The 144,179-nt window shown below is 36.9% G+C and overlaps 1 protein-coding gene across 2 annotated transcripts; it reads right to left on the bottom strand.

The window, feature by feature from the left end:
* Nucleotides 1-33,106: 33,106 nt before the first annotated feature.
* On the bottom strand, nucleotides 33,107-117,035 carry NRIP1 (nuclear receptor interacting protein 1). 2 transcript variants are annotated; one of them, XM_081025142.1, is made up of 4 exons: nucleotides 116,919-117,035; nucleotides 97,078-97,159; nucleotides 76,752-76,875; nucleotides 33,107-39,111 (listed from the first exon to the last, which is right to left on the bottom strand). In XM_081025142.1, exon 4 carries the CDS (start codon nucleotides 38,757-38,759, stop codon nucleotides 35,286-35,288), a length of 3,474 nt encoding a protein of 1,157 aa, XP_080881268.1. In that variant the 5' UTR covers nucleotides 38,760-39,111; nucleotides 76,752-76,875; nucleotides 97,078-97,159; nucleotides 116,919-117,035; the 3' UTR covers nucleotides 33,107-35,285. The 2 variants fall into 2 exon arrangements, with proteins under 2 accessions (XP_080881268.1, XP_080881267.1); XM_081025141.1 differs by lacking the exon at nucleotides 116,919-117,035 and adding an exon at nucleotides 116,099-116,145.
* Nucleotides 117,036-144,179: the final 27,144 nt, after the last annotated feature.

The raw sequence follows: 144,179 nt of genomic DNA, 5'->3' as shown, positions 1-144,179 counted from the left end.
TTTTCCTTCCATCACCATATATTTGATCCCTTTCACCCTCATCTACCACACCCCTCCCCCTTACCGTCTAGTGACCACTAACAATATCTTGCTTTCTCTTCTTATTTTGGTATCCTATGAGGCAAATATTGTTATGTTTGATGTTGTCTCAGAGGTCCCTTAAACTATCTTCATTTTTTAAAATTCTGTTTTCTTCTTGCTGTTCTGATTGGATGTTCTCTGCTACCTTATCTTCTAAATCTCTGATTTGATCCTTGCTTTATCTAATCTACTATTTATCCCCCCTAATGTATTCTTCATTTCAGTATTATATTCTTTATTTCTGTCTGGTTCTTTTATATGTTTTCTCTCTCCAATTTTCTGTTTCCTATCTCTCTGTTGAAGTTTCATTTGACTTTTTAAAAATATCAATGTCTGTAATTAAATTTCCCATCTATTCACACATGTAATCTATCCTTTCTATATATTGATTATAGATACTTTAAAGTTTCTATCTTGTAATTACAATACCTGAAAGAGCCCATGTCATGCAAGGTGTTATGTGGGATCTCTGGTCCCACTCCCCACATAAGAATGCAGGACATGGTGAGGCCAAAAGAGAACACCCACGGAGCCATAGATAGGGGAGTCATACCACTATAGTCTCGCTGGTGGCTGGGTTGAAGATACTGGAAGAGGAGCCACACGATCCGCAACCTGCCGTCCACTTCTCTGCCAACCAACCAACTTGCTAACTTGCAATCCGCCGAACTAACTGCAGTCCGCGCTTGCGAGCCACCATCTTCTTGCTAGCTCCCATTTGCTGCTAGCATAGCCACAGCAGTTATATTAATGGCCAATGGCTCACTGGTTACAGCTGACGGCCAACTAGCCGCAGCTGATGACCATCTAATCACAGTGGATGGCCATTTACTACCTGAGTGACCACCTTCCCATGTGAGGCCGAGAGCCTGGAAACTGCACTCCTGGCTCTGTCCCCACAGCCCAGCATTTGCTTTTATACACTATGTCCTCTCTTTAACATGGATATTGTTTTCCTCTTTCAGCACTTGTCTCATATATGTATTTTTTGTTTGCTCTAGACACACTGTGTAAAACAGTAATGACTAAAGTAAACCATTATTTTTCCACAGAAAACAATCACCTTGTAAGTTTAGTGAGCTGGTCATCCTAATCTATAATTAAGCTAAGTTTGGTCATTTTTGCAGGTTTAGTTAGATTCAGTTTACCACTGGCTACAAATTATTTGAGAATGGGATCAATTTCCCTTCAGTTGCGCTTGGAAATCTTAGCACTGGTGATATACTGGAGATTTATTTGTAATTTTCATCTAACCTCCAACTTTCTGAATATGGGTCATGTCTCTTTCGTTGTTGTTGTTGTTGTTGTTGTTGTTGTTTATAGCCTTGTTATTAGATTTTTGGGTCATTGGGGAGTTCTCTTTGCTTTTCTGCCATAATTCCTTAATTTTAACCTTGGATCTACCAATGACTTAATGTATGACTTGGATGAACTTACTAAACTTTCATTTCATTGCTAAAACAGACAAGAATCACTAATCCCATGAATATTAAGGAGTGTGTTGTGCAGTGCGGCCTGTGGGGTTTCAGCTCCCACTCCCCACATAAGAACGCAGGACATGGTGAGGCCAAAAAGGAACACCCACGGAGCCATAGGTAGGGGAGTCACACCACTATAGTCTCACTGGAGGCTGGATTCACACGATGTGTGACCTGCTGTCCGTCTTTTCTGCCTGCCAACCGACTGACTCCACTCTCCAGCGCAGCCGTGGCAGTTATATCAGTGGCCAATTGGCTAACCGGCTACAGCTGATGGCCAACCAGCCACAGCCGACGGCCATCTACTACCTGAGGCAGCACCTTTCTACGTGAGGCCAAGAGCCTAGAAACTGCTCTCTGGGTCTCTGTCCTCACAGAGTAACAACATAAAAAAGCTAAGATGTATATAGGAGAAGCACAATGTGTTGGGTGCTTATGTCTGGTTCAACTGAACATGAAAATCAAGGTCAAATTTGCTATAGAACATCAAATATTCTTCTTTCAGATTGACCTCTATCATTAATATTTTGAATCCAATAGTGTTGAATCAATAGCTAAATCAGCAAGTATTTACATTTTTCTACTACACGCCCATCTCCTTACAAATAAATATTAAGTCAGCCTAAGTTAGTAGAAAAGACAGTGAAAGCATCTAGTCAAATTAAAAACTATATGGACTTCTGAAACAAATTTATATTTTCAATTTTCTGGTGACCTCCAGAACTTTACAAAATGTGATATATTAATGCAGAAAGATACACAATGTGGATATTCACAACCTGCTTTAAGAAAGAAGTGGATAGGGAGAAAAGGAAGGGAAATTACTATGAAGTTAACATTTAGTATTGCTTTATCAAACATCTGCAAAGGCCTCTCATTCATTACCCTAGGATTATAGCAACACAGAGTAGCACAGAGAGTTTCTGGGCTATTTGTTACTGTGGCTTAAAATAAGAAGTTTGCATATTGAAATTACCCCATATCCACTTCCAAATGTACATGATCCAGTGGCTAACATGTAATGATACTATTTCTGAAAAACTGTGCTGTAATTAAATGCCACGGTCTCACATATATTTTATACAATTTAGCATTGAAGTCAAGTCAGGTCACTGATAGAAAGTTATTGGTCAATGATCCCATTAAGCAAGTGAAGGGATGTTCTATGTTCAAAATGACTTCATCTTCTCTAACGATAAAACCACCACATGATCCCAAAGGATGTCTCCTTGTCCTCATGAGAACTCCATTAAAAATTAATATCTGGATCAATTACCATAAACTGTAAGGAGACTTCATATTTCTTGTGATGAAACTTTATTATAATGAGAACATTGCTAGGAAAAAAAATCGTGAAATAGCAGGGTATAAGGTCAAAAAAAGAAAGAATTGAAAGAACATCTTTACCTTACTGTCTCAACAAGACCTAAGAAAATATTTGTACTCCAAGATCGTTTGTGGTGTCCAACGTACCATGCCCATATTTGTAAAGCCCTGTACTGAAGGCTAAATAAACTGCTGAGTTGAAGTGTTTCCCTGAAATTGAGGGAAGTAATTTCACTCTTGTAAATTTGTCTCTTAAGGATGATTTCTGACATAGCATAGACTAAGCATATATTTATATCCTTTCTCTCACTACAGATCTCACAAAATAACAACAACAAGAAAATGTAAGAGCATTTTTTAGAAAATTAAAAGTATCTTTAAAGGTATAAAAAGTAGAATCAATAAACCACAAAGCTCTGGAATTTCTGAGACATAGAAAGCATATATAGTCACATCTTTAGCAAAACAAAACTCGAGGAAACTAAAGGCCCTAATGCATGTAGGAGAAATCTGCTGTGGAGGTAAGTGGTTTGAAAGTCTTTAAGTGCAGTGTCAATAATCCCAAGAATTAAGGGAAAACGCTGGGACATGTAGAAGGAGATTTAATTGGAGAGCTTAATTTGGAGCAGCCAGCTAGTCAATTTCTTCCCTTCTCATTCTTTTGTGCTATGTGGGCTTTAACAACTGGCTAAAGATGAATATTGGGGTTGAAAGAGTTTTGTAGTGGTCACATAGCTACTTGTTTCTGGAAGTAACAAGAACTCTAGTGTTTGGAAGACAAGTTTCCATTCCAAATGCTTCCTCCATACATTCAAGACAGGTTATAGAAATACAAAGGGCACATGAATGGTGATTTTCAAAATCAAAGTTAAAGAAGCACTAAACATTTTTTAAAAATCAATAATATAGAAGCTAGGCAATAACAAAAAGGAAAGTACCCCCTACCCCCAGGAAAGAGATAATAAAGCTAACAAAAATACTTAGAATAAATATAAATATAATTAGAAATATTTGAAACAACATTACATCTATGAAATTTCCTAGAACTCTTAGAATAAAACAAATCAGAAATGAAAAATGAAATAAGGCAATAAGCGGTAATACATATGACATAACGAATTAATGGGTTTAAACATTGAGCTGAATATTCTCAGCTGAAACAAAACATATGAACAAAAGAAAGAAAAATGTAAGTGTTGAGTTAAGTGATATGAAGAGGACATTCAGAAATTCTGAAATCCAAATTACAAAAATTATAGGATGAAAGAAAAGAGAAAATGCCGAGCAGTATACCATTGACCTTTGAACAACATGAGTTTGAATTGTGTATGTGGACTTATATGTGAAATTTTTTCAATGAATATATACAGTAGTATGTATGAATGTATTTTCTCTTCCTTACGATTTTCTTAAGAACGTTTTCTCTAGCTTACTTCATTATAAGAATACAGTATACAATACATATAGCGTACAAACTATGCCTTAATTGACTGTTTATGTTATTGGTAAGGCTTTTGATCAACAGTAGGCTATCAATAGTTTAGTTTTGGGAAATTCAAAAGTTGTACGCAGATTTTTGACTGTATGGGATGGAGGTCAGCGCTCCTAAAACCCCTGTCGTTCAAAGGTCAACTGTAGAATTAAATAAATACCAACGAAACAATTCTCAGGTCTAAAGAAAGCATGGATTTTAAAATTAAAATTGCTAAGCTAGATTTTAAAATAGCTAAAACCACATGCATCATTGTGAAACTTCAGAATTTCATGGGTGAATAAAATCCTAAGGATTTTAGAGGGAATAAAAGAAAAACAAGTCATCAAAAAAAAAAAAAAAAAAAAACCCTGAAAATCAGCCTGCCATCAGCTTACCTTCTTATGAGTATAATTCAGTACTAGAAGACAGAGATTGTTGCCTTCTAAATCAAAGAGGGAGGGAATTATTTTAAGACCTATAATCCCATTCTCAGCCAAAATGGCATTAATGTGAAAAATAATATTATTCAGAAAATCTAAGTCCAAGAGTGTTTTCCAAGCTAAGCATATCTGAAAGTATTAGTTGAGGATACATACCAACAAATAAGCAATGCATTCAAGAAAAACAACATGATGTAACCCCAAATATACAAAGAACAATTGCAAATTTATGGTAACACCTAAATAATTATCGATGTGCAATGCAAAACCAAAAGCACAACAAATACTTGGAATGAAAATTCCAGTTAAACTCAATATGAAAGGTAGCAGAGTTAGTGAAGAAGAAGTTGAAAGTGAGGTAAGATCCTTACCCCGCTGGGGAGAAAATGCATATATTTTTAATACTAAATGCAACATAAAAACATAAATTCTAAAAAGTGTGTTAAAATTTGAAGAGTAAGTACTAGAAGAATAGGATCTACAGCGTCTCAATCACAATGTAAAAATAAGTGGATCTTAGAAAAAATACTAACTGGAAAGTATCATGCTTTCAGTCTTCCAGGTATCTTTGAGTTTGATGCCAAATGCAGTCATTTTCTGCCAAGAATGCACTACCTTTGCTGAAATGTTTTCTAGCTATTTGTCTTTTAGTATATTATTTTACAATATGTACCAGATCATGTCACAATGCCAATAATTGCCTGATAACTTAAAATTCTCTGAAGCTAAAGAGATTATTAGATCTACCCAATACAGGCTGCCATATGTCTTCAACTTTCTTCAAGCTAAGTTAAATCAGTGGCTTCTATGCACTTGAAAAGTCTCTGAAAAACTCACATTCCAGCCATTACTGTAGTTTTTAGGCTAAAACCCAGTCTTCTAGATTTTGCAAATGTCCAGTTCATGCATTTTGGTATAAACTACAATCTGAAAAACATCCCCTGATTTTAATAGATGAGGAATTTATCTGACATATACACACTAGTCTTCACTTAAGTCCAGGAAAGAATACTCAGAAAAGGAAAATCACAGGTAGTTTTATTAGCATCACATCCTAAAATGCAACCATTTACAAAACTGTGTTATCTCTCTTCAGTTGGTCTAGTGAAGCGTCCTGAGAAAAGAGAAGCAAGGGTGAACTTAAAGGAAAAACTAGACCCACAGATGGTATTCTTTTAAGTACATCCTATGGGGCTTTTGTTGACATAACAACACACTTTAAGGTAATTTTTTATAAGTTTTCAGAGATGGTTGCTGTTGTGTGCTTTTGAAGTTATCAGACCACTATTGATATTTTAGTAAATTTAACTGATAATAAGTTGAATGTTCACAGATATCATTCACACATACGAGGTATGATCAAACAATATAGTGAATGTTTACATTTTTAAAAAAATCCATTACAAAACATATTGCCATTAATCCCCCTCAAAATACTCCCCCTCGCTTCAAACACATTTATCCTATGGTTCTCGCCACTTTCTGAAGCAGTTTTGGAAGTCTTCTTTCGTGAGTGCCTTTGTATATCTTTGTATATCTCATACTATATCTCATACTTTGTATATCTCATACTATACCAAACTTTGAGACCTCTTGCTGTGTAGAGAAGGAAAATAGAAACTATAGATTTAATAGCATCACATAAAATGCTTGAAAGACCTTGGTACTTTAGGGTCTTTGGGGGGGGGTTGTTTGTTCGTTTTTAATAAAGCAGAAAAGTTATGTAAGGCCTACTAACTTGTGGGAGTAGGCCAACAGTACACAGTGAATGTTTGCTTTTTAAGAGCTCTGTGACGGAAAGGTGAGATGTTTAAATTGAGAAAAAGATGAATACTTTTGGGAACCTCTATTTTGGAAGGCTTTTTTTGTCTCAAACACTGGGTCCGTCATGCATGGGCACGCGCATACACACACATGCACACACACACAACGCAATGTTGCCTGATTAGTACCCGTTTGCAGCCCCAATTCATATTGCACAAATCCTAGTGATTACTCTAATAATAGCAATTATTTACATTTTACTACATGCCAGATACTATTCTAAGTGATTTCGTTATAGTAACTCAATCTTCACAACGACTCTATTATGGTCTCACAACGACTCTATTATGGTCCCATTTTTAATGCCTTAAAACTAAGGCTCAGAGAGTTTAGGTGACTTATTTCCCAAGTTCAGATAACTGGTACGTAGAAAGCCAAGCCATAAACTCAGCGGGTGACCTCCAGGGTCTACAGTCTTGCCACTATACTATCTCTCACTTGCTAAACCGCTTTTCAGCAAGATTGTGAAAAACACATGCTCCATAATTTTGTCCTCTTAGTAGTAAATGGTATCTGGGTGGTGAACACACAATGGGATTTATAGATGATGTAATACAGAATTGTACACCTGAAATCTATGTAATTTCACTAACAATTGTCACACCAATAAATTAAAAAAAAATTAATCACCATAAAAAAAAAGAATTAAGACTGGGCTTTTCCCACTGGGAACCATTTCAACGCCCCAATAGCAGCCATAATGTGGATTTTCACCTTGCTTCTTAGAGAGTGAGAGGACAGAGTAGCAACTCTGCAATATGGGGGCATGTCTGGACAAGATTTACATTATTTATGCTACGTTGCACCACTAAACCAGATACTCAAAATAAGGCAGGTCAGTTCCAAGATCCATTTATGTCCTTATATATTCATTTGATTTAATCTTTAAAATAGTATCTGTCCTGCTGCAAAATTAGCTAATTCACTTAAGAGTTCTCCTACTTTGCTCCCTTATCTTCTCTTCCCAACAATAACTCTATGTAACTTAAAGGTTGAATGTGGAACATGGATGATTGGAAAACCTAGATTCTCTCCTTGGCTCTGCTAGACCATAACCTAGGGCAAATCATTTAACCATTTTGCTCCTCAGCTTCAGTGTTTGTAAGTTGTAAGGATTTCTTCCAGATGTAAAACTGATAGTCTAGCTCACCGCATCCCGTGTGGACATGTCCATAAATTCCATGAACATTCTCATAGAATAAGAGAACTTCTTGAGAAAAGAGGAAACAGCACAAGCAGAAAGGTCATTTTGACCTCGCCCCTTCACCCCTCTTCCCTGAAACAGGTCCTAAAACTCTTGTGTGAAAGACTCTCTCCCTGTACCAGGAAGAAGGAGAACATTCTGATCACCAGGGCATGGGAACTGAGGGCCAAGAAATCTATACAAACAAACTTTGTGAAACTAACCCTTTCCTTCCTCGTCCTTCTTCATCATTTACTACTCACTCCAAGCCCAGACCTCTCTGACTTGTCAAATCGTTCACAAATTTATTATTTCTGTATCTAAAAGATATAAAAGCTTCCTGCGAAGGTCACTTCTTTAGGTCTCATTCTCTTGTACAGACTCTCATATACATGTAAAATTACAATAAAATTTGTATGCTTTTCTCCTGTTAATCTGTCTTTGTCGTTTTAATTTTCAGACCCAGCCAGGGACCCTAAGAGGGTCAAGGAAAATTTTTCTCTCTCTACAGATCTAATAATGAGCTCTTCTTCTTCTCATACATTTATCTTTTAAAAGCTTGCAAATGCCTTTGCTTCTTCTGCAATTTTTATTTAATTCATTATAACCTGGGAGTTGCCAATATATCTCATATACATAAGAAAGTGCTATTACACTACTGTCCTTTCTTTTATAGCCCAAGCTCACAAAACACAATGAAAAACTAAAATGCTATCTAGATTTATGCATTGTCTTTTCTATAAGCACCCTTGTCTGACCAATACCTACATTTCATCCAAATCATCCAATTTGATTTACCAACATTAAACTTAGGTGTGCGTGCATACACACACACACACACACACACACATTATAATTATTTTGAGGACCCAAAATGGCTAATGATGGACTGCTATAAAATCTTCAAAGTTGTTCTGCAAAGTTTCTAGGTCAAATCTAAACAACTACCACCTACATTTTGGCAACTATTTGGAACCCAAAATTATTAACTTGAGTTCTCTTCTGTATACATTTTGTTCAAAAAAAAAACAACCTGTTACTACCACTTAAAATTTCATGCAGGTTTAGTCAAATCAGTTTTAAAAGAATAGCAAAAAAAGAACTGTGTATTAGTTTCATATTGTTGTATTTATGAATTATTCTTTAATAGATGAAGGCTCATGCATATCAAATTCTTCCATCTACTGTTTGGTAGAATTAAAAGAGAATAATGAAATAACTCTTAAAAATCAATAAACATTTGCTTGAATATAACATATTGCCTGCTATGTTACCATTCCTTGTTAACGAAATATTTTCCAGTGACTGAATGTTAAAATTTCATGCAGTTGACCTAGATTAAAAACTAGAATTTTATAGTTAGTGATACTTATTTTGCTGTTAATGTGTATTTATTGCCCTAATCTGATAAGGCTTGATAATTTTTATTCAAATCTCTTAGGAAATCTTGTCTCTGCCTTTAATATATATTCAGAAAAAAACCTCTCTGACTTGCACTTCCGTTGCTACCATTCTAATCAATCTCCACTGGATTACGATAATGACCTCCTAACCCTTCCCTCTATTTCTACCCTTGCTTTCCCCTATATCTACTTTCAACAGAGCAGGTTAGGTAATCTTGTTAAATATAAGTCAGGCCATGTTATAATTCTCCTCCAAACCTTCAAATGGCTATTCATTTCACCCAGAAATAAAGACAAAGTCTTTAAAATGACCACAAGGTTCTGCATGAGCCACCCCACTCACACACACACACACACACACACCCTCTCCTCTTGCCCATTTCACTCTACTCACACTTGGTCTCCTTGTGGTTCTTTGGACAGACTGGACTTACTCTTGCCTTAGAATCCTCGCACTGGCCACACCCAATGTTTGAATTGCTCTTCCGCCAGAAAACCACATGACTAAATCTCTCATCTCCTTTAACTTTCTCCTCAAATGGCACTTTGACAAACTCACAACATTCTTTTTGCAACCACATCTGACTCCCAATCCACATATCTTAGTCCACATATACTATCTTTCTTTTCTTCGTTACACTTAGCATTTTCTAATAATGTATATAATTTACTTATTTATCTTGGTTATTACTAATTTTCTGTCTCTTCTTCCCTACTAGAATGTAAACTCTGAGGACAGAAACTTTTAATGTTTTGTTTACTAATATATTTCATGACTATGCCTGGGATATTACAGGCACATCATAAATATATATTGAATGAATGAATGGAATTGAAATTCTAACCATTGATTAAATAAAATATTCTCTCTCTCTCTCTCTCTCTCTCTCTCTCTCTCTCTCTCTCTCTCTCTCTCTCTCTTTCTCTCTCTTTCACACACACACACACACACACACACACACACACACACATCCTCCAGAGAGGTAAGTTGATGTCATTGGTTTTGTCATTTCAAAAGATCAGGACCTTTTATATCTGAGATTTCCTTGGTCTTTCAATCAACTTGGTTGCCTTGTAGTTGCAATATGGCGACCGCTCTTCCAGGCATCTTATCTGAGGTCAAGGCAGGAAAAATGGGAACTATGAAAGGACAGTTCTCTGCAAGAGAATAAAAGCTTTCTTTCCCTTAATCTTCCCTACAGACTTCCCTGCCCAGAACTAGTCATAGGGTCAACCTCAGCTGTAGGGAGTTTGAGAACAGAGAACAGGATTTCCATGATTAGATCAATCAAAAATTATCAGCTTTAGATGAGAACATAGCCAGGGGACCCATTAAGTTGTCCCTAAGGGAAAGGATACTGAAGAGTCAATTAAGAGGCTGCCCCAGTCATGCTCTCACAAAACTTGGAACCTACTTGCAGAGCCTAGAGTAACAGAGAGAGAATAAAATTATATAAAAGAGGACATGAAGTGTTTATTTCATCGAAGTTCAGAGAAAAGAAGCAATTTCCATGAATTGGTTAGTTAATAAATGTATCATAGAAGAGGTAGTTCTTAAGTTTGTCCTTGGATAGAAGCCAGATCAGAAAGATGTGAGGCTGAGAGAGGGGTTGGGGTGTGAGGGTGTAGGGGGTGGAGGTGAAAGGCAGAACATTAACTCCATCATAAATTGTGATAAAATTCAAACTGATCAGTTATCTAGTAAAGTACAATTATGGCAAACTTTTATATTAGCCCTTAAGGACACGTATTCTACAGAGAAAACAAACCATGTGCCACGTACTATCTCCTGAAAAACTTCGTGACTTTTAGGACACAGTTGAATACAAGTCATCTAATGCAATGTTTTCATTACTTAAACCAAACTTCATTTTAGGCTGTAATAAAGACTAAAAAGCACTTATTTGAGCAAAAGGGAGGTATAGCCAGGGAGACACAGATTGAGGTTTCCAAATTGAGCAACCTAAATTGTGTTCCACTGAGACAAAGGGAAGGCTGCCTTTTATAGTCAAAGTTCCTGCCAAGGCCCTCAATTAAGTCCATTTATGTAAATGAGGTATCTAAATTGTGCAGCTTGATTGCACGGGGCAGGTCTCTGTTTGTTGGTACAAAGGTGATACCAGGGTTTCCCTGCAGCCGTTGACTCAGAGGCTGAAACAAGAAGGCGTAGTTTGGGAAGCTGAGAATTCAGTCTGAGGTTCTTCCCAGCATATAGTACATGAGCAGTCCCTGTCAGCAGATGGCCACTGGACTCTTACTGTTTATATATAAAATTGAGGCTTTTAGTTCACCATGGTGAGTCCGTCTCAGCAGATACATTCCTTCTTGGGGGTTCCTATCAAATGAATCTTTCTTCTTGGGGTCCACAATTATATAATCATGAGGAAACTGAGGCCCAGAGATGTTGATTGACTTTGTAAGGTCACGTGGTAGCTTTAATGGCCAACACAGGTCTAGCACAAAGATCTTCCTATTACATCACTACATTTCCCAAATTTCATTGTAATATGAATACCCTCCCTTGAAAATAAAATCACCAAAGAGCAATCTGTTAGTACCAAATAAGAAGATCCTGTTATTCTCACTTTCTCCTTACTACGTTCAACTCTAATTGAGTTGCTAGTAAGTAACAAAACTTTGTTCAAGATGTGGACAGGCCATAGTAAAGAAGAGTGCTTGAACACGTATCAACAAAATTGGGGGAAAATTAAATAAGAAAAGGTCAGTGTTTACACAACTGGAGTATAGCTGTTTCACTGTTGACTGGACAGCTGTTAAATCTGAAGCTTTCTACCCCAGAAAAATATTCAATTATCAAAAGGGCTTCACTTACCAGCTGCACATTGTTAAGATTCTCTAATATTTATAAGTCATGAAGGTTACTATACTTAAAGAGATATTACTGAATGTTACTGTTCCTTCACAGAAATTGATCCTCTTACTATTTATTCAACTATTCATTCAATTGAACTCACAGAACAGAACTGCACTGCAAATATTTAAATGGCTCTTGTAGAGGCAGAGTGAATCAGCATAAGTAGGCTGGGGAGCTCCACTGGCACAGTCTGAAAACAAATAATTCAGAATAAAGAGGCCAATTTTATATCCAGAACACCAGTCTCAAGCAGTTCCTTTATCAACAAGCCTCTGTAGGTTCACATTGCTTGTGCTCTAGACACATAAAAGTACCATTTTAAACTTAACAAATAAAAGTAGTACTAAGAAACTGGTGAAGGGAGGGTAGAGGAAAACCCTAAGTCTGAAGCATTAGGAAATAGTCACAGCCCAATTTTCCTTCCTGACCTCAGGCAAATGATTGACTTTGGACGTGATAATGACCTGCTTATAGCTATTCAGGGTGTCAAGTGTCACCTGGTTTCATGTCACTGAACATGAGACAAAGCACAGGAAAAGAGGGGCTGAAGTATTGGGAGAAAGGAACATATCAAATTATATCCTGAAATGTCAATCTTTTCCAAACAAATGTAAATACTTAGATGCACGTGAATCATTCATTTTGAAAATCCAACAGAGCCTTTCCTGAGCAAGCAGGACAGATGAAAGCAACAATAACTCCTGCTTTGCTCAACTGATTTTCTAGATTAAGCTGAAAAGAGTGCTTTTGCAGAAGTCTGGCCTCACTTCTTTTCACCTCCAGAACTAAAATGTTCTTGGTTATAGCACCAGGGAATCAAAGCTGAAGAACCGGAGAAATCCTAGCAGAGGTGAGGCACCCAGATCTGAAATGTCTGGATTAGAACCGCATATAGACTGGTTTTATTTATAGAATTATGGTACATTTTCAGATTGAGCTAATTCGCCAGTGACCAGATTCACCTAAGAGTGTGGCTCATCACATTGCCAATAAAGCAGGAAGGTCTTGGTATGTTTGGGGAAGAGTGAAAAAGTCCAGCATGCCTGGAAAGTAGGGTGTATAGACAGGGATGAAGGGGAAGCAATAAAGAGTGACCAGGGAGTTGGAGGAAATAGCCAAGTGAGGTATGTCACTGCCCAAACCGTTTCTCCACCTCCTGGTTTCACAGCCCAACGAGATATGACTTCATACTCACCACTCCTCTGAAACTACGTTTGCCAAAGTCACCAGTGACCGTCTTATGACTGAACACATGGGTCATTTTCAGCCCTCATTTAACTTATTATGTAGGCCAGAAGCGTACCAAAGACTAGGCAGTGAGAGAAGAGTCCATCACGGGTACAGACAATAAAGAGGAGCATATTCTGTAAAGAATTTAAAAACAATAATAAAAACTTACAAAACTCGGTCATTTTTTTTTATTATCGCAATACATCAGCAATTCTAAACAATGCAGTAAAAAACAGTCCTCCCTAACGCTTTTGTTTTTCTTGATCTAAGTTCTATGCGATTGCTATGGTTACTGTTACGTTTTAATAACATATTATTGTTATATATGTACTTTATAGTATGTGGTATTACATGTGAATGTTGAAGAATTCAAATAAGCACAATTGTATTATTTTTCCTTTAAACAAATACCGTATTCTACCCGAAAGTTAATTTCAGGAGTCTGCAGTTATGAGACACACATGGACACGTATTCATTTCAAGAGTAAATCTGGAATCATTCAGCATCAGTCAGGCTTGCTTTGGGCATGGTTTCTGTCTCCAACCCGACGGACAACTATTCCCATGTTTAGTCAGTAGATTCAGAATAAGCCATGACAACACACAGATGGTAATAACAAAGACACAGAAATTCGGTTATTTTAATTCTGTTACTTCATGTGGCCGCATGTTAAGAGTTTTTATATGAGGTGTTTTGGACTTGGTAAATACAAATTCTGATTCATACCTGAAATAGTTTCCTGAGTTTAAGTAATACCTTGAAGATCAAAATGTATTCTTTTAAAATTATGCTCATTTTAAAATTAAAGAACAAATCACTAAAACGAACATGACTACTGATTCTTATATGACGATGACTGAAAATAATTTCAGCATATGGAGGAGGGACTCCACCCTGGTATTAAATGCACTGGATACTGCCCAGGGCTGCATTCAGCATTTGTGACCATGCCATCCTTCCTTAAACACTCTTTTCCTCTGCCATCCTTGATACACCCTCCCCCAGTTTTTCTCCTACTTAATAGTTTCTTTAGCAGGATTCTTTTCTCTGTGATATTTTGTCTTCACCTACAAGGTTGCCTGAACAATGTCTTTGGCTTCAATGGCTTCAATCATCGACTGCATGCTGACAACTCCCACATCTATTCCTTTAGTCTAAATCTCTCTCCTGAGAGATTTGGATAAAATAATTGATGTATCCCACTATCTGCTAAACATCTTCTCTTCAATGTAACCCAGACATCTCCAATTCATTCGTACGACACTGAGAGCATTAACTGCTCCCGCTACTTGGAGAAGTCTGGAAAACTAGGAGTTACCCTTGATCGATCCTTCTCCTTTTTCATTCCATCCCTGCTCAATTACCAAGGCTGACAAATATCTCTCCTAAATATTTTTTGTGTCATTCATTCATGTGCTTCCTCACTATCACTACCATTACCTAGGCCACCATCACATCTTGCTGCAATTGCTCCAGTAGCCATCTTGTACCGTGTTTCCCCGAAAATAAGACGTAGCCGGACTATCAGCTCTAATGCGTCCTTTGGAGCAAAAATTAATGTAAGACCCGGTATTATATTATGTTGTGTTGTGTTGTGTTGTGTTATGTTATGTTGTTATGTTATATTATATTATATTACATTACATTACATTACATTACATTATATTATATTATATTATATTATATTATATTAAAGACCCGGTCTTATTTTACTATATTAATTTTTGCTCCCAAAGACGCATTAGAGCTGATGGTCCAGCTAGGTCTTATTTTCGGGGAAACAGGTACCTTGTAGACAGAGCTCTTTCTAAGGGGTAAATTGGATTGCATCACTAACCTGCTTAACATTGCTTAAAACTTTTCATGTCTTTATTTACAAGGTGCATATAAAGAAGTCTCTTTTTACCTTCAGAGTCTCATCTCTCAGCCATCGTGATCTTAATTTCAGTATTTTAATAGTTCAAGTTACCTCCTGCCTCCAAACCACTGCTTACGCTGTTTCCATCCTCTAAGTTCCAGGATAATGTTATTTCCTTTGCAAAGCCTGACTGCAGGTCAAGGTTGTGTTAGAGGCTTTCCTACTGCACCCTATCAGAGCACCAACTGGTTATTGCTATTTGCCTCTCCTATCAGTCTTTAAATTAATGAGACTTTAACTTCCCTGAGAGCAGACACAGATCTGTCTTATTCCTGATTGTATTTCTAGTACCTTACACAATGCTTTTACAGAGTGGGCACTAATAAATCTTTTGTTAAATGAATGAATGTATTTATGAATCTCTTTTGCCCGAATGAGAATTTCTCTGCACTATGGATCATGGCTGCTTTGTCTATGGCTTACAGCAACAATCGGTTTGTTTTGACTTATTTCATTCCTAGAAAACTTTTCCTATGTTTTATTATTTATAATCACATTAATGATTTATTTCACAATATATTGTAGTATAAACACTGATACATGCTAAATGAAATTTGACAGGTGATTTTTTCACCCTCAGGAAGAAAACGTGGATGCTTTTAAAATCTACCGTGGAGGGCTGGAATGCAGGGCTTGTGGCTAACCTGAAAGTCGTCCTTTCGATTTTAAACCCACATACCAACAGTGATGATCATTGTAAGTCTCTCTCGGCTCTGAGCTTCAGGGGAGAGTGTGTAGAGTGAATCTTTTCCGATGTCAAATACAGGGATATGCAAAAACTACTGAAGTTGAAGTACTTCATTAAGAAAATGATGATGCTTTCATTACTGAAGAGGCCCAACAGAAATCTAATGTCAAGAAAGAGAAAGGGAAGGTCTCGTCAGAGTCTCTTAGCCAGCACAAGTGTTTATCGTGGCTGTCTCCTGGTCTGGTATTTACGTAAAGATCAGAGGCAACTGGATACTCTGCTCCATGCTGGCCCAGGGCAGAGCTGACAGCAGCAGGTAACAGGCACCTGGACGGGCTCCCCATGGGCCATCAGGGGTTCTAATCAGCTTCTCTTAGCTGGCAGATTTTGAACAGTGGGTATGTTCCAAATGTGTCAGGACTTATTTTTCAAACATCACTGCAGATTCATTCGTTATGTCTTGCCTTTTTTTAGCCCTTGACAATAAAGAGACATTTTTAACCAAGGAAGGGAAAGAAAAGCTAGTGCACACTGATGTTTTATGACATGCTAGGATCCACAGCAAGATTAACCTATTTCTTTGAGATCTTTGGGTCCTATTATCTGTGACTCCTTGTTATTTTCCTTTCCATGACTGCAATTATCTCTCCAAAAGGGGAGGATTCAAACCACACTTTCATGTTTATGTACTCCGAATTCTGATATATTTCAAAGTGTGTAACTCAAGGTGGGCTTTGAGGAAATACAGGGCTCTATACTCTGCTCCGTGTTTGTGTGTGTGTGTGTGTGTGTGTGTGTATACAACTTGAAATATAAATACTTCAAGTATGAGAATGTTATCTTTGCTTTATTATTCTCCACAGGACAGTAAACACTTGATACTCAATAAATTTACACGCACACGTAAAAAAGACCAAGATCTCTAATATATTTTGTCCATGTTTACTGGACCCTACACCTACCCTTGAAAGATATTGGAGGAACAGAATTTGGAGCATTAAAATGGGCTTCTTTGTATTTCATCTATTTCCTATGAGGCAGCAAGTGGTGAATAAATTTCCTAGGGGTGTTATAACAAATCAAGCCACAAAGTTGGTGGCTTAAAGCAACAGTAATTTATTCTCTCACTATTCTGGAAATCAGAAATCCAAAATCACTTCCACTGGGCCAAAATTAAGGTGCTAGCAGGGCCACAGTCCCTTCAGAGGCTCTAGAGCAGAATCTGTTCCTTTCTTCTTCCAGCTCTGGGTGACTGCTGTCATGCCTTGCTTTGTAGCCTAACCACTTCAATTTCTGTTTCCATGGTCTCATTGGCTTCTCTTCTTCTATCTGTGTTAACTCTCCCCTCTATTGCTCACTTATGACAACTCTTGTGATTTATTTCATACCCATTTGGATAATCTTTGATCATCTTCCCATCTCTAAATCCTAAACTTAATCACATCTGCAAATTCTCTTTTACTGTAGAAAGTAACATTCATAGGTTCCAGGATTTAAGATATGAATATACTTTTGGGGGCCATATTCAGCCTACAATATGTGGTGAATGCATCACATTACTAAAACCAATTTCTTCTGGGATACGAGCCGTCCAAGGGAAATCAAAGGCAATAGGAGCAAGCCATGATACAAATAAATATTCTCAATAAAAATCTCATGCTGACTGTAATCCATAAATCAATGCAAAAAGGAGTTCCTGACTTTGGAAAAGGATTCTTTTCTAAACTTCTGTGAGGCAGCTGTGTAAAGTTCAGATCTTAGGACACTTTTCTATAGAAATAACAATACTTAAGATAGCTTTGTTTGTAATGAGCCACAAAAGGTTAATGCAATGTAACTGAGGTACAGAAACTGTTTACTTTTGTCTTCTTAAAATCTATTCTAGGAAAATATTAAAAAAGCAAAACTCAAAATGTGTGTAAAAAGATGTTTTTGGCAATATTATGTGTCATAGCATAAAAAGGAGTGGGAGAGAGAACTTAAATAAGCAACAATATAGAAACGTTTTGATTTCTGGCAAGATAGTGGAGCAGGTAAACGGTGTGCTCATCTCCTCTCAGGACCACATCAAATACAACTAAAGCACAGAACAACCATTATTGAGAATCACCTCAAGACTAACTGAACTGAAGCCCTCCACCTAAAGACATACAGAAGAAGCCATCTTGAGACTGGTAGGAGGGGCAGAGATGTGGAATGGGCTCGTCCCACATCCATGTGTAACCATTAAAAATAGGAAGGGTATCTTAGCTGCAGAGGTACCCCCAGGAGAAGGAAGGAGCCCCAGTGCCACACCAGGCTCCCCACTGCAGGGTTCCAGTGCTGGGAAGAGAAGTCCCCATAACTTCTGGTTGTGAAAAACCAGCAGAGATTGTGGCTGAGTGAGATGAGGGTGGCTGTACTCCCAGGTGCTCTTCTTAAAGGGCCTGTGCACAGATTTACTCACTGATGGACTCACTCACTCTGAGCCCCAGTGCTAGACTGGAAGCTCCAAACAAAGACACCAGGAACATATGGGGAGGAACTAAAGTGTCTTGCTTTAGGGTGCGGGCTGAAGGGGCAGCTTTTTTCCTGGACAGAGGAGCTGGTGGAAACCATCATGTCTTTGTTGAGCAGACACAGGCAGACACAATATCTGAGTCTCCTTCAAGTTGTCTATCACCTTTCATCAGTCATGGCCTAGTGATTCCCTGAGACCCCGCCTCCCCAACTTTTGAGCACACACAGTCACTTCCAGTGGCTTCTCCATATAAACAGCCTACCTTGGCTTATGCTGTGGACTTACCTAAAATCTCTCAAAGGTTCACAAAACCCAAACAAGCAGCTTTTGGCTTCAGCATGTCCTGTACATATGCTGAGCGGCACCAACCCGGCACTAGTGACAGCCAGCCTTGGTTCATCATTTGGCCTTTCAAGGCACCTCCAAGAACAGTGGGGGTGGTGGTCATCTCTGGATTGCTTTGTGGCTCATGCCAAATGGCCCCTGGCAGGACACACACTTCAACTGAACTTGGCCCGCAGCAGGTCCTCTCCCAGGAAGCCCTGGGGCTGGCAGCCCTACTGGCCAGTTTCAGACTGGACTGGAGCATCACCTTCAAGGATGAAACTTACAAAGGGAAGACTGGGCAGGCACCAGAGTCCCACTAAAGTGAACTCTGCTCTGTAGTGTCAGCCCTTGCACAAAAGTTCCTCCAGTGCAATTACAACTAGTCCTCACTGTAGTGATAGCCAGTGCTCACAACCAATCAGCCTAAGGGTCAATGCCCCCCATTGATGTGAAAAAAGCAATCAAGTCTCAATTACAACAGGAGACCCTACACAACCCATACAAGGGACATATCTGAAATACTGGCTCTGGTGACAAGGAAGACTGTACCAGTGGGTCCACCAGGACACATACTACATAAGGCCAATCTACTACGACCCAGAGGCATAGCAGTCCTACATAGAAACAACTACAGGGAGGCAGCCAAAATCGTGAGACAAAGAAACATGTCCCAAATAAATGAACAGAACAAAGCTCCAAAAAAAGAACTAAACAAAATGGAGACAGGCAATCTGCCAAACACTGGTTATAAGGATGCTCAATGATCTCAGGGAGAACTTCAACAAAACGTTGGGAAACTGAACATGGAGACAGAAAACAAAAATAGAACCAGTCAGAAATAAAGACGACAGTAACTAAAATGAAAAATGCATTAGAGGGAATCAACAGTAGATTAGATGAAGCAGAGAATTGAATCAGCAATTTAGAAGATAAAGTAGCAGAAAACACCCAATCAGAATAGCAAAAAGAAAAAAAGAATCCAAAAAAATGAGGGGAGTTTACGGGGCCTCTGGGACAATATCAAGCATAACAACATTCATCATAGGGGTACCAGAAGGAGAAGAGACAGAGAGCAAGGCATTGGAAACCTATTTAAAGAAATAATTACTGAAAACTTCCCTGATCTGGCAAAGGAAATAGATATACTAGCCCAGGAAGCACAGAGAGCCCCAAACAAGATGAACCCAAAGAGTCCCACACCAAGACATATCATAAGTAAAAGGCCAAAGGTTAAAGACAAAGGTAGAATCTTAAAAGCCACAAGAGAAAACAGTTATCTACAAGGGAGCTCTCATAAGACATAAGACTATCAGCTGATTTCTCAACAGAAACTTTGCAGGTCAGAAGGGATTGGCATGATGTAAAGCTAGGATCTACAACCAAGATTACTCTACCCAGCAAAATTATCATTTAGAATCCAAGGACAGATAAAGAGCTTCCCAAACAAGAAAAAGCTAAAGGAGTTCATCACCACCAAACCAGTATTACTAGAAATGTTAGAGGGTCTTCTTTAACACACATACACAAAAAAAAATAAAATAAAAAAATATATAAACAGTAAAATGGCAATAACTACATATATATCCACAGTTACTTTAAATATAAGTGATTAAATGCTCCAATCCAAAGATAGGGTGGCCAAATGAATAAGAAAACATGACCCTTACATCTGCTGACTACAAAAGACTCACTTCAGATCAAAAGTCACACACAGACTGAAAGTAAAGGGATGGGGAAAAAATATTTCATGAAAATTGAAACAAACAAACAAAATATCTGAGGTAGCAATACTTATACCAGACAAAATAGACTTTAAAATAAAGGCTATGACAAGTGCCAAAGAAGAACACAGTAATCCCACTTCTGAGTAATTATCTGAAGAAACTCAAAATGCTACTTGCAGGGAACGTGTGCAACCATATGTTCATTAGAGCATTGTTTACAATCACCAAGATATGGAGGTAGCCTGGGTGTCCATCGATGGACGGAAGGATAAAGAGTAGGTAGTATATATATACAATGGGATATTGCTCAGCCCTGGAAGGGAATGGGTTCTTGCCGTCTGTGGTGGCATGGATGGACTTGGAGGGTATTGGGCTGAGTGGAGTATGTCAGACAGAGAAAGACAGATGTAATGTGATTTCTCTCATAAGTGGCATCTACAGAACGAAAAAAGCAAACAAACAAAACAAGAACAAACTCATAGATACAGATAGCATTTTGATGGTTGCCAGATGGGAGGGGGGTTGGAAATGGGTGGAGAAAGGAAAGGGATTAATAAGTACAAATTGGTTGTTACAAACTAGTCATGGGGATACAAGGTATATAGCACAAGGAATATAGTCAATAATATAGTAGTAATTATGTATGGTGTCAGATGGTTACTAGATGTATTGGGGTGATAGATGGAAGAGTTTGGGGGCAGAGTGAAAAAGGTGAAGGGATTAAGTACAAATTGTTAGTTACAAAATAGTCACAGGGATATAAAATAAATCATTGGGAATATAGTCAGTAATATGATAATAACTATGTATAGTGTCAAGTGGGTAAAGAGCATAATCCTAACAATGTTAAACACAAATATTTAATTACTAGCAGATTAGAAGAAAATAGTAACAGCATTTTATGTGCTCTGACAGTTAGGTTCGCAAACTCATCCTAGAAAAAGAGCTACATACCTCATTGCTAAATATCACTGTGGTCACCTTCCAAGTACTTACCTTGGGAAGCTATGCACTGATGCCAGTGCCTAGTCCACCCTTCAAAGCAGTTTGGAACTCTTGCTGGAATGGCCATCAGAGCTGTCATCGGATTACTCTTGATGTCCTGAATGTCATCAAAATGTCTTCCTTTCAATATTTCCTTTATCTTCAGGTAAAAAAAATAAGTCATTGGGGGCCGGATCAGGTGAGTAGGGATGGTGTTCCAATACAGTCATTTGTTTACTGGCTAAAAACTCCCTCACAGACAGTGCCGTGTGAGCTGGTGCATTGTCGTGATGCAAGAGCTCCTTCGGGACCATTTTTGCACACTCTTTTCTTAAGCCATGATTTTCAGTTAAGATTTTCCTGTTTCCCTATCCATGCTTACCTGGTCAGCTATGCTTCTTACAGTCAGCCAACGATTTTGACGCACAATTTGACGAATTTTTGCAATGTTTTTGTCAGTCCTGCTCATTACTAGCCTTCCTGACCTCTCTTCATCAGTGACACTTTCTCTCCCCTCAGGAAAACATTAAATCCATTTGTACACTGCCGTTTTCTTCATGGCATTATCCCCATAAACTGGGACTAACATGTCCCTGATTTTACTTCCACTCTTGCCAAGTTTAACAAGAAATTTAATGTTTGTTCATTGCTCTAATTCAAGCTCAGATATTCTTGCAACAGCACACAAGAACACGCAACAACAATAATGAACGCCACTTAACAAGACACCGCCACACATTGACATAAACACAGTGAGACACTGATATAGGAAGGTTATGAAACCTTACCAAGCTGGTGAGCACACAGTGGCAAGTTCTCGAACTTAATTGTCAGAGTACACGTATTACTAGAGATAACTAATAGCATTATATCCTGGTGGTAGAATTATACGTAATTTTTATTTTCTTCTTCATGTAGTTTTCTGATTTCCCCATAAATTTTATGAGTAAATATAATTGCTATGAGTGAAAATGTAAACATTCCTTTTAGAAAAGAGAATGTATGTACATCACTTTACACAACATCCTCATATGTAACACACCATATGATCTTAGAAATAATCCAGAGGACACTAGGTACCAAAACCATTTTCAGGCCAAGAATCTGAGACTCAGAAAGGTTCACTGTAAGTCTTTGGTAGATCTGGGCTCCAAATTCCAGGCTTTTGATTCCCAAGTTTTTTGTTGTTGTTTTTGTTTTTTGTTTTGTTTTGTTTTCCATTGTACCATAGTTCCTGTTGTTTCTCCTTAAAAATGCATTGAAAATTGTAGCCAACATACATACAATCTCTAGGGAAGGATCTCTTCTGCCATCGTCTTGCTTTTTATTGTCACTGTGATAGAAATATGATTTCTTCTCCCTCTCTATGCCATCTCTTTTGCTCTATAGGTAAGTGTTGGGGAAAGGGAAAATTAAAAACCCTGGAGAACCTCCTGGAAAGGTTCAGGGTAAAAAGAATGGGGCGTGTGGAAGTTTGGGATGGGGACTTGGGAGAATTCTGTTCCAGTGGGAAAGGTAAGCAGGAGTACATGGATGATTTGGGCTCCTGCTGAGTATAGGCTCAGATAGCACAGGTAGGAATATGGGGCATGTCTTCCTCTGGACCATGGTGATGCTAGATGAGAAAAAGGGAAGCAGGGATGACTTTCCCAAAGACAGAAGTTTCTGTGAGGAAGAGGAGGAGAAGTTTCTGGGGAGTGACTAGTAAAGGAAAGAATACCTAGTTCTAGGAGCTGTTCATAAATCAAGGATTTTCAAAACATGGGTGATGGTAAGTCAGAAATTGCCAGCAAATCTTGAAAGAAAAAACAAGTGCCTATTTAGCTTAAGAATTCAAGAGCAAAAATAAATAAATAAAACTAATTGACATCTTAAAAAAAAAAAAGAATTCAAGAGCAATTAAATGAATTCGAAATGACTTAAACCAAAACTGTCCTGTAAGTTAAAATTTGCTTCGAGATGTGTTTCGGTTCAAATGGAATATCCTACTTAGGAAAGAGAAGACAAACTTTAATGATATAAACAAACTGAAATAATAAAATCGATAAACGTATGTTAACATAGTTACATGATACCACGAGTGAACCTCTCTCTGTTGTTATACTGAGCCTAGGAGAAGAGAACTCCTCTGCATTTTGAGTCCTACAGTATCAGCAGCACCACTCTACCAATCATGTATTAGAGCGCATGCTCAGACTCCTGCAGTCTTCCTCAGAGAGCTTGTGTTACAACCTAAGCCTTTGGGCTACTAATACTGTTTGAGCCCTTAAGATTAGTTAATTTTAGCTTGTAGGCTATTGTCTATAGTCTGAAGAGAGAAGGAAAACATTAAAATATAATCATTAAGTTTAGTGATCAAAAGAGCCTTGTTCTATGCTCAGGAGAATTGAACAGTAGATTATACTGAAGGTTCATCTATAATTTCTGATTCTTCTTCTAGGTACACTATATAACTGCATTTCCTACTCCCTTGAAGGTAAGTAGAAAGTGAGGAGGTGTTAGGTCTTTTAAAAGTTGATCAATGCTCAGTTCGCCCTGTTCTTTCCGCTCTGCTATAGCAACCACCGACAGTTCCAGATAGTAGTGGCTCCACCACCTTGGATCCCCGAGTGAGTATGACCACGAACAGAGCCACCTTCCAACTCAAATTGGACATATAGCAAGAATATGAAATAAACTTCAGTAGTTTTCAGTCACTGACTGTTTAGGTTATGTGATACTGCATGCAACATTACTAAGCCTATGCAGATTGATACATCTAATTGAATGGGCTTTGAATTGATGTAACCCTCAATTTCTTTTGATGTGTCCATCAAAGAAGCAATTTTTGAGCATAGGAGTGGTAGAAAATTTGAATTACTAGAAGGTAAGTTCTGCCCTCTGAAAACAAATATCAAAAACACATGAAAGAAAACGTATATCCACACAAAACCAGCACACTAATGTTTATAGCAGCTTTATTCATAATTGTCAAAAGTTTGGAAGCAACAAAGATGTCTGTCAATACGTGAATAAATACATACAATGGAATATTATTCAGAGATAAAAAGGAAAAACAAACTAGCTATCAAGCTATAAAAAGACAAGAAACAATTACATATTGAATATGTAAGTGATGGAAGGTTACTGCATTGAAGTTGGTCTGATGGGTTCAATTACGGAACTTTTAATGACCAGGAAGAGTTATGAATCTGAATATTATCCCAACAAGAGATGAAAAAATATTCTTGGAGAGCAGAGAGTATATTTAGGTAAATTATGGTTAATGGGAGGGAGGAAATCTGTCTTTCAAAATAGCATATGATTTCGATTTCAGGGCCAGAAATATGCCATCCTGTGGATTGAAATAATGCTACAACACAATATTGTCTAAGCAGATGACTTTGGAGGACTGTGGCTTTGAGTACATTTATTGGGTAGTCAGAAATAAGATAAGTAGGAGGAATCTACTTAGAGAATGGAAGCATGAGGAACACTGCAAACAACTCCCCAGAAAAATAATATAACTGCTGAAAATTATTTTTGAAAACTACCCTGAAATTTTTCCCAAGGGCATACAGCGGATAAGGAAACCTTTATGCAAGAAAATCTCTGTTAAATCTTGGTAAGAACAGTGAGACGCTATGGCATTTGAGTCGTGACCTGCTCCTTCTCCTCTGCCTCAGCTTAGTGTGATGGAAGCTCCACTCAAGTTGGGTGTGGATGAGGAGGATCCTCCCTTCCCCCATGACAGTTAAAGGTGTCAGTATCTCCTTAAAAGGGCCATGTCACCCGCATTTCCCATCACCTGGAAAGCTCTGTGTTACAGAGACTAAATTATAACTGAATGCCCCTGAAAGTCAAGGACCCTTCCTCTACCCAGCTTCCAGTATAAGGTAGGGAGTCTACCTTAAGTGTGGCAGGTCAAGAATATTTGGCTTTGATTCTCCTAACCCCAGCTCACTCACAGGGTAGAGGTTCCCCACAAGGAATGGTTAAGCTGAGAAGACCAGAGGCTATCATCTCCACCCAGCACTCTACTTATAAAGCAAGAGTGATACTTTGAGAGAAGCAGGTCACTATTTTTGCCTCAGCAATGGAGAGTGCCTCAGAAATTTTGCCCATCAGACTGAGGTAAGCTATAAGAATAGAGAGCTCTGAAGCTCCCCCTTCATTGAGACCAGAATGTGAGGAGGTTCAAGCTTAAAATGTTCTCAAAAACAATAAAGATCTTGGTAGTAAGCAATTGAGAGAGGCTGGTAGCTCCATGAGAACAACACTTTAAGCCATAGGGTAGTTTACCCAAGAGAACCAGGAAAAGAGATGGCAAAGAAGAGCTCTCCTGGGAACAGAACAAATCTCAAAGACTAGGCTCAAAAACTACTTTTGAAAAAGGGCCCAAATTTAATGGATCATACAATTATTTATGCCCCAGGACATTGTCAAAAACAATAGAGAAACAAGCAGGCAATTAGTGGAGCCTAACAGCTAGGTGTGATACCAAAAGTGGCAGACAGTTTAACAGAGATCAGGGAAAAGAGACTTGTCAAAGAGAGCCCTGCTAAAACCAGAGTGACTATGCTGAAAAAAATTAAAGACCTAAACATATGGAAATACACCTTATGTTCATAGATTAGAATATTTAATAGTTAAAATAGCAACACTCCACAAACTGATGAACAAATTCAACACAATCCCAACTATCACTTTTGAAGAAATTAACAGTCTTATTCTAAAATTCATATATAAATTTACAAAACAATAGCAAAACTAACCTTGAAAAGCAAAAAACAAACTTGGAGAGCTTACACTTCCTGATTTAAAAAAAAAATGACTACAAAGGTGCAGTAATCAAGATTCTATGGAACTGGCATGGAATAATCATATCAATCAATGGAATAGAATTGAGAATCCAGAAATAAATCCTCATATTTACAGTCAATTAACTTCATTCCCTAATTGTGCATGTGTGGCAATAACCAAACCATATTTTGGTTGGTTGTCCATCCTGTTTTTGAAGAGCAACTACAACAAAGTTCTTAACACAGTTATTCATAATAGCTAAAAGTGAAAACAACCCAAATGTCCATCAACTGATAAATGAATAAGTAGAACATGGCATATACATAAAATGGGAACTTGTTCAGCATTAAAAGGGAATGAACATGCTACCACATGGATGAATCTTGAAAACATTAAGCTAAGTGAAAGAAGCTATTCACAAAAGATCACATATTATGCTTCCATTTACATGAAACATCCAGATATGTAAATCTACAGAGACAGAAACTAGATTAGTGGTTATCTAAGGCAATGGGGGGAAAAATGGAGTTTCTTTTTGGGGTGAGGAAAACGTTCTTAATATTATTATAGTGACTTCATTAACATACTAGAAATCATTTAATTGTGTACTTTAAATGGGTGAATTATACAGTCTGTCAATTATATCACCATATATGAGAGAGAGAGAGAGAGAGAGAGAGAGAGAGAGAGAGAGAGAGAGAGAGAGAGAGAGAGAGAGGAGGAAGAAGAAGAAAAAGGAGAAGAGGAAAAAGGAGAAGAAGAATGAGAAGGAGGAGAAGGAAGAGGAGGAAGAGAAGGAGGAGGAGGCAGGAAGCAATCTGATAAGTAGGAGGCTCAGACCTGTTTCCTGCTTGAGTAAGATTTACTTGGTAATGATCAGAAGTGGCCTCTAAGTACCATATGGCCCATTTATCTAGTAGCATAAACATCACTATTATCTTAAAGTTGCACTCTGACTTCTCTAAGACCCTCGGCTTCCGGGAACCTTGCTCACATTACTATCAGTTACAATTTTGAGCAAAAGAGTACAACTTCATAGTGAACACCTCACTCTTAATACACCATGCCCCAGTTCCACAAGTCTACCTTACCCACGGATGAAGACATGATGGGAAAAATCTGAGTTTAAGTGTCCAGACTCACTAGAAAGTCCTTCCCTTTGATGCAAGTATGTGTATGATTGTCCTGTATTAAGATAGTTAAGATTAGAAGTCTTCTTGATTTGCGCAAGCTAGAAAGGAGCTCATAGGAAGAGAATAGCTTAGGGAGGGTCCCCTCTTCTATAGCAAAGCTAGAAACACTGTGCTTCAAACTTCCCCATCCTCCCTCTAAGTACATCTAACTGTCTCTAAATTTCCTCTGATTACATAAACACTCACATAAAACGTCCCCTTTATTTGAGAAAGATACTCTTGAAGCCAGACGTTTCCATCTGTTTCTTCCCCATGGCCTTATATTGGGCAGAAATCACAATGAGTCATGTTTATGAGTCCTACTTGGCTAGGGAAAGGGAAAAATTCCATCCCCAATGCACATCAATCTCCTCATCCTGATTATGCTTTGTATTTGGATTTTTCACTGCCACTTGGACATATAACAAGTGTGATTTCAACCAAGACCTTAATTCCTCTCTTGGGGATTGGGAACAGGAAATGTGATTTTTCTGGAAAAATAAAATGTAACAGTTAAAAAAAAATGTTTATTTCATTAATTTTGTTATCAGAATAAAAAGAAATTGCACCTATCAGCACAGTTCCACACATTTGAAAGAAATGAGTGTCTGCTTTCACATCAATTTAACACCCTTTATTCAGGACCTACTGATAGTGTTTATTTAGTGGAACAAATGTGTTACTTTTCTAATACTCTTACCTGCCACCATCAAAGCCCTCTAATGAATGTTCATGCTAGTGGACTAGTTTATATGTAGCTCTGGTTTCTTGTATTTCCACTCCACAGGGACCGAGATTTCCTTGAGGATCTGCAATAGCTTAATGCTATAATAATTTCAGCTCTTACCCTGGTGAGGAATCTAGGAATAAGTTGCATGTTCTGCCTGGGTAGTTCTGGGTAGTTCAGGAGAATGTAGTCCTCTGGAAAATGAACATATGAGGTGTGGTCAAACAATACAGTGAATGTTTAAATTAAAAAAAATATTACAGTAAAAGACACATTAATCCCCCTCAGAATACTCCCCTTTGCTTCGAACATACTTATCCCATCATTCTTGCCACTTTCTGAAGCAGTTCTAGAAGTCCTCTTTTAATGAGTATCTTTTAGCTGTGCTGTCCTGGCTGCCTCAATGTCCTGAATTGATTCAAAACTTTCATCTTTCATGGTCTTTTGACTTGGGGGAACAGACAGAAGTCACACAGTGCCAGGTCTGGTGCATAAGGTGAATGAGGACACACTGTAATGTTTTTGACAGAAATTGTCATACCTGAAGCAACGTGTGACAGGGAGCCTTTCTGTGTCTTCATCCACCTTATTCACAGGATGTGGCATCATGTGACTTCTGGCTCTTCCTCAAAGTCAAAATGATTCTGGCCATTGAGACAGCCATGACAGCGCAACTAAACACTCACAAAAGAGGACTTCCAGAACTGCTTCAGAAATTGGCAACAATGATGGGATAAGTGTGTTTGAAGTGAGGGGGAGTGTTATGAGGGGGATTAATGGCAGTGTGTCTTTTACAGTAATAAAGTTTTTATTTAAACATTCACCATATTGTTTGATCACACCTCGCATATTCATGACTGTCAGGAGAGGCCACACTTTCCTGTCTCATGCCTATCTGAGCACAGTAATGTGTGAAAGAGTTGATAGCATAGCTTCCCTGCTAAAGGCAAAGCTTCTAAGATACTCACTGCTATTTGTAGAAAGTGATGGTACAACAGGTAACTAGTCCTTTATTGATAAAACCCCTGAAGTTCCCCCTTTTCCTTTCAAGAACGTGCTCCTCTTATCCATCAGATAACATTTATGCAGATCAGAGAAGGCAGAGGAACAATGTCTGGGTTGGCTCACAGAGATCATGAACCCTAGGCCTAGAGGTGGCTGGGAGGCTAGGCATTGCTTCAGGGAAATAGACGTGTCCCCTACTTTGTTGGCTTGAGAGACCAGGGAGGGGGAGGCAGCCTTTCAATTTTGTGCATGTGAAGGGATCATTCTGATTGGGCATTTATTTATTACAGAGCTATGTATCAGGATTTGGACTTGGTACTGAATACAAGGAAATTAAGACACACTACTTGCCTTTAGAAGAAAAACAAGGTATGTTGTAACTACTCTAATGAGAGCAATAAGGGAGGTCTACGCAAAGCATTATGGGATTGCAGAGGGCTGAACACCATGCTTTCTTTGCCTAGAGGAATCACAGAGGGAGGGCTACTTTGAGGAGGTAATCTTTTAAAATAATTAAGGGTAAAGAGAAGTTTACAAGGAAGAGAGAGCAAAGGAAGGGGATATTTTAGGCAGAGAATGTTACATGACTGAAGATGCCAAGAAGGTTGGTATTTTCAGGAAACAGTGAACGGGAGCTTTGAACACTGGACTATCAGTAAGGTGTTAGGTGGTGGGAGAACAACTAAAAATGTGAAAATGCAGGCAAGGCCAGAAGTCAAAGGGAACACTACAAAATGTAGCAAGACTAACTGGCACACCCAACAGGGTGCTAAAAGTCTTACAAGGATTTGCAGCTTGTTTATGAAAAGAGTAGCTACAATGGCTGTCAGATTCAACCCTTCCCGTCTTTGGAGGAAACTATAGTTTTCTAATTATAAGAAAATCATCTCATTGTTCTATCCTTAAATTATCATTCCATATCCATTAGCTACGGGAAAACACAATCTCAGAAAAATGTACCTACAATGTGGTGCTGTTGGTGTGGCTTTCAAAAAATACAGGCTGACACCTATACAATGTGGGGTCATTTCCTCATACAGATCTGATCTCGGAGGCGAATGTTTATCAGCAAAAACTAGCAAAACAGATATTCCAAAAGGACTGTAAACTTTTCTCCAAGTTTAGAGCACCTACCCATGAGGTCTGGTAACAGCAAAGACTGGAAAATAGAAGGCTGTCTAGGTCAGTGTGTAAAACAAAAGGGCTGTAAAGAGACTGGAGTGGCTCAAAAATCCTCTTCCTCTCACTATAGACTACTACTACTTAAAACTTGGGTTATTGTTGGAAATGTTTACTTTTAGACACTTAAAAAAGGGTATAAGTGCTGTAGCATTTCCTTGGAAGTAGTATTTATGGGATTTAAATTATATTTCCAATTATTCTACCAACTGAAGAGTATGTTAATTCTGGTTTTTCAGAGCAAAGGTGTTTAACTTACCTAAGATGATGGCATCTTTAAAATGTTGTAAATAGTATTGTACCAACCAATCAGAGAAACAAAATAGTAAATTAATGCTAAATGATGCCGATAGAATCCTCCATCAACCCTTACAAGGTGCTAGTGTTAGGTTTTATGGAATAAATAAAAAATGGCATGTTTAATAACAAATATTTAAAACCTATTTTCTGTAACTAAACAGGTCATAGTTTAGTGATATCAGTGGTTGAACAAAATTTTCAAAATTATTTCTTTGTTGAGATTTCCACATTAACAAGCATGAAGTAGAATTTGGCATAGCACGGGTGATCATAATCTGATTTGATCATTAAAGACCATCCTTGTTACTAACTGGTGGTTCTCTTAAACTCCTTCTTACACAGTTTATTACTTGACACATTTGTTATGCTTTTCTGCTACATAAATCATTAACTATAACAGGGCTGTGCATCTGCTTCTGATGACAGAAAGTGTCACAGTGAGGTGTAACTTTTCAGTACTTTAATTGTGTAGGAATGCTGGACGTATTTCTATTACTTGCGTATTTTTGAGACATTGTTCATAAATCCGTTAGGAGAGAAGGCACAAGATTTTCACTGTTGAATTATGATAGGCCTATTTTAGTGCCATATAATAGAAACTCATCTTTGGGAAAACGCCTTTCTCCTAAATTATCAATAATATATTTGTAAAAATAAAAATTCCCAGGCCATCAGTGCATGAATAATTTTGCATTTTAAAAATAAATTGGCCTCTATTACTTATTACATGTGTTTCACTTATCTTTCTCAGCTTATTATCAGTGCACATGTAGCATATACACACATACTAATATGTATGTGTACATGTGCATTCATTTTTGAAAAATGACTGATGACCTTATTTCATTTAAAATAAAATAAACACCCACTGAAACTTGTATAAAAACTTTCTAATAAAACATTATCTTAGAACAAGTATGTATCAAATCACTTTATTTTTGAACACTGGACAGACTCTTTCCCACTTGGAAAATCTGCAGTGGTCATTCCAATTACACACCGAGTACAGACTCCAGGACAGGTAGCACCGGCCACAGCCGTCTTTGTGAGCTAGGCTTCAAGCGCCCCATCTCTAGATACAGTGACTCACTGGCACCTTCTTCTTTTGTTCTTTTATGTTTCTGAGTGGGGCAAAGCATCCCGGAAAACTTACTATTTTCATGACCAGAGACTTTTATGTTTATGAAAAACCTAAAAACCAGAGAAAAATCCACACAATAACAGTCATTTCAAACCAGAGATAATGCATTTTTTTCTCATTTATTCAAATTCACTGCAGGAAGTAAACACTAAAAGATTAAAAAACAAAAAAAATTCACACTGCGATATGTACAGTTTCATGACATCACATGAAGAAATTAAGTTTCTAATAAAAATGACAAATGATATTACTGAGTAGATCACATCAAAATTGGTTGTGTAAACCCCAGAATTCATACCATGAATGGTAATGTGCCTGTATTCCAGTACACTGGAATATTCCTGGTATAATAGTACGTTTCCAATGGGATTAAAAAATTCATGAAAGTAGTTGTGTGGACTCTTTATGTTGAAAAGTGGTTGACTTGATTTAAAAAATTTTAAGACCCTTGGATTCAAAGCACATTCTTTCACAAAGCTTAAACCACAGAAGTCATGTCCAGAAATGGAATACTGTCATGTTGGGATGAACATCTGATTTGACTTAAGACATTTTGCCAAATGCACAGACGCACAGGGTCCCCCATGCACTTTTCATGCAGCAGGTAATCACAACTTAAATAAAAGGTGTATTCTATACATTTGTCCAGACTTGCAACTGTATACATACATGCACAATTTTTAAACCTGTCTGATTATATTTACACTTATACATGGAATATACAGAAACCAAAGAGATTAAAAGGCTTTTCTATTGCATTGGAACAATACAAAATATGTATTTTTCATTAAGGAAATCATTATTTACATCACCTTTAAAAACCGATTTTAACATCCTCATGTAACAAGTCTATATATATATATATATATATACATATTATATATATATATATAAAATATATACTCTCACCAGTTTACTCTTCCGTAAGATGCAGCAGAGAATAAACAAGTAATGCTACCTTACCAATGTCAATGAGAGCTGTAGTACCCTTTCACAAATGACTTCATTAGGAAGAACTTATCTAGATATCTAAAATAGTCCTTGAAAGTGTGTATATGTGTGTCCTTTATCTACATATGCATAAACAAAGTGAATTTATGGATGTATGCCCTTTCTGTTCTTTAAAATCGTCCAGACTCAAATTGGGGACATTCTCTAGTAAATCAGAATAGCATTCTGTGCGGTTATGTTTATTTAAGTATTATATATCCTAATTCCTTTAACTCTTAACAACAACAAAAACCAACCACCCAACCAAACAAAAAAATAGCAATGCTGGCCCTTGATATTCTTTTCCCTGACCTAAATTTCACTTCCCTGTAAAAGCCCATTTTTTTTCTGGTATATCTCTAAGGCTCCAGATCTTTCACAACAGCAGAAAATAAATGACTTGTTTAAAAGTTTATTATATAGTGTAGACACTAAGATTGCCACACACTTAAATATGGGATGGAGTAGGTTATATTCACTGGCCAGTGGACTTTTCATTTCAGAATAAACATACGCCTTCATCTCTCCATGATGTAGCACTCTGGACTATTATTTTATAATATATCCAGTAGCTATTTACAAATCATTTTGAGAAAAAAATAATCATTTAGGGTTTTAGATCATATTAGGAAATAACACTCATTAATATAAAAATCTTAGAAATAACTTCAAGTAGAACAACTTCAAATAGATTTCCTTCTAATTAATAGTTGACTACATAACATTTTTTTTTTGATAGGTCAGTTGCTAACCTGGTTCAAAATTAAAAACAAAAGTATCTGGTGAATGAACTGTGGATTGTAAAAACTGAACTTAAAAACACAGACTTGTTTCACGATTGAAACCCCATGTGGCTCAATTAAGTTCTCCCAAGACAACATCAATGTTTACTTTTAACCACTATTTTAAAATAATAGATCAATGGAGTGACTTTGTACAATTCTCTTCTGTCAAGTATATGTGCCCTTTGTACTTTTCTGTTTAGTCGATCTGAGTTTAGTGCCTTTCTTGGGTTTGAAATAAATGTTTTCATCTTTGTCAGCATTGTTCTTCGGACAATGATTTTAATAGAAGTTAAGGATGTATTCAGGAGAAGTTTTCAAAGCATCCTGGAATCACCTGAGTTTGGTTAGTGGCCCTGTTTTCCATCCCTAAGGCTAATTAAGTAGATGTTACTCATTAGAACACATAAATAATCACAGATTTTCCTGAGATGTTGAGCCAGATACGAAAGTTGTCCCCTCCACCCAGTATTTTTGTCATAAAAAGTATTCTGAACCCGATATCCAAAGATATAACGGTAGTATATGAACTAGAATATTGCAAATATTTAGTTGATGTGTGACTGTACTGGGCAAAATACAGGCATCAAATAGTTTTTTTTTTTTTACAGTCCTGTGTTCTGAGAAAAGTTATAAGCAATGGTTCTCCAACTTCAGTGTGTAGAAGAAACACCTAGGGAGTTTCTTCTTAAATGCAGATGGAAGATTCCCAGATGCACGTAGCAGAGGCACGTAGCAGAGATTCTTGTTCTGCAGCTCTGAGATGCTGCCTGGGAATCTGCCATTTTAAAACACGTGCCCCCGATGATTCTAATGCAGGTGGTCTGAGTCCAGCTTTAAGAAACCCCAGCCCTAAGACTCACAGGTACCACAGTCATGGTGAGAAGTAACTCTTACAAGAGATGGTGAAAACTATCCAAAGAAAAGCCATTTTGCTTCTGTTAAAAACATCTTCTTAAATATTCAACTATTCAGGAAACCATCTGAAGGTAAATGTTAACTTTCCTAATTCTGTAAAAGGAGGAATATTAATTTAATAAAGTAGTTAAAATACAAAAATGGAAATCTGCCTTTTTTTTAAGGATCTATCAAACTTCCATCAATTGTAATCAATTTTTACTAAGTAGTACAAGGTTTAAAGAAATACATATTGAAAAGACTGGGGTGGGGGCAGACACATAGGGAGCCACAAAACCCTTTCCAAGAGTTAAAAATAAATATGTTTTTTAGCAAAAGTGAAAAATGTAAGCATATATTTTCTAATTTATTTTTGAATTGGATAATGAAAAAGTGAATCGGCACTAATTATTTATTCAATAATTAATCCTTTAAAGAATTATTAACAATTTGGAATTTAAAAATGTGTTATGTAAGCTGACTTCTGAAAAGCAAAATAAAGTACCCTACTAAAGGCAGCAAAATGCATTAATCCACTATGGATGGAAATTTATATTTTAATTTATGCCTATTATGTGTGATTATAAAGAATTTAATTCATAGGTTACTCACAGTTGGCTGATGCATACAGAAGTGTTAAACAACCAATTGCTAGTTCAGTAGTTTCCTCATGACATCTAACATAAAGCAAAAAGTAGTATGCATATTTAAACATCACCAGTAACCAATACTTTTCGAAATGAAAAAAGTTTCAATTATACCATGCTTTTCTCAAATCATGCTCTTATTTATACAGATCTCAAGTTCATACCAATTAGTTTTAAAAAGATCCAAAGCTGAATGGCAGGTACATTTTATTCTGATTCTTTTTTTATTGTTAGCACGTTTCCCAGAAGTCCATAAACTTCTCCATTTGTGCTGTGTGGGCAAGAGGCATTATTTCCCATATGGCTATTACAAGGGCTTCTTAAATTAAAGAAAGAAGCTTTCGTTTCTGCAGCAGGAAGTAACTCTTCTTTGACTGTAACCTGTGAGACACTTTCAGCAGATGAAGGCTCCCTCCAAATATTCTTGTCCTGTGTTTCTCGGCTGGTAACAGAATTGCCTCCTTTCTGGAGCATGTAATACAGTATCGGGTTAGTTTTGGTCAGTCTCGGAGAGTCTTTTTCATACTCATTCTTATCCACATCTGTTATGACCCACTTAATGGGTCCCTTCTCACTGGGCATGGAACACCCATTCAAAAGCCCACATTCTGCTCTAGACCCCGCAACGCCCAAGTGCTGCTCAGGAGGAAAAGGAGGACTCACAGGAGTTTTTACCACTCCTGGGTATGGAAATGTCCTGCTCTCCATGCAGCTATTGGGCTGAGTGGAACTGTACATCAGTCCACTCAAAGAAGAAATGCTGAATTCAGGTTTGCTATTGGTCACGTTATTTTTGTGTCCTTTCTTTTTACCCTCAACGACAGAGTTACTCCTGGGCTGGGATAAATCTCTCACACAGCTTTCTGAGAGAAGCAGCTGTTTCAGAACATTGAAGCTTTTGCTCTCTCTGGCCCAGCTTCTATGCTCACTTTCACTGGCTGAACCATGACTGGCTGGATATTTAAATTCAAGATCATTTCTGCTCAGTTTCAGCTCTTGCGGGTTAACCAAGGACCCATACAGCACCTCTGGAGTACTGGGACTGCTTGCAGCATCGACTATGTTATTTTTCATCTTTTTAAGTGGATTTTCTAGTGGCTCAGCATAAAGCTTCCTTTTCTTAGGGACCATACAAAGATTCTTTGATTCTAAGAGTGTCAGTTCACTATTCCTGTGACCGTTCTCCAGATCATCGGCCAGGTAACTCTCTTGATTTTGCCTTAGCAATCGACTTAACAGACCGTTCTTTGAGAAAGAAAAATCCTGAGGTGAAACGGGCTCCGACTTAAAGTCCTCGGGAGCTGGTAAGGCAGCTGCGCTTCTCTGCACGGGAGGAGCCACACCTAAGAAAGGGGCGCCCTTCGCGTCATGGCTCAAGTGCACGTCTGTGTTATGGACGTGTAAGTCATCACAAGGCTCAGATTTTATTTTTACCATCAATATCTGTTCACTTAAAGCTCTATCTGTATGTTCCTGAGTACTTTCATCTCTTAAAGGAATTTTCTCTTTCTTCTCACTCTTCCCTTTATTGGGATTTCCCAGAAGCAACTGGAGGACAGTGCGCCTTTCCAGCAGATTTTCTATTTCGGAACCAGAAAGTCTTGGTTCAGAAGCTGTCGTTTGACTACTGAATGCTTTATTTTCTTCAACTGCATTTGTTTTATTTGAGAGCAGGGGGCTACTTAATCTATCGATCATACCTATGGGTTTATCCGTATTTACACTCAGCAGCTGTTTACTGGGTCTCTGCTCTTCTCCTGAAGCGGAAGACTGCATTCCACACTGCGCTAAATTTTGTAACAGTTTACTGGCACTGAAGGTTGCAGAGTTTTGTGCACCTTCATTTTGGACCGGTTTCTCTCCTTGCAATTCTTTGCTTTTTGTAAGGTCCACCAAGTGGTTAGAGACGGGGTTCGTTGGCTTGTCAGGCTGAGTGCCACAGGTGTATGGAGAGGAATTCCATTTGATGACCAGAGAGTGCTGGGAGAGGTTGATGGGAGAGTCCGCTTGGGTGGAGGCAAGTAGCGGTGGAGTGCTCACTGGGGTAGCCCTGTGTGTGCCGGGGCTCTCTATGACAGAAGTCCTCGCGTAAGCCTGGGTGCTGAACTTTGTCACATCACTCTGTACTTCCTGAGGGCTGCTGTTTCTTTCTACAGTTTCATCGTTCTTATGGCCAAGTAGCAGTTGAAGAAGTGTTACTTTCTGGTGTGAATTGAGCTTAGAATTCTTTGAGGTATCTTGATCTTCTTTGATATCTACGTCAGGGACTTTGGGATCCCAAGTGTTGAGCAAGGATTGAGTTAAGTTATCCAGAGAAACAGGTTGGCTGGGTTCTGGTTTTTCAGTTCGGTGTTTGCAAGACAAGTCTATGGGAACACAGTTGGAGTAAGAACTTTCATCACCACTGCTATCATCAGTAAAGCTACGATTGTTATCTGAGTATTCATCAATAGTTGTAGGTGTACTGCTATCCTCAAAAATGCTTCCTCTTTCACTGTGACTGTGTCCATTCATTGGCTTAGGTATGGTCTGGCTTTTAAGAAGATGTAAGAGCAAACTATTATTAGCAGCTTGTTTTATATTGTTTCTTTCCTGTGAGTTCTTATAGCCTGCATTTTTGGGGGAAGGAGGAACGACACCCATTGGATTTTGAAATGTACTTTTGCTGGCCATTAATTTGCTTGATGGGGTTCTGGCTTGACCATTCAGATGGCTTGATATTCCTTTTGAGAGCTGGAAACTGCCGACATCCTTCTGGCCATTTTCTTGTAATCTGGCCATAGCAGCAAGTCTCTCACTTGCCGCTTGGTTTGCATTTTGTGTTTTTAAAGCATGTTCCCGAGAATACTGCTGTAAATGGGCTTCGCTGGAAAGGAGTAATGCTAGTTGACTACAAGCGACACTGGGTTTGGGTGAAGTGGCAGGGCTAGCCCTTTTTTCCACCATGCTTGCAACAGCCTGTAATCTTGCAGCACACGACAAGGGTTCACTCATGACCTTTGTCCCACTCTGTCCAACATGATGAGGTGACTCTACAAACCTATCTCTGATGAGGTTCTTAGTCATGTCAGGGAGATTGGTATCAGGCTTTTGATCTTTAGCTTTACTTTTCTTCAACAAAGTTTTTAAGTGACTTGATGCAACACCGTAGCACCTTAAATCTTTGTCCACTTTTAAAGAATCGTGGCTGAGGGCATATCCTTGCTCCTTGAGGCTCTGCCTAATTTGTTGTGACAGAGCAACAGTCTGCAGCCTCGAGCTGAACGACTGAAGCAGAGAGGCCAGCAATGTGCTGTCCTGCTTGCCTTTGGGCACACTGTCCACCATACCAGCAAGCAAAGCTTCCTTCTTGACGTTTAGATTTACGATGGAGTCAGACAGCCTCTTCCGCTTCGCCGCGTTCCAGTCCTCAGAAGACTGCAAGAGTCTGGCTTTTTTGAGATGCAGCATGCCCGATCCCTGATACGCATGAGGGTTGAGAACTGGACCATTACTTGGGCAGGTGGGAAAGGCATTACCAGAAATGTTACAGTTCTGATCTTCTTCATCACGCCCAGCAGACGTTGTGTCGACGGCAGTACCTGATCCCTCTGCTGCCTGATGCATTAGTAATCCTTCTAGGTAAGTTAAAACAATAGAATCCTGGTGCACGTCAGAGCCAAGCTCGTCTCCATGAGTCATGTTCAATAGAAGTGTTCACAAGGGCTTGGTTTCTATTCACTTTAAAGAATGGTTTTCTGTGGGTGAGTGAGCTGGAACTTTATTAACTGAGTGTCAGTTTACCGCCTTCCATAGTAATTAGACAGTGACGCACTGTTACATTCCGACCAGGATTTCTTCTGGCAACGACAAGATAAAAGGCAGGATCCCTCCTATGCAGTCTGACCACAGAGCTGATCGACTCCTAAGCAAGAAGCAGCAGCAGAATTCCTTAGCATGTAGGTCTGCAGCAGCAAGCAGACAGAATCCTTAGTGAATATCCTGCTTCTCCTTCTTCATTGTTTGTTCCTCATTAAATGCAAATACCAGTGTTCTAAAAAAATAGAATAAAAAATAGTTAAGGAAGTGCAGAACTAGAATTGTACTATGATACATAGGAATATAGTACTTGTTAAGTTTATATGTGCATATATACATATGTGACATATATATACACACACACATATATAACATACACATATATATGTATATATACATACACACACACATATATATATGTGTATATATATATATATATATATATATATGCATTATAGTTACTTCTTAAGTAATTATTGCCATTCCTATTAAATTGGAACTCTCCTGGAAATCCTATGAATGAATCCCTATTGTAAAAATGATCAAATCAATTAGAGAAAATACTTTAATGTTATATAACTATCTACCCAAGCTCACCAAGCTTTTGAATTTTCATGAGTACTTTTCTGCAAAATAATGTGAAAGCTAAGTGTCCTTTATAACAATACAGCTCTATAAAGGAGCTGGAATTAGCTTCCTGACATTACCAGGAACTTAGGAAAGCACAAAAGCGGAACTGCAGAAGAAGGAAAAGAGATGTACATGACATGGGCCCATCCGATGAGTCTGATGTGGAGCTCGGGCCTCCAGAACACACATCCTCCAAATATCAGACATCCATAAGTGATTTTCAGAATTTCTGTTTTGACAGAAATGAAAGCACTAACAAGTATAAGATTATTTTGTAGGCCTGTGGAAAGGATGACCGTCTTAGTCATATTCATAAACATTTAAATATATTCACAAACTTATTTACTCCTAATTCTTACCATGACGTTAAAAACAGCAGAGTGATCTATCAAAGGTTTAATGTGTCTGTTTTACATTTTTACTCATGTGCTCTATATAAAAATCTTAATGTTGAGGTCCATCCCTACCAGATGCAGTAGACAGGTTACATGTAAACCTGTAACCCAAAGTTTCTAGGATGTTCCTAATATAAAATACTCTTTTCCCCACCCATGCTATTTCTTTTTGTGTGACTTTGTAAATCAATAAGTAAAAATAAAATATTATCTGTGATTTGAAAAATGTTCTAAAAAGATTTTAAAACGAAAATCATAATTAAAACAAATGACAAGGTACTTGCACCAATTTTTAGTTTAGAAAACATAGTTACTATTAGGGTTTCCAGGCGGGAATTCCCTCCCACCCGTTCTCAGGAATTTTTTTCGTTTTCCTGTCCTCGAATCCTGAGAAAAGTTGGTGTGGGGACAGAGCCAGGAGTGCAGTTTCCAGGCTCTTGGCCTCATGTGGAAAGCTGTTGGTTCAGGTAGTAAACGGCCATCAACTGTGAACAGATGGCCATCAGCTGTGGCTAGTTGGCCGTCAGCTGTAACCAGTGAGCCACTGGCCACTAATATAACTGCCGTGGCTACGGTAGCAGCGAATGGTGGCTGAGCTAGCAAGCACAGACTGCAGTTAGCACAGCGGATTGCAGTTAGCAAGTGAGGTAGGTTGACAGAGAAGGGGATAGCTGGTTGTGGACTGTGTGGCTCCTGCTTCCTGTGTCTCCAACCCAGCCAACAGCCAGACTATAGTGGTATGACTCCCTATCTATGGCTCCGTGGGTGTTCCTTTTTGGCCTCACCATGTCCTGTGTTCTTATGTGGGGAGCGGGAGCTGAGACCCTGCAGGACATCCTGCATGACAGGTGGTTGGGAAATCGGGAAAATTGTCTCCTTGAATCCAGTAAAACCCACAATGGGAAATAAACGTACTACTCACAATGTATCTCTCAGACATTTTTCCTATTTATCACTAGGGTTTTCGGGAGAAAATCCCCCCGCCCCATTCTCGGGCATTTTTTTCATTTTTCTGTTCCGGAATCCCAAGAAAAGTTGGTCGGGAAATCGGGTAAATCGGCTCCTTGAACCCAGGTGATTGGTAGTATCGGCCATCACTTTGTGGAAACGATTCATTGTGGAGAACAGAAAACAGTTTATATCTCGGGATTCAGGAATGGGGAAAAAAAAAAAAAATTCTGAGAATGAGCGGGAATTCCCTCCTGGAAACCTTCATTACTATAATACATATAAATACAACTATGTGCATACACTAAGCTATTACATCGTCCTATAGAAAAGTGGGCAAGAAACATACTTAGAATAGATTTGAAGGGAGATGAATAACTGCTTCCAGAAAATTTTGTCTAAGTCAAGGTAGTTATTTCTCATTCAATTTTTTTGAAAAGAAATTCTATAAGTAGCACCAATTACACGTAACAGTGAGAGGAAAAAGGGCTTCACATAGAACCGTTTTTTAATAAGATGAATCAGTAAATAAAGCATTGTGTTTACTTAGAGACTGCTTCAGGTGCCACTCAGTGACAACAGCTACCACCATTGTGGCAGAAAATGAAATGCCTAAGAAAGTAGGAATTCTGAGACTACTCAAGGCCTCAATTCACTCCGACCATACAATTAAAAATTCTTCAGGGAACTGAGTGAGCCAAATTTCTTAAGATAACTTCATTTTATATCTCTTAAACAACTAATGTGGGAGAAATCAATAGCAATCCTTCCTACACCTGTTCTAAGTCTTGCCTTTTCATTTTTATAGTACTGATTTTAACTGAGAAATTTAGGAAAAAAAGAAAAGGAGGCATGAGACTTGGATATAATACAGTTCATTGGGACCTACAGATATTAGGGGTATTACAAATGTAAAATATTACCACTATCTAATAAATATACTTCTTAAGGTTAAAATTGGTTAATTTTACGTTAGTATTAGTGTGACTCATTTTCTTTTAGTAAAAAGACAACCATGTTATTTTTAATCACCAACATATATTTTGCTTGCTTCACTTTATATTTATATGTATATATACATATGTGTATATATTACTTATATATGTATATATTACTTAAGAATATTGCCAGTTGTCTAATACTATTGAGAGTATTCAGTTAAAAACATCAATGTCAACACACATTTAAGAATTTGGCTTCTATGTGCAATCTATATGCATACCCACGTTAATAGTAGCATTTCACTCTGAAGTAGTTAAACTACCTCTATTGCAATGTATTTGACACGTACTATTTAGAAATGATTTATTCAGCAAAGGAAAAGTTTGCTGAATTTTTAAACACTTTTTAAAATGGTGAAGTCCAAGTAGTAAGATTTTACTTGAATAAATGAAGGATGCATCTAATAGGATTCTTATATTTAAGACGACTTTGGGTTGAGAACAGATAAATAATAAGAAAAGAAAGGTCTTTCTCCAGCTGTTTTAAAGGAAAAGATTCAGTATCTTATTTGCAATTAAATTCTCTATTAAAAACACATTTCCGTGATTAAACATGAAGTCACCTCATATGCTACTTAAATTATATCTAATGAATACCTCACGTCTTCCAATTGTTTTCATAAACTCTCCTCCAATTTCTTCTGCATTATTAAGTAATACCTGTTTGAGTATTGAATTTAAAGGTATTTCTACAATGCTGATTTAATGAGCATTTAAATTCTTGGCTCTGGTTCCTAAAAATGCAGAAATAATTGAAAGGCGACTTAATTGTGGCATTAAATAACTCCTATTGGAAAATATTATCTAAATTCCACTGTAGATTTTTGGGGATGCTTTTTATACAAAAAGATAAGAAAACATTAAGATGTTTTATTAAAGAGTACAATAAACATATCATAATTATTGATTACTTTTAAACTTAATTATTGATACTTTTATTTAAGCAATACAAATACCAGGTAAATAATTGAGACAACTCTGGGTATTCTCTAAGGTGAGACTTTTGAAAGAAAGTTTTAAAAGTTAAACAGAGGTCCGGCCCGGTGGCTCAGGCGGTTGGAGCTCTGTGCTCCTAACTCCGAAGGCTGCCGGCTTGATTCCCACATGGGCCAGTGGGCTCTCAACCACAAGGTTGCCGGTTCGACTCCCGTGAGGGACGGTGGGCTGTGCCCCCTGCAACTAGCAACGGCAACTGGACTTGGAGCTGAGCTGCGCCCTCCACAACTAAGACTGAAAGGACAACAACTTGAAGCTGAACGGCACCCTCCACAACTAAGATTGAAAGGACAACAACTTGACTTGGAAAAAAAGTTCTGGAAGTACACTGTTCCCCAATAAAGTCCTGTTCCCTTTCCCCAATAAAATCTTTTAAAAAAAGCCTGGAGCTTCACTGAAAAGTGAAGACTACAGAGAATACGCTTTATAAATTAAAAGTTAGTTTTTTAAAAAAATTAAGCTAGAGAATAAAAGTAACATTCAATTATTACCGTTTCACAGCAGGGAATAATAAAGACATAGTACAGAAGTAGGCCTGAAATTTCATTTATCAGATAATATTTCTAAGTCTAGGGTAAAAAGAATCAAAATTAGTGTAGAATCAAAATTAGTGTATGTCCTTTGATATAATTTGAAGTCCAAGATAATAACTTTCTTTGTAGTATTATCTTTATCAAAAGATGGATGTGTAGTTGTACAATTTGATGGCTGAAACAATTTTTAGCAGTTAAGACTCTGTATTTGGAAAGAAGTGGCCCAAAATATTGAGGAACATACAGTAAACTTCTCATTCAGCTGGTACAAAGGTTTGGAGGTGTGGGGGTGGCAAGAAAACAAATTTATCTAAAAATATTAAATTCAACTGAGGGCCTCTACGTTTGAAATTAGACCACACGATCTTCTTGCCTTCTCCTAGAGATTCTCATTTTAGATGTAAATAGTCTTCAGAGATTGGTAACAGAAGCCACTGACACTGCAGTGAGTGACACAGCAACCTGAGGAATTACATATTTTTGCCCAAGGCCAAATTTGCTCCTAACTTCCAGGTCCATCAACTGTAACTTGTCGTCAGCTTCTTCCAAAGGAGTAAAATAGTGTCACTCACATTTCCTATTAAAAGAGATTCACGAGGACAGACTACTTCTTGACTGACTCAAGTGTTCAACACACAAGGACCTATGTATCTGAGGACCTTTTCAACTCTAAAATTTTACTGCTAATATTCCAATTAATTTCTCAAATTGCAGTGGATAAAAATGATACACATTTTAACCAGAAAGCTGATATGCTGTCTAAACTGGAACTAGCTGAGACCAATACGCTTTATAGACTTTTTAGTGAATTCTAGGGGAACGAAATGATTTTGAAATAGCCATACCCTTTACCCATTCAAATCATCAAAGATATTTCTCTTCACTGCTTTCTCCAATGGGGCTACCGAATTTCAAACTGATGTTTACTTATAAGCTAAGTATGAGCTTACGTTCACACTGGAGCTTTTGGTTATCTCACAATGGTACATACTGAATAAAGTAAAGATTTAGGATCCCTAATGACAACACAGATAAATTCATGAGAGAGGTAAAATAATTGTCCTGGCGACAGATACAAATATCCCCTATAATTGATATAGTGAATTGGTAAGATCGTCTTTGTTCTGAATTATCCTCAGAAGCCTTATGTATATGAATCAGATTCAATAAAATCCACCATTCATTTTACTCTGCCTCTGTAATTCATAAAATAAAAAAAATATCAAAATTAAGATGAAAAAGTTGGAGATTTTAAGTTAAAAAGGCTCACAGAATCAAATGAGCTAGAGGAAGAGCTTAAATGCCAAAAAATTTCTATTCTAAAAATGCAATACCTTGCTGGATACTGTGTTGCATTATTTAAAAACACAGAAATCTAGAAAATATTAAATAAAATTAATTCTAACTATAATTTTAGAAAATCCAGGAAAAGAATTGTATGACAAAGAATACATATAATATTTATTTAGAAATAATATTAATATGTTCACTGTCTTCAAGAAGTTTTTCTGAAAAAACATAAAATAATCATTAACAAATTTTGGCAGTGCATAAGTATGAAAAAAAGGTTTAAACATAAAATGAATAGAGGGTATAGCTTATCCTAACATTTTCCAATAGCTCTTCAAAGTAACTAGTGCTATCAGTTTTCAAAAGCATATTATTTTCCAATCTCTTAACAAAATATGAAGTATAATGGAAAATGGTACGCACACACCCTTTGAGATTGGGGCATAAATCCTATTAAACTCAACTATGGCCTCCCCATCCTTAAAACAGATTTGACATACAGACACAAGCCCAAGGTCAAGGTCGCAGATCAGTAAGAAAGATTACCAACGGAACTGATGTAACAGCTAGCATTTGATCAAAGCTCCTGGGGTTTCTGGTACACTTACTGGATACTCGGCATTTACTCACAAGGTACATACACTCTGTTTTAAAAATGTTCCCCATCTTTGATGACAAGATCTTCATGTACTTTTTGTTACAAAGCATATTCTACTCAAAATGTTGCATGGATTAGGAAATAAGAGAAGAAACTCGTGTGTGTGTGTGTGTGTGTGTGTGTGTGTGTGTGTGTGTGTGTTTCAGAATAACAAGTTTTACATGTGTATGTATGCCTGTATAATTATTTATGTTTGATTGTTGTAACTGATCACTGCCATGTGACAATTTTGAAATTAACTTGCTAGTCCCTGAATTGACCAAGCTCCCCCACACCTTCAAACTTCTGTACCAGCTGAAATGAAAATTGCGTATTTCTCGATATCTTAGGCCATTCTTCCCAAATACACCGATTCAACTGCTAAAAATTGGTTCAACGAGCAAGGTTTTATGATGTATTCATAGTCTTCCATAACTTTCCAAAGTATACATATAGGAAGAAACTTTGGTTATCAACAACAGCAATAAAAGTGATTCTTAATGTAATATATTATTAACAGTACAATTATCTATCAAAACCATGCCTTTTGTTTCAGCTGTTCAAACAAGATATTAAATTTGTCTTAAATTACATTTATGAAGCTAAATTATGTGATGAATGTTCTTAGTGAAGCAGTCCGATCAAGAAATCATTTTTAAGGATGCATAATACTGTTGAGGTAAATTTATAATATAAAAGCTTTCCTTTTTAAATCAAGTATCATTGACTGTAACTTTATATAATTTGCAAATTATGATACATGTATATGTAAATGTTCTAAATTATCAGTTTTTCATTTTGCAAAATTATTTTTTGTGTGAATTACATAGGTTTGAATAAAACTACCAAAATTGCACTGCCCTAGAAACACTGCTAGTTTTTCAGTAACAAAGTAAAAAGAAGTATACCGGGCGGGAGTAGGGGTGCCAAACAAATGTATATACATTTTAAGAGATGTTATCTATGCTCAAGCAGTAGTTCACTGTAATCAGAAGTGTCTGGACGCCAACCGTAACCACTTAGAGCAGCTCTTGTAATTGCTGAAGTCAAACGTGACTTGCATTCATCTTTTGTTATCGGTATATTGAGCATTATAATTTTAATACAGTTTTTCCCTTTCTTAAAATATGTATACATTTTTTGGCATCCTCTGTATATACAAATATATGTATATTTTATATATATAAAAATTATCAAATTAAATACCACTAAAAACGGAATTGCCTTTACCAGGCAGAAATAGTGTGTGTGTATCAAAATTATTAGTAATGGACACTACCTCGTTTGTCAAGCTTTGATAACAAAAATCTAGTGACATTTTCTTTTAAAACGAATAGAATTCTCTATAAAACACTATTAAGATCTATTGAGAGGAATTACTTATCAATTAATAGTTTTCTTTATGTACTGCCTGGGTGAAAGCGCTGCCTTATTGTGAGTGAACCATGAACTCCTTTATTTTCCAGAAATGGTAAACATTACGACATCACTCTTGCTCACAATGGTCCAGAACACAAAGCTTTCTAGATTGAAGGTCTGAGCCAGTCTGTGGCAGAGAAGTATCACTACAGACACAATCTGTCACTAAGAAATCAATAAATCTGACAGGAGATTAATGAACAATAAAAAAAAAAAAAGCAAAAAAAAAACAAACAAACAAAAACAAGAATATGCCCAACGTACTGAGGGAATTTCTGTCTTTAAATATTTACAGGTAACATTAAAATAAGTTCTTCAACTAGGAAGATGAAGCTACTGGCACACCATCAGTTGGCTATTTACTTTAAATGGTTTTGTTTTTATTGCAGAAATTGCCACCCATGCTTTTCCCTGACTCCTATTTTGCCCATGTCTCTACATCAGCAAATGCGTGCAGTGGTGATCACAGTGACTGTAGCTGGTAACTGCACATCTTAGAGCCAGCTTTCCTGCTGCCCAGGTCTCAGGCCTGTTCAGGCCACACTGCTGCCCGTGGCCCTGAACAGGGCGTCTGACACTCAGACACACACACAGACTGAAGGGGGGGAGGGGATCAGGAGGCTTAGGAGACGCTCCTGTGAGCTGGAGCAGAAACCAGAAGAAGTCCAGGTAACAAGGTCACGGCCTTTCTGACTTATTAGACAAAAGAATATTTCAGAAGAATTTTTACTTCAGCAAGATCATTAAAGACAACTACTACTATCTGCTATTAGCATTATTTAATAAAGTTCAAACATTTTAACACCAAAGAATTAAATACTTAGTTTTATGAGAATCTCAATCTATGATGTACATCATTTTTCTGGGTTTTTGTTTTTTTTTTTCCCAGAGAGAATGATGATAATGTGGTGGCACATATATACTATACTTATCCCTTCTCTGTTCAGTAGGTTATTCAACACTGGTATCAATTACTTAAGTGTTTACATCAATATTTCCTATTGTTTATATATTGCTTTCTTGTTTGGGTCCTCATTGTGCTTTCAATTGTAGCATTTCTGTAAAATAAATGATTTGTTCTATATTCCTGTCATTAGATGTCATTAGATAGTAGGACATAACAGTGGGAGAAATAATGTGACACAGAACAAAAAGAACCTTCTGCTTAGTGCACTTCCCCCATTCAGCCACACAATTCCCTACCATCATCATCATTTGATGAAACGTAGCAGACTTAAAAATACATCATATAATAAACCCCCTTTGCCTTCAATTAAGCTGAAAGAGTAAGTAAGACATCTTGCTTATTCTTTAAGTCTCAGCTGAGCACTCGGCCCTACTTGGGCAGCCTTCCCTCTCCTCCACAGGCTGACGATAGTTTTGTATCTCTGGGACCTCACAGCACTCAGTAATCTTTCTAGAGCCTCATTACAAAATTATATTTTGGTTTATTTATGCCTGGCCCTCACCCAGAGGGTAAACTCCTCATGGGCCAATATGACGTCTCCGTGGTCCTTACATCCCAGCCCGTGGCAGAGAGCCTTTCCCATGGAACCTGCAACTAGTCAACCTCTGAAGGCTCAGTCTGTAAAGTGAGAGGGGGATTATCATAATTCCAAGGTACCGTAACATTTAAAATATGATGCTATTTATAATGTCTGGTTTCAAATTCAAGATTTCGTTTCCACCCCCCCCCCCCCAATATAAACTAACAAAAAAATTACAAAATTAAAGAGTAACAAAGTATTTTATCATACACAGGAAGGTCTGTGGGTTTGGAGATCACATGTGATTGGTACTCTGTTCAAAAATACAAGATTTAAATATTTTGGAAATATTTATATTTCTAGAAGATTTCAAAGTTTTTATACTAGGGTCTTTATTTTAACTTTTTATTTAAAAAACACACAACCCCCCCCCCCCAAAAAACAAAAAAACAAAAAAAACAAAACCCTGATTATTCATTTAGTTTCCTTTAATCAGTGTCACCCTAGTCAAGGTCTGTAAGATCTACTGTACCAAGAATGAGCAAATGTTTCAAAATACATTTTTCCCTCTCAAAATACTCTATTGAAAAGTGAATAAAATCTGCTTAACATTAAAATATTACTTTGTTAAATTTTCTTATGATGGAGATGCATTAAGAAATGATATGTTATCACATCGAAAGATTTATTCCCTGAAACCAAACAAATCAAACTCAACCTAAAAGATAGTTATATTACAATGGGGAAAGAAAGCGTTTATGAATTAACTGTGTCCTGTATCAACCACAATGCAGAAACTGTTTCTCTATGCCCATTTTAAAAATCAATCACTGAAGTAAATAATAATCCCGTATTGAAGAACCCAAACCCTTTAAATTGTGTGATAGATTAAATCAAATTGGTCAAAGCTATTCTTAGGGTGATTCTTTTTCATTTGACCCTCTATTTGTGGAAGAATTTCAGGTATGAGCTTTCACTGTGTCTGGCCAAATAAAAACAATATCCTACCATGAAGTTATTCAATTAGAATATGTAAAAGCAGTAAAATGACTTTAAAAAGACTTTAAACCTGAAAAACTAAAAAAAGAAAAAAATCAACAAAAACAAACATTACTCAAGCAACTCTTGAATATTCATGCAAGAAGAGTCGACATGTCATTGCCATGCCTTTTCTACTTCTTACCATGTCTGCATATTGTTGTTAGTAGCAATATAAAATCAAGGAAATGCATTCCTTTGACCTATACTGAAGGGGTAAGCTTAAGGCCTCTTTTTGCTTCGTGGCATGGTATCAAATGTAAATAATGTTTCTCAGGTCTGAGGAGGCTAAGAAGTCATGCAGGTACAGAAAATATATAACTTTGATGTAGATGGGTAAGATTTTGAAAACCTAGTTTTCTAAAATGTACAGTAAGACACTCTAATATGTATTAAAAACAAAACAAATCTTACTATATATGAAAAGATTTATTTAGGCATTTGTTTAAAGATCTTGCACTATCAAATCAAATTTCCTTGTCTATCACAAAAAAAAAAACTTTATTTTTTGGCAGACACTTTATTCACTTGGACTACTGACTTCTTTTTAAAGCTGAACTGACAAACACTCTAGCCTCCATAATACTGATAATATGAAAATTGCAGAGCAGCTAATTTTTATGAAAAGAAACCTATTTTCCTATCATGATTCCACAGTACATCTTGCCAATTGATTGGCACACACAACAGGATCACAGAATTTAACCAACCTGCCTAACCAGCCATCCCATCCAGTACTCAAACACCTTTATAACCTATTTGCTAACTCTAGTGGTCTAGCTAACCTCTGGAAAGCTCCAGGGACCCTGGACTATTTTCCAAGGTTGCATCTTTTTCAATCAGACAGCTCTGGGTTCAATTTCTGGCTCTTCCACTTACGAATTGTTTAACCTTGGACAAGTTAACTACTCTCAAAAGTTTTATTCATAAACGTGCAAAAACCAATACCTATTTCACAGGCCACTGGGAGGAATAAATATGACAATGTTCAGTTCACACAGCACAGTGCCTGTGCTCCAAGAGCACTCAGTAAGGGTTTTCACTATTCAGAGAGCTCCTTCCATACTGCACACGGCTCCAACGGTCTACAGAATGGGTTATAATCTGTATCCCGTTGGTCTGTTCACTGGTCCTTCTGGGGACACAGAAAACAAAGCTAATCCTCAGTTATCCTTCAAACACTAGAAAAGAGCTGCTATATTCCACTGACATAGTCTATTACCTGGTTAAGGTCTAGATAAGATAGTTAAATTCTACTGTTGACAAGAGAAAGACAAATGCTGCTGGGCGCCAGTCTTCAGTGGGTACTGCGAAGACACCATTCTTTACAAATTCTTAACTGGCTAAAGTAGTGCAGAAAAGCTCCTGGGAACTGACACACACGTTGACTCCCGTGAAGTATACTGTATATTGAAACAGCCCTGCTTTTTCCCAAGTGTTTAAGCCATACTTCCTCCTCTAATGAAATACCAAGATGCGTGTTCTTTGTTTCTCTTCATGGGGTTGATTAATATTATATTATCCTCATTTACATTTTAACAGACAAGAATACGAAAGCTGAGAGCAACTGAGTGATTGGTTAAATTGGCCAGTAGTGGCTCATCCAAAACCACATCAGGGTCTTCTGAATGTTAGCCTTTCCTATGGTATTAAATGGCCACGTACTGTAACAAAAGTGAATTTGGTAAGACAAATGCTTTTGCAGCACTTTGAGAACTTTGGGGTAACTATTCTTACTCTGAGACCTTGTCTCTGTTGTTGTAAGTCTCTTATTTTTATTAGAAAGACCACGAAGCACAGGGGTTAAGACAACAGTCTTAAGTACTCAATAAATGTTAACTGTTCTACTACTCACAGACATAGCACCAGACCAGAGGGCTTTCCCAAGAAAAACTGTCTTCACTTGCCAGTCACCCCACATAAAGCTCCTTGGGAGTTGGGAATGTCTTTTGTGTTTGTATCCCCATGCCTAACAGTTTAGAGGCACGCAAAATTATCTGTTGATATGCTTTAACATGCTTTAATCCCTATAGTTCCTGAAAAAACTAAAACTATACTTTGGAACTGCAAAATAATTGAATAATTTAGCTAATTAATGTTTTTAATTTTAAAATTTTGTAACACCTGTTTACTTACACCAAAGAGTAGTTTCATGTACAAAAGAAGCCTATAGTTTCTTTCTTCCCTACACCTTTTTCTTAAAGAACCTGTTTCTGATCTACCAGTCACAGGGGAATGGACCAACTTTGGGAATCTGACTAAACTGGACCAATTCATTTCCTCTCGAGATCTGGAATTCAAAGACACTGAAAACATTCATTTTGGTGTTGTTTTAATGAGGCCCCATTTCATAGATTAGTATACAGAGGAGTTAATGCTGAAAGACTGAAGTAGGGGCAAACAAAGAAGCAGAGGTGAGGAAGGCAAAAGGAAGAGAGGGAGAGATAGCCAGGAGGTGCTGAAGGGCTTTCCAGTTCCAAGGAGGTGCAATGCATTGTATCACTGGTTCCTAAAGAGCCTACTGCATGCCTCTAATAAATCCCCGTGCTTGAGCTCTGTTGAGTGGTCTTCTGTCCTATGCGATCACAAACACCCCTAAGATTCTGTAGTAATACTATATAGACAAAGTGCATCTTTTAATCCATGGTCCTAGAGACCTCTACAAATATCAACACTGTTTTTCCTGACTTTCCATACAGTATCTCCAGCTCATGTTGGTCTAATAGCAACGCATCTCTTTAATTATCAAATGGGGAAAGCTAATGACACAAAGAGGTAAATAAGATGTCCAAGGTCATATTCTTAGTTTGTAGCGGCAGAGCTGGTAATAGAATGTCAGATTTTTTAATCCCAGGAGCTTGAACTACCCAATAAACCAGCTGCCTCCCTTGATGGAACTAAAGTATGCCAATTATCCAAACTGTGTAGAAAACACTGACCAAAACAGGGGTTAATTGGACATTGGTTGTTTTAATCCCATAATCAGCTCTTTCCCTGAGCTACCCTGGGAGTGAATAACATATCTTTTGCAGGAATGGGAAGGGGGCCAGCACAGGCCATCTGGCTGAGCATGTCCTTTCGTCAAGTTATCCCCGCAGCTGTGTGAAACTTACCGATGGTGAAGAATTTCACAGTTTAATTTGTCTTATCATTTCCCTCTATTAAATTTAAAAGTAGATAAATCTTTATTTTCATATTAGCCAAGCAGGTTAACTGATTTCTGAATTTACTGCACGAACATGTATATTCTCTATCAGTGTGCGGGCAGAAGAAACTGAAATTTTCTGATGTGAAAAATGATTTTTCATATTCAAAAAGAGAGCAATTCATTTAGACCATGGCCACTAGAAAAGAAATAAAGACTTTTTATTCTTTTCAAAGAAAAGTAAAACAAAATATTAGTCTTCTCAATGAAGAAGGAACCATGAAAGAACACTGTTTCCTTGTAGCCTATTTCCTTGTCCATTCCTGATACCCTTCACGTTGTAATTTTGCCAAGATGACAAGAAATCTGGACTTTTAAATTCAAGATCCCAGTCCCATCCATATCCAATGAATGAGTGGGTTAATATCCCGAAGTTAAAGCCACTAGCTTAAGGCAATGCACTATCAAGAGCTGCTCTAGTCTTTTAGCACAAGCACTCACTCTCTCCCCTTTCTTCTCTCTTCTTGCCTCTCTTCTGCCCTCCCCTCCTCTCATATAGTTTGCTCTTTTCTTCTTTTTTCCACCTTTTAATTCTCAAGTCTTAAATTCTACTTATCATACTCATGAATGCTGCTGGTACTCAGAATTACAGAGCCCCCTGACACTGACATGAAGACCACATTTCCTATGTTGGGAATTGTCTACAGGGGTGGGTTATTAAGACTTCATAATGCAAGTATTAACACCCCGGTGTGGGTCGAAGTAAGGCTGTTCAAGGCTCTGAGAATGAATGAGGAAAGTCAAGCTTGGAAGGAAGACCTTTACCCGATACACAATCTTGGAACTATGCCTATTAATTTGAAGAGGCTAGGGGTCCATGAAGGGAGCTATAGCCGGAATCAGACAAGACATGATGAAATCTTATAGGAGACACTGGTATTCAAGCTATCTGTGTGAGCAGATCTAGAAAATAAATTTCTAAAGTGGAACCTAGCACAAAGGGCGGGTGGCTGGGTGATGTTGAAGTTGGCAAGCAAATAAAGACCAGATGGTTCTTGCTCAGAGGGCTAGATAGCAATATATTAGATACGGGCATCCTGATTCAGCTGACTTCCACCATCTCTAGCAAAATCTGCCCCCATTTCTAATGGGAAATGGGCACAGCATCTAACATGAGCAGCATCACACTGTGCCTGCAGTCGAAGCTCATAGTGAAGTTGGGTGGGAAACAGGGTTACCCTGGGTCAGGTAAGGCCAGGCTCTACCGAAGGGCTCCAGGTGCTTCTCTTGTTTCGTTTGCTGCCGTAAACTATTGGGTTTCCACCTGTCTCCAATTCTGAAACAAACTTTGGTGGCTCCTGATCCTAGATTACAGCCTTGGCCCCAAATGTTTTGACAATAATTGCCCAAAGGAAAGAGTCAGAAATAACAATTATTCCATAGGGGAACAAACAAGAAAAAAAAGCAACAGGCTGTTTGCACTGCTACCCTTCTCCAGCTACTTCTCACTCAGTTCCTTCCTACGTATCACGTAAAGTGCACCTTCCAATTAACAGGACTGGGTGGGATCAACACAGGTGAGACAATGCATCTAGCCAGATGGACCAACCGGGGCACTCGGGCTAGCCATGAGGGATGCTGAAGAAGGAAAACAGTGACCATGTGTTGTGTCTCTTTGTGCCTCGCTTATGTAATAGCCAGAGGTTCAACAAGATCCTCCTTAATATTGCATTGCATCTCCCCAGGCTCTAGAGTTATTTTAGCTCCTTATTTTAAAGTCCTTCTTGAGAATGTTTTTAGTACAGCTAAGCCTAACCACTCTTTCTTTCTCTTCTCCGTCTTTTAGGACTGATGGTCCTTTCAAGGAGTATTCCCGCTCTAGATGGAATAAAATGTCTTCTTTCATCTTCCTTCTTACCTGCAAAATGGAGACTTTTATAAACGTCACTCCAATTTTTTGACTTAAACTTCAGAGATAATTATCATGGATATCAAAAGGAAATAAAAATACAGTTGACCCTTGAACATAGATTTGAAATGCATGCACTTTCTGGAGGACTTTTTCAATAAATATACAGTCAGCCCTCTGCATCAGTCTGTTCCGCATCTGCGGGTTCAACCAAAGGTGGATGCAAAACAGTGTTTTCAATCACTGGCTGGGAATCTACAGATGTGGGAACCCATTATGCATTGTTCTATTCCATATTATGGAAGAGATTTGAGTATCCAGGGATTTAGGTATCTGCGGGGGTCCTGAAAAGAATCACCCGCAGGCACCAAAGGACTATAGTTAACTTGCGGGAGAGTCCAAAGTTATACTCAGATTTTCAATTGCATGAGGGTTCAAGGGTCAACTGTATCTGCATGAATGATACCAAAATTTCAAAAAGTGAATAGAATCAAGAAATTCATATACTCTTCAATGAGAAAGAAGAAATCAGAGGAAACATGGTGCTCACTGTTCCGTTTAGTTTCCTCTCACCATTCTTACAGCCCAGGCATGTGACAAATTTTGCCAAGCTACTCCCAGTATTAAAGTGGAAGATGACTAAAAATACTGTCCATTTATATCCGAGATGGTAAAAAATCCTCATCTGGGATTAAAAAGAGGCTTTTCCTTTAAGAATTTTTTTTCTTTTCCCCCTTCTCTAACCAATGTTTTCTCATGTACTCGGAATATCTTACAATACTTAAAAGAACTCAGCCTGTTTTTGAAATAAATTACAGAGGCAAGAATATCACTTAAACAATTTAACCTGTTGCTTGAGTGAGTTTTGTGGTTTATGATATATTGGTAGAAATGGTTGATAAATTTCTGTATTCCATTTACATAAGAGAATGCCATTCAAACTTCCAAAAACAAAAATTTAGTATTTTCCCCAAAAATCTAACTGTAAACATAGGTTTGCTACAAAATAATTACCAAAGTTGATTTTACCAAGCAAGGTGTCTCCCTCATCCCCCAAAATGTTGTACACAACAGAATATTTTAAGAGTGACATAAAGGGGAAAGAAAAACAAAACAAAACAAAACAAAACAAAAAACTCCTTCAATACACTAAAAAAAAAAAATCTACTGTACTAAGAAAAGTCCCCAAATCAGGCAATATTTTTGTTCAAAATACATTACTCATTATGAATTAGATCTGGTTGGAACACACCACCAGAATTAAAGGGCTAGGTAGAGTTCTGTATTACAAGCAAAATAAAAGAACAAAATTATACATTAAAACCTGCATATTGGAACAAAACTAAATAAGGATATGCCTTGCATCTCAGTTTTAACTATATAATCAAGAAAAGTCGTCATCAGATAGTTGATACTAATCAAATCTTATTAGCAAAATTATGACTGAGAAGGGATACAAATGACTAAACTTTCTTAAAATCTGTCCAATAACCAGTTTTTGGTTATTTAAAAAAAAATGTCAATAAGAAAAAAACTTGTACAATTGCAGAGTAACCTTTGTGTCACACAGTGCTAAGTATTTATACCTTTGTGTTATCAGTGATGAGCCTGGGGACAAAAGATGATTGATGGAGGTAACCAACTAAAATTGCGACCAGTAACAACAACAAAAAATCAGAAGTGAGAAACCTGACTTCATACACAATTTTACTGTATTGGCTACTCACTGGACTAGATAGCACTCCAATCGACAAGCTATGAATCTCGACAATTTAAAAATGAAAATATAAGAGTCAGGTTTTCCATAGTTCACTTCTGAAAGAGCTTCTTTAACACATTCCAACAAACTGTATAATCAAAAATTCATTCCAGTTTTCATTTCTAAAAGATACCATGAGCTTTAAAAACAGTAACACTGAGGCTCATCTACTAGCTTTGTAACTGGGTAAATCTGCCTAAACCTCAGTTTAATATCTATACCAACTTACGATGGGACAGTTGTGAAGATTAAAGAACACATATAAAATAACCAACACAGCAAGTCCTCAAGAAATGTTAATTTACTTTTCCCCTCTTTGTGCTACTAATATATGTAGTAGGAACTGATGATAATTTACGTAAATGTTTTAATATAATTTTATATTAATTAGGCAAAATCTATCATTTCCCAAATCAAACAGTACAATGAAAACTAAAGTAAGTAGTACTATCATGTTTTGGATACTCAGGCATTTGAAAAAAAATATTTTATATAATAACACCACATACCAAGTATCTGGCATTTTTAATTCCTAACTAATAGAATCTGAAATCTAGAGTAGAACCACACATTACATATTTTACTGTGACTTGATATGTTAAGTTATATGACACTGTTTTAAGTTACATGACACCACTTGGTCAAAATATAGGCCTACTGATTCCACTATTCCACTATCCCACCGTTTCTGGGATCCATTAAAAGCAAATTACCAGATTTTTACGCTGCATCGCAAAAGCTTCCTTGAGTGCTATCTGATTTTTTTCTTTAATTTCATTTAACTAGAAGAAATCAAACTATTAGGTTATTGAAAATTATCAGCTTTGTCAGCGATAAGACAGGAATCAACTTTAATTTCACTAAAGAAATGTGACTTTTTTTTGAACTTGAAAATTCAAATTTTGAAAACACTGAATTTCAAAGCATCTTCGCTTTTTTACAGTGAAAAATATTGTGAGAGTGTGAATGCTCCATAACAAGGATACAGTGAAGATAATTTCAAAGATACCTAAAAAGTAGATAAGAAACTAAAGCTAAGAGTTTGAGCTTTGAATTTTAGTTCAGACATTAGCTTTCTGAGATTCTGAGGATAACGTTAACTATTTAATAGGACTGTAAAAGAGCTTTAATGAAATGAAACACAAAGTACACAGCGTTGTGGCTGGAATCCCCTGAAGTATTCATAAGCGGAAGCAGATTCTAAAGCAAATAAATTGTTATCTTTCCCTAAAGCAAAAAAATAAATAAATAAATAAAAATAACAGTTTTAAAAAAATGAAACTAGAGTAAGTCCCTACTTAACACTGTCAATGGGTTGTTGGAAACTGCAACTTTAAATGAAATGACATATAACAAAACTAATTTCACAACAGGCTAATTGACATAAAAGAGTTAAGTTCCTAGGGCATATTTCTGGTCACAAAAACACCACCAAATTCTAAATAAAGATCCAAAACATTTCTGATATTAAACACTAAAATAAACATTAGCTATGTATATATTTAACAAATATGAATAAAAACAAGCAAAGGAATTATTTTCTAACTTGCTTATTCCAGTTCAGGGTAGTGGGTGGTGGAAGTCTCTCCCATCAGCTCAGGTAGCTGGATGGGAACCACCCTGAATGCCTCAGACTCCTCCTACCGGCACTGTACTCACTCAGACTGGGCCACTCACACTCACACCTCACTCACTCAGACTGGGCCACTCACACCCACACCGCACTCACTCAGACTGGGCCACTCACACCCACACCGCACTCACTCAGACTGGGCCACTCACACCCACACCGCACTCACTCAGATGGGGCCACTCACACCCACACTGTACTCACTCAGACTGGGCCACTCACACTCACACCTCACTCACTCAGACTGGGCCACTCACACCCACACCGCACTCACTCAGACTGGGCCACTCACACCCACACCGCACTCACTCAGACTGGGCCACTCACACCCACACCTCACTCACTCAGACTGGGCCACTCACATCCACACCTCACTCACTCAGACTGGGCCACTCACACCCACACCACACTCACTCAGACTGGGCCACTCACACCCACACCGCACTCACTCAGACTGGGCCACTCACACCCACACCTCACTCACTCAGACTGGGCCACTCACACCCACACCTCACTCACTCAGACTGGGCCACTCACATCCACACCTCACTCACTCAGACTGGGCCACTCACACCCACACCGCACTCACTCAGATGGGGCCACTCACACCCACACTGCACTCACTCAGAGTGGGCCACTCACACCCACACCGCACTCACTCAGATGGGGCCACTCACACCCACACTGCACTCACTCAGACTGGGCCACTCACACCCACACCGCACTCACTCAGATGGGGCCACTCACACCCACACTGCACTCACTCAGAGTGGGCCACTCACACCCACACCGCACTCAGATGGGGCCACTCACACCCACACCGCACTCACTCAGATGGGGAAAATGACGATATGCCCATACATCCCGTGCACATCTTTGGGAGGTGGGGGAAAATCAGACCATCCTGAGCAAACCCATGCAGACATCGGGAGAATGTGCATGCTACACACAGACAGTGGCCCCAGCTGTTAATCAATTTCTTCCCCTTCATCAACGTTATAATGAAACAACGTTGAATAAAAGGACATTATTTGAGGACCTGCCACACACTGACACATATGTTTCAGTACTATGAAAAATAATCCAAAGCCTGTGCCGTCTCGGGCTAATATAAATAACAGTAAAAAGCCAAGGATTAAGAATTACTCCGATTTTATACAGATTAAACGGTGGTACTAGAAATATAGCTTCTGAGCCAAATAAAACAAATGTCAAGTCTAATTCACATTCATGAAAACAAATACACACACACACCCCATAACAAGAACAATTAGGTAAGAAGGAACCTCTCTCTCTCTCTCTCTCTCTCTCTCTCTCTCTCTCTCTCTCTCTCTCTCTCTCTCACACACACACACACACACACACACACACACCCCTAAATGATTTGAATTTTAACCAAGGGTCTGTCACTTACTACCTATAACCTTGGCAGCTTGCTTAACAACTCTAAGCCTCAAATTTCTTCACTTACAAGAGGGAAGAGAAGCTCTACCATAGAGAATAGTTGAGAGGTTTAAAAGCTGTACAGTATGAGGAGATTTCTTAAATTTGGGATCCAAGGCCCCCTGAATGGAGGTGGCATGATTCATAATGTCAGTAGTTTCCATCGAATCATTAAATAATTAGTTGAACCCTAAAATATTAAGAAATGTTGCAGGTTTGTCAAAACTCTTGGAAACATTCAAAGCTGTAAATGATTTTAAAGTATTATTAATTCCAAAAATTACAGTGTTCTGGGAGGCTGGTAGAGATTTAATTTTGCAAGAATTTTAATATTTCATGAACATGCGAAGAAGGAAAGGGAATTCCTATACATGTAAACAGTGCCTGCAAACATGTTAAGAAATTTCACAAAATAAGACTTAGAAACTCACTGATGATTAGAGACACAATTTTTTATATAACATTATCTGACAACTGTTGTGATAACTGGTTTAGCTGTGCGTGTTTGTTTGAGTGTGTATGTGGACACGTACTGCACTAGTTTTTCCTAACTGGCCCCCCTCCATCACATTCTCCGTACTGTAGCCAATGTTCTTTGCAAAAGGTAAATTCCCTTGGCTAAAAACCCTTAATAGTTTCCTATTTCACTTCAGATAAAGTCTGAATTTCTCTCTATGATCTGCAAGGCGGTGCTTAATCTGGCTCCAGTGAATCTAACCAATCTTATCACAAGTCATTCAGTCCCATGCTCATTATATTCTACTCAGATGCTGTCCAACAGAAATGTAATGAGAACCACAAATGTTCATTAAAATTCTTTTTGTAGCCATATTTTAAAAAGCAAACAAAAAAGTAAATTTAATTTAAATATATTTTGTTTAATTCAATACATCCAAAATATTATGGTATCAATATGAAATCAATATAAAATTCTTGATAGGTTACATTCTTTTTGCCATATTAAGTCTTATAAATTGGTGTGCATTTTATATTTCGAGCACATCTCAATCTCGATAAACCACATGTGGCTCATGGCTACTATATTAGACAGCTAAACTTTAGCTAAACACACTTTCTTGGATCCCAGAATAGTTCTTTCCAGCCCTCCGGCCTCCGCATGTATGGCTCCCTCTTCCCGGAAGGCCCTTCTTTTGGTTTCTCCTGTGCTTCTTTCCCCAACTCAGCTTAAATATTACCTCCTAAAACAAGCCTTTTCCAAGGGTGTTAGGTAAACGGGTCTCCCCATTTATTCCCTATTAGAGTGCCTAGGAGATTGCAGTTGTTTTAGACCTGTTCTCATCTGTTTCTTTTAGTTTTTTTTTTTTTTTTACTTGCTTTTCCTGGTTCCTTGCTTTGTAAATACTAGTTTATTGACTGTCTTCCACCACTACACTGTAATTATTGTACACTGCTACATGAGGACAAGAATTAGTTTTATTCTGTTTGCCACAGGTAAACACAGGTTTGCCACAGGTTTGAGACCCAAATTTTTGCTAAGTGGATGTCTACACATATTCTTAGGTTCTCCCTGATCACTTAATTCTATCCACAACACTGAAAAAGAACTGAGGGCATAGAAAATATATATATACACATAATTATTAAAACTTATCATGTAAGCCAAGTAAAGATGCTTACAAGGTATAACTAAGAAATCCTTCTGCTTTTCAAGTGATAAGTTTTTATAAAGATCGAAAGAAATAATGACTTCATCTGAAATTGTAAGTATTATCTAAATGAAAAAGTAAAACTTTGTTTAAACTCAGGTCAAATCATAGGGCATTTCTAATATTCCCTTTTTTCTGTGCCTTCCAGAGAAAAGTGTTAACTACTGTTTATTTGGCATTCACATTTGTAAACTCAGATCACCCTGGTTTCCTAAAGATCTACAAGAGTCTATAATTGCTAAGTAATTTCTACAGTTAAAGGGAGAAAAGAAAAGTCTGGAAACTATGAGTGGTACTTAACGAAAGCTACATTTTTTTAGTAAGATTTAAACAAATTAAACTTTAACTTATCTGCTTTAGTTTCTCATTTTCCAAATTACTTGCTATAATTCTAAAGAGAGATCCATGATTCACTTAGGCATTTTACAGTTAGGTGGAAAGGTCAATGAAAATTATGCAAGGTTCTTGATACATATTTTAATAAAGTCATTACAAATAAAAATCACATACCCAATCAAGACAAAGAGTATGTATTTTTGAGAGGGAATCATATTATTAAAGTTACAGACCTTTTTTTTTTTCAGGTTGAAATTGGAGACTAAATTGGCAGGTATAATTAAGTTATACACAGCTTCACCATGCTGTATATAAAAGAAGGAAAGACTATATCATTCATTTTGAAATACCCAAACAGCTGTATTATATAACATATTACGGTTACCTAGTCAAGTCCTCTGTTATCAACAGTGGTGTAAAGAATACACCCGCCACAGGGAATGGCTGTCATAATCAGACATACACACCCTTGAACAAATAGTTATCAGATATATTAATGATCCAGGCAATATACATATTGCTTTCTCATTTAATCTTCATAATGACCTAAAGAGCAAGATGTATAATAATCTCATTTTTGAAGCTGGGCAAACTGAGGATTAGACAAGTTAAATAGTTTGCCTGCAAACTTTGTTCTACCCAACTGTAGAACCAAAGAGGTAGGTGTGGAGATATTCCCCCCACTATTTGGAGGGAAAGGCTGAAAAACAGTTTATCCCCTATGACCCATAAACTTCATATAAACTTAATTTTGAACATGAGACATCAAGTTTCCAGACCCCACTTCTACTGCCCACCTGTTTCTCTACTGCCTCCATGTTTGGTCAATTTGGTTTTCTAATGATGTCTCTAGTTCCTTGTTCATTTCTCCACTGAAAATAAAACCCAGTCATGAATCTCAGGTCAGCTGGATGAAGGCAAGTCTATTCCTGTCAGGCAATGATTTTTGTATGGACTTTCTCAGTCTTCAACTTGGATACTCCCTGCCACATACTGCTGAGACATACCTGCAACCTCAACTCCAGCCCCTGGAGTCTAACCTTTCCATGAATAATCTGAATTAGAGTATTACTTGAATTTGGCAATTCGGCCATGCCTGGCTAGTATCACCCGTTGAAGGTCCCTACCAAGCAGGAGTCTTAGTTGGCTGTCCCCTTTCTCTGCTCAGCCATGACTATACTGTTAAAGAAAACATTGCCACAAAATAATAAATATCAATAGACTATAGGTTATTTGTGATTGTCCTATTCACAAGTTTATTCTAATATATACACTATAATTTTATATAGTTTTTTTCCTTAGTTTTTATTATCTTTCTTAGTGATATCCAATATTCAGTCACTCTTTCTGGTATAAAAATACACTAGATCCACATTCATAGGGAGGAATCCGAGAGAGAGAGAGAGAGAGAGAGAGAGAGAGAGAGAGAGAGAGAGAGAGAGAGAGAGAGAGAGAAGAGAGAGAGAGAAATGATGATGCAGCATCAGTTTGCTTTAATTTACATCCTATTTGGGTATGAATTAAATTTTACTATGGCTGTAGGTATAAGATTTGGCTAGTATCAACATAACAACTATTATTTTAGAAAATTAAAATGGGGTACAAGAGTTGATATCATGTGAAAAACTGATCACTTTTTATAAAGCTAGGCAGTTTGTGTTTTAGCCCCGGCTCAGCTACTGAAGAGTTTTACAATAGAGGCCAAGTAGCAATCTGTCTAACGCCCAATTTTCTCACTTGTTAAATGTACTCTGTATATTAACTGACTTCTAATGCTCCTACTGCTCAAAAACTCTGGTCCAAGCCTAGCTAATGTTGGACGCCAAATAATAAAAATATGTTCTTATTAATTGAGCTTACAGAAGTGTCACCCACATATTTAAAGTTGTCCTCATGGATAACTTTCATTTAATGGCTTAGTAATAATGACATGCCAAACATTTGTTTTCTCCATAGATTTAATGTACCTAGATTTCTTTGACTAAAGTTAACATGTAGTTTTCTTGGATGTTCAAAATAATTTGTTGATACTGGTTAATATATTGTACCTAGATTCACATAATGAATCTACTAGGAAATAAATTTCACAGCTTTAAAAAATTCAACATCACAGTAGGTCAGCATATGAGGAAAAAGATGGAAGCAATTTGAGGTGAAGAATTCTAAGCATGTTTGTCTACACTATATACTTGTCTATGTTTGGAGAAAAAACAATTTAAGGTCGAGTCACTTGAACTACTGTGAAGATAAAATAATTCTATAAACATGGTTCCTAGGCTGATTCTAAACCACTGAATTCCTATTCCTTCAACACATAGAAGACTTTCAGAAGAGAAGCTGATGCTAAAATCTCACCACCATGAGCACAGCACAAATTGAAATGGTAAAGAGACAAGAGGGACGGTGTGTGTATATGTTTGGGGGTTGGGGGGTTGGTTGAGTATTCTTTATTCATTTGACCAATAAAAATTTATTAAGCAGTTATTACATGCCAGGTACAGTGTTAAGCATTGTAGATTGGTTAAAAAAAAACACACAAAAAAAACAACTTACCACTCCACCAAAAAAGAAGGAAAAGAACAACAAGAAAACAGAAACATCAATTTCCTTTATTTGGTATTCCCTCCTTTATCTTCCCATTCTGAGTTGGCTAAATATTAAATATATGAATGCCATGCATTTCTTTTGAAAGGGTGAAAGATGACAAATTTCCAAAATTCATAAGGTAATTACAAAACTAAAAACTGAAAACTAGAAAAAGTTTAGAACATATTTTAATTTGGGAAATTAAATATTCTGATTCTTATTTCTATGGTTTTGCCTCCACAGTTTCTCAATTTACATTTTTTTCAATAAGAAAAAACCTACAAAACTCAATGTATAAGAATATAGTACTAATCATTTTGATGCCTTATATTCAACTGAAAACATATTTAATAGTCTTAATTTTGCCACTGAGTTCAAAAGTCCTTTGAAAATATTCCCTTTCCCTTATAGATATCATGACCTTAAGTATAATTTTAACGAATGTTTTAAGTCAAGATTTGATATATTTGTATTTGTTATTTAACAAACGCTTAAAAATGTTTCTCTATTCACCCATTTTCTATAACTGTATCTGGGAGCAAGTCTAGACCAATGTCCGTGGCCTTGATTATACTGATCTTCTGTATCAGGGTGTTTTTATGATCTATAATTAGTATGTACAGAACAACATTCCCACAGTTTCAATGGAAATGAAATGTAATCTAAAAAATCTGAAGCTACATACTAATTTCAAGCACATAAAAGTAAATACAGAACAACCTGAATTTCATCAGTAAGCTATTTTGCTTCCTTTTTCTCCTAAATCAAGTGCTCCGATTATAATCGAAGGATCAGGATGGGGACAGAGCAGGCAAAGGGTACTTGCAGTTCACATGTGGCAAGAGGCTTGGACAAGAGGCATTTCTCCCCTCCCCTCACAGCACAGATTTATATGTAACCGCAAAAGTGCAGCTACGACAGTATTTCAAGAGTGCCTGAAAATGGCAATGGGTCAAATCCCAATCACAGATATTTCAATCATTTTGTGAAATATGAAAACATTTATTCAATTCATACTAAGCAATCCTAAATTTTACACTACAAGTTTTTATCTGAAAAAACATCCACTGAATTAAAAAGACAAAAACTAGAAGAAATGTTTCAATTTCCTTTCCCACAACAGAATCAAACAGTATAATGTTTACACAAATGAAACTAGTAAAAAATACATTTTTTAATTTCATTAATACATTAAGGTGGTATAGTGGCACCTCTGTCTTTTTTAATGAAAATCTCTTTCTTAGTCTCTGCACCAAGTTATGTAGCACCTTTAAACAATATAATGTACTGAAAAATTATTATCAATCATTCCCTAAACTAATTAGGTCCATAACCAGCTCTATGACTTCTCCCATTCATCTTGTGCTTAAAATTTTACAATATAGCTTGAATTTCATCTCCGCCTGACACGTTTCAAGCAGTGAAGCAGATTAGTGCCTCAGAACACTTTATAGGGTTTCATTATCAATCAGGTTATGTTCCTAGTGATGCTTTCAGCAAAATTATCTCATTCGAATGAACTCGCATGGACTGAAGTAAACAAAGCTGTAGCCCACTGCTCTTGCATACTTTCCATTCATTTATATCCTTTTTCTTTACTTAGACGTACAGCACATGCCATAGAAAGAGCGCATGCTAAATATTCCTGGAGTGTCACAATATGTAATACAATAAAACAGATTACAACCCTACCTTTCTTTCACAGCAGTGGTGCCAAGCACAGGTACACCGGAGCAATCAATTTGTTCTGCAGACAGTAAGGCTTTCATAGAATACTAATGTAAAATCTCTTTCTTTCTGCCTTGCCTTGACTCCCCAATTCCCGGGTCCCGACCAATACGAGGAGGAGGGCAGTATGTCTTCTGCTGAGATAACCACAACTACTAATCAAGTCTACGTGGACAAGGGCACAGGATTAAACCTCCACCAAGCTTGAGTCAGGGTTTGAGAGCAGCTAACGTACACAGCAGCACGGTCAAAATTAAACACACACACGCGCGTGCACCATGCACGTGCCATGAAAATACAGATGTGCCTACTTCAGTAAACTAATTCATCACACTTTATCACTGATAGTTTTTTTTTTAATCTCAGGAGCATAAAATTACCTCCTGTTGAAATGAGGGCTCAGATCCAACAGTACCCAGCGACAATTAGGTTTTTCCAGAAATAAAAATCATGATCAGTATACTGTGCATTAAACTCTTCACTGGTTAAAAACATAGCATTTTCCTAAATTAGACTATCTAGTACAGTTTACAAGGAATTATACTTTCAAGTATTAATATAGGGTTAATAGACTCAGCAAGGATTCTTAAGATCGTGCACTTGAAAAGGTACTGTAATTGTAATAGCTCAAGTCCACTTCTTTGAAAAGCATGCACACTACCAATAAAGAAAACATGTCCTAAAGATATTCATTTATCTTAAAGATTTTACATTAAGTATAACCCCAAACTATATAAAAAACATTTTCAGGTTTTAAAAATTATTTTAAAAACATCTTTAACACTTTATAATTATGGTAGCATGGTGGTATATTTGATTTCATAAATCCAGTTTTGAGGTTCCTTCTTTCAATAAAGCATTTTCACTTGGCTTATTTTTCTTTTATTTGAAATATGAAAAGGTATGCCAATCATTGAGAAGGGTGATGACAGAAGTTGTTAAATATTTTATAACAGCATACATTACCTCACTTTAATTTGCCTGCCTTAATTTTCAAATAACTCTTGATAGTCAAGGGGCTGTAAACTAAGCAATAATTAGGAATGAAATACTCTAGATAACTGGAGAAACTTATGAGGAGGCTTCCTAACCCAGCTCGATTTTCATGTATGCAATTGCTTTAACACTGCTAAAATACATGGGTCTTATTTTGTACTTCCTTAAAAAAAAAAAAAAAAAAAAAAAAAAACTGAGCAGAAACAATTAAGAAATACTAGGGCCTTCAATGAAGTATTGCAATACTGTTTAATCGATACTGATCCTTTTGTCCTTGACACAGTGACCATGTCATCAGGCTACTGTCATGTGATATCATGTCATTTCCCCACCTGGCTCATGACCTTGTCCTCTAAATGACCTAAAGCTTCCCTGAAGTAGCAGGAGGCCCCTCCCCGCTGTCTCAGCAAGGTCGAATGGGTCAGCGTGTCCTCATCTATAATCCACCACCATTTGTCAGCAGGGAGGCTGGAGGAGGCAGGCTTGCTACAAGGGGAGAATGCCCAATTAGGCAGCTGTCACACAAAGCATAGGCTGCAAAATTATCCCCTGTCAAAAGAAAGAGCAGCTGCGGGTGCCAATTACAGCAACCTTTCAACCCTTTAGGTACTGGAAACTACACAGAAGTAAATGAAGAACAATTAGTGATAACAAATCGATGAATTAGGACAGTAAATTAGAAATTACTAGCAGGTGAGCTTGGGTCATACATGACATAAGGGCATACCAGACTCCAGGCAAGGGCAGAAATGCACAGAATCATACTAACCATTTCCTTGCATATGGATTTCCCCTTCAGCATTTTCTTTTGCAAACCTAAAATCCTTTAAAACACCCACAATCTAAAAGTGTATATACCTTTTCACTTTTCATGGAAGACCCAAATAAATTGTTTCTGGGCAAGAGGAAAATCCTTCAGACTAATAAGTCTATTTAATTCTAAATTGTTGTTATGCAATCCATCATGCTATCCCATCAAATTTAAGTGTGGCTCCCCAAACCCAAATCAGTTCAAATAATCATACTCAAAATATTATCCATCTTCATAAAGTACTTGCCCTGATTCTACTTGACTCACGCTTACGGAAACATCTCTTTAAGAAAGCAACTGGGTATGAATTCTGAAAAAACTCTTACACTAATTCTATAATGTTGAAGTTCATTTTTTTCTACACGATGTAATTTTATGTATAAAGAATAACTGCAATGTGTGTTTCTATATTGATAGATATATAAAGAGTATCAACTATAAAATTACTCTCTCAGATTATTCTGCTCTGAAGCTCGAGGTGATATGCATTAAGTCGCAAGCATAGGGAGCCAATTCACTTGGACTCTATCCAGCCAATGTCTTTGGCAGTTAGCACCACAGGCAACAAAGGAAGAGCAAAATGGGGAAACAAGCCCCACAAAGGAGAGAGAATCCAATATGGCCATTAAGTGTTTATGGACATAGTTTCCTTGTGCCTGAACAAAGTTACATGTGCTCAGAAACAACGTTCTTAAAGTCCATTTCAAACTAAATTTACAATTTTTCCCTTAGAAAAAAGCATGTGTCCGCCTATATGGCTTCTTTAAAAGTTAAGAATTTGAATGATATGTCGTATAATTTCTAAAGAAGCAGGGGTAAATTACTCCTCTAGAATTATACATCACAAATGGGTGAAAGTGAGGAAGAGAAGGTGAGACAATAAAGAAGCACTTTACTCATCCTCCTCTAACATATTATAAATAAACCAGTTACCAGAGGGAAAAGTTTATAATTCCTAGTTCCTAGTCCAGCCATTTGATAAAATTTCTGGGAGATAAAAATCACGGGGAGAAAACTCCATTAAAAGTTTATCTGAAAATAGATTTATGTTTCACTCTTTTATATAAAAAATGAGTGTTTATAAATTTTTTTAAGTTTAGAATGCAACCCTATAAAATCAGACATAAAGAATTCAAAGGAAGAAATGGCAAGTAGACAGAAGTGAAGGAGTTAATGCCTTGAGAACTCAGCTTCCATCATACGTGGGTGACTATCTCTTTAAATAATTTAAATCCTCTCCATCTACTACAAAGCTGTTTTGAAGCCATTTAGCTTTGTTCTTTACATGTGTTCTAATTAAGAAATGACCTTGTCATCACACACACCAGAAATCCGGGATTATTTCCTACAGCAAAAATTCACAGAGCCTCCCCCTGCACCGTCCCTAACCTCCCCCGTCCCCCCCCAAAAAAAAAGAAAGAGGGGGAAAAAAGACTTCTTCCTCAGTTCCTCACTGAAGGAAGTTGCTGGTTGGCTGAATGCTGAAGCAGTTTCACCGCATAATTTTTTGTTGTTGTTGAATGTCACAGGGCGGGTTAGTGTGACCTTGAGCTACATCAGCAGCACAGCAAGGGTCGAGATGCCTGCAGGCGCCCTTGTACTGGATTTGCAAGACAAAAACCTTCAAACTGGCTGAAGGACATCTTAAATCTCTTCAAAGGTTTTCCGAACTAATCTGGGCTGCTCTTAGCAGGATCTGTGCCAGTGTGAGAAGCAAAATTAAAAACAAGGTCTTTGACAGGATGTTGTCTCCTCTTAACCCTTCCCAAGCAGAAGAGAACAAATCACAAGCATTCTGGAGAGATGGTTTACCTAGAAGCACTCTTTCATAACAAATTATGTAAGCAAGCAATCAAAAAGGAGGGGGCCGCTATTAGTCCTCAAAACGGAGCTCTCCCATCGCACTTATTAAAGAATTCAGGTGCAATTTTTTTCTTGACCATATTTTAGTGTAGCGAATGTAAAACTTAAAGCTCTATTTGTTATCTTTCAGATTTGCAGTACAGTGATAGGTTAAGATTAGGAAATGTTTCCATCAACATTAAGCTCTAGAATTTTTTTTAAATAAATATTTAGCTGGTTAAGTCACAAACTTCACACATATTACACATAGCTCACTAAAATTACAACAGGTAAAGAAAATTACATCCTATGTTTACTAAATTCCTTATTCCTAATATGATGCACCATTAAGGGGAAAAGAATCAGAATAGTGAAAGTAACCATAAGTAATACAAGCTAAAGCAATTTCAGTCTTGTTATGAGAGAACAGCATAGCATTTGTTATTATATGTAGTATTTCCAATGCAGGGGCCAAAAGAGAACGTATTCATGCCAGCAGAGGGTGTGAGTCTTCCCTGGCAATGCTCTCAAAGTTTAATTTAGTAATTATAGCTCTCAAGAACAGTCTAAGGGAACAAACAGCTTTTACGCATAAAAGGCAGTATCATAAAATCAGTGAATCTCCATCTATGACATGTTAGTTTGTCATCATCAGATATAAGGTATGTCATGATTAGTGCCATAAAGAGTATTTAGTGTAACACATGGAATTTATTAAAGTCCAATGGGCTGCAAATGATGTCCCTTTTAAAAAACAGACTAAGTAAATTTAAGATTATGCTGAGTAACAACCACCCTTCCATTCCCTTGAACTTAGAGATACTTTCCCGAATGGGACAAGAAAAGGGTAAAGAAATACCTACTAAGTAGATGATAACACATGAGTGAACAGTACATGGGAATTTCTTCTTTAGTCACCATGGAAAAGGAGACAAGAGTATATCCTGTGCTAAATGCTACGGCTGAAGTCTGTAAAAAGTGCTCTAAGAACACAGAGAGGGCAGTAACTAGGTTTTCGGTTCATAAGTGTATGTGCCCTAGGTAGCGGTCAGTGATGGTTAAAAAAATGAGGACGAGCAGCAGAGAAAGGCAGCCATTGCAGGTGACAGAAATAGCACTCAGGCAGGGAAGGGCTGAGTGTGTGATACAGGAAGGGGGTGGCCAATGTGACTAGAGATTAGGCTGGAAACTCACTTGGGAGCAAGGACTTCAATTCAAGGCCATGCGGAAGAGCTGGCCTTTATGTGGTGGGCAGGGGAAGGTTTACAGGCAGTGATATGATTAAATGCATGTTACAGAAACAAAAAACAAAAACAGAAGCTGTAGAGTTGTTGATGGCTTGGAGGGGAGAAGAAACTGAGACCAATTAGTGAAGAGAAGAAAACAGTCAAAATAAGCAAGGGAAGGAGAGTTGAAAAAAAAGATAACTGAAAAACAGTAAAGGCTGATTGGACTATTTACATAGCAATTTGTGTAAAAAAAATAGTGTTATAAAATGGGGTACTTTTAATAGCAAACTCATTAAATCAAAAATGATGAAAATAAAAACTGTATCTTAAGCCTGTGTTTGTAAAGCAGTACGTTGGCATGATGTACAAAGTTTCAAGAAAACTAAGAACTCCTGTAGAGGTATTTAACAAAGAGTTAGAATCAGATTCTGATGGATATTTGAATAGTTGACATTTCAAATAATCTTCCTTAAGTATCAGGTAAGGAGTCTGCTTATTACAGCAGCAATGTGTACCTTTTCTGAATGATGTGGTGGCATATCTATCTTCCTTGGCTATAAGAAAGGTCTGGCTTAAACCACAATGTGATTGCTGGAGCTAAGAGTTTCATCAACAAACACTAATCAGAACAAAATAACTCAGCCATTTATTGAGTGACTACTATGTTAGGACACACAAAAAATAAAAAGTCCCTAACATTTTATCAGCTTTGGGGTTCTAGTTTATCACTCATAATGCTAAATTCCTAAATTACAGCTCACACAGTGACACCAGTACACAATATAAAGACCATGAGTAAAAATAATATTGAGCTGTCAGTAAAAGGGTCTGCACTAGGAGCCATCTTGGTATTCCCATGTAGCTGACAGGTACACAGTGCCTTCCCGGAACTCTCTGGAAAGACCCAGTACCCATGTAATTTGAAGAGAGTTGTCAAATACTCTAGGGACTGACTGTCCTGCTAAGACCTCAGAAAAAATTTAACAGAGTATCAGCCAAGGTAAGAGGGTGGGAGTGAAAAGAACAGGAGTCACTAGGGCCAAATAACTATCTGCCAGAGAGCAGACTGTATTCTAAGCAAAGGAGAGCCAGCATCAGGGATCAGGTTGAAGCAAGTGGAGGGGAAGGTCAAGCAAAGGAGAGAAGCAGCAAAGATTTCCAAGGGAAGACTTCTCACTGCCCCCAGAGAAGAAGTAAATTTTACTCTAAAATCATTAAGGAAATGACCAAACCTCCATACCCGCTGGAGTAAGAAGAATCATCACAGGAGAAGTGTTTGGAGGTTCACAAGTCATTAAAAGGGCTAGCACTTGAAAGCCAAGGTACTGACAGGGCACAACTAGGAATGACCTTACCAAGTATCCACAAATAAAATGACTTCTCCTTGAGTAAGCATCTCTGTCTTCTAGCAGCCAAGCCAACACTGGTAATAGGTTCCAGTACATTCTATGTCTAGACATTAATAGAAGGGTGGGTAATATGATAAGCCTCACAGATATTTTAAAAACCCAACAATTTACTAATATACAAACACAAAAGCTAGATTACAACATTATTGACATAAAAATACAGAATATTCTGTTGGCAAGTAACAGGTAAATTCCTGTACAGCAGCAATTCTCAAAGTGTGGTCCAGGAATTCCAAGGGTCCCCATGATCCATTCAGGAGGCACATGAGGTCAAGACTACTTTCATAACACTAAACCGATACCTGGTTTTTTGTCTCTCTCTCTCCCAACTGTACAGTAGAGTTGTCCAGAGATTACACGATATGTCATTGTGTTGATGGCTAACGGAATACATCCTTGTGTATTCTTGTATTGTACTTTTTCTCAGTTTAAATTTCTAATGTGGTAAATACTGGTTGGTATGATTATTATAAACAAAAGCTCTCTTGGGTCCTGCATAATTTAAGAGTAGAAAGGTGTCCTGAGACCCAAAGTTTGAGAACTGCTGCTAATCTACTGAAGTAAAGCATCAAGAAGTGCAATCTTGGTTTTAATCTTCAAACAAAATTTCTAGTTTCTAATTCACAAAAATTTCTGCTACAACTATGCCAGATAAACACTGTGCAGAAATCTCTCCAAGACCCAAGTGGGAAAAGGAAAAAATGATCTTTTTTAAAAGACTGGTAGACTACAGGGTATCTGAAATAGCTCCAATCCTTACACAGTCACTACTATTTTGAATTTACCATACAAAAGGTAACAAACCCACAAATATTTATAAAGAAGCTACCTTGTGTTAAAAGCTGAAGACAGAAGAATAACTAAGTGATAAACCAGCCCTTTGTGGGCTCACAATCCTGTCAGGAAAAATATAATCAGCACCACAATGAGAAACTACTAAGAGGAAAGGCATGAACAAAGTGCGAAAGGCCTGGGAGGGTACATTCTGGGGCAGAAAATGGTTAAAAAGGAAGGTAACACTTTTCTTAGTGAAAGTACTCTGCAGGGTAGCATGTAAATTGCCTCTAGCAATAATCAAGGTTTTGACAATTGGAAAAGAAGCTCAAAAGTATCCTTTCTGTAGGGAAGAGATCACATGGCAGGACGCAGTATATTTTAGAAAGTTTTAGTAATTCACTCAAAAAACAAATTTGAGAAACTTTTGCAGAAGTTGACAAAGTAATTAGATGCCTGTTGAATTTAATGAGGAAAAATTGGAAATTAAGCAAAAAAGATATACAAGTCCCAATATGTCCTAGGTAGAAGCTTTTAAAAAACATACCATAAAAGTAATTTATTTAAAAAATAAAATAAAAAACTAAAACTGCCCTTCACCACACATATTTTGAGAAGCTTAGAGAACAAGCAGCAAGATGGTGGGAGGAGTAGTTGCAACAGCGGGAGTTAAAGGCTTCAAGCTAGAAACTTGTACACCTTGTATTATCAATAATCTATCTATACATAGATGCAAAAAAGAAAATAAACGGGGTTTGAAAATTACTAGTACATCTCTAATCCAGAATGGGGAAATTCTAGTTATCTAAATAAAATGTGTAATAAGCTCCACTGTTGGAATCACACTAATCTCAGTTGTGCAAGCCGCAGGCCGCATGGTTGAAGGGCAAATATCAGGCTCACCACAGTTAATTTAAGAGAAAAAGACTAGGGTCTGTGCAAGAACAGAAAGTGAACTAACACTTTGGTCAACATGTTTTAAAATTATTTTAATTATTTCATTTGAAACCTTTTATGGGAGTTGACATGGACGTTTGGTACAGTGGGGAATTCCACACACCCCCTCGCCCTACACACACAAATGCTGTTAGTTATATCAGTTGAGGTAATAAGTAAAAGACTTAAGGAAAATCAATTATTTGAAGACACCAAATTCAGAAAAACGTTAATTATAATAATGTTCCCCATTGTAATAGTAAATGAGGATTGATTAAAGAAGGCCTGTTACTTTTCTAGGTCATTATGCTTTTGGGATTGCTGAATTATTGTGATTAGAGAAGTAACACAAGCAAACGAGTTTTAGGAAGATCTGCTGGCTCTGAGACTGGGGCAAGGACACAAGCGTTCCAGGTTAGAAATGAACCTGAACCAAGACGCTGGCCGTGGGAAAGACAAAGAGTGGCTGGAAGCCATGTTGGAAACTAACAATGAATTACTTGAGCCGGGCATGCAAATTTTCTTGTCCAGGTTGTTCATGAAACCAGGGAAACATCAGTGAAATAGAAAAGTTAATTTATGGCAATTAATTTCAACTAAAATGACTGACCAAGATTCTGGATAGATCTAGACTGATTGTTTCACTAGTACCATGTTCTCACTAAAAACTTTGTGTAGGAGTTTCAACACTTTTTTTAAAGTGTTATTTCTTACATTAAAAACATTACTTTGAGGAGTGTTTTATAAAGTTTGACAATTAGCCTCACTTTACCAACCTGTTAACTCAATCTGTTAGAACCAGCTGAATCACTGGCCATTTTTGTCTGCTTACACAGTTACTTCTATATCTGACATAAAAGTTTTGACACTTAAACCATCTGTTGAAATAGTCATCAACAATTTATTGAACTAGGGAAAAAATGTACAATAAAAAACTCTTCCCAGTGAGAAATCATGAGATAAAACAATAAAAACTCCACTTAGTAAGAAAATTAGTATATTCAAGTATTTAAACTAAATTGATTTAGTCAATTATCTAATTCAACCCAAATTATTCCATTTTTTGTATTATCAATAAATATTTATAAAAATTAGCTAATAAATGTTACACTCAGAGTATAGAAAGTATATGGATTCCTATAAAATACAATAAAGGGTGGTTTTATTTTTTAGTTATATGGGATGACTATTTCTTCAAAAAGGGGGGAGCTAACAAGCGAGCAAGGGAAATCTGGCCTAAGAAACTTCATAAACACTTCATGCGTTATATGGTTTGCAATATTCATTTCATCAAATTCTTGTCCTTTTTTCTTAGTCATCCTCTTTAGCCTCTCATTCAGATGTACATTACTATACTTAAATAAACGATGTGGCTGTTTTCGGAGTTTAGCTGTATGACAAACTAAAGTAAAACCTCATGAAAAATATTAGTTCAGAGTCTTCAACTGTATTTTACTGAATACTAGCATCCTGAGATAGACATAGATATATCTACACACACACTAATGGAAGGCCTACTAAAAGGATTATGATTTAACGTCTCCAAACTTATGTGACCATGGGCTCCTCATTCAAAGAGAAGAACTGTTTAACAAAACACATTTTAGAAAACACACACTTAACGTATTCACTTTTAAAATCTTGAAATATTTTAAAATATATGTAAGTGACATATCACTAATAATTCATTTCTATATGCTTTCAAAGTCGTTCACTGTACATTCTAAGTAATCTGTCCCCTTTTCTGTCTGGCAGAAATATCTAAATTTGATCACTTTTCAAGGACAACTTACTGGCTATGTATATTTACCAGCTGTCTACCTACAATTTATTTATTCAGCTGTCATAAGTTGTCATTGGTTACTTCGTAAAACAAGGGTATTGACAAATTAAGAACAACAACAAATTGTGTCTTCAGAGTAACAAGAATGAATATGGCTGTAATTTTCATTTTAGCAAAATCAGAAGTTGAGAATTGGGATTCAGTATCACATGTTTCATCAAATATAAAAGCACATTTTGGACTATCAGTCATAAACATATAATTATACCTGAAAGAATGCTTAATATTTACAAATAAAAATTTGATTGGTTTAAAATATCAATTTAGAGGAAGAAATGATATATGAATATATGAAGAATGACTAGCAACCAAATAATTACTAATAATTTTATAGCCTATTTAACAAATATAATATTTTAAAGATTTTCTTGCTGAAATTACAAGAAAGGATAAGCAGAGTGATGAAAATAAAAGTAGAATGATTAAAATAAAAACTTTATCACTGTTTTTTTTAATAATCAGAATAGTCAAGAAAAGGGAGTAGTATCACTCTGCCAACCACATGATGCCTACAATAAAGAAGAAATTTGGCTCAAAACTGCCATTCCCCTTTTGAAACATCATGGCCCACTGAAACACTGTGAAGTTTAGGATATTCTACCTGCTATCTCTCTTCTGACCAGTTTTCAGCTAGGTAACTGAAGTAAACTCTTCACAACTAATGATAAGCACAATAATCAATCACTGTCTTTTCTCGGTTACTTGGAGCGCTTCTGCCCAGGCGTATGCAGCATAAGGTCCAAGAGCTTAAGACATGACAGATTCATTATAAGCTGTACCTATACTAGAAAACAAGAGTGTTAATCCAAGTAGAATTAACCACTCAGTCATCTCTTTCTGTTGCATTACCCACCTACTGTGTTAATCAGATTATTTTATCATTTCTTAGAAATGCTAACATACTACTTGTAGTGTAAGAGGTAACTATTTTATATAATACAAAAAGTAATCACTGACTTAGACTATAATAAACCCACAATAACCAAACATGCTCCTATTTTTCCTCAAAACAATAATTAACTTTTTATCTGAAATCAGATTATTTCAGCTTTGGCGTTAACATTAATTATCCATTTTTTCTGTTTTTTGGTAAAAACGAAGCATCATCAGCACAAACACTATTTCTTTTTTTAAGATTCCCAACCACTCTCTAGAAGTAATCTACACCTTTGAATTCTCAAGACTATTTTTGTGTTTTTTTATGGCATTGAACCGCTTTCTATTATTCGATTAAATTTATTTATTTATATTTATCCCTGTATATTCCTTGACTATAGAATTGTTATTTTACTCACTTTTTAAAAAAAACCACATTGCCTAATGAAATAATTTGCACAGATAAAACACAATCTACAAATCTGGTGATTACAAGTTAATTTATAACTAAGAAAGGATTGTCTGAAATATATTAAAATCACAACTGATTAAGCCTTAAAAACTCAGGAAAAATATTCTCACCGTCTGTCTCCAAGGTTTGAGTCTCTGCTTTCTGAGAAAGGAAACTGAGAAGGCTGTTGAAAAGTAGCTCTGATGTCATCTGGAGTCTTCAGATTCCCCGCTCCTCCTTCAGTCTAGGGTGCATCTTAAGAAGAGAAAAAAGATAGTTTGGCATCTATTTCAAACCAGATTCTGGAATATGCTTTGTGAATTTCTGTCAGGTTTTTCCAATATCTTTTTCTTGTTCAAGTTCAATGTAGAAGTCTTTATTTGACAGAAATAGGAATTGTTTGTGAAATATAAATTGTTCACTAAAGCAAAGTAACAGATCTTTGCTTTCTAAACATACATTAACTTTATAAAAGTAGATGCTTTGAGAAAAAAACTAAAAAGGGTTTAGGGTTGCTATGATGATACACTTACTTATTAACCTTTGTTAATTTCAAATTTCCATCAAATTAATTTAATTAAATAGCATCTGGAAAAAGAAGCAAAAAGCTATCGTCTCTTTCATATTAATCTTTTTGTTTCAAAGTGTTATCTATGTAACCTTTTCAGCACAAAATTTATAATATCAAATGTCTTATGTCCATAGAAAGACTTGTACACCAATGTCCAAAGCAGCTTTATTTTCAATAGCCAAAAATTGGAAACAACTCAAATGCCTATCAATGGGTGAATGAATTATGGTATGTCCATACAATGGAAAGCTGACTACTCAGCGACAAAAGAGGAAACACTACTGATATAAACAACATGGATAAATTACAAAATGAATTATGCTGAGTGCAAAATGCCACACAAAAAAGAACACATAGTGTGTGATTCTATTTCCATAAAATTGTAGAAAATGCAAATTAATCAACAGGGAGAGAAAACAGATCAGTGGTTGCCTGGGGATGGAGGAATAAGAAGGTGCAGGAAGGAGAGATTACAAAAGAGCATTATCTTAATTGTGTGATGAGAAAGGGTATAAACATGTCACAACTTATCAAATGGTAACCTTAAATATGTGTTTATTATATGTCAATCACACCTCAATAAAGCTGTAAAAAATCAAATTTCTAAAATGCTATACGCTCCTTTATGTAGCAATTCCAAGTCTAGGATTTATCCTAATGAAAAAAACATGAGAGCACGTACAAATATTTGCCCACAAGAATGTTATTAGATGCATTATTTCTAATAGTGAAAAAATCTCAAATAGCCATTATGTGTCAAAATAAAAAAGTTTGGAACTAATTAAATAAATTATGGGAGTCATTAAAATATGTAAGAAAACTATAGTATATCATTCCACATAACATTACATATTAAATGATAAAAATAGGAAACAGAACATTATGTTCCGTATAATTGAATTTTTGTTTCAAAAATATACAAGAATAAATGTAGCAATTATTTCTGCATTAGGAGGTAATTTTTATTTTTCCTTTTTGCTAGTTTGTATTTTCTAGTTTCTTTACACTAAACATGTATTACTTTTGTAATAAAAAAGGACAAATTAGACAATGAAAATAGCAACAGTCTACAACTGTCCACTCCCCTAGTACACGCATAAAACAAGTACACCTAAAGAGGTAGCACACATTACAGAATTCTGGGCTATCATGTCAACCCCCACAAACAAGCTATCAAACAGTTGTGAGAAAAGGGCAGATCTGACAGGATGAACTGGAATAATAATTAGTAAGCTACATGCGTTACCAGTTACAAAGCACTTTCATGGATATGACCCAATTTCATCTCCATAACTCAGTGAAACGAGCAGAAAACACATTATCCCATTTCTACAGGGGAAACAGACAACGTGCAGGGCTGGTTAAGTGTCATGACCAAAAATTATATATTCTGTACTCAAATTGGGCCTTGACTATGTATTCTGACAGGAATTCAAAGAGAAGTAGAGAACAATCATTGATGATTTATAACTAGAAGGCAGTAATTTACACATGAATTTAAAAATAACCATATTTGCAAATCATATTAGTGTTCCTGTTAAAACACGCCAGGGGCCTTGGAAATTTTCTAAACCCCCAGCACCCAACCTCAGAAGCTATACCCAAGGCAAACCCTAACCCTCGTCTACCTTACCTCCTAAACCACTGAAATTCAACTAGAATTTAATTGTTTAGCTTTCAGTTAATTTTCCTTCTTTACAAATAAAAAAGTATTATCTTTTAAAGTTGAAAAAAGAAAATAATCATAACTACATTTATGAATGTTGCAAAGAGTGACCTACAAGTTGATATCAAGAGATCTAACTTACTGGTACTTTGAAATACTAATTTTTGGGTCCAATTTTTTTTTTCCTTTTTGTATGTGTGCAGATAAGAGTCTCCAAACAAGGCATATTCAATGAAGAAAATGACTGACTCTTGATGAGAGTAAAAGAAAACATCTTCAGAAGAACATTATTAACGATTTGTTGTATCTGCTAAGGCCTTGAAGCATTTGGAACCCTCACAGCTACCACTCTTCACACTCCCTGGACTATCTGTGAGACTTAAAGATAATGATAGCTCTCATTAACTGAGCAGTTACTATGTGTCAGACATTTTGCTAAGCCCTTTACATACATGATCTTTGAAACAACCCCAGGCGATGACTACTATTATTAATATCACACCCTCATTTTATAGATGAGTAAAATGAGTTTAAGTTACTCCAAATCACAAAACTATTAAGAATTTAAAGTAGAATTCAAACTCTGGCATATTTTCCTTGAAACAAAGATGGGCTTTGGCAGTTCTCTGGAATATAAATCCTGACTTTGCCCTACGACTATCCACCTACAATGGTCTCTCAATTCAGGTAGTGCAAAACACTTGGCAATGGTACACGAAGTTCAAGAGTCTACATTTTCCATGTAAAGAGTTAAAAATCTCCAGAGTCCACAATTTATGTCTGATATGTTACATTCTAGAATTGTTTTAATGGTTGGTCTCTAATATTAAAGCACTGTTTTAACCCTTTTGAACTAAACATATGATCACATGAAATATAAATAAAAACAACATTTAAATAAAATTAGCAAAATATAAAATATTCTCTCAGATTAGTGTTTGAAAACTGCCTTATATTAATAAGTGGGTAAATTAGCCTTAAATCCAAGTCAATGAAACTGAATGTGCTAGATGTGTTTTAAATCATGAAGAAGGAAGCATGTCTGTGAATAAGAAAACATTTAAATAACTTTGTTATAATTACATTGTAGAATATTATACAATCATTAAGATATATGTTTTCAAAAAGTATTTAATGACAGACATGGTAAAATGATTAGACTAGGATGTGAAGAAAGCAACATTTGTTAAACAAATTTTAGGGAGTAGGCATTGTACTAGGTGTTGGAATTACAAAGTGAACAAGACACAGGCAATCCCAAGTGCTGACGGACTAGGCTCTCAGGTTGTTTAAATATCAGCTTAAATGTCATTTCCTCAGAGAAGCTTTTTCTCATCACTTTATGTAAAGTAGCTCCCTCTCTACCTCTTACTTTGTTTAAACTCTTTATTTCATTTCTTTTCTGTTTCTTTGATTTTTTTTTATCTGCATCTATTGAGATACTCATGTTGTTCTTGTTTGTTAGTGTATGAATAAAGTATGTAACATGAATTGATTGTTTTAATGTGACAAGAACACTTCCTTTCTGGGAGGGATGCCAAAACCAACACCAAACCTAATGGAGAAAGACTGAATGCTTCATCCTCCAATAGTGGGAAATAAGCAAGGATGTCTGCTCTAGTCTACTTACCACTACTGAGCACTGTGCCAGAGTCTACTCACTGCAATCAGGCAAGAAATATAAACACACAGAGATTGAAAAAGAAGTGATAACTGTCTTTATTTGCAGGCAACATTATTTTGTATGTAGTTAATCCTAAGGAATCTACAAAAAAGCTACTAACATTAATGAGAACGTTTAGAATAAAGTTGCAGGATACAAGATCCATATACAAAAATTAACTGCATTTCTATATGCTAGAAATAATCCAAAATTAAAATTTTAAAAATTCTGCTCATGATAGTGGCAAAAAGAGTAAGAGACTTAAGAGTAAATTTAACAAAGGAAGTATAAAACCTCTACACTGAAAACTACAAAATACTGTTAAAAGAAATTAAAGAAGATCTAAATAAAAATACATTCCATGTTCATGAACTGGAAGACTCAATATTGTAAATATGGCAATTCTCCCCAAATTGATATATCAAAATCTCATTGTGCTTTTTTCTTTTTTTTTCTTTTTGTAGAAATTGGTCCTAAAATATACATAAAAGTATAAAGGCCTTAGAATATCCAAAACAGTTTTGAAAAAGATTAACATTACAGGACTTAAACCACCTAATTTTAAAATTTATTATAAAGCTGTAATAACCAACACAGCGTGATACTGGCATACAGATTGACATAAACAGGACAGACAACCCAAAATAAACTCACATTCATTTGATTTTTGACAAATGTGCCATGTCAATTCAATGGGGAAAGAACAGTGTTTTTAATAAATGGTTTTGAAATGGTTGGTTATTCACATAATTAATTCATTCATTCATTAAATAATACCTTTCTCTCACAACATATAAAAATAGTAACTCAAATGGATCATAGTTTGAAGAAAGAACCGAAACTCCAAAACTTCTAGAAGGCATAGGAATAAAATCTTGTGACCTTAGGTTAGGAAAAAATTTCTTAAATATGAAAAACAAAAGTGCAATCTCTTAAAAAAAAAAAAAGGACTTCAACTTCTTCAAAAGACATAATTTAGAGAAAAGAGAAGCCCCAGAATAGAAGAAAATATTTGCAAATCATAAACATGATAAAGAAATGATATGCAGCATATTAAGACCGTTGGACCTCCAGAATAAAAAGAACAATTTTAAATAATGGCCTAAATATTCAAAGACATTTCACCAACGATACATGAATGCTTACTAAGCACACAAAAATATGCTCATCACCACTATCTAGTACAGAAATACACATAAAACCGAAATGGTATTCTACTAGACACCCAGTAGGATAGCTGTAATTTTTTTTAAAGGCTAAAAATATTCAAAGGTTGGGGAGGAGAGGGAGAAACAGAAACACTCATCCACTGTTGATGAGAATGTAGCCACTTTGGAAAAAAGTATGGCAGTTTCTTAAAATGTTAAACATATACACTTAACCAAATGACTCAGCTATTTCATTCCTGGGTATCTAAACCAAGAGAAAGGAAAACAAATGATGACAACAGCATCAATCATAATAGCCCCAAATTGTAAACAACCCAAATATCCATCAATTGGTGGAAGGATAAGCATCAAACGGTAACAACAACAAAAAGAAATGAACTAATAATTCATGCAACAGAGATGAACCTCATAAACAATGCTTAGTGAAAGAAGCTAGATACAGGACAGTATTTGTATGATTCCATTTATATATGAAATGTCTAGAAAAGCCAAACTTACAGGGAAGGAAAGCAGATCATCTCCTGGGACAGGAGAAGGGAGCCGGAATTGACTGCAATGAGCATAAAGGAACTCTTTCTGGTGAAGAAAATGTTGTAACCCCGGACCCTGCTGAGGGTTGTACATCTGTATAAATTCACTACCATCATCATGCTGATCACTTAAAGTGGTAGAATTGTGTGGTGTGTAAATTAGACCTCCATAAAGCTATAAAAAAGTTAAAATGGTATGTTCAGTACAGAATCATAAATTGTTTTAAAAGGAATATGATGTAAAATAAGTTGTCATTTCTCTCATTATTTAAAATAATCATGACTTAAGATAAACCTAATGTATAACAATTACTCTTTGGAGAATGCAAAAAGTAGATTTAAGATCACTATTCACTTGATACACTGCTGGTGGAAATATAAAATGGTACAACTGCTCAGGAAAACAATTTGGCAGTTCCTTAAAATGTTAACCATAGAATTACCATATAACACCAAAATTCTTACTCCTAGGTATAAACAGAAGGGGAATCAAACCTTGTATCTACACAACAACCTGTATACACATACTCATAACAGCATTATTCATAACAGCCCAAACTGGAAACAACCTAAGTGATGAATAAACAAAATGTGATATATCCAACACAATGGAATATTATTCGACTATAAAAAGGAATGAAGTACTGATACATGCTACAACACAGATGAACCTTAATAATAATTAAGCGGAGAGAAGGAAGTCAAACACACATACACATACACACACACATACCATGCACTGTATGATTCCATTTATGTGAAATGTCCAGAATAGGCAAGTTCAGAGACGGAAAGTAGATTAGCAGTTACCTAGGGCAGGGATTGGAGGAGGAGGGGAATGAGGGGTGAGTAACAATGGGTATGAGGTTCCTTTTCAGGGTCATGTTCAAAAATTAGATGATGGTGTTCACTGCACACCTGTGTGACTATAAAGAACACTTTAAATGGGTGAATTTTATTGTATGTGAATTACATCTCAATAAAGTTGTAAAAACGATGACTTTTCACATAGCATTTATTAAAACATCAAAAGTAATTTCAGGGTAAAACCTTGGACTTCTAATCTTATTCATTTGCTTGTAAGCATGTCTCACGTTTGTTTGAACAGGCTTTTTAGTGTTTAATTCATTGTGGCTAAATATAAAGAAAGCACTATTTAAAAATCAACTGTGTTTTTACATACCAGTAACAATCAGAAAATAACACTTTAAAAATATCCAACAATAAAACACAGCCAAAGATTAAAAGTAACTTGCAAATATTGCCATACTATATGAAGAAAATATATTGGAAGACATTAAATACAACCTGAATAAGTGGGAAGACATACTTTGTTCATGATGCTCAGTATCATAAAGGGACAATTCTATCCAATTTGAACCAGTACATTTAATGTGACGTCAACTGAAATCCACAAGGTTTACAAGTTGATTCTAAACTTTATAATGGAGCAGCAAAAAAAGCCCATAACAGAAAAGCCATGCAACCAGAAAAAAGAATACAGCAGGAAATTTGTCCTACTATCCTGAGACTTATTATAAAGCTGTACCAATTAGTGAGCTCAGGGAAAAGAGACAAATTGACTGCTAGAGAAGAAACAGACCTTCAAACATATGAAAAATGATATTTGACAAAAGCTGATTGCAGGTCACTGAAGAAAGGAAGACTCATTCAATAGTGCTGAAACAACTGGTTATTCATCGGGGGGGGGGGGAAAGAAATTGGATCCTTATAGTATAACATATATAAAATAAGTTTTAGAGAGATTAAAGTTTGAAGTAGAGAAGGCAAGTCTTTAATATTTTCTAAATAAAATACACAAAAATATCTTTATGAACTCAGAATAAGGAAAATGTTCTTAAGACATAGAAAGGGCTAACTATAAAGCAAACAATTAATAAATTCAACTATATTATAATTATAATTACATTCATCAACAAATACAACAAAGAAAAACTGAAAAGATTAACTACAACACCACACAGCACATTGCCAAAAAAGATCTTGGTATACAGACTCTGTGTGTGTGTGTGTGTTTGCGCACGCGTGTGTGTGTTCGTTCTATAACATTTATATAAAAATGGGCAAAATGCAAAGAGGTTATCCCTAACAAGGGGTGTAAGAGCCCATGCAGAACAAGGCAGTGTCTGTGACGGCCTGGAAGGAACAGTGAGGTGGGGAGTCTGAGCCCAGTCTGTGGAAGGGTGGTTTGTTGAGCAGGACCTTGTATGGCAGTGGTCCCACCATTGGTGTCAATGACCGAGCAGGGGGAGGGAGTACCCTCAAAAAGATGCACCAAGCTATACCATGTAGGAATCCAAGTAGGATGAGGAGGGCTTCCACATGAAAGATCTTCAAAGCTCAGATAGAATTTGTTGGTGGGGAAGGGTGCAACAGATGTCGCAGAGTGATTACGTACAATGAAACTGATCAAGTAAGTAAATAAATTTAGGTTAATCGTAGGCAAGTCTCCCATGGTTAGGGAGAAAATGTGATTTAACTTCATAGTGTAAGAATAAAATTGGAGGTATTAGCATGATTGATGAATGACAGGTAAGAAGAACACAGAAGCCCGGGGTGATCACTTTGTAATATAAATGTCTAATCACTATGTTGTACACTTAAAACTACTAAAACATTGTATGTCAAATGGAAGTGAAATTAAAAAAACAAACAAACCAGAAGCCAACTTGAAAGAGATCTCACTGGCTAAATCAGGGCAAGATGAGCAACAAAACAATAAGGTAACAATAGTGATTGATTATAGCAAACAGAATAAAATACAGAATCATGAACTCATACTGATACAAATAATTAATGAAATGAAAGGGTGACCAGGTAGGGGATATTTACAGTTTCAATGTACCTCAGCACAACATAATGATCAAACAGGGAAAAGGAGTAATTTCACAGTAGAGAAACATGGCAGACACCATCTTAATCAAGTAATCCAAGTGAATATCACCAGTAATGGGTCAAAGTGAAAACTGTGTGCCACCTAATAGGCTACAAAGAGAAGACATAATGTAATGTCTGTGATATTCCTGCCAAATGAATATTCATAACTTGCATTGTATCATTAGGAAACAGCAGACAATCCTAACGAAAAAGACATTCTACAAAATAACTGGCTTATATAGTCTTAAAAAGTTCCAAGGTCTTGAAAGTCAAACAAAGGCTGAAGAACTGTTCCGTATTGAAGGCAAATGAAAAGATGTGATAAGAAAAAGGCAAGGTGTGATTCTACACTGGATTCTTTTGCTGTAAAGGACATTATTGGGACGACTTGTGAAAATTGAATGTGATCTGAAGATTAGATGGTAGCAATGCATCAATGTTAATTTCCTGATTTTGATGGTTTTATTGTGGTTTATGGGATAATGTCCTTGTTTGTAGGAAATATACACTCATTTATTCAGGGATGATGGGGCATCAAATCAAACTTTCAAGGGAAAGAATTGCCTCTATTGTACTTGCAACATTTCTGTGTTACTATTTAAAAATTTAAAAATATAAAAAATAAATTCATTTAATACACAGTTTTAGGTACATACTGGGTGAAAGACATAGACAAGCATTTTGTTTATGAAAGAAAAATACCAATTGTAAGTAATGACATGGAAAGATGTTCAACCTCATTAACAACCATAGGAAAGCAAATTAAGACCACAATAAAATGCCATTTTTGCAGCTACTACGTTGGGAAACTTTAAAAAGCCTGACATTTCCAAGTTTTGGCAATGATAATGGCTCAGTGGGAGTTTGGTATCTTACTAGTGGAATGTAAACTGGTACAATGACTGGAAAATAATTTGGCATCATCTCATCTAACTGAACAGTCTCTACACTTCTTAGGTATATATCCTTGAGTCTTGCACATGTGCACGGAACACAAACAGAAGAACACTGACAGTAGCAATGCTTGATATATCTACATGTAAAATAGCTGTGCGTACACACAGCTGTCTGTATCGACGTACAGATACATATATATATATATAGTAGCAGTCCTCTTGGCATGGACAGCTATCAAATGATATACTTGAGCATTAATTATAGGCTGCACAATAGTGAGGAAGTCGGGGTGGGGGAAGATAACGAAGTTGTTAAGTACAAAAGTCCTTTAGAAGGATCACTGCATCATGTCACGGATTTAGTTTAGACATAAACTAAATCCATAACACCAATCCTTGTGGAGTATTTTTTTTTATGTATATTTTTAACAAGGTTTGGGCTTCAAAAATGAGGCACTAACTAAATGCTCAATGTATAAATGTTTCTTTGAATACTCTATTTTAAAATTATTTCCAGTGTTTCTCTGTATTTGTTCAATGGAACATAAAATATCCCTCCCCATATACCACTTTATTTCTCCATTTCCTATTTTTTCTTTATTGTTGTTTCTTGGATTTATATTCTTTGAAAAGCCATTTCCTATTATTAATGGCAAATCTCATTTTTAAAAATATATGTTGATCCGTCCTCAAGAAATATATATATATATATTCAAGAATATATATATATATATTGAATATATATATATTCAAGAAATATATATTGTTTATTGGACATCTCAGATTGAACACGTCAGTAACTGACATGTTCAATTCTGTCCCTGTTCTTCCTAATCTCAGACAGTGTCAACTGCCTTCTTCTCATTGTTTCGACCAGAAACCTAGATGCTGTCCTAGCAGCCCTCCTCCGCTCACAGCCCACATCCAATGCATCAGCAAAGGCTGTGGGCTTCCCCTTGGACCCTCATCTCTCCTAGATTATTACAATAGTCTTGCTTCCGTTTTTAATGCCCTTTGGTCTAGTTAACACGATGGCGAACGTGATGCTTTGATAATGTTATTCTGGGTCACGCCCTGCTCAGAGCTGTCTCGTAGCCCCCTCTGACCTCTCGGCCCGCATCCTCCCTCATCCACCTCACTCCACCCACAGGGCCCTGACTACAACTGTTCTCCCCAGATACACGTATCACTGACTCCTGCACCAACTCAGCCTTTCCTCAAGTCATCTTCCTAGTAAGACCTTCCCTGGACATAACCGAAAACTGCATGCAGCCCCACCTCCCTTCTCTGCTTCCAATTTTATTTAGCACTTATCATAGTAAGATACCTAAGATACCAAAATAAGATAAAACTGAATTGCTTTATCTTGTTTGTGGATCTCACTAACAAAATGTAAGCTCCAAGGGGGCAGCATTTCTTTCCTTTTTGTTCACCGCTCTATCCTCAGTAAGAGCAGTGGTCCAGAAAACACTCAAAAAACACATATTGAATGAATCATGGCATCACTGCCTCTATTTTGGGATCTCGTAAGAAAGGTGGCAGAAATGAACAAAACTGTGACCTCCCTTAGCTGGGACCCTGGTAGCCCTCTCAAAGACACACCTGCCTCTTCCTTACTTGCTGGCAGTAAATGGTCACCCTCTTCCCCTTAGGAGGTGAATCCTGATTAGGTCAAGACACGACTGCTAGTAATTTTTACTCTGCCAATCAAGGCTTAGGCACAGGCATATGATGCAATTATGGCATACGGAGTTTACTAGGAAATGTTTACCACACTTTAAAAAAATTTTGCCTGGAAAAATGGACATGTTGCAACCATAAAGAATGACATTGCCAAAACACTCAAGATAGTAGAGCAGGAAAATGGAAAATACCCATGTGGGTTCTTGATAACATCACTATGACAATTAATTACCGCACTCCCAGCATCCTGTTGGGTAAGATGATATACCGCTCATTTTTAAGGTGTGTTAGCAAGGTCTTCTATAATTCATATTTTAATTAAAACAGAAAAAATTTCAAATATGTTCACAGTGTTCTAGAATGTGTTAAGTCAAACTGAAATGAAAACGGATGTCAGGTGTCTTTCCCCTGCTTTCCACCTACTGCACGCCTAGAAAACACGCCATATGACAATAAAACAAGATCTCTCAATGTGAGTTATATGTTCTCATAGGAATAATTTTAGAAATGCTGTGTTTGTTCTTATTAAGAATTGAAAGCAAACATATGACCAAAGCAAAGGACGTTCAAATACAGAGCTTTAAAATAACTTAAATAATAAAATGATGTGCTAAACCACTATATGCCTAACCAGGTTCTGCAGAAGAAAGGAAGGAAGAATGGGAAGGAGGGAGAGACACAATCAGGTGGTAAGGAGGGATGAGGAAGGTTCCAAGGCCAACCAAAATCAGGACATGATGAATTCAAGAGAAATAATTATGCCTCTTTTGTCTGTGTCCACACACCAGAAGGCTGTTGGGGAATACCGTCATTGGCCTGAGATGTTCCCCTTGCTCCCTGAGGTAACCCTAGATGGGAAGGGAAGGGGACTTCTGGGTCACTGACGGTTTGAGTCAAAAGGCTAATAATCATCAAGTTTTGATTTTTAACTCAAAGCCAAAGCATTAGTTAGTAACAAAGCCGAAACTAATAACTATCCAAAAGTATACCTATCCAAGTTCTCAGTATAACAAGCTACCAAACCACACTGCCTCCTCATAAATCTTGTAAACTTTGAAAATTCCTATAAGTGTAAAATTCTTATGCCATTAAATAATTTACTCTAGACATATGGGCCCAAAATAGAGAATAAAAAACAATTAACTTTATATAGGATAAACTTAACTCTATACTTAATATAATGCCTTTAATATATAACGTTTGTTACCAACGTTTGTCATTTTGAAAAGTTACTGGATAAACTATGGCTCTGAAAAAAAGTACTTAAAGCCACTAAGAAAAGTAGAGATTTCCTTTAAAATTTCCGCACCATATTCTACCATAGTGAACAAAAGCAATAACATTCATTCTGTTAGTAAAACTTCAAAAAGTAGTCATGAATAAACTTAACTGAGGATTTTAGTCCTGAGAGTGTGTCTATCTGATCATGGTAATGCTGCCTGACTGTCTTCTGACCTCAGGTATGACCTTTACCTCTTCCTGCTCTGCCCTGCTTTTTCTTTGGGTCACTCTACACACAGAAAAGGAAGCAAGAGGGAAAGCAGATGCATGAACAAAGAGATTGGATTGAAAGTATAGAGCCACGGAATGAGCTAAATAAATAAGTAAAGCTGTCTTAGTCCACGCAAGCAGTTATAACACAATACTGCGGACGGGGTGGCTTACAAACAACAGAAATGTATTTCTCACAGTTCTGGAGGCTGGGAAGTCCCAGATCAAGTGCAGGCAGATACTGTCTGGTGAGTATCGGGCTATCCCTCACATGGGAGAAGGGGAAGGGGCTCTCTCTCAGGCCTTTTAAATGGGGGCGCTAATCCCATTCCTGAAGGGGAAGCCCACCTGCTCATACTACTGTTGCCTCGGGAGTTAGAATTTCAACATGAAAATTTTGAGGGGATACCACCATTCAGACCACAACAGATTAAATGTAAAAATCTGTTTTTACAAAATATAAATTAAGTACTGTTTTGATAACGGATTCCGAATATTTTAGTGTTTTGTCTTAATGTAAGCAAACTAAGCATTATACAAATGAAAAAGTATTTAATCTCCAAATTCCAAATTAATCATTACATTGACAAAAACCTGAATATTTCCTTCACGTACTGAAGGCCATAAAAAGAATAAAACTTACTGTGCAGTACGTACCAAGAACTGCGTTAAGCGCTTTCTATGATTTCATTCCTTTAATCTCAAAGCAACCCTCTAAAGTTATCCCGACTTTACAGGTGAGGACCCTGAGCCTCAGAAGGTAAAATGATTAGTCCAAAGCGAACAGTTACTAAGGAAGTGACAGAGGTAGGTTCACAATTGTTCAAAACCAGTGTCTCACTCCTTGTCCAATTCCATCAAGTTACCTGTAAACACTGCCTTGACTTCTAATGTGGTTTCCTAAAGATTTTTAATAAACTTCAAATATATTTTTATACTTCAATCACGCTCAACATGGAATGCAAGTTTTTAAAACTATTTGGCGGGTTCGATTCCAGCTATTATAATTAACTTTTATTAACTGGATGGCAAGCAAATGCCAGTTATTGACAATAGTGCTAAGTCATGTATTATCTCACTTAATCATTATCTATAAAATAGATATTATACAACTTTACAGATGAAGAAACTAAAGCTCAGAGTGGTAGAGTTGTGTGACCCAAGTCATACAACAGGTAAAGGGGTGGACCCCAGGATTCAAATTCGGGTCAGTGTGCTTCTATAACGCCTTTCACAAACCACTATCTAATAAAGTCTCCACAGGGTCAGATCAATTGACTTGGGCAACTGTCTCCTGAGCATTTTACACAAAACTAACAGTCTGTTTTCAAATCACTGGTTAAATTTTCTGCACCTAGAGCTATGCTGAAGACAGGAATATAATTACTAGTCCTTGAGGCCTCCACTAACTTCTTTAAATAAAAATGCATCTCTAGGATAGTCTAGCTTTGGGTAATTTCTATTAACAAATTCACCAACTACATTGCTTTTGTTACTACCAGCATAAGGATCCTGAATTCTCCTTACTGGAATAAAGCCTGTTAAACCTTTCTGGAGGAAAATCTCTAAGACATTGGTATCAAAAAGCTGAGGAAATGTTGATACATTAAAAATGAATCTTGACCCAGTAAGAACTGGCACAGGCCTTTTATTTTCTTGCAATCAGCAAAACTACTAACCTATAAAAATTCAAACAGTAGTTAAGGGCATGCATTTTGAAGTAATTGTGTATGTGGTGAGTCACTTCAAAACGTTACTTTAGACTGAATACATTTTTAACCTGGACATGTAGGCAGAACTTACTTTTAACAACTTGTAACCACTATACAATGAACGAAACAGCAAGTCCATCTGGGGTTTTATTGTTTTCTCTGAAAACTGTTTCCCCTAGGGGAAAAAAAATATTATTATTATTACGGGTCCCTATGCACCTTACTTTATAGTTCAAACGCATGCATAAGCTGCTATTTCTAACAGCGTATTACTCTAGATCTTCAGAAAAATCAAACGAAGGCCAGTTTAATCACCCAACAAAAACAAGCAAGTGTGTAAGGAGAGAGGAGAGGTGGAGGAAGCGGAGAGAACTAGGTCAGTAGGTGGCAGATGTTAACTGATTCTAACTTGACTAGGGTTTGTGAAAATTCTTAAAGTGGAGTAGAATGCAGAAAAAGAAAACTGCAAAATGTGTGGAAGAAACGGTCTTAGTTTACATGGGTGTGCTACTGAGTAAAACAGTGGCCATCCAAAAATCTATTTTATTTCTTTTGAAAAATACCGAATTAACATTATTGTCAATAACACATTATCTTTCTAGAACATTACAATGATGACAACCAACTTTATTTCCTCATTTACTTTACATAATATTCCTGTGATGTACGCTGTATCCTCATTTTACAAATCAGGAAACTGAGGCTCCGGTTAAATAATTTGCTAATAGTCTGTGTGGCAAACTACAGCTCAAATATAAACCTCATAATTCTAAGACCAGCATTTTATACACCACTGTATTAAACTGTGGTCATGACGGGCGCTACTCTTAGTATCTACACAAGAGGTAAAAGAGAAATATATCCAATCGGTTTTATACACACACACACACACACACACACACACACACACATATATGTATGTATGTATGTGTGTATATATATGTATGTATGTGTGTGTGTATATATGTGTGTGTGTGTGTGTGTGTGTGTATAAAATAAACAAAACAACCGCTTCTGCCTTCTCTTAGGAGAAAACAGTAATACTACCCCCCATCAATGTTTTCTTTTAAAATACCAGCAAGCCTAAATGCTAGATCTTCAATGTTTTAAATAGTTCACATATATTCATTTTAAATAATTATGGTGTAAAAAAAAAAAGTCAGCCTGATAATTTCCATTTTACATTAAAGTAGCAAAATGAAGAGATTATTCTACTGTAAATGGCCTAAAAGCTAATGAAATAGCATTCTGTGGTCACCAGACTAAATTCTATGTGACTTTAGAACAAATACTATAATGATGTTTTTCACCCTTAAAAGAAACTCATGGGCGTACTTAAATAAAATGAAAATATTATTCATTTCTTATTTCCTGAAATTACTATGAAAATGGCACACTGGCATGAACTCAGTATTAATGCCAACTCCATACACATATTTTAATAAGTTTGTCAAAGTAACTTTAGCAACATTCACTTTCAGGTTATGTCCACTTCCGTTAGGATGAACACTTGGACTTTCTTTCAGAATTTTAGACTGTAATGTAAAATAAAAGCAAAGGATGGATTTTTAAACTACCATTACAAAAAGACTAAATCTTTTCTAAACTTTATGACCTAGGTAATAAAATAGGGGCTTTGGATACCGACTGCCTAAATAGATCTGGGTGGCCTATATAAGGGTAACCTCCCACACATATTTAGTTGTCTAAAGAATATTATCCAAATTGCACATCACATTTTGTTGTGAGTAGGAAAGACTTCGAAACCGCCATCATTGCTTCCTCCTTACAAATTCAGTCTCCGTTACCACCTTGTGTCACCAATATCTGAGCTCTGAAACAGACCTGACGCCTGGACTTCATACTGTGTGAGGACAGCAGGCAGGGCTTCAGATGCTGGTTCTGTGAAACCCGTTTCCTCTCTCAGCCTCAACCTATCTCTTTCTTTGAACTCATTTATAGCTACCACCCAGATACACACAATACCCAGATTTTGTTTTTGAGGGGGGAAACAAATTTGAATGTCAGAAACTTATTCCATTCTTAGATACTGGTCTTAGTACTAAAACTATATTCCAATCAAATAAAATATTTTCTTCATCCCATAATTCAGTCCCATTTAGAACTTCCACTAACTAGCCAGGTAAGCTATTTCAGTTTTAAATACTCCTAGGAAATAGAATTGATGGGGATGGGGTCAACTTTAAGAAATTTATGGAAATTATGCCATTTAAAAAATATGTTTTACACTAATGTAATTCAATATAAATAATTAAGGATCAATTTTGGAAAATGAACAGAGCTTCTAAATTCACTGTTTTAAAATGTTGCATTCAAGATAGGTAATTATTACTTTCACCAAAGGCATCTGTATTTTCTTTCGTTTCAGATGAATAATAAAGAAACTTATAGTAAAATTCAGCTAACATATTAAATCAATCTTGCCATTATTCAGGTAAGAAATATTAAAACATTCTGTATGTTTTACATTAAGTTAAGCCAAATAAATTTACATATTCAACAAATACAGTTTGGGTATTACAACAAATACTTGTATCATACTTTGGAACCTGCAAATTTCTAACACACAGGCTATCATTTCATTTTCACACAAAACACATGCAAAAACTGCTGCACTGTAAGTTTAAATAACTTGGTTGTATAATACAGGATGAATTTTTATCCTTTTTGTTTTATTGTTTTTAAAGCTCCAGGATACACTCTGGAGTTGTTTCATCAACATCTTATCACCCTGTATACATGAGGCATCAAGCTGGTGCTTTGTAAACCCCAAATTTATAAAAGGCATCGTCCTTTCCCTTTAGAGTTTACAATCTTGATGAAAGATGAATAAAATAAATGCAGTGTGAATGGTACTTATCAACTACTAATACTAAGGGAAAGCAGAAGGCAGCACACGTTCCTTTCTTTGGGGTGATTATACAAATCACAGGATGGTTAGTATGCTGGTAGAAGAAAACTAGTGGAGCTCACTAGACATCTCAGCTCACAAGACAGCTGAGATAAAGATGGCCCAAACAGAATGGCAGTGCACGCAATGTGCAATTAACATGTATAAGGATGAGGCACATGGAATACGATGCTGGGAAAAGCAGGAGCCAGACAGAAACGGGACCGAACCTTTATCTTGTGGGCAATGGTCTTTGTTTAGAGTAATGACAATTCCTTCAGAAGGTTTTATTGTGCCATATAGGGTGCAGAATGTGTCAGCTAATTAAAACTAAAGGCAAAAGATCAGCTAGAAAGCTACCACAGTAACTAACAATCATAAAGAGTTACATCACATGGTTTATCACTTTCAAATTAAAAAAAGGAAAAAAAGAAACAGTAAAATTCTATTCAGCATATAACCCAGAGTAAGATGGAAGATGTGAATCTGTTAATACAGATTAGGTTTTATAGTTTAAAGATGTGTTTTTTTCCATGTAACATGCCCCCTAAACACGAATTGCTTTATCCGGTATTCAACCAAAGAAAAAGTTATTTAATCCAACACAGAAGGAAAACAAGCTGACTGAGACCTACTAAAATATGTGATGTTAGCATCTGACATGGTTTATTTCCATTGGATTTTTAATTTTAACTTGATAATGAATTTGACTAAAGAATAAGATGTAACTCTATGGCTGTGCTGTCAGTACGGTAACCACTAGACGCATCCAGTATAGAGTATTAAAAGTGGTTAGTTTGAATTGAAATGTACTTGTAAGTGAAAATATTGAATTAAAAAAATTTAGTATGAAAAATGAATGTAAAATATCACATAATTTCTTATTAATTATGCAATGAAATGATATTTTGCAGATAATCGGTTAAATAAAATATTTGATTAATTTTACCAGTTTCTTTTTCCTTTTTTAATGGGCCTACTAGAAAATTTGAAGTATTTGCAGCTCCCTTTATACTTCTACTGAACAGCACTGCTCTATAGTAAAGACTGAGAAAAAGATTAATATAAAATTTCTCAACTACTCATGTTCTAGAATGAATAATTTCTCCTTAAATTACCAGCTTAACACAAACACAGAGAAAGGTAGGAAGAAACATTTATCAGAAATGCTGAAGTATGTTGTTGTTTGTTTAACTCAAGAATATCTATTAATTTAGATATTCAAAAAGGTAAGCAAAAATTCAACAATAAAAACATTATACTAAATGTCTAATTTGTTTCAAAATCCATTTACAGTATTTCCAGTTGTAAATATGTGTAGGAGGCTCTGTGTCCTATTTTCCTTCACTAGGGTTAGGATTGATCTAAGTTTCGTAAATCAAGTATGTCCTAATGAAATCAAAAACAGGCAACTTATAGTTAATAAATACGAAAAATTCAGTACTCCTAAAAAACTTTAGAGTTTACATAAAGTTTGAGAAAAATAAGTCCACATGATCTATCATAGTAAAAGATACATTGACTGACGTTTCCTGAATATCCTTAAAAGTATTCCAAGTCTCTATTACACTAACCTCAGACATAAACATAATCCACAATTCATCAGTTCCATTCCTGTGCATAGATACCTATCAGAAATGAATAAATATTTCTACTAAAAGATACAAATAAGTTCAGAGCAGCCTCATCTATAGTTCCAAATCTGAAAGATATTCAACGTCCATTCACAGTAGAAGGGATACATGTTAGTATAATCATATGATGGAATTAAGATGATTTTGGGGTTGGGAGGGACTGACACAAATAGTGTACACATGGATGGCTCTCACAGACGTAATGTTGATCAAAAAATTCAGACACAAAAGAGTTCACATGATTACAATTGTATAAAATATCAAAAACAGGCAAAACTCATCAACGTAAAACTGTCAAAGACTGGTTTCAGTTGGATGGAAGCAGTACTGACCAGGAAGTACAGCCTTTTGGGGTAAGGTGTTAATTATACAGGGTATGCTTATGTACAAAATCGTTGAACTAGCAAGAGTGTCCATTTGACTACATGAAGTTATACTTTAAAAAAAAGTACATACAGGGTATGCTTATGTACAAAATCATTGAACTAGCAAGTAAGAGGGTCCATTTGACTATATGAAGTTATACTTTAAAAAAAAGTATGTTATATACTTAAAAAAATATGTTATACTTTAAAAAATAAAAGGTCCTAACATATCATGTTATTTTCAAAAGAATTGCTTAAAACCAATTCCTACGTTACATGAGCCTTTGTCTACTTAAACTTGCATCTAAACCTAATTTCTTTGCAGTTTCCTTTCAATAAAAAATAGTAACCAGTTCAATGTTATTCGAACCTACTCTTAATTTTGAGATTATGTTAAGTTTCCTAATTGGATAATTACTAATGACTTTGAAAATATAACTAATAGATATAAACTAATAGATATAAACGATTTGAATGTTTATATCTTCAAATATTTAATTATAATAGTTAATCCTTATCTTCACTTTAAAAAGATAACTTTAAATTCAAGTTTAAGTTGAATTCACAAGTTTCTGATCATATCATTTCTTTCACTGATAAAGTACACATAGTAAAAATTAAATATAATATCTGGGGATCCATTTACAAGTTCTTTTACAATGTGCTTATTTAAATTTCTTATTTGCTTTTACTCCCTCTCCCCCTGTAACTGAAAGGAGGAGGGAGAAAATGCTCCTTAGTCAACAGTGAATAATCGTGAACGTAGAGAGCTTCTACTTTGCAAGTTCAATATAATATGCTATGGAAACATAAAAGACTATATTCATCCAATTCTAGAAAGTCATACTGCTTAGCAAGTGATTAAAAATTGTAAAACTGACTTTTGAGTTATTTCATGTGAATATAAATCATGAATATCTAGTTAATAAATACATATTGAAAGAAGTTGATCTATTCACTACAAATTTAACAAAAAGTCAAAGGTACATTTTACCTTTGTAAAATGTAAATACTTCTGATGGTTATAATAGGCAAAACTGGTTCCATCGAAACCAAATTTCTTTTACTCACACCAAATTCAGTATTTACCAACACTGAAATGTACCCCTCTCCTTTGTTACAAATGTCAAATAACTAGTTTATCAATGTCTGAAACTTAAAAGAAAAATAAATAACAAAATATGGCATAATGTTCTTTCTCTCCTATAACTACAAAGGCTTAACTACATTTTCTTTAAAAAATGGAGCAATGAGACAAAATACAATACCTTCTGGATGTATTTCTCCCAAATGTTAAAATAATGGGTCCTGAGAACAGAGCTCTTAAATAGCTCACAATCCAAACACTCCCTGAAAATGAAGAGAAATAAGTGTTACTTCAAGTGCATCTTAACCTAAAAAATTTCAATAGCATGTTTTACAACAAAATCTTAACAGTAGTTAAAACAAACTAAACTAAATAAAATAAACTATCTCAAAAAGTATCTCAAAAAAACACCAAAAAAGATATGCTGCAAAATAAAAAATAATCATACATGCTTTCCTTGGGCACGGCTGTTGACCACATCTGATGAAAAATATAAAATTATTTACCAAAATACACTACCTGTCTGTCATTATACTATGTAAACAGTATCATTTACTCTCAGGGATGTGAGAGGAATGTCAAAGATGGAGAGGAATTTTTATCCAGAATTCTGGGAGAAAAAATATTACAATTATTTGGTAGTCAACAGAGAGTTTGAAACATCTCTTTTTTTTTTTCTAAACCACTAGCAACAACAACAAAAAAAGTGTTCCAGTCAGAATGAGAACCAGCCTAAATAAGGAATAACAACTTGTGGGGAAAGTTTATACTTTCAGGAACAAAAGAGTGGACAACAAAGTTTGGGGTCAGAAGAGACACAGCCTACACCTGAGCACTGCGGTGGCTGAGGGATCTTCTCGCGATGGAGCGAAGCCGTGATACGGAACGCATGATACAAACACCCTGAGTCCCCTACAGCAGCATTCCGAGTGTATCAGCGACTGCACGTGTCTGGTGTACATTTCTTGAATCCTCAATTCCTATTGTATAGCCTATAATCTGTTCTCATGGATGATAGCTTAACCCCAAAACGAATTCATAAACCTGAACTTTAATTTCCCCAAATAAAGTAACTACTTTTCATTATTACTTCATTCGACCAGCGCCCTTCAGTCTCCGTAAAACCGTACACAGGTGGCAAGTGTCTTTGAGTGCTGCTCCTGGACATCCTAGCAAAGCAGGCCCTTCGGCCAGCGAACCTCCAGGCCCTTGTCTCTGCATGTTGCTTCGTGTTAGTCACTCTGTGACTGTAAACCCGTCATTCATCTTTGAATCCCCAATACCTCGCATGGTGCAAGGTATAGAGATGATGCTCACTAAATGTCTGCTCAATGAATCAATGCATCTTAGAGACTTTATCAATTAATATATCACGCTGAAATAAAAATACCATAAAAGAAAGTTATGTGGTCCAACTATACTGCAGAATACTTGCCTTTCTTTTAATTTAATTACTTCATTCTCATTTTCTCTCTCCCCCTGCCACACACGCAGTTCTTCATCAGCAAGACTCTGCCAGTAGACACATCAGTGCTCCCGCAACCCCAACAGATAATCAGCCACGCTAAGTGGCAGGGCTCCTTTCAGGAAAGCCTTGGGATTCTAGTCCTGCTGTCCGAGGTCCTGCACCAACTGGTATGACAACTGGACATTAACACAAATCCCCTACACATACACATCAGCAGCTCCTAAGCTACCCTCCAGCAGAAGCAGGGAATGTCTCCTATATTGTGTAAGTCAAAGATACCTAGAATCATAGCTAAGGGCAGAATGTTCCCAAAATTTTAGAAGTAGACAGAAGGCATCACCTTAAAATAAAATTATAATGTTTACACAGAAAAATACAAACAAAAACCCTGAAGAGCCCTCCTAACAATTAAAAAAAAAAGGCATTATCACTTCCTATTAAGACACTAATTTTTTAGCAGCGAATAAAAAACATTACCAAATCATTTTATGTAATAAAATTTAACCTTATCTGACCTTCTCATAAAGCAAACAAACCTCTCTATCCAATAAGGTTCCATCTGAACGATGTTAAGATGATAAGCAATACCTTAATTGCATTCATTTACATGACTTTGAAATTATTGAGGGCTGAAGTTACTGACTGCAAGGTCACAGAATACAAAAAAGTAAAAAGTATGCAATTTACCGGGGAGGAATGATCTACTTAAGACAGTATGGCAGCACCTTCTCCTTCCCTCATTAGGAGTTATCAAATGCTTAATGCAATCATCAGGTGCAGAAATCTCTATTTGAAATGTATCACGTATATATGCATTGATTTGATAAATATGAATACATATAAAATATACGAAGAATATGTACTTGAGTAAGCTTATCACATAGTAATGGCTTCCTTATTAAAATCAACCTGCCTGAGTAGGGCAAAGGACAATTCTGTGCCCTAACAGCATTTAAAATCAAAACATGAAATAGGGCTATTATATTTTCCAGTGCCTCATAAAAATTTCTAACAACTAAAATTCAGGTTACAAAGCCATAAAAAAATTTAGGGCAAGAACTGCAAACACAGGATCCTAAGTATAGATGACCCTCGACTTCCAACGGTTCAACTTATGACTTTATCATGGTGCAAAAGCATTCAATACGCATTCAGTAGAAACCGTACTTTGAATTTTGATTTTTCCAGAATATATGCTATATTCTCTCGTGACGCTGGGCAGTGGCTGCGGATTGCAGCTCCCACCCAGTCAGCCACGTGATCACAAGAATAAACAACCAATAAGCTTCAGTATCCCGTGTTCCCAGAGTTTTTAGCATATTGTGCTTTGTGTTTTCACATCCCATCATGCCTACAAAATACATATCTGTGTCTCCTTCTTCTGGTGAGAAGAAGGCGATGAGAGTACTTTTGAGATGAAACTCCAGGTAATTGCCCTAACGTAAGTGTTCTGAGCACATTTAAGGTAGGCTGGGATAAGCCATGATGTTCAGTAGGTTAGGTTTACTCAATGCACTTTCACTTACGACATTTTCAACTTACAACGGGTTTACCAGGATGTAACCCCATCATAAATTGAGGGATCGGTATGTTAACAGTTTCTGCTTTCATTTTTTTTTTTCCCTAAACAAGCATATGTTCAACTAATTTCCTTAGAGGAGAAGACTTTACATGTCTCAAAGCCAATACTACCACATTAGTAAAAGTAAGGAGACACAGCAGACTGACAAAAAATTGACTACCATAGATTACAAGGGACAAAGCACATTCTTCAAAAACCTCAGGATATATCAAAACACAGAAACAAGTTAACTCTACAACATATTTCCCTTTAGTTTAGTAAAATTCTATCACAAACTAGGTATTATTGGAAGTTGAGTTTACTGGAGAAATGAGAAGATAAAGGATGGAATCTAGGGTACATTAAAAATGTTTACAAAATTAATACAAATGTAGAACATCAAATATTTGTTTTATGTTTACTGTAACATCAACAAGAAATTCATTTAAGAAGTATCTGTCCATTAAATTAGATAAATCTGCCACATTTAATTTACTACCCAAGTACTTTTAATACTACTCAAGCCAATCGTTTGCTATTTAAAAATGATTTAATGAAAGAGAAGCAGTGATATTATAAAATTTATGCTTCTTCACCTTTTCTCCCTTCACAGAAGGGCAAGGCTTTTTTTCATGTAAACTTGTATTAGATCCAAATTATTTCAATTGATGCTACTTCACAAAGAACAGAAAGATGAATACATATTTAAGTACTAATTCCTAAATAAACTCCAATACCATGATGTCACTTTGTCCTTTCTAAATGAGAAATAAAATATCACAATTTCTCTCTACGAGTTAAGCCAATTCACTTTGGAATAGCTAATAGTACAATAAATGCATACACAGAGTTTTAAAAGTATTAGTTACTACTATGATCCATATGTAACATTCAGTGACTGTATCTTCTTTATATGTTTTAATTTCCTTTCTATAAGAAGCAATTCAGGGCCTAACACAACATACCAGCTGACCTACGAACAACATGGGTTTGAACCGAGCAAGTATGTGGATTTTTTTTTCCAATAAATACCTGTGCTGTTTTTGACCCATGGTTGGAAACCCGTGGATGCATGGGGCCAACTGGATGTACTGTTCTACCTCATTTTAAATAAAGGACTTCAGCGTCTATAGATTTTGTATCTATCGAAATCCTGGAACCAATACCTCAAGGAATTTGGGGGACAATGTAAGTTTTGGGGGAGTCAAAAGTTATACACGTATTTTCAACTATGCAGGAGTTGGTACCCCTAAGCCCCACGTTGTTCAAGGGTCAAAACTATGTAATAGGCAACTCATGGTTCACATACTTTGAAAAGGATAAAAGCATGGGGACAAATCAGGAACTTCTGATACTGTTTCCAGTCTTTTGAGTTGCATTTTTATTTGAATTCAAATCTCATGTTGATAGTAATGTTATGATCAAGATGGTAATTTTTTTTTGTTATTTCTCAAGCACTTCCCTCTGTCCACCCAAATGACTGAATGCATTATCTTCCTAAAGCTCATCGATTATGATCACAATATCTAAAGTTCTATTTCATCCACATAAAATCAGGATTTTCCTTTCCATGGATATATTAAAGCCAATTTTCATAACCACAATCTAGCCTGTATGTCTTTAAATGGGCTACAACGTGGAACTGAAAATTATATCATCAGCATCACTCTTACAGCTCTCAAAATTAAAGCAAGAAGTAAGTCCGAGTCTAGGTTCAGACACACTTCATTTTTACACAATGCATCAATCTCAGGTGAGCCAAGTTAATCCTAGCCACAAAGCAAGTGTGAGAGTGACAGTGAGAGAGAGAGAGAGAGAGAGAGAGAGAGAGAGAGAGAGAGAGAGTATTTTCTCTTTTGTTTTCCCTTTCCTCTCCCCAGGAGGTCAATGAACAATATATTACACTTTCAAAATATATATGATAATATGGAGTTAAACTACCCATCGGTCTGAAAAAGAGGTAACTAAACAAAGAAACCTACCAATTCTATATGTACAATTAAATCCTGGACTGGACAGGTTGCTTAGACAACACTCAGAAAAGAACAACGTGACTCCAACTGTAAGGAACAAGACAAAAGCATCCTATAAAATCAAGTGCATCTAGAGCAGGCCATATCTCCATTTGAAACAACTGCTATAGAATATGTTGATTCACAATTCCATCTATGAAATATTTTTATTCCTCTCTCACCTGTTCCCCCACCCATCTTGCATTCGACTCCATAAACAGCAATTATCCCCCACTATAAAATAGCTGGCAGTTAAAACAATGAGCCAACGAAGAAAGTACAATATTCTATAACTGACATTTACTGCGTTGGCCTTGGACTTCTAATCTTTACCAGACAGGCACACAAATCAATCCATCAGCTCATAAAGGTGTGCTTTTTTAACCTCTAAAACAGATGGGATTGGCCAAAAGTGTCTGGCATGTCAAACTGCTAATCACTGATGCCCTTTGCACAAAATAACCCACTTAAGTTGAGGCATGGTTGCACTGTAACCGACATTAGTCTGTGGGAAACCCATTTAACTGTCACACACTCCTGCCACTCCTGTTCTCCCTTAATTAAGCCTAATGCCTTATGCTATGACCTTTTGTTCTAGCCTATTAACCCTATCTAGTACAAGTTCAATTATGCTATACTAAAAACTTTACTATAAAATATTAAATGCCAACCTCAAAAAATCATAAGGGACATCCTCCTAGCCCTTAGCTCTATGCACCCTGTTACTCAATGCACTAGGCAGGAAAACCTCACTTTTGGAGTGAAACTGATTCTTACCAAGTCAGGAGTGGAGGACCAAGTTAGCATTCTCTTCCACCCCCTTATTTTACAAACTGAGCCAGAAAACATGAAATGACTTGCTCATTTCATAGCTTCAGAGGAGTGACACTGAAACCTATCTAATCCCTAGCTCATTTTTTTTTATTCCCAATGGTATCTTTGATTAATAGTTAAACTACCCAGCAGTACGTTAAAGATACTAATATCTTCACCACAAATTATTACCTTTCACCTCTAGACTACTCCACACATAGATCTAAAGCAAAATAAATGGGCACCTCAACAAAGTTTAGAAGTAATTGTTTCCTTTCCTCCCCACACCAAAACTTTCTAGCCCCTCACTACTTAGTTTTTTTTCTTTTTAAAAGTAACAGTGGTCATTGAGAACTGCTAGATTCTGCAACACTCGCAGGGCAATATAAACAACTACAATTTTTTTCTTTGCTTCATTTAAGTATTCAATAGAGCAAATGACTTAAGTTCCAGAAAGCAATTACAATTTGCTACTTAACCCCAATGGAAAAATTCACAGCTGGATATCTTCAAAAATATCTCTTTTTTATACCTATATGGATTGCTATTCACATTTACCAGAATTCTAAAAAATACAAACAAAAAAATTAAAATTCACTGTAAAATCAAATCAAATGTAGTCCAAACTAACATGCTGTCTCTATCATCACAGGGGTATTTTAGTTTTCGTATATAGTAATGAGTGCTACTCCTCCTCCTACCATTTACTTCATACAACTAGAAAGAATTTTACTACTCTCGCTTGATACATGAAAAACTTACAGATCAATAAGATAAAATTTGGATTTCCATGATTCATGTAAGGGAATGCATAATTTTAGATTTTCAAAAGATATCAAGTTTATCTTTTTTGTTGACTGCCCCAAAGGACCATTTTCACCTATTTTCAATATTAACCAATATTGTCATTTTTGCCTTTAACAACCTGGAACCTTACAAGTTAAGGTAATATGTCATTAAATGGAACATAGAATAATTATCAAAAGAAAGATCATTCAGAGTTGTGCTAAAATGATAAATACTTCCAATAATTCCAATGACAGAATTTACTACTTTTTAAGACATAACAAGAGAAGGTGTTACAAGAGTTTAAACTGCAAAGTAAATGTTTTCATGTTATTAGAATGATAACTTCAAAGGAAATTATCTCCTGGCATTATTAGGAAGAATATACATACACGAGGACGTATAAAATGTAAAATACATGGATGAGTAATCACAGCTAAAACAAATACTTATAGCAGGGACAACTACCAGGAAACTACTCATTTAGATTCTCATTCTCCCTTTTTATTGCACTGGCTAATAATGTTAATTTCAATGAACCACCATGCTTTAGTTACACAAGTGTCAGTTCACGAAAATGGAAACTGAGTTTGGGTCTCTGCTGAGGAATCCAACAGTGGGAATTCATATTCATGTGCAGAACGGACTGATGCATTCTATAACAGACTGACTGAAAAAGAACAATGAAAGGAAAAAGCAGTTGAGCTACTCAGGATAAGCAATGATGAAAGCACAAAGTAGAATATACCACATAAATTGTAAATGTGTTAATTTTTCCATCCTTTTACTTTGGACAACAGTCCATTAGCTGCATATCTTCTTTTGCTATGATTTATAAGCATGTGAATACAGAGAAAAATATGTGAACCATGAGAAGAGATGATTTTTCTGTTTACAAAAGACATCAATTTCCACACATGCATAAAGTTTAGTAAAAAACTTTATCTTCACAAAGCAAGAAACTGGGTTAGTTATTTTAAGAGTATTTGTTAAATCTCAATGCTGTAAATTTATATCCCAGGTAATCTATACCTTTTCTTCAGTATTTAAAAATTGCTAGTCTAGAAATTTCTGAGTTCCATTTTAAAATAATTTTCTTTTCTGTCTTAGCACTATTAATCTAGTTGAATATGATAATGTTCTAACAGCGAGAAAATTCACGTCTAGTAAAGAACAAATCCTTTGTTATAAAAAATAACAAAAGGGCTTCATATATTACTTAAGTCCTATAACTTACGAGTTTAAATCAAGTCATTCTTGATTCCTTCGAACTGTTAAAGTTACTGAATGCCAAAATAACTCTAGACATGAGATTCTGAGAGGCCTCCATCTTCCCAACCAGTCAAATCCAATGCAATTAAATGTGTCAAGCTGGTGGATCCTATGACTCCTGGAAGTGACAAAGGAACCTGTCAATAGGGCTCTTGAAATATTTTGTTTCATTTCCTTAACAATTTTTAAATGTTGGCCCCAAAGATTTTGCTGCACATGTTTTCTAATATGTTGTAATTTGTGCATTTTTTGAAAAAAACAACAACAAAAAAACAAAAAACGAAAAAAACAGCATCACAAAACAGTTTCAAGCACCAAGTAATTATAATGTCACCAACAGTTAATTTCACTTTTTCCTTCATAATTAATATGCCTGGGAAGAGGATGATAAATTTTAAGGAAGAAATATCATTCCTTTTAGAACTCCTAATTTAAATAGACTGAAGAAGAAAATACAGAACAGCAGCTATTATGGATATGTTATATACATAATAATTAGCAGCTCTTACATATAAACACATAAAGGCTCCATTCCTGACCCTACAAAAGCCCAATTTCCCCAATAGTTGGAATTGGTATAATTCAATTCAACCAAAGTTTGTAACAGCCTTCTATTCGCCAGGCACCTAGAGCACCGACAGATAATACACTGATGAATATACTCCTAGTCAGGGCGCTTGCCCTCTACTGAGGAAGACAGACAGTAAGCAAGTGTGACTTCCTTCCAGTCAAGGGCGTGGACAAATGTGACCTGGTTAGGGGTGTGGAGACTGCAGTGAGCACCTGCACTCTTTGGCCCACTGTCCCCTAAGTGAGACTACTCCTTGCCAATTTGCTTCCCCCAGGGCAGGAACACGAGCAGTCTGTGGCCCACATCAACTGCTGCCGTGAGGTTTCTTCTCTTTTGCTCTCTTTCTACGGGGGTGGACCCAGGTGCCCTTGGTTCAGGGGACATTATCACCACTGGCCCACACAACACCCTCTCATCCTGTTACTTGTTCACAGCAGAAGAAGTTGTTAGATGGGCGGGGGCGGGGGGGGGGGGGGTTGGGGATAAGGGAAAAGGTGAAGGGATTAGGAAGCAGCTGGTAACCACAAGATGGCCTCAGGGTTTTCTGAAAATTAATTTGGGGAACTTATTCAATAATGTTGTAAAGATTTTGTTGGGTATCCGATGGACATGCGTCCTATTTGGGAGACCACCTCAGGGATACTGTGGATGCCTGATCATGGCATTGTACACCAGAAGCTAAACAATAATGAATGCCAACTATAATTTTATATATATAATGTGATGGCTGGGTGTGAGGTCGGAGGGATAGTGGATGGGGGGAGGGGGGTTCACAGTGTGAGGGATATAAATGATGAACGTCTAAGTAGTACCTTGTCTTGTACACCTGAAACTAATAAAAAAAATAAATAAATAAGGAAATGGGGTCCATAACCTTGGCATTATATTCCAGTATAGGGTTTCCAGGCGGGAATTCCTGCCCATTCTCAGGCATTTTTTCCGCTTCCCCATTCCCGAATCCCAAGATATAAACTATTTTCTGTTCTCCACGATGAATCGTTTCCACAAAGTGATGGCCGATACAACCAACCACATGGGTTCAAGGAGTCAATTTTCCTAATTTCCCAACCAACTTTTCTTGGGATTCAGGAACGGGAAAGCGAAAAAATTCCTGAAAACAGGCAGGAATTCCCGCCTGGAAACCCTATTCCAATATAACCAACAGACCCAACCACCTCCACTAATGGTTTTAGGAAATTACTCTTCAGTAATAAGTAGAGCTGGCCTGTAAGCATTCTCATCACACTAGCTGACTAAAGGTGGCTGGTTTTAATCTACAAATAAAGTTCCCCTACTGATTTTTAAATATAACCAAATACATAACATATAGAAACAAAGCTGCTGCCTGAACAAATGCACACCTGTACTGTAAAATTTCTCTTGTTAAATTCTCAGCCGAAAAAATACATTCTAAGTACTAGAATATCAAATGAATCATAAGACTGTTCTGAAGACCATATTTAGTAGGACGAGAAGAAAACAGGCTACACAAACAAGGGTAATAACAGTTGGCCTTTTCCCACTCCACTTCTGGTTATCACAGATCCTTCCTTGGGGTTAGCTTGGATTTTCCTGCTGGATCCATTACCAAAGGTTATTAACTACTCCTTAACACCTGGTACACAATGACGGATACAGCAAACAAACAAACAAAAAGGTGTGAAATAAATCAAGACTTGGTTTCTCATCCTGGGTTTACCCAACTGCTGGTTATGTGAATTTTAAAATTTATTTAAATTCTTTGGGTCCCAATTTCTTCCTGTGTAGAATGCAGACAATGCTTTAGAAATTTCAAATTAACGACATCAAAAATGTTGAAAGATAAATAAGCATTTGCTCCACTGTATCGCATGGATACCCCTGATAAATTTTAAAAAAGAAAAAAAGAACAAGTGCGAAATTGAGTAAAGAAAAACAGGGAAACAAAACCAAAATAAAGTAGGACCGGAGGAGGAAAAAAAGGTGTATACTCGTAAGTGCTAAACGGTAGTAGCATTTATCACCAGGTGATTTACAGTCCACACCACCACCTATCCCTACGTGCTTTTCCGTTAAGCAAGATGCCTCTATATAAGCTGATTTGTTTGAAAATGGGGAAGCAGGGCAAGGTACCTCTAGGACAAGTATGCTTAAACCCAGAGTATCCATAGCTGTTATCCAATTCCCTTCTAACCTGAAAATCTAAGGAGTCTATGAAATTACTTCAATTTGTGAAAGGCCAACCAAAAAAAGAAATCAAAGTAAGAAAAAAATAACAAAACACACAGAAGAAAACGTGCTAGTGACTCAGGTTAGTCATGGATGACCAAGATCGGTAAGAGTAGCAGTTCGCTAACAAAGTGAACAATGCATTTATTGCTTTGAGTTTTGCCTCAATAAGACCAAACATCTGGATATAGGGAAAGAACCAGAAGGTGAATAAAAAACTTTCATCTTTAATCCTTGGCCTCACACAAATTCAGTTTATTTTAATTCATCTCTTATACAAGCTCCTCTGTTTATCTAACATTTACTTGGCAATTCTAAATCCAAAGCTCCCTAGAAAAATTATGTACCAAAGTCTAATTACTCACCCTTATGTCACCAATATAGTTTCAATTTGGACTATACCTTTAGAGGGAACCACTCAGCTTGATTCTTTGGGGTTCAAAATTCCCTAAATTTTAAATGAGGCAAGTAAAAAGAAGTGGAGAGAGAACTCCCATTTCTCATGGCCTCAACAATAGAAGAACATGCCTAACGTGTACTTAAAAACATACTATCACACTATCTCAAGAAATCTTTTTCTTGACCATGGTCTACTCCCAAAATGAAGCCAAATACTCATCTTTCTGTTTCTGCTTCCCTCTGATAAAATTCACAAATGCACCGTCAATTTCCTCTTTGTTTTACAGAACCTAGTTTATTAGCACAGCATAGTCTTTAAAATAAAATTACTGTTGGTGATGATAGGACAATTAAAAAAGCATGTTAAGAACTATAACAGTCAAAGAGGTTTAACATTTCAACCAGGAAGAGCTATGGCTGTGAACTGCTCCTTGAAGTGGACAAACATAATTAGCCTTGGGAATACCTGGATTAAGACCATGACAAGCTATTTTAATGAATTATATCAAGAAACATAGTTGCTTTCTCTGCCTTGAAGAACACTACAGTAATTCTGTGGTACGCTTCACAAGGGTGAGCATTTGGGAGAGAAAAGAGCCTGCACCGTTGCCCTTTGTGATTTCATTTCCATCGTCAGTGCTGGAAGCTGGACATCAGCTCTCTGAGAACTGACATCAACTGCTGCAGAATCGTCTATTGGAAGTAATGTGCCTTCCCAGTAAGAAAGGTCTTTGAGAATCCAGGTTGGGCAGACGACACGTGCTGCATGAGTTCTGTGGCTATCAGGTTGGGAACAGGGTTTCTGGACGACTTTCTAAAAATCGAATAGACTGTTTTGCCACTCTTCAAAATATGCCACTCTTCAAAAAGTGGCATATTCTCATGAAAAAGCAAATTATTATGAATGAGGTTATTAGCTGTGTTACCTCAGGCAAGTTACACAGGCATCGCTCAGACTAGGTTTCTTTATCTGTAAAATGGAGAAAATGATACCTATATGTCACCTGGGAACTGTCGAGTGGCCAGCACAACGCATAGCACAAAGCAGCTGCCCCCAACAGAAAGGGCAAAGGCAATAGCTAAATAACAACTTTTTATATTTCAAGTTTTCACCCAATCATCTTTGCTCCTTTTAAAACCATAAGCTTGAAAGCTTTACTGTCCACTGTCAAAAACAGCAGATACTGATGTACAGAGTCTGAGTTTCAGACTTTAAAGATCTAACTCCCTGTTCAACAGATTCTACAGATGTTGCCCAGATATAAAAGGGCCTTCCTTTTATTTGTATCATACAATGTTTTAGTAGCAGAAGCTAAGTTAGAAATGTGCTCAATAACAAAACAAAAATACTTTTCTAAAATGTTTTTCAAAAATCAAACCTGAGCCTACATGACCCATTATGCAAATATTCCCTTGAGGGGGAAAACATTCAACTGTGATTAATTCATTTTGAGGACATTTCTTATATCCCATTTGGGAGTGTTTCACATGTTTCCAATACTTTCTCTTGATGTTCTCCATCTTCTTCTATCCTTCTTTCCCTTAATTTGTTCTTTTCCACTGTATAAATCTACCACTGTCTCGCAGAATATCATAAATCCTTAAGTTCAGGAATCAAAAAAGAAAATCTAGAACACTGTGCTTTTCAAAAATCAGTTATAATCCCACAAACACTTATCGCTCTCCATTTCCAGATAGATTCTTTAAGAGATTAGTCCCTTTTTTTAATTTTAAACTTCTAATTCTCAAACTTTCATTGTGTCCTGTTACATGTCAGGCTCACTCATTATGTCATTAAATCTACATTATGTCATTAAATCACCAAAACGATTATCGTACTATTCTCATTTTAAGATTGCATATAAATGCAATTTCCTATTTTACTACTGCAATGCTAAATTATCATCTGACTTTTTAAATGCAGTAACATACTGAACATATTCACGTGGTATGTACAGTATAAGCAAATTCAACAATTAAAAGCACAAACTACAAGAAGCTAGCTTATTCACTACGTGGCTTCACCTTTTCTCTTAGCTATCTAAAGATAATGACCTGACTTTTACCTACTACCCTCACAGAACTAGTAAAGAAGGTAAAAGTAAAATAATCAAAGCACTGCTACTAACAACAGAAGCTCTTAATTCCTTAGTTCCTCAATCCATTAGCAAATTATGGATTTGAAAACAAGGAGTAGCCCTGACTATCATTTAACAGGTGACTGAAAAATGACTTTCTTAATTAGAAGTCCAAGGGTGAAAGACTCCTTTCCACCAAAGCTCTGAACAAATCCGGACATCAGGGCAATGAGTTGTCCTAGTCCCAGGGATATCTTAAGCGGCTGACTCAAATTCCCAGTAGACTTCTAGTTTAAGATTTCTTAAGACACTAGGCTTAGTCACACAGTGACTTGGAATTTAAGGCAAATAAGGGTCTCTTCCTTCCATCCTTAAAGATGTTTGCTAAATAACACAAAGCTAAAGAGGCAAGATAGATTTTAAGTTAGAGCTTTATTCCCTGAGGTGTACCAAGTTAAAAATTTTTCTGTGGAGAGTGAAGCATGCTAGTTTTGAATTTCAAACAAAAATATTAACGCTGCCAGAGAGGCAATTCTATTTCTAAGTTTCTTAACAATTTTTTTTTTAACCCTAGCCCTATTTATTCAAACAAAGAGGAAGGAAGGGAAGGAGAGAGGGAGGGAGGGAGTGAAATAGGGGAGGAAGGATGGATGGATGGATGGATAGATGGATGGATGGATGGATGTCATAAGAATCTTCCTTACCAAAGTTTCAACATATTCGGGAGTTCTTTTTGAATTTATTTTGCCCAAAATACAAATCAGATGAATTACAATTTCTTTAACCAAGTGATTATCTATTAACTTCAAAAATAATCTCTCTTAAAATCTGATACAGCCTTTAAAAACATCTTAATACTATGAAGTGAATATATTGGATTCCTTTTTTTTTTTTGTAACTCCAAAGAGTGACATTTTCCTATATTTTTGAGTTGCCAATCTAAGTTCTTCAAATCTGCTTCTCATTATATTACTTCTAGAGTTCTACGCTAAATGTTACCCATAGCGTGTTTCAAGGTATTAATTTCAACAAAATCCTAATACAATGGTAAAACATATCACATTTATTTTTTCTTCATTCTTCTTCTTCTCAATGTTTTATGAACTAAGAAAAATTATATTATGTTCCCAAAATACCACAAATTTTGTAATGCTTTATTTGTAGTATTTACAAAATAGTGTAGGCAATTTGAATTTCAAAGTTCATAATGCAGAGTATGTACTACAACAATGACAACAATTAGTATAACATCCCAGTTATTTCAATAACTATATTTATTATGAAAAATTAATACCACCGCTCATACCTTGGGCAAAATGAAAGTTTGGTTCTAAATGAACTCTGATTTTTAGAATCCTAAATATTCAATATCCATTAAATGTGAACAGTAAATTTCAAGGGGTAAAAAACCAAACAATAGATGGGCATCTATACCCTGATAAGACTTCAGAGGTCTCTTCAGTCCCAATTTTCCCTCCACTGTTTAATCATATAATAATGTGCTTAAAGAAAACATTCTTTCTGTAGTTATTTTCATCCAGGTATTTTTTTAGTTTCTGGTGCATAAAATAATGTAATAGCTAGACATTTACACCCCTCACAAAGTGATAACCCTCTCCTTCAACCTTCTACCCCTCTGACATCGTATATACTAGCTATTACAGTTCCACTGACTTTTCCCTATGCTGTACTCCACATCCCATGACTACGTATATGTTATAGTTGACATTCAATATTATTCAGCTTCAGCTTCAGGTGTACCATCCAGTTATTTTTATCAGATATCCTATGAAGGAGTTCTCCAGTTAACCACCCAAACCTCAGCACTCTGTTTTCCACGTTCAATACGATCCTTGGAAAACACCAGCTCTTAAAAGGTAATTTAGTATTAATTCATTTTCTTCCAAGCAAACTATAACTCCTGGTTCTATTCTGGCAACCAACTTTGATCTTCTTATGTTTATTTAAGAGACATTCAAACAGAAAGTGTGCACATGCACAAATGGGGAATTTGTCATTTCTCCCCCTCAAACAACCAATTATATTATTGCTGCCTCATAAAAGGGAATCCATTACCATCATCAATTTATGTCCCTGCTTCAGCATCAGATGCAAACAGGATACGGAAACAAGATATCGCTCCTCCATTTTTTTTTTTTTTTTATTCCAACCTCTGGACATAATCCTCAGTCCCATTCCACTGGCCTGCTTCATCATCTGACACTCCTGATTTTTACCTTCTCAAGTCTTAGTGACTGCCCTGGACTTCCATATCTCTGATTGTTGTTGTTGTCTGAATACTACAGAATGAGTTTGCTGATTCCCACCCACCCCTAGACGGACCCGTCAAAAAACTTCTACTTAAGGAAATATATAGTGAACAATTCATAAATTCAAACTCATTATCCTGAAAGCTCCCTCCCCATTCTGTTGAAAATGTTTGACTTTTCAATAGTAATCAAAAGTTGCTTTTCATAAAACTATCTTTCCAGTTGGAAGACATATACAAAGGGCTTTGTTAGAACAGCAAATGCTTTTTTCCCCAGTCTTCATCCACGTAATAGGAAGTCACTATTAAAACAAAACAAAAAACAAAACAAAACCCACCGATTGTGTATTAGCCACATGAAAAAGCACAAGAGTAAAGAACCTTCACCCACCACAGCCAAGAAGGGAAGTAACAAATGAAGGCAATTTTCATGACAGAAAACATCCAAAGATGTAGAAGCTATTTTAGAAAAGGGGAGAAGAGAGCAAGAGAGAAGTGAAAAGAGACAGAGAGAGGCTTAGGATAGACAGATTAACAAGAACTCCTTCTTCTCTATTAACATACACTTTAAAAAAACTAATTGTAAAGTTTGAAAAGCAAAACTGAACCTATCAAAATTAAAAGGGAACAATTTTTCTTGATAAAAATGAGATGTTTTGAACTTATTTGGGGCAGAATTATCTTTTAACCTGATACACAAAACGATTATTGCTTTTAAATTTCTTACAATCTTAGAGTTTTAAAATTAAAAACCTAATCCCTTTAACGTAATATACCCTAAGTCACTCTGAATTAAAATTACTTCTGTGCCAGCATCTTCTAGTATTGGTTTGCAAAGAAATCTGTATAATTAGTAATAACCTTCTTCCCTCTAATGTTTCTAGAGAGCCAAGGATGACATGTCTCCTTATCTCCCTATTTGTTCCATCAGATTGACATATTTTGCCTCATCTGTCACCTTCCATAAAGCTCTGCTTTCAGATATGAGTTAATTCATTTTTAGTTGTCCTCAATGTTCTAAAATAGTGATGTTTGACAGAATTAATACGGTGCTCTAGTTCTCTCTGTTCAACTGGTATTTAATTAAAGATTGTGGAGGCCATCTTTTTCTTGAATTATACCATTTAAAGAAGGAACATTACTTCCTCCATGGACAATATGAATAAGCCACCTGGCACAAAGCTGCCTTCCTATAGTCTCCCATTTAACAGATTGCTTTACTATGTATAAACTACCAGCAAGACAGATCAGCCCTTTATTTCACATTTTCATTTCTCATCTCTGAACCACAACTCTACCATAGCCTACATTTTCTCTTCCATTGACTTGCCAGAAGTTTTGGAGTTTTTACACTCCTTCATATTTTTATTTTATCATTACTTTTGTTTCACGTGGACCTCAAAAAGTCTTAATGTCATTTAATCTGTAAGATGTCTTGAATCTCTGGTAACAATGCAAAACGTCTTTAAGCAATCAGAGCTACCTTGGAGCACAAACTGAAAATTCCTGTTTTAAATTCTTCTGAATTTAATATCTTTTGGAGAACAGCCCACTCAAATTGATATGTCATAACTTTCGATTGTAAAGGTAGCACAAATAATTTTAATTGGCACTTGCCATTTATTACACAAATAATTTTTCTCTTGGATGGCCTTTGGTGAGCTAGTACTTCTTAATCATTTTTAGCTATATCGGAACCACAAGAGACATGTCAATTCAAGCAAACTTCAGGAGCAATACACTAACAAACAGACTCTAGGTGGTGGTATAGGTTATTTTTTATCATGATGTTTTGCTCTTAAAACTGCAGGAGCCTTCAGCTTCTTTTACAGACACTTATTTATTGGGAACTAACAACATTTTAGGGTGTTTAAATTAGTAAAATCCAAGTTCTGCAGAGTTTAAAAGAGACACATGCAAGAAGTGGGTCTAAGTCAAGACTTTCCAGAGGCGTTAAACTTGGTTTTCAAGTACCTCAATGGCACTACAGAGAATTCATTTGAATACAATCAACAATATAAATATATATATATACATATATGCACATAAAATTCTCATACACCTAGGGCATTTTTAGGGGTAAGTATGGAAAAAGGTCTTTCTCACCAGAGGGTATGGAACTGACTAGAGTACCAATCCTACAGCCTGCAGTGGCTGTTCCATTGATTGACTCTTCTTTGTCTCCAGGAACTAATTGCAGGCAGAGAAAAGTTACTACTGGTCATGAATCCACTAGTCTCTGAACCGGTTAAACCCAATCCACATTACCAACTGGCTGAGCAAAACCAATGCAACTTACTTCGAAGGAAAAATATTTCAACATACTCCAGGCAGCAACCCACACTTAGGTGCCGAGCAGTGGAAGCACCATTTGTTTAAAACGTCCACTTACTTCAGTGTCTCTTCAACAAAGGTAGCAAACTGGTGATTAAACGCGGAATAATTACATCAGGAAGATGCCACCCACTTGCTAAACCCATGATTCACTAATAAGCAGGTTCAACGCAACTCCTAACTTGAAAGAATGAGTTACCAAAGCCTTTTCCTTCAGAAATTCCTCCCCCAAAAACGCAAAGAGAATTTATCACATATAAACCGACAATCACTTTTGCTTTGGACATCTCTAGACGATCTTTCTTCCCTTAAAGACAGCTTTTCCTGTACAATCTCACATTTCATCATCTACATTACTGGAAACAAACTCCAACTCAGTTCCACCAAGTGAGGGAAAAGTCCTTGGAGCTGGGAATGTCTTTTTTTTTTCTTTTTTTCTTTTTTTTTTTTTTTTGCCTCCAAATAGAACGTCCTATTAAAACATATTTTAAAAACCCAAAAGCGTGTGTCATCCTGTTAACTTCACTGTCCTCAGAAGCCTATTAAGGCACTGATGGGACAGAAGGTAGAAACTCCCGTGGTGCTCCCGAGATCAACATGTGTCACTGACTCCCAGCTTGTCCGCCTCCCGGGCACAGTGGATTCCTTTGTTCCTTCAGACTGAACACCAACCAACTCGCGATGAAAATTTGTCAACTATTTTGGAAAGAATGGGAGGGTGTGTGGAACATTTCCAGGGAAGCCCTTCATCAAACCACCACCACCACTGGTAGTAAGGAGAACATAGATGAACGGGGGGAGAGAAGAAGCCTCCCAAGGGGTCTCCGGGCTCCCCCCAAATGTGAGTCCGTTCTCTGGCTCAGGGGGAAAGATGACGGTTGAGGCCTCGGGTCCCGGGAGCGCGCCCTCCCTCGGGAGGGGGCAGGACGGTGCCGACGGGCCGCGCGTGGGGCTGGGGGTCCGCGAGCGCCGTCGCGTTTCCCACTCACTTGTCCCGGCCGGGAGTCGGGCAGCTCAGCGCCGGGAGGCACCGGGCGGTAGGCGGGGAGCGGCGAGAGGCGCCCCCGACTCGGGGCCGCGACCCCGGCCCGGGCACCGCGCCTGGCCCGGCTCGCAGGGCACCGGCCGCCCTTCGACCCAGGACTGGCACAGCTCGGCCGGGGAGCCCCGGGCCAACTCCACAACTTGTGGCCCCGCTGCCCGGGCCCCCCGAGGTCCCGGGGAGGTCGGAGCCGGCAGAGGAGGCGGGCTTCCCCCGGAAACGATTCCCGCCCGCCGCCGAGCCCTCCCCGCCGTCCGCCTCCGCTCTCGCCGCCCCGACGCCCCCGCGGCCCTGCCCGCCAACGCTGCCGCCGCGGGCCGCGCTCCCGGGCCGTTTCCGGCGGCGCCGCGGGCCGCTCCTCCGAGCCCCCGGCTGCGGCCGCCACTCACCCGAGGCCGCCGCGGCTCCGAGCTTCGGGCTCCGTCAGGCTCAGTCCTCCACGGAGGCGCCCGCCGCGCCGTCCTCCCTCGGCGCCCGGGCGAGCTCTCCCCTCCGAGCCGCCTCGCTGCCCAGCGCAGCGGCGGACGCGAGGCCACGGGCGGGCGCGCGCGGGCGGGCGTGGGGCCGGGTCGTCCCTGCGCCTCGCCGCGGCCGCCGCCTCCTCCTTCCCCGCCGCCGCCGCCGCCTCCCGAGTTCGGGGCTCTGCTGCAATGTCTGCGAGGCTGACTTTGAGCGCCTCGCTCGCCGCCCGCCCGCCCGCAGCCGCGCTCCTCCCTCCGCCGCCGCGGCCGCCGCGGCCCGGTCCCTCCCCTCGCCGCTCCACGCCATTCAGCTCCTCAGCCAAGTTTCTTAACCCTTTTTTCCCCCTCCCTCCCATTGTCACGGGGCCGGAGGACGCCACGCGGGTCCCGGCAGCTCCCGGGAGCTGAGCAGCCCCCTCTGTCGTGCTGTTTTCCTCCCCGCCCGCCCTCCGAACGGCCGGGCGGGGGCCGCAGGGCCCCGAGGCAGCGGGACGACCGCGGCGGCCGGGGCGCTGGGCGCTCCTCGCACCCGAGCCGTCCCCCGGGCTCCCGGCTCCGGCCGGCCGCCCCCGACCGCCGAAGGCGCCTGGACAGCTCCTCCCTGGGGCCCGGGGCGTCGTTCTCGTTCTTCGGGCCACAGGCTCGCGTTTGGGGCACCGCCTGGGGGCCGGGACGCCCAGGGTCCTCCCATTTCACCCAACGGCACGCGCTCCCTTGGCTCCCTCTCACTCACCCCCAACTTCCCCACCTTGTGATCTGTGTGTCCTGCTTTAATCTTAGGGGGACAGGCTGGACGGGCACTGACTCCAGGTCACTTGGACCCCACGCCCGGCACGTAGTAGGCACCCAGGAATAAATGCAGGAGTGGTTCCAAGAGGAAAACCGGGCAGGAGACCTGAGGAGTGTCCCGTGCAGCTCCTCGGACGCACGAAGGACCCAGGGGCAGGGTTTTATCCTCAGCTGCTTTGTCACTGCGAAGTCACCAGCGGAGCCTGTCAGCGAATAGACTCATCCCCGGGAAGAGTGTGACCCTGCCAGGCAAGGCGACAGGAACGAGGCTGCCACTTCTTCGGCAGCTCTCCACGGTTCCGTCTCGGAGTAAGAAATAACAATTACATCACGAGGCCCGGGCGGCCGCGCTGGGGAGCCTCTGGGTTTCCTGCAGCCTAATCTCGCTGAGCCCGCCTCTAAATTGAGGGAATATGGATTGGTGAAGAGAGAGAGTGGAGGGAGGAGAGATCACAATGCCCCCCTTCTTGTATTTGCTGTTATAAAATCTTATCCTCAACGCTCCCCAAACATCTAACTATAACTATTAACACCCCCTCAACACCTCCCCAGATGTCAGGTTTCTTTTTGACTCTAGCATCTAGCATTTAGTAACTCGCCAGGGGAAAAAAAAAAAAAAAAGACGAGGGGAAATGACTGCTGTTGCTGAAATTGTTTTTTGCTTGATATAGAAACGCCAAAGTACGGCTTAAAGCCTCACCCTAAACTCCGAAATGGCATGCCTGTGTTACAACACTTATTACACAAAACAAATGAGGCACTCCATTTTTATATGTAGGTTTTCATATCCTTTAGAATCATATAGCTTTTGAAAATAGAGTTGCTAGTGTGCTTAAAAAGAACTATGCAAGTCATAAAACAGTATTCTATGCCTGTTATGTAATGGCTGTAGTGTGCATTTAAAATTTCATTTATCCTTTAAAAATATGAATGAGAGTTTTGGAATATCTTCACAATCTTAAAAGTGAAAGCAACTTTTCAAATTAATGCTTAACAAATCCAGCACCTAGTACAGTACTAGGCACATAGTAGGACTACTCCGCTTAATGGTGATGGTGAATTTTAGAACAATCTTTTACATCACCTAGTGATTCAACTACAATCTGTTGTGATCCTATATAGGTTAAACCTCATATGATAGCTTATTAGTTGCATATATCACAGTTTGAAAACTGCTCAAGGGAACTTAGTGCTAAGTCTGCTGTTGTCTAGTAGTACGTCCGTTCATCCAGGAGTGATGCAAACTGTTCCAGTTAAGTGATGATCAGCATAATTCGAGCTTGGCCCTCTAAAGTCGCACATTTTTTAAAATTATTTTTAACTTATACAAAGATTTTATAATGTGTATCATCAATGTTTCTCTTAAGCAATTTACTGGACTGCCTTAAATTCAGGGTTAATTTTATGAAAAGTATTTATTGTAGTAGGTTCTACTGCATTCAACAAATACATCAAGTTCCCATTCAATGTGCGCTAAGGCTACTTCTTAGGTGTTAAGGATGCTCCCAGGAGGTATGTAAGCTACCAATGGCTACAGGAAAGGACTCCAGGACACTGACCTAGTGATTATCTCTGCCTTTTGTAGTTCCTCTCTCTCCCCCTTCACTAACCAACAATCTGTTGTCCTTTCTGTGTTGCCAGCACACGTCTGTCGCTAATATTGTCTTCCTATTCCGATTTGCAGCTTCTAGTCTGCTGCAGACTGAGAAATCCAGATAGCCTCACTTGTCACAATTCAATCTAAAGTAAAACTGAAGAGGTTCTGTGCAGCTCACCAAGGAGGAAGGCACGTGAACCTTAGTGCATAGACTTTGGGACAGATATTTGGACTGCTCAAATGTTGCTTTGAAAAACATTTTTTTTCTTCCTAACTAGGTTTTGGATCATTGAGATTGGTAGATAAACAACCTCCTAATGAGTGAGGTTACACAATTAACCCAACACGCCAAGCATTAGTCCTGCCCTTCAACATTCGGGTAAAAAAGTCTACTGCCATTTATCACATGACTTAAGAGCGCTATTCACCTCTTATTATTAATCTATCCTCTCAACTCCACAGAAATCCAATCACTGAAATCCTGATCTCTTTTTGATAGTGCATTAATGTTAAGTAAATTGCACACCTCTTGTGGAATTCATTTTTACTTAATCATGCTAATTGGAGCCATTTTGTTATTGTTCTTTGTTTTTAAAAAAATTAATACCTGAATTTCCTGGCTAGGAGAGTCATTGCAAGGATACTGGGGCACATGTGTAATATAAGAATGCCTATTCAGTAATTTGTATTTTTTTTAATTTTTTTCAATTACAGTTGCCATTCAACATTCAATATTATGTTAGTTTCAGGTGTACAGTGTAGTGGTTAGACATTTATATAGTTTACAAAGTGATCCCCTCCGATAAGTCTAGTAACCCCATAACACCATACACAGTTATTATAATGTTATTGACCATATTCCCTACGCTGTACTTTACATCCCCATGACTATTTTGTAACTGCCTATTTATACTTCTTAGTCCCTTCACTTATTTGACCCAGGCTCCCAACCCTCTCCCAGTAATTTGTGTTTTAAAGACAATTCTCATTTTAACCAGTTGTGATGTGAAAAAGATGCCCTTCAGTTTATATACCTAAACACATGAGTATTTTGTGAACCAAGGCTTCCTAAGGGATCAAATACTTATAATGCAGGCTCACTATGTTCATCCACAAAGAAGTAGTCTGGGAGAGCTTTGTGTATATGTGCTCCCCGATCTCTCCTGTAAGAGCATTTTCCACATCATTTTGTGGCCTGGTGTTTAAATGTCTGTATCCCACTCTAAATGCAAACACTACAGGCGCATATCTCGTTCATATTTGGATACCTCGACCATCTACCACTGTGCTCAGCAAACAGTAGGCATTTCGTAGATATTGGGCAAGATACTGTCTTATCCCAGAGGACAGATGTTTATTTCTACTTGGTGTACAGGTGTGGAACAAGGGAGTTCAGAGAAAGTTTTACAGAAAAAATAATGCTTCAACTGACTATTAAAAGGTAAGAAGAATTTGCCAAGTAGGCAAAGTGGGAAAGGGGTTCTCAGCAGAGGGCAAACACCGTTTAACAGTAGAACAGTGTGAAGAAAACAAAAATATATATTCAGAAGTATTGAACCCACATTATAAACTTTGAACTAGTGACTAATGAACTATGACAACTGACAAAAATATATACAAGTACAGGTCGAATTCCAGTGTAGTTACGCTGATGTAGTCTCAGCCCCGAGAGAAGCACAGTTTAATAAAAATATAGACTGAGCCACAAATGTAAACTACATATGTACTTTTAAATTTTCTAGTAGCTACATTTCGAAATACAAATAAAAAGGTAAAATTAATTTTAATAACATACTTTATTTAATCCAATATGTCAAAAGTATTATTTCAATGTGTACACAACATAAAAATTATTCACTAGATATTTTGCATTCTTTTATTTACACTAAGTTTTCAAACTCCAATGTGGCTTTTACACCTACAGCACATCTCGATTTGGACTAGTCACATTCAAATGCTCAATGGCCACATGTAGCTAATTGCTGCTGTGTTGGACAGCACAGAAAATGAATGAAATCTTTAATAGTACCGTTAAAGGACATTTTTTAAAATGAAAATCTAACATGTAGCTAATTGCTGCTGTGTTGGACAGCTCTGGAGAATGAATGAAATCTTTAATAGTACCGTTAAAGGACATTTTTTAAAAATGAAAATCTAAATCTTGTTAAACCTCAGGTTTTATTTGTTGGTTACTGGTGTTTAGCAACACTATGTTATAAAGACTACTTTCTTGCATCTAGGCTTTTATGCCAGTTAGAGAAGTAGCAACATTTATATTTTTGTACTGTGTACTCATTAACCATATTTTAGCTACAACTACTGTCTCCAGTAACTCTGGTGGTGGACTGAAAATGTAAACTGGCTATATGGCAGAAATAAAGCACTATACATTTGGGGTTGAATAAGCTTTTAAAAAAATGGTCTTTCCTAGAACACAGAACTACCACTATGCTAATTCCTGTCAAGCATCTTCCTGGCTATAGAGGCCCAGGGTTTTGCTCTTCAAGTCTCCCTACCCAGTTACTTGAGGACTGTAAATTCCACCCCATCGTTTGTTTGAGGCAGTCACCTGCTGGAAGCTGCAGCAGTTAGGATGTGCTGCAGTGCCCTGAGTACTGAGGAAGGTCTAAGGAGCTAAAATAAAGATGTTTAGACACCCTGTCTGCAGGTTACTATGCAGTTTTCCCTAATGAGATTGGAGCCTTTTACTTTCAGTGGGGCTTGAGTGCCAAGAACTGGCAAAACCAGGGCACTCAATTTCTACACTAAAATAAATCCTGAAAACTGGATCTTAAAAAAAAAGTCTGAAAATAGAGTGGTCTTTATAACAGTATAACTAAACAACACTAACCAACAGAAAGCAGCCGAAAGTGTGCGAGAAAAAGGCAGACACTGCAATGAAATACAAATGTGGACAATGTCTTGTTTTTCCCGAAATAAGAAAATGTCTAGCATAGTTAGAGATCTAAAGGCAAGAAACCCTGGTGAAGGTAAGGAAAACCTGTCAGTTTTGATGTGTTAGTTTAACATGTCTAAATGATTGAAAGTAAACATTACGTGGAATCTTATCTTTTTATGTAGAAATGGGTTATGTAGATTTCATTAAGCAATACTGTCATAAATGAATACAAAATTTCTTTTGGGATTTTACAAACATATATCTGTATATAAATCAGTTGGGTAAATCATGAACCTATTAATTTTTAGAGATTTTATTCAGATAACTTTCAACTAAAGCAAAGTACATATCTGTTTTCCCAAATAATTCAGGGTTCTGTAGGGAATAAAGCTATGAAAAAAAATGATGTATATTCACAATTTACTTAAGCAATTGCTTAACCCTCAAAAGAAATTGATATAAGCTCTGACATATCTCTTTTAGATTTGTTTAGATGCAAAATTCTTATGTAGTTTACCTTTTCACAAAACCAAACTAAAATCACCTTTACCCTCAAATACATGCACACTCCTAATGGTTCACACAATTCAATGGGGAAAAAATAGACTTTCAATTAATGGTGCTCGGAAAACTGGATATCCACCTGGAAGAGACTGATATTTGACTCTTTCTTTACACTATACACAAAACTTAACTCAAAAAAAAAAAATCATAGACGCAAATTTAAGAACTAAATTATAAAACTCTTAGAAGGAAATATAGAAATAAATCTTCATGAACTTGGTTAGGCAAAGCCTTCTTATATATGACATCAAAAGCACAAGTGACAAAAAGAAAAATAGGTATATTGGGCTTAAATCTTTTGTACTTCAATGGACACTATCAAGAAAATGAAAAGAACTCACAAAATGGGGAAAAAATTGCCAATCACATATCTGTTAAGAGATTTGTATCTAGAATATATAAATAACTTAGAATTCAATAATAAAAAGACTAATACCCAATTTTTAAAATGAACAGAGGATCTGAATAAACATTTCTCCAAAGAAGATATACATTAAGCACGTGGGAAAATACCCCATATCACTAGCCACCAGGGAAATACACATCAAAACCATAATGGGATACCACTTCACACTCACTAGGAACAGTAATACTACTACTACTACTAATAATAATAATAATAATAACAATAATAAAAGAAAGAAAAGAAAAAGATAAGAACAAGTGTTGACAAGGATGCAGAATAATTGGACCCCTCATACACTGCTGGTGAAAATTTTTAAATGTTGCAGCCAGTTTGGGAGAAAGTGTCAGTTCCTCAAAAGGTTAAACATAGAGTTACCATATCACCCAGCAATTTCATTCTTAAGTATATATGCTGGAGAAACAAAAACTTCACCCCCACACAAAAACTTACACATTAATGTCTCATTAGTATTCTTCACAATATATAAAAAAAAAGGGGTAACAACCCAAACCCAAATATCTATCAACTGGTAAACGGATAAACAAAATGTGGTATAGCCTTACAACGAAATATTATGCAGCAATATAAAGGGAATGAACTACTAGTACATAATACAATAGGATTGAACTTGAAAAGATTATGCTGAGTAAAAGAATCCAGTCAGAAGACCACATATTGTGTATGATTCCATTTATATGAAATGTCTATAACATGCAAATCTATAGAGACAGAAAGTAGAGTAGTGATTATCTAGAGCTGAGGGGCAGTTTGGGAAGAGATGAGGAATGATTGGTCATGGGTAGAAGATTTCTTTTTGGAGTGATAAAACTGTTCTAAAATTGATAGCGGTGATGTTTGTACAACCCTGTGGATATACTAAAAACCACTGAATTGTACACATTAAATGGGTGAGTTGTATGGCATGTGAATTATATGTAAATAAAGCTGTTACATAGTTTTTTTAAAAAAATAGACACAAAAGAACATTTCTATCTTCTCATTTCAAAAAAAAAAAAAAATACCCAAAACTTTGACATATAGACCCAAAACTCGGAAAATACCCAAAACTTTGACATATAGACCCACATATAGACCCAAAACTCAGAAAATACCCAAAACTTTGACATATAGACCCAAAACTCAGAAAATAAAGTCAGTAAATATTTTTAAAATGCTACAATTCAAAATTCTTTTTGCTTGAGATGCTTTGCCAAAAATCCAAAAAATGATATGTATCTATAAAACCAGAAAACCATATTGGAAATTAACTTGGGCTGCTTTCCGATTTTTAAATGACATAGTGCAGTAGGGTAAAGGACAGTTTTGTCAAGACAGCCCAAGTGTCAGTCATTTAGTGTGCACCATACAGAGAGTGTGTATGTGTGGTATTTCAGCAATGCCAATTATAATAGAAATTCCAAAGGTGACCTGAGAAAAGAATCCTGGATAAACAGCATATACTACTCATGTCTCACAAAGTTGGCTTATGTGAGAAACATAACTCAGTAATTTATAGGAGTAACTAATCCAACACTCCTTTTCAGTGTTCCTGAAAGCCAGATATCCGAGAAATTGAATTCCAGATTACATCAGCTAATAACCACATTTGGCTGCTAGTAACAGAGATAAGAGTAAACAGTGACTTAAGCAAGATAGAAGGTTTTATTGTTTGTTTGTTTCTTTCAATGTAAAAAAAAAAGTCCACAAATGATTTTCTCGGGCTGGTTTGATGATGTCATCATCATTTCCAGATTGTTTCTATTCTGTCATCGTTAGCACTTGGCTTTCAGCCTCAAGGTTGCCTCATGATCTTATTTGGCTACTAAAGCTCCAGTCATCAGATCTGCATTCCAGGCAAGAAGAATGTAGGCGGCCTACCACCTTTTTAAGGAGATTTCCTGAAAGGACCATCCAACAACTCCTGCTAACATCTCATTGGCTATATCCAGAGGGAATGTGGATATATTTTAGCTAGGAACAATATGCAAATAAAATCAAGATTTTGTTTCTAAAGAAGAGACATGCTATTGAGTAGGGTTATTCGTTATTTCATGCTGCATTCCAAATCACCACAAAATTAGTATCTTAAAATTAGAAACACTATTATTTCATAGTTTCTGGTAGGTAAAAAATTCAGGAACAGCTTAGCTGGATTGTTTCGACACAAGGTCTCTCATGTGGTTGCAATCAGGATATTGGCAGGGTCTTCAGTCATCTGAAGGCTTGCCTGGGGCTGGAGGATCCAATTTCAAGACAGCTGTTGGCAGGCGGCCTCACTGCTTCCCACGGCCATTGGCAGGAGGCCTCGGGTCCTTGCCACAGGAGTCTCTCCATAGGCTGCTTGAGTGCCCTGACGAAGTGGCTGCTAACTGCCCCCAGAGTGCACTACCCTAGAAAAAGCAATGAGGAAGCAACAGAGTCCTGATGACCTAGTCTCCTAATTCACACACATTTCCACTTTTTCTCTTACTTAGAAGTGACTCACTAAGTTAACTTCACTCTTAAAGGGAAAATAATCTTGAAGGGAAGTATATCAATTTGTGGACTTATTTTAAAACCGCTACAGTCGGCTATTAACATTTTCTGTTCTGCTCTGCCTCTCGTTTTCCAATCCTACATGCACACCTTTGTTTTCATATATAGAACAATCTCACTCCTTCTCTAAGGGGTCAAGACTTAAGTCTCTTTCTGTTACTACATCAAATCCATTGCCTAAGATATCTGGGTCATAATGAAGCTCTCCCCAAAAAGCCCAAATTGGGCTCCTTGTAGGCTGGCAGCCAATAAACTCAAGACATGTTTTTAGCCATCAGCACATTTAAGTTTTCAGTGGTGGAGAAGGAACAGATCATTGCAATAAACCTGTCCATTCGGAAAAGGGAGAATGAGAAACACACATTAGTCACCATCCCATAATAATTATCAAAACTGACTAAGCAGGAATAGCCAGGACTTCCTGCCCTAGCACTGCAGGAAGTTCCCTGGTTGGCTAAACCGGCAGCTCCTGGTTCTTTCTCTCAGATGTTTTCCTCATGCCTTGACCTCTGTTGCTCCTGGATCTGACCCTGGGAAGTTCACTGTTGTCAGTTTTCCTCAACAAATATATCCGAGGTAGGCAGAGGGGAGGATGCCCTTCTTGGAGACTTCATCGATTTTGGAATATTGGGGCACAGGGTGGTTTAAAGTTTTAATGATCACAGGCTATTGCAGACCAAGTTTGTGTTTTCTTTGGGAAGATTTCTTCACACATTTAGCAGACTTTATTTGTTTCCATTCTATTCCATGTACAAACGACCATAGCCAAAAGTCTTGCCCAGATATGGTTGTTGGGCCTGCAGATTCTAATCTTCCATCACTGGGCTCTGTGCTCTGTCCATCCCTCTGGCCATTAAATTAATGATGGTTATATTATTGAGCATCTCCTAAGTTCCAGGTACAAAGACATCCAAAATTCCTGCCGTCATGGAGCTTGTTTTAGTAGGCACAGACTGGCAATAACACGTAAATATATACAAGGCTGAAAAGAAAAATAAGCAGTAAAGCAGAGTGACAAGATGGTATACTATATTAGATCAATCGGTCGCAAAAGGTCTTTCTGATAACCCATCCCTATATTAACTGTATTTTCAGAATTTAGATCTATTGGCTCCAAAGAGTACAATAATTGAAAAAAGATGTTTTACCAAGTAAAGAATGGCATGTAATATAAAAAATAAGAAATGGTAAGAAATAAAGGAGTTAAAAAGGGTATGCCTTAGAAAATGCTTTATATAAAATACACATGTCATTTGACTCCTCCACAGAATGTATTAAAAATCTGTCATCAGTCAGCATCCATTGAATAGATCTGGGTTTACCTTAAAACAAAAATAATATATTAAAAAAGGAAACCCAAAATATTTAGTGATGGAAACAAAATGAATATATGTCCTTTTAAAATTCTTCCCTGGAAAATCGAGATTTTCAATGTACACTCACCTCCTTAAAAAATGGCCTAAACAAACAAAAAGATAAAAACATTTTATAATGAAAAAGAAAATTAATGGTGGCTACCTTCAGAGCATGTGAAATAAAAGGCGTAAGTGGGTAAGCAAAGCAATTCACCACCTCTTGCTAGCAATCTCTATCACTGCTTCTTTATGACAAAGAAAGAGACTTATCTCCTGTCATGAGACTGTCATCTCATGGCCACAGCTTCAAGCGGGTTCAGGTACAGAAGTAGATGACTTTTTCAACACTACAAAGCCCCAATCCTTGGAGCCTCCATCAGTGTCACTAGCAGGCACAGGCAGACGATGCCTGCTTTAGTAAATCTTTGCTTCCTTCCACCTTTGCTTCCACTAAGAGGCGAGTTCATTTAATTTATAAGATTTTGCTAAAAATACAAAAATTAACCACCACCTACCAACACTATGAATGTGTTTTACTATTTCTCTTAACAGAAAGAGACCCTATAGCCTCAGCAAATAGCCTGCTTTTTAGGTAAGCAAGCGACAGTGTAACCAAATATTAGGCTACCACATTAAAACTAGACCTTCAACCACTCACTACCCAACTGCTTCTACTAAATCAGTGTTACTTGTGCTTTGGAGCATCTCATTTCTGGTACCAATTACTACTTAGCCATTGCTCTTTGTTTCAGAAAACAAAATTAACTCTCGCTAATTTAAGCAGAAAAGGGTTTATTAGACTGTGATAGATAATTTACAAAATTTTTGCCAGGACCCACAAACCAGCCTTGGATAATGCACAGGAGAAATATCCAGCTGCACAATTGGACAGACAAGTGGAAATTCCATCCACCACCTGCCACTTAGAACTAAGGAAGATACCGACTATGTACTAGAACCTCCATTATAACTGTATAGAAGAACTAAATACCTCAATGACCTTACTTGCCAAAACAGCCCTATCGATCCACCTTCCCTGTATTACGTAGATGCATCTGGTTGGCAGAAACCAGGACACGTGTGAAACTCTAGCTTCACTTGAGGCTGAGAAATGCATGTAAATTTTAGCTTTCCAATCTCTAGTAACTAGAAATACATGCTAGAGAAAGATTGGAGTGGTGTTGAGTATGTTATCCTGCAGTATGGCCACAGTGGTCAAGGGTTATTTCCTGTAGAGAGCAAGACCCAAAGTTTCTGAAGCTCATGAAGTATGTTAGATTGTTAAATGAACAATACCGTGTTTCCCCGAAAATAAGACCTAGCTAGACCATCAGCTTTAATGTGACTTTTGGAGCAAAAATTAATATAAGACCCTGTCTTATTTTAATATAAGACAAGGTATAACATAATATAGTATAATATAATACAATACCGGGTCTTATACTAACTTTGCTCCAAAAGACGCATCAGAGCTGATGGTCCGGCTAGGTCTTATTTTTGGAGAAACACAGTAATACATCCAAAGATCATTAAATTGGGGTAAATTTTGCATTAATCATATTTCATTGTAGTCTAACTCTTGAAAGATGGCCAACCACTGTTAACCAGTACATTATATCTTGATCTTGTTGGGATACAAAAAATACACTTACTCTTGGATAGGGCATCATTAATGTTAAGGAAGAGAAATCTATGCCAATCTATTTGAGAAAAAAGGAACTTCTAAGGTATAAAATTCATGAGATCTTAGTGCTGTCCCACTAGCCCTCAGGATACCACAACCCTTCATCCTGGTGCTCCTCAAATAACGTGCCTTCATTCTCTACTTGTTCAGCGTGTCTATTGTTCCAGTTCTCCAAAAGAAAATTTGATTAATTGTTGACCAGACAATGGACTATTTATTTTATGGGCAAGTATCTACCACTGGTCTAATCAGCAATAGTAGCCACGGGTTGAGGTAAGGGAAAGTTCAGTTAGTATAAAAATTGACTTTTCCAACCCTGTTAATAGGGCTGATAAAACTGGAAGGGTAAATGCATGTAGTAGATCAACAAACTAATGTTTTTAATACAGTCATTATCTTTTACACCACGTAAATTAAGACTTGTAATATTGTAATAGCATCACTAATATTATTTACAAGTTGTCTGTCTACAAATTAATGCTTGTGATTCTTGTATACAAAATAGACTAAATGTTCATTCTTTTACTAATTATTTATTGATGATCTACTTAGTACCCTGCAGTACATTATATGAAGTTCTCTTGATACCAACTAAACAAACCATAATTACTTGCTTTGTGGTGCCCATAGGAGAAGACAACTAATATTTAGTTTGATATGTTCTTTAATAAAAATATGGTTAAGATGGGTGTTATAGAGAAAGAAAGCATTGGTTCATATTTTGGAGGTTCAAGAAAAGGTGTCCTCCTGTGCAGAAGTAATCATTGAAGTAGATCATGAGTGTGAATTTACCAAAATGCTTTTTTCTACTGATTAACTTTTATAAAGCTACTTATTATAACATCCTATCATCAAATCATATTTTGCAAGAGTTATTACCCTTCCAGGATGCTTCACTGATTATCAATGTGTCAGTGTTTAAGGCTAGAATGGTCTTCAATTGGTAGAAGATTCAGATTCTTTCCGTAGGGTAAAATTTAATTTTCTAATAGCCAGATTGCTTGCATGCACATCAGTACTTTTCAAGTCGATTTGTAGTATTGATTGTTATCATTTCAATGATGTCTTCTGTGGTATCAAGGCCAATCTTACACAAAGTTGTGAAATGTACTAACCTTACTTTTGGTACCAGTACATGCCCATTTTCTAACTCACTGTTAGTGCAACTTCATAATAACTTTGTGTATTTATGTGCCAATTTTCTTTTCAGTATACCATTAATTGTCTCATAACTACTAAGAAAGACGAGTGCAATCAAATAATGACACGATGCTTTCTTATCATATATAATTTTAATATTGTATTTATTGGAAGAATCATTTTACATTTACTTATACATAGATTTTTAAAATTGTTTTCCATTTTATGTATAAATAAAAGGACAATATAATTGAAATACATGCTTTAACATTCTTAAAATATTTTCACATTGAGTCTGTCTCCCAAGAATCACTTTTTGACTCAGTTATTGATGTCAATGTTTTGTTTGTTTTTTAAACACAATTTAATCTTTTTTGGCCATCAAGTAGTATTAGAAATGCAGCAGTTCTTAAAATTTTGTTCCACTACTATCTGGGATTATTTTTTCCAAGCTGCTGACTTCCACTGGGCATGGTTTGACATAAATGCACTGGCAAATGACACCCTCAGACAGTGATTGTAAGACACATTCTCATTCCAAAGATGGTAAAACATCAAATGATGAATCAATGATATATGACATAGAATCAAAGACTTGAAAACTTCCAAAATGTTATTACACACCTGTGTCTCTTGAGTATCATCATAATAATATAAAATAAATGAGGTAAGCATTGATTCTCATTTTAGAAGTAAAGTACTTGATGTCCCCCATATTAAATAATTTGTCCCAATGACACAAAGCTAATAAGGAATAGAGATGGCCCTATGCTCGATAGAACTGTGGCATTTCATGCATAATCCAAGTCTCTTTCCAACAATTTGTGCTACTTCTCATTATGCTTCTTGAATATTCATAGATCTACACTGTAATTCCCAGTCTGCTACCTATCACTTATACTCAATTATCAAATTTAATCCAACAGTTCACAAATTATGCTTTAGAAAAATACTAATGTTACAAGATTTTCTGTTTTTCAAAATCAAATAAAGGTCTTCTCTCCCCAGTTTTCAGGGGAAAATATCAGCTATCAGGTAGCTTTTAAAACCAAAATTTTCTCATATTTTTACTTTAAACCTAGTTTCTGCGACCATTTGACCATACAAGAATCTTATTGCATATGGTCTTGAATTTATAGAAAATGTACAGTCATTTTTAGTTTACTAGAGTAACATTCCAGGACGTAATGAAAAGCTTTGCCTCAAGTGTTTCATTCTTTGAATGAATATGAAAAACTTTGATTTCACTCATTCTCCTAGAATCCTGATCTCTTGTGGACACAGATATATGAATTTAATAAGTTGGCTAGTTATTGGGTTGGACTCCTTAGAAGAGGTCTTAAAAAATTCACATGGAAGAATTGAAGAGTGGGAATTTGAGACACTCCACAGGCCAATAAAGGGGTTATTTATTTATTTTCAAATTTGTTTAATCACATAATGTGAACAACTCATTCTAATTTTAAGATAGCCCTACCTGTGATCAATATGTTTTTTTTTGTTTGTTTGTTTGTTTGTTTGTTTTTTTAAGCCCATTTTGGGGGAGTTAGCTCAATTCTGCATCAGAAAACCAAATTTACAGGTTTTTTTACCCAGGAAGGAGCTGATACGCTTAATTAATCTTTCCAGGAAGCCAGGCTGACTCTCACTCCTTCAACACATTTTACGTTTAAAGCATGTATAATTTAATCCTGTTTGAATGATGTATGGAAGAGAATTGACATAAAATAGCAAAAAGGCTCTAAAGTGCACTGAGCTATATAATTTGAGTATAAGCATTCTTAATATCACCTTTAAAGGAACTTGAAATATATTTGACGGTGAGAGAAATTTTAGTATAGGTTTGAAAACTATCAAGCAGCATCTGTTGCCATTTCCATTTTGATTAAAACAAGCACACAGGGAAAATAGTGGTTTGTCTGTTAAGTCAAAGACTAATGAAATATTTGCTAAAATAATCTCTTTAATTTGGACAACATTTGGCAATAAAGTGCACTCATTGGATCATTTGCCTGTTTTTTGATCTTTCAGAGTTAACTGAGCAAGCCAGCTAAGTCTAACATGGTAATGGGCTCTTTGTTAAAACCTGGGCATATGCATTTCTCATGCTCTGTTGTGTTCTACTCTGGTGAAGGGAGATAAGAAATGTTATTGTGATGGCATTAAAGGTTTCTCATTGCCGTATCTAAATACCAGGAGCCTGAACTGTCTCATTTAGTCGTGTCCTGTTTCTATATATTTTATGGATCGAAGGCGCCATGACTGTAAGGCTCAGGTAAGGAAATGAGGATTATTAATATTAATCAAGTCATCATGAAAAGAGTTGGTAATTAATGTTCAAAACCTGTGTATATGCTTTTTGAATTAGCCTGTGGTCATTAAAATGAAAACACAGTACTTCTGGCACTGAAACAAAATAAATCCAATAGCTAATACCGTACAAAATAGAAATAACTCATCACTATATATTGTTAGTTTAGAGAAATTAGACTAATTGTTTTAGAATTCAAATATTTCCTGTTTCTAAATTACTGTTTTAAATTTTATGTATGTATAATATGTATACACACATACACACACAGCATCCTTCCCCCCAACCCCCACACATATTATAATGAACTTTGTGTTAATAACTACCACCTGCAGTACATTAAGCAAGAAACTAGTGAACAAAAACGGGACAAAATAGCTATCCCTTCAGCTTCTTCTGGTACCCTGCAAAACCAGAAGTGCCATTCACACATACATACTTGGAAAACCTGACCTGAATATGCCCTTTCAGAAGATGTAAGTGGTTAGATCGTCATGTTGAAAGCCTTCATTGGTTTGGGGTTTTGCACTATTAAAAGAACAGTAAAATGATGAGCTTTTTAGAAATTTATGACATTACTGTATCTTGAGATGGTCTTCCTTTTATTTTATTTTATTTTTTTGTCTATCAAAAGACAGAGTCAGCTCAAATACCAATCTCTACATAAAACTTTTCTTTATAATCTTTTTTATACTTTGTTAGTACTTACTTCATCCAGGGTTGATTGTGGTTGAATTTCCAAATGCCCTATCCTCTGTTAGACTGCGTTCTTGGAAGGCAGGGACTCTGTCAGACCTGGGATCAGACAGAGGCAGTGTCAGTGGAAGCAGGTCTGAGGTGATATACTAGAGATGACAAGACATATGGCAGGGGTGGCAGGGGCCACAGCAAAGGAGACGTTGCCAGCAGGCATAACAGAGGCAGGGGTTGAAGAAGCAGCAAAGATATAATAGATGTGAAGCCCCAGGAGGAGTCAGTGAGATTGGCCTCAGGTCCATGGGTCTGGAGCATACATTCTCATGCCTCCTCCTACATCATTCCTGCCACCCAGAATGCAGTTTTTAATTATAGCATGTAATTTTAGAACACCGTTTTTTATTGTAAAAGTGTCACTTAACATTGTTCTCTGGATGAATCCTTTCTCATCTCTAACACTGGATGCCAGAAGGGGTTTCCCAAAGATCTCCTTAGTTAAGGGTCAGGAACTGGAGCATATGGGGATCAGACAACTAGAATGTAAGAGGTGATCCCTACAGACCAGTTAATTGTTATGAGAGTGTTACTTTCCTCTAAGCCAAGTATTACCCGGGATTTAGCACAGTGCCTGGCTCATATTTAGTCTTCAATAAATACTTAAGTGAGTGACTAATGATACATAAAATTTATTTGGGACTTATATATGTCAGACATGGTGCAAATCACTTTACAAACATTGTGTCATTTAATAGTAGTTACTGTTATTCCTATTTTATAGATGAGTAAACTAGAATCTGAGAGATTAAGTAATTTGTTAATTTACACAGATAATACGTGGTAAAATTGGGATTGAACCAAAGAAACCTACATCCAATATGTTACGCTACCTCCCTGTACTGAAAGCTTATGAGAATGAATGATTGAACGTTCCACACTTGCATAAGAGAAAATCCTTCTCTAGGTTAATGGTGCTCCAAGAGTACAAAATTGCTTAATGAAAGTGTAAAGACTCAGGGCACCGCCCATTCTTATAAAGAGCTAGTTTATAAAACAGTAACTAATTTTTGCTTATTTTTTACTTGAGATTGGATGGCATGCTCTATCACAATTTCCCAACTTTATTTTTAAACTTAACACATCTCAGTGATAAAGAGAAACTTAAGATGATAACTACTTCAGCAAAGAATGATAAGTGAAAGACCAGATGCTACATATTTCCAATTGCAAAAATATCACGGGAAGCCAGCTGTATCTTCTAAAATTTCATGATGTCATCATATGGCTTCAGGATCTATTTAGTTGGTTCATAATCTTATTAGCTTATCTCTGCTTCCAGTCATGCGCTAGGCTTTAATTGCATAGGTTTGTTTATAACACTGTTAGAATTAGAGTTCTGGTCTCATATTTCTTGCAGTAAGTGTCTTACTGGATAGTGCACAAAAGCTTGCCACCCTGACTAATACCTAGTGACCCACTGCAAACTGATGTCACTGTCCCATTTTTCTGAAGAGGTCATTGCTTCCTGGCATGGAGCTATCACAAAGTGACTCAGAGTTTTGGTCTTGTTCAACTTTTCCCAAAAGTTCAAATCTAGGATGATGATTTCAAACTGTGATGGAAGCAAAGTGTTTTCAGTTCAGCAAGTTTCAATGTCACAGTGAAATTTACCATGTTTTCCAGGCATCAGTTACACTACCAAGTTCAGAGAGATTTCAATTATAGGAGGGATGGAAATAATTTTGCATTTCCCACACTTTTACTCTGAATTTCACTGTCCCATCTCTTTGCCCCCCAATTTTATTCACCTTTTTATTCAGTCTCAAATCCACATTATTTCACAGGTCAATATTTCCTACTACAAAATTTTAGATAAACTAGTGTCAGATATTTTCTAAGAGGTCACACACTGGAGTCCGCCATTTTCTAAATTTTTGAAAGTGAAACCACTAGCATTTATTGCCCAATAGAATAGCCTGCTTCTCATGGCCTCACCAGAGCTGGGTTAGGTCTTCCTAGGGAATGAATGGCTGGTTACTTTCCTTAGACAGGACGTCTACCTGTATCTACTGGTCAGTCAGACAAAAATGAGACTATCTCTCTTTTCCTAAGAGATTTATATGAGTAAAACCTATTATTTAGTATTCTTTTCTGTACAATGAAAACTCAGTCTAAACTATTGCAAGGTGGTGGTGGTGGCGGGTGGTGTGGGGAGGGGGAGTTTATGTGACTGGGAAAAGTCCCAGAGAATGGATGGGTTCCGGTGGGGCTGGTTTAGGCTAGAATTCAAGCAATGTCTGGCAGGTCTTGATTTTTCTCAGTCCTATTGTCAGGATGAGGCACTCCAGCCTCTGTGTGTTAGCTTCATTCTTGGCTTCATACACAGAAACAAGATGGTAGAGACATCTCTTGACTTTTAACTCCCCAAATTCTTAATCCTGTGGAAAAGAACAAATCTGATTCCTTAAAAGAGCAATGTAGTTTCCCCAGATAAGTGTTAGTGGCTCTGACTGGCATGATTTGGGCCACGGCATCACTGGAAACCAATTTCTGTTGCCCGGAAAATGTGATGTTTTGATTGGCCTCTCCTGGATCCTGTGCCACATCTGGAGCCAAGGTAGCATTTTTCTCATCAGGGACCACAAGAACTGAGGCTGGAGGGAGAACAAATGCCCAAATAGCTCAACTGGAAACAGTCATCAGAATAGGATGAATGGATATTGGGCACCTACTAAACAATATGTGTCCACCATAGTGCGATTTCAGTTATCCATTTTTCCCTGCTCCCACTCCTTCCTATATCTTGATACTTTTCATTTTTTCTTTCTTTTCCCAATTCTTTTAGCATGTATATTGAGCAGTCAGTCTCTGTTTTTTCTGGGATTGTTTGCTTCTGAGCCATCATCTTACATCCGGTTATTCTATATTCATTCTTGGGTCATGCCTACACGACTTTACTTTGTCCTTTTTATGTACTACTAAATTTTATTGCTGTTGTTGTTGTTTTGGTTACATTTCATTTCAAAACCTGCTATTGTATTTGTTTCTTCGGTTTATATTTGTTTTGTCACTTTATATCCCCCAGATTTGGGAATAAATTTTGGAATGTCGAATGGGCCAATAAGCATCTAAGTAGTCTTTTATGCTGATAACATCTATCTATCTATCTATCTATCTATCTATCTATCTATCTATCTATCTATATACATATATATATATTTTGGTAACAGAACAGAGAAAATAGTGTTTAGTAGTAAGAAGATTGTATAAATGTGAATGAATTAAGAAAAGAAAAAATAAATTAAAATTATTGAAACATCTCATTTTAATCACTAAACTCAACCTTTTCTTCCTAAAGCCTTTTTATGTGTTCAATTAATAATAATGACAAGCAAATTTATTTGGGTTTTGCCTTCTCTTTATGGCCATGCCCCCCTAGAGCTGTTAATAAGCAGGAAAATCATCAAGAGGCAGGTGGCAGAGGAGCTAAGGATGTGAATCAGAGTCTAGAAAATATACAAGCACAATAGTGAGTGCTAAATAATTGATATCTAGGTGTAGACAACAAACAGAGGACATTGATATATGAGCAAAATACTATTGTTACTAACGATCTCAGTTTACCAGCTACCATACATGAAGAATGACTTTTTATATTCAATTCTTACGATGATACAATCCACGTTTTTGAGCCAGCATATTCTAAAATGAATTCTCCTGGAGATCTTTGGATGTATCTCTTTCATTTAGTAAAATAGCCATTAGATAACAATCGAATGGGTACTAAAATCTGTCATATATTTACTTCAACAAAACCATCATATATACTTATTGACTTATTAATAGAATGCAATTTTTAAAACTGATAATATCTGCATAACGAACTAAATTCAAAAGATAGACAAAGTATAAAGGAAAAGTAAATCTCTCCCTATCCCCAGTTATCTAGTTCTCCTCTCCAGAAAAATCCACTATTACCAGAGTCTTGTGTATTTGACTACAGACAACCAAAACTGTTGCAAACATATATACAGCTGCAAACATAAACTTATTATTATGTATACATTTATAAACACATTATTATGTACTTTACTCTTCCCTTATTAATATATGTTAAACATTTTTAATAGTTACATTACAAACAAAGATGTTAAAGACCAAATTTCCAATATAATTCTACCATTTGGAAAAATAGTATTGTAACTGCTATGAAAGCAGGCATAAAACAATTAAACCAAAACACCACCTTAACAATGAACACATGAAAAGAAATGCAAATTAAAAATCAAATGGGAAAATTATTTTTACCTATTGAACAAGCAAATAATAATAACAGCAATAAAACAGGAATAATAAAATCTATAATGCCTATAGTCAATTGCTAAAGCCAGAACCCTGGAAATATTTTCTGGTTTCTTTCCCTGTTTTATTCACATTTAATCTTTCAGTAAGGCCTACTTTGTCATCTTCTAAAATATACATGTTAAATCTCTCCAGAGGATGTAGCTAAGTTGAAATCAGATTCCTGACCCATAGAAACTATAAGATAATAAATGTTTATTGTTTGAAGCCACTGTGGTTTGGGGTGTTTTGTTATACATCAATATATAACCAGTACAAATCTAACAGCACCTTGGTTTTTATAGTCATGGTACTTTTTAAACTTTGTAATTGATCATTGTAATAATTGTATTGAGCATTCTGACATTTATTTAATGTTTATTCTTTCCCCTTTAAACTGAATACCCAGGAGACCAAGGTCCTTGTATGTTTGGCCCCCAAAGTATCTGTAACATTTATCATAATTCATGAAATTCATTTGTTGAATTGAAAAATGAACAAATGAATTGACATTCCAGATGTACTGCTGATGGGAGACTGTAAACTGGTATAAGCTTGTCTCCTGTAGGCAAGTGATCAACTTTTGTTATATCAAAGGTCTTAACTATGTGAACTCTTTGATCCAGCAATTCTATTATTAGAAATTTATCCCAGAATATAAAAAATTAACTAGAGTAATGTTTATTATAGCTGTGTTTATAATAACAAAATAGTGTAAACAATTTGTACCTAACAATAGAGGACTAAATTATGGTACATCCTTTGTATCTATTAAAAAGCCTGGTATAGAAACTATTTGTCAAATGGAGCCTATTCACTATGTGCTGCTGAGTGATATAAGCAGGTTACAAATCAGAAATAGAACAATAGCTCAGGTTTCCTGAGAGTTTAGTGTTTACGAGTCACTCTGATGCACCCCTTTCATGTGTTAGTCCATATGTGCATATATATGCAGAATTATCTCTCTCTGTGTGTGTGTGTGTGTCTGTGTGTGTGTGTGTGTGTGTGTGTGTGTATTAATAGACCTAGAAAACATCTGGAAGGCTATACTACTAAAATGGTTACAATGATTAACCCTGAAAGGAAAGGTAGGATTCTTATTTTTGCTTTTTGTTTCTTTCCTTCATTTGTATACAGTGGGGAGGAAGCTAAAACCCCTAAATGCCAAAAGGACAGTTGCCAAATGATAAGGATCATGGATACCAAACTAGAAAATGGAGCCAGATGGACAAAATGCAGAGCAAGAGATCAGGGGTTAGGCAAGGATCCAGGACATGCTTCCAATAAGGAGGTATTGTTAATGGTTCTGCTGAGATATGCTGACACTTTTCTAAAAAAAAAACACAGGGATCCTATAAAGTCTGGGAAAGGCTTTGGGTAGTACCTAGGTTAGACATCGACATGATCCGGCATTCATATGCTGAACTGTCTTGGTTACAGTGACAGTCTGGATGGATAGAATGTCCCCAGATCGTAAGAACTTTCAGTGAGGTGACTGTTCTACTAAGCCTTCCTATTTTGGGTGACCTGTTCTCTGCTTGGTGCCAACTGCCCAAGATTTAGACAGTGTGCAGGTAGAAGCATTTAAAGAACATAGCTATTTCACCTGTCAACTCTGGTTGCCTCAGCTTTTCTAGACTTCAGTATTTAGATGCCTTATCATCACTTGCCAGGAGACCTCACTCAAACTTGGCATTGACTGCCGGTATTTTCTGTTCCATAAGCAGTGTTGATTGCAGGCAGAACCAAGTTTCTAGAGATGTGGGCATTGAGATTTCTTCTGCCAGGATGCTCCTTTAGCAACAGCTACAGTTGTGGTGGGAGATGAGGTAGTGTCAGGATAGGGTCAGAGATTTAACTGACCATGGAAAGCTCATCCATGGGCCAGATCACCCATTTCAGTTCCTGCAGAGGTCTTCATTGAGATGATCAGAGTGAAAAGGTAAGGTACAAACTACTCTTTGTATCTAGAAAAATCACAGCAATTGTTGGACACCCTTGATTGTTCTTTCCCTCTATGATTAGCGACATTGGTGTCATTCAAAGAATTCCACTTCAAAACTTGTCAATATATTATTGGTGTTAGTGCAGAGATGGCATATTCACATTACATTTAGAAAATCCCTAATTGGGAACTGGTAGAAAGAATCTCAAGGATATGTATCAAGATGTCAACATTTATAGTTTGGTTTAGTGTAGAATCTTTAGAATTAAACGTTGGGACATGCAATGGGAATTACAGTGCATTCAGAAGCCTGGAGAACTGGCTTCCATTTGTCATCCTTTCAGATCAAGGGTTCAGCTTGCCAACTCAGGAGTGAGATGGAATCAGATGACCCTAGATTCCATAGAGCTGGTTCAAGTACAGTGAAGGATACTAAAAGGGCATCTCATTAAAGCTATGGCAGATGTGTGTGTGTGTGGGGGGAGAAAAACCCCAGACTTTTCTGTTCTCTTCCAAATGGAGTGCCATGGGGTTTAATGAGCTTTAAATATATGTCTCTATCTATGTAACTTTGAATATTTACAAAGTGAATATACTTGCTGAGCAGAAATCTGTGTAATGGGCAGAAGCAGTTGCACAGAATAGTTTCCCAAACCTAGTTTGTGTTATCAGATTTCCCAACTTGGAACCCCATGACACTACCTAGTCACATGGGAATAGAATTGTTTTAGGATAATCGTTGGGTCTACTGGATCAGTGTGTGAATAAAGCATCTATCTGATGCCTCTGAGTCTACCAAGGATGAGAATTGGATATGGCTCCCTTTTAGCTTTAATTCCATGGGATGCAGAACATTTGTATCTCCTTTCCACCTAGGGTGTGATGAGAGTTTGAAAGAAGCCTGATCTGCTTCCTTCTTCAGTGGGCTGGTGGCTCTTAGATTGGGCACCTGTGTACAAACTAGCCCATTCTCACAGTTTTGCAACTTCTAGCCTAGACAGTGAGTGCAGTGTCTTTCTTTAATCCTGCACACACTCTTTAATCTTTAAGTTTTGTCCTCTAGTGCCACAATCCATAGGTACCAGACATGTAGTTTGGCTACAACTTCAAGTATATTGATTAGAGAATGGGAAGGAAAGGGAAAGGGTAGGTCAGCAAGCTTCCCTGGGTTGCTAACAGAGTGGGTAATGATACTCACACAGGATTGGCAGCGATGTTTAACTAAATTGTCAATGTAAGTATTGTTTCCATCAACAAGGGTTTGCTACTTAAGCTATTCGGTACAAGTCTTTCAGCCCAGTAGGAGAAAATACCATTCAGTGTAAACTGTATGGACTAAAGAGCAGGCCAACAGACCCCCTGAATTATTTATTTTAATAATTGATCAAAAACTGGAAGCAAAGAACCATACATAAATAGAAGTCATTTTTTTTTTTTTTAGTAAACATGCATTTTTTTTCAGAAACACAGTTGGTAGCTAAAAACTAACAGTTCATTTGTGAAGCAATGAAAAATTAAATGATTGTTCCATAGAAAATTAGTGTATCAGAATTAGACTTGAAGTTAAATCCCCAAATATATTATAGAGTCTTCTATCTGGCTAGATTATTGACAACCATATAGTTTAAATTTGTCTTATTGATCTAAGTGAGATGAAAAGAGATGAGATTTCCTGGAAAAAAAAGGATGGCTATTTCTTTAGTATCAATATTTTTTTTTGACATCTGTCAAGTCAAACCCACACTTGTTTTTAGTCATTTCAAGTTACTGAAAACTATTGCTTTATGCTATCATTTTGGAATGCAAAACCATCGATCTTTCTGGAAAAATTACAATAAAGCATGTTTGATCATCCTTTCTCATGACCCAGCTCTATCCATCTCGTGGGAAAAAATTCCTATAAAAAAGATTGAGGTCATTATCAAGAAATATCGTTCTTCAAAGCTCTATTGATTGCCAAAAAAACTATTACTGTGAAAAGAGAAATCTTCAACTACTCCTAAAATAATTGACTGGACATATGTTATGTGTGACCCAATGGTACTAAAAATTTAATTTAATCAACAAAATAGATCTTTCACATAAAAATTGGCCTCCTATAATGACAGACAATAATCACCAATTTTATAGTGGACTCCAATCCTAAAGAAGCGTTTCTGAAAGCAATTGGTTTTTAAGTAGGCTCTTTTTTTTTCACGTCATCAGATTCACCTGCTCTCCCAACTACATTGTCTTGGTTAGTTTCAGTATGGTCTGGATGGGCAGAAGGTCCCCAAGTCAAAGAAGCTTTCAGCAAGGTGTCTAATCCAATAAGTCCTGTTGGTTTACATGACATGGCGTCTGCTTGGTGTTCACCGTCCAGGATTAAGACAGTGTGCAACATGAACAAAACAGGATGACCACATCTGGCTTTTTTTTTTAAGGAGTAGGTTGAGATTTAGAAACTTCTGGCTACAATCTGAGCAGGCCACTTTTTATTTGGCCTTGGTTTTCTTATCTAAAAAATGAGAAGGGATTTGAATTAAATAATGTTTAGTTTCCTTTTCACCCTTAAGATGCTCTGCTTTTATTAATGCACACTAATGCCTGTTAATATGTTAGTGGATGACAACGTGTTGAGACATTTTCATTTCAACCCAACATGAGATCTCTTGTATTATGACTTTCAACCTAAGTTTCATTTTAGTAATAACTCCACTAAGTTTTAGCTGGTCTAGTCTTTCACTTAAAGTTACCAGAAATTAAAATTTTGTGAGCAAAAATTATTTCAAGAACAATAAAAGCAAAAAATGTAGGACAATAGTCTCTCCCCTGTTCACAGAAAATTCTTTGAGAACATGGCATGCCTGACCCAGCTGAGATCTTTGGTGGTTTGGGTAATGAAGGAGGAAGGAAAAAAGGGATGGGGATACTTTGTGCTCTGATGTGATTGGCAGTCTGCGATCACTCAAAAATGAAGAAATGAAATTAAAACCACAAAAGCTGTCAAAATGAGAACTATCAAAACATATGTCCCCAAGCATTATAAATGAATCATCAGTTTAAAATTGAGTAATTTCTGTATTGAAAATCTAGATTATCCATTATTGTTCCCAAGCATATTTGAAGAAGTTTTACAAACAAGTGTTTACCTTTGTTTTCTCATTATCTTCACTCTAAAATTGATCTGTGTCTACACGTGGCTATTGGATCAATTATTTTTTTATCGCCTTTTTTTTTCTATCTTGATAATTCAGTTACACTCAGTTGATCACACCAGTAACTTATTCAACCTGATTCAGTGAAAAATACCACTGAAATCACAAAATGAACTTTTTGTTACAAATAGGTCTTCCTCCATATGAACTCAGGATAAAGTTCCACTTTGCATCCATACAAGTTTATCAAAATGTTTCTGGTTTTCGTGAATTGCCTGACCATGGAGTACAGCTCTCAGGTAAGCTTGTTTCTTTACAGATTGCCAAAGGAATGCATAATTGCCTTTACTATTGAATTAAGTTCAACCTATCTCTAACTTAACTGCTTTCTTACACACACACACCACATTATATAAAGAAATAACTGTACAACTCCATAGAAAATTTGGGAAAATTACAGAAAAACAAAATTTACTTGTAATCCTATCACTCAACCATTAATATTTTAGTTTGCTTTTTATCCAAGCCTTTTTCCTCAGACATAAACAATAAACACGCACACACACACACACACAAATACAAACAAATAGCTCTTATCTATCTAATATCTGTCTATTTGCATAAATAGGTATGCATGTACATATATATGGATCATACTATATGTGCAGTTTGTTTCTCCTTTTGTATTTATTTTTAGAAATTTCAACATTGTGTCATGGGCTGGCATGTCCCTGTATTTATTAAGTAGCCTTTAAAAATATGATTTTATAGCTGTCTGGATAATATTCATCAAAATAATGACCATATTTTGTTCACATGCAGGTTTCATTCAGAATTATTGCATTTTTGAAGATGGTTCCAGATTTGCATTTCTGACAAGTCTACTGCCCCAACCAACTATTTATGTCCTGATGTTCATATTTATTATGTTTAATGGCTCTGTTGTCTTTTTGACCACGCCATCTGATCAGGACCACAGTGAAGGGGTCCTTCCTACTGTCACTTTATTTTGAAGATACCATACATCAGTAAGAAAACAACTCTTTTCTTCTACATAAACAGTTCTTTTCTCTTTAATGCCCAAATCAGTTTCTTCAAGTATATCAGTGAAAAGAAATCTGATTGACCCAGAAAAGGGAACAAGAATGATCAGTTTCCTTTGACAGTTACCTGATTTACAGAAGTATCCGCAACACCTAAGAATTGTGGTTATCTCTGAGGAGGCAGGAAGGGAAGGGCAAAGAATGAAAAGTGCTATAAAGGGGCTTCAGTAGTATCTCTAACACTCTATTTCTTGAAAACAAAACAATAAAGTAAGCGCATTTGAAAAATATTAATATTTGTTATATCTTGGTGGTGGGTAAAAGAATATTTGTTATATTAATCTCAGTACTTTTCTGCATGCTTGAAATGTTTCGTAGTTTCAAACCTCCTTAAATATATATTTAAAAGTTCTGCTGTAAAAACGTCATGGAGAGGAGACTAAAGTGTTTGCTTTACTGTGGGGGACCAGTAGGGAGGTAGGGACAGAGAAGATTTGGTGGATAGTGGGGGGTGGGGAGTAAGCCTGACTGATGGTCACAGGAAATGCCCCTGAAGAGAGGGAACAACGGCACAGGAGGACTGATGGGGTGGAGAGCTACAGGGTGCTGGGAGGGCACTGGGAGTGTGTCAAGCCTCTGGCGGCACAGTGCTTCCTTGAAGAACTTCCTGCTCCCTGTCTTAGCCCATCTAACAAGTGCTCCTCTTCTTAGGATGGAGAGGACTTCTGTTCTGACACTTTACTTGACATACACCTTGCTTGGTCCCTGATGGACATCTCCCACGATGGCCCAATATGGCTCTGGTCATTGCATTGCAATGCATTGATATTGGAAACTACAGACATCTTCTATTCTATATCCCCTCTTCTCCTCCCCCGCAAAGTTAACAAAAAATCAAACACAAAATTGATTTGTTGGAAAACAGAAGTTGCTTATCTTATGCACACTGTTGGCAATGGTGGTGAAACTGGCATTTTGCTTACTGCTAGTGAGATTGCAAATTCAACAAGTGTCATGAGCCTTAAAAGCGCCATACTTTTTGACCTCCTTCCTTATCCTAAAGAATCAGATACGTGAACAAGTTGTTCACAGCAGTAGTGTTCATAATAAAAACTATTAGAAACAGCTAAAATGTCTAACAATAGTGAAATAGACAAATTAGTGCCATTATATCCATATAATGAAACATTCTACAACCATTAAACGTAATGAAATACTTTTTAGTTATTAAAAATCGTAGTATGGAAGTACATTTATTTGCAAGAGAAAAATGTTCACAATATATTTTATTCAAGGAAGAGAGAAAGATACAATATAGTATATGCATATTAGCTCCAATATGATAAAATATGCATTCATATTCATACAGAGCATGCCAAAAACATGTATACACATTTTAAGAAAGGAAAAAAAACTTTAAAAATTGTAATACTCAATAAATACCAATAACAAAAGATGAACACAAGTTCCATTTGACTTCTGCAATTACAAGGGGAGCTCAAAGTGGTTACCATCAGTGTCCAGACACTTCTGATTACAGCAAACTACTGCTTGAGCAACATTGATTAAA

The sequence above is a fragment of the Rhinolophus hipposideros genome, assembly GCF_964194185.1.
Source record: "Rhinolophus hipposideros genome assembly, chromosome: 2".
Classification (NCBI taxonomy): domain Eukaryota; kingdom Metazoa; phylum Chordata; class Mammalia; order Chiroptera; family Rhinolophidae; genus Rhinolophus; species Rhinolophus hipposideros.
Note: the sequence above shows the minus strand (reverse complement) of the source record. Positions and strands in the feature narration are given on the sequence as shown.

What these genes read in the sequence shown, in the direction of transcription:
- NRIP1 (XM_081025142.1), bottom strand. Translation starts at nt 38,759, where the DNA reads ATGACTCATGGAGACGAGCTTGGCTCTGACGTGCACCAGGATTCTATT.